Source organism: Anoplophora glabripennis, unplaced genomic scaffold (genome assembly GCF_000390285.2).
Source record: "Anoplophora glabripennis isolate ALB-LARVAE unplaced genomic scaffold, Agla_2.0 scaffold35, whole genome shotgun sequence".
In the NCBI taxonomy this organism is placed as follows: domain Eukaryota; kingdom Metazoa; phylum Arthropoda; class Insecta; order Coleoptera; family Cerambycidae; genus Anoplophora; species Anoplophora glabripennis.
In genome coordinates, this window is record NW_019417117.1 from 397594 (window position 1) to 539822 (window position 142229).

A 142229-nucleotide genomic window follows, 5' to 3' on the forward strand; every position below is an offset into this window, starting at 1 on the left:
GATATATATTGTATCTTTTCGACCCTTTATTTAACCCTTAAAAACTAACCCTATGCAAAAATAATGATAAAACATTACTTTTTAAAGATTTAGAATTGGAATTGTGCAATTATTTAAAATAAAAATTACCTTATAGGTAATAAAATAATTTTTCCCTTTCAACCCCTAAAAACCACCCCTGTATTGACAAAAATTATAAAAAAATTTACTTTTTAAAAGCTTGGAATGCTTTAACAGTGGAATTATTTAAAATAAAAATTCCATTATTGCTTATGAAAGAATTTGTATCTCATAACAGTTTTCAACTCTTATAAATCACCCCTGTACTAAAAAAATGATAAAAAATTACGTTTTAAATATTGGAATGCTATAATTGTGCAATAATTTAAAATAAAAATTCCCTTATATTGTTTATGAAAGAATATTTTACTTTTGCCATTTTCAACTCTTATAAACTACCCTTTTACCAATATTAATGTAAAATATTTTTATTATAATCGACTTTTAAATATAATCAATCATAAAAAAAATTGCTACGCTGCATATAAATAGTCACACTAAATTTTTTTACATATTTTATTCATATAATATATAAAGATGAGAAAGCCTATTTTGCTCCGAAAAAATGTCATTGGTTTTTTTACCATAACTCAGTTAATTTTGTAGCTATAGTATCCTACAAAAAAGCATTTTAAAGATAATTTCAAGAGCTGTAAGATCGTTTGCATATAAAACCTTTTAAGTCCTTCGTTTTTTAAAGGGAAAGCATCGAAGGGCTCGAGAAAGGTCGTTTTTTCACTAAAATGGATACTTCAAACGGCGATATCTCCTTTATTTTTATGCTATAGGAATAAAAAAATCATTTTTGTTGTCTATCATTTTTAAGTATCTATCATAGTTTCTGAGTTATTATATAAAAATACGTTTTCAACTTTTACCGTACATTATTCAAAAAATATGCATTCTAAACTTCTGAATCGTATGAAAAACACAAAAACAAAACTAATTGTAAAGGGTCTATGATTAATTTTGATTCTGATGGAAATGGTACAGCGTTTCCTTAAAAATATGAGCAACCTATCTGTTTTTGACGATAATTCCTTCAATTTTGCTCTAATTAACTTTTATAAGTGCTCATTTAGAAGGTCTTTTCGAGTACTACAAAAAACTCCCGTAAAATTAATCCTTTTTCCATTAATTGACGTTGAACACATCGATTCGAGTATTCCCCCCAAAACAAGTCCCATTCCACTAACCATATTTCGCTTTGTATAGGACGTACAACACTTTTTAAAAAATTATTTTCTTTGTTTATTTATAAGCTACATTTTTGTTCATTACACTTTTTTAATAAAATGCGTAGTTTTTGAGTTATTCGCGAAAAAATACTTTGAAACAGTGTTCTTTTTCACTAAAAATTCAATTCAAGTTTTCAATCGTGAATAACTAAGGAATTATTGATTTCTCGAAAAAATATTTTTTGCACAAAATTTGATTCTCTATCCATTTCCAGCGTTATTTAAAAAAAATTCCACCCCTAACAGGGTGGAAGCGTCAATCGGCGCTATGTCACTAATGTGCATTGACCTTTTCTCTAACTATCTGCCAAATTTCAAGTCGATCGGCTCGGTTTCAAAGAATTCGGAGGTGAAAAGCTTCAATGACTGTACTATAAATTAATATAATTGTTTTCAATGTTTTCGAGAAATGTATAACTTAATATTAGATATAGTGACGATTTCATTGCGATTCCGATTCTATGATACAAATCATTTTTTTGTATGTTTTATGATAAATACTTAAATTTTATCTGTTTTTATTTAGAATATTGATACACAATAAAAATGAAGGCTAGTATAATATTTAATTAATAATCTTTCATGTCTGTGAATTCCATTTCAAGGTTATAGCTTATAATTTTTACAGATTTAGTAAAATCTTAATTTAATTGTCTATAACATACCCATTAATCGAATTGCGTGTAATACATACTTAAATTTGAGTCAAATTCGTTACTTGTGTGAAATGTCCATCAATTTTTGCAGTTCTACTTAGAAAATAAACATCAAGGAATGTTTTCTGCCGAGTACTATCAGTTGCAATGAATTTTATCTTAAACACATTTGTAAACCATAATATCACCCAGTGTATATATCTGACGATTTATTACCTTCAGTTATTTAAACGTTGGTCTAATGACCGATATAAAAACTAATGTGTATTCAACAGCAATTGATAAACGTTATTGAATGCCATATACAAATAGTAAATAATAATAAACGCGAGTTGGCAAGCGAGTTTTGCAATTCACCAGTTCGGTACGATATAATTTGAAAGGACTTCCGTGAGCGATTAGGCACAGTATAACATTATAATAGTGTCACCAGCTATGTTTTTTACATGCCGATGTTAAGTAATAGATTACAGCTTCGTATATAGCTGGAATTATACATTAACTAGACATTGTGTTATTTAAAAAAATATACTAAAGGTAATATCTAAACTAAGCGAAATATTTGGATTCTGATGAAAGTATCTTTCGTTTGTCAAGTTTAACATTCCATCAGTGAAATTCAGATCAGAGCAAACTAACGTAATAATTTTTCACTACAATAATTATAGATAATTACACTAGTGCAATAATTCTGGTAATTGCAGCAGAAATGTAATTTGATATGCAAGTCTTGAACTTTTTTATTTGCAAATAATCTGTTTTAATTAACATGACATTATTACATGGAACAGAAAGACATGATTTTTAAACATTATGGTGTAATATTTATAATTGTGCCATTTTGATACCAACATTGACTTTTAGGCTATTGATTATATAAAAAAAAAAACAGGATTGAAAGGAACTATGACGTTCAAGCAATTTTATTACATGAATTACTTAAAAAATTTAAAAGAAAAATTTTATGGAAAAAATCGTTAAGGAACAATTTAAAAAAAAGGCAAAAAATAAGATTGTTTCTTTGATGAAGTACTCAAAGAAAATTGCTCTACAAAAAAACTAGAAGAGATTCCATTAAAAATGGTGCATCTTTCCAAGGGTTTTTAGACTAATAATATTGACTGAGTTATAACCGGCCAACCTTAAATATTTTTTTGATTTTCGTCGTTTTTAACATAAGAATGATTATAATTCTTATTGTTTTTACAACACATTGGTTCTTTACTTAATAAAAAATTATTTCAAAAATTTTATTTGTTAATAATAAATAAAGATTTTCACAACTGTATGAAACTATGAGAGATTTTTCAAATGAAATTACAGTTTATCATACATAAAAAAAATTGTCTTTTTTACTATCTCAAATAAGAAAATTTATAATAATATACATGGTGTTTCATGATATATGAGCAGGACTTCAGGATGTGATAGCTCGTCCAAAAATTTGAAAAAAAGTTTGTATTAACTTACCCTCTAAAATGCACAATTTTCGAGATACAGGGTGTTGAAATTGTAAAAAAAATTTCGTTTTTTGCGAATATCTCCGGAACCGTTTATCGTACAGAAAACAGCTTTTGTAAGCATTTACTACTCATAATAAGCTATGTTCTGTGCGAGAAAAATTTTTTTTCAAAGNGGGTAAACGCGACAAAAATCGAAAAATTGGCTAATTGTAAGTTTAAGCGGCCATATATTAGTCAATTTCCATCCAAAAATACTTTACACCCTCTTCTTTTGAAGGAAATTTTATCTACTTTTTTTTACGAAGCAATGCCTATCTCTACTCAAAAAAAAACTATAGGCAAAAAAAATTTAAAAATCGGATGTTTTGCTTTTTTTCAAATTGTTTATTAACGATTTTTTTGCATAAAATTTTCTTTTAAATTTTTTAAATAAGCCATTTCGATGGGAAATTCAATTCTCTACAAAATTTTTCCTATGAACTATACCGAAATTTTGCTCCGTTTTCGAGCTACAATTAAAAAATTGAAAGGAGTGCATTTTCACCCCTATCTTCAATTTCCACCCTCTAATTTAATAGCACTCCGTGGTTTTCTCATCTAAAATGACCATTTGAACGATTCATGTAATAAAATATCTTGAACGTCATAGTTCCTTTTAAAATCTTATAATCAATAACCTATTTATCACTTATCAGCTTGAGAACACGTTTTAGTTTACATTGACATATAGGTAACTTGATTTTGAATAGAATTTGACTTTTTATGTAACAATTTTCTTATAGAATATATTCATGTAATAAAAATTAGTAAAATTTTCAATAAATGTTCACTTTTTTAGTCCTGAGATACGTACAATTTTCTTTGTACATTTATAAGGATATCTAAGTTAAAAAAAATAATTGCCAAAGTTGCTTGTTATTTATATATCTTATAATTATATTAAGCGTGCTAATTAAAATTACTTCTAAATTTGTAAAATTGTGATCACATTTTGCCATTTTTCTCGAAAACATTGCATTTTACGAAAAAAATATCGAGAGACAAAGAAGTTTCAGAATTCAATGGCAATACCGATGATTTTTGGGTCGCTGATTACGAATCTGAAGTCCGAATCCTAAAATTCCTGAATAAAAAATGGCGGATCCAATATGGCGAATGTAAGAATTGGAAAAGCATTAAAAATTTGAAGGTTATGGCTGAAACTTGTTTTTACAAGGTTTTAATATAAAATTATGGCGGATTGAAAAGTACCGTAGAAACTGGTATTTACCACCCAAATGAATGCGTTTTGAATGTTTAAAAACTGGAGTCAATTGAGTAAAAATAGGTAAATGTCTAAAAATGAGAAACAAAGAATTCTATTTGAAGTGTCTCTTCTAAGTTGCACTTGCAGGGATGACAAACGCCCCTTTAGATGAGATACTTTGCTACTTGAATGATCAAATTTATATTTTTAGCTCTAAAATCTTTTGTGCATCTTATATTTCCCATTTAAGCAACAAACTGCAGCATAATCTTCAAATTTTGAATGCTTTTCCTATTTCTACATCTGTCATATTGGATCCGGCATCTTTCATTCAGGAATTTTCGGATTTGGGTTCGTAATCAGCGACCCCAAAAACCCGCGGTAATAAAATTTAGGCAAAAGTATTGAGTAGAAGTATGTGTGACTTTATGATTCGGATTCAACATAAAAAAATACACAAAATCTATGAACTTGTGTCTATGGTACAGATTTTTTTTGTAGGGCTGCGTAATTAAACGCATTGAAATTTATATTAAATTTAAATGCATCAATTATTCATAAGGTTATGTTATAACAGTAAACTGAACAACAGATTTACATATACTTAAATAAACAACTACATTTGGAACAGAGCAATTATTTAATATATACGTTAAAATGTTATTACTATTTGATTATCGTTAATTGCATTTTCAAATTCAATTATTGTTTCAAGTACCATACGAATGATGCTTATTAACACATTGGGAAAAACAATTTAGAAACATCTCGTAAGTAATTCTGATAAATAGTTACAGCAGAATGAATACAAATTTTGAAGAACTATTCTTAATTCCTTACCCTTTAAAAAAAGTTGCTAACTTTTCGATATTTTAGTGAATGCGCTGGTAATTTTGAAATAAAAAGCGTTCTGAAAATAAATAATTGTAGCCTTAATTAAAATAGAAAAGTCGAAATATAAATAAAATAAAGTAATATATATTATAGCTCAAAATGTAATACCAATTTGTATTTAAAAAAATGATTATAACATGATTATGATATACAGGGTGTTTCAGGATTAAATCGACAAACTTTAAGGAGATATTCCTCACAAAAAAAAAATAAGAAAAAAATCAAGGATAAATTTTTTTCCAGAGACGCTTCATTTTCGAAATATAGGGCATTAAAGATTTAAAAAAAAAATTCGAATTTTTTAATAAATTTTAATAAATGACAGCATCATTTTTTATTTTCAGTAGGGACGCATTAATTTTTTTTATAATTTAATGAGTCTGTGTCCCCATAACTCCGCCACTGATTGCTTGCGGGACTTCTACTTCTATGGAAAAATGGTATCTTATAAGAAGATGTGTCATGCCAAATTTGGCTTAAATAGCCTTCTTCATTTAGAAGTTATTTAAAAAATTCGATTTGTTTTTTTAAATATTTAACGCCCTATACTTGATTTTTTTCTTATTTTTTTTATGAGGAATATCTCCTTAAAGTTTGTCGACTTAATCCTGAAACACCCTGTATAATAATCATATTCTAAATTTTTCTTGTAACCTTTAGAACCCAAACCGATTACTTTGCATTATAATCACCGTATTACGTATTCCAGGTCCACCAAAAATAAAGCACGTTAGTTATTATTGCATAAATAGCGGTTGCCAAATATTGAAGGAAAATACATTTTAAAATTCCAACACAATCCACCGATAAATCATTGCGATACGTCGAGCGGTGTCTGTGGACACTTTCTTTAAAGGTGATGTGCGCTGGGACTCGTAAACACAATTTCTCTCTTCATATTCGGTCTTTCCAATCATAATTTAATAGCGAGTATGTCACAGATGGCTTCCGACATCGTCCACATATGTATTTTTTTCTAAAACAGTATAACTTTTATAGAAATTTAGTCTCAGCCAATGAGAACAGATAATGACAATACGCCGCCCCTTCGCCACAGAATCTTTTAGGTTAGAATGAGAAGCAGGTATGCATAATGTTATTATCATCAGTATTAGCTACTACTAAATACTATTTAGACTGTAGGAAAATGCCCGGTGCTCATAAATTCTTGAAAATCTCTTCTAGTTCTCACCTACAATTTGATAATATCTACTAATTGAAAAGAATCATAGAATCACACTTTAATTCAAAAGCTCTTTTACCAAGAACCATCATGTTAGTTAAGATTGTGATGCAAAATTGTAACAATGGCAACTTTTACTCCTCAAGATTATTGTAAATAAAACTGTATTTAAATTGCATATTTATTTCATAGTACAGTTTACATTTTTTAATGTACCTACTTCATGACATAATTATTAAAGAAAATAACTAATTAAATCAAATATAACTACTAAAAATAAATTTGCAATAGAAGTATATAAGTAATACACAATCAACGCATAATTTAAACATACCATCATTGATTTAATAATATACAGTTGTATGAATTTTACGCACAAAAGTTATTGAATAACATTTGTAGAAAATATTTTTTCAGTATGCTGAATTCACGCCTCCTGCTTTTGTTTTCGTCGGAACTTGAGATATACACGAAGGGAATACTATATCAAGAATCTGTTACCTGTCATGAGACTAAAAATAGCTGACGAATTTGTTGAAAAGTTTTATAAGACGAAACAAGAGCTCGACAGAGAAACTGAGCGTTATATAAATTCAGAAAAAGCATGAAATCGGAGATGTTGTTTATTGAAGAATGCCTAGAAAGCGTCGGATGGTTATTAAAAAAATCTTGGTTGAAACTCGCAGTATTACATGAAGTGAAAATCTGCCTTTATGTTTAATCACGAAAATAAAATATGTCGATTGTTCTACTACCTGTATAAATTTTCTCAACTGAAACAATAAACTGAATGGAGTGGCTTCCGCAAAACGATTTCCTTTCATTTTTAAAGTTAAAATGTTTTACTAAGCAATCATTGTCTTAAACTTTTAATCAAAAACCTTTGAACGTATAATATCAAAGAAAACAAAATAGAAGTTATATAGAGGGTATCTAGGAAATTGGGATATAAGTAGGCCTTGTTCATATAATTTTTGTTTATTCGGACTCATCTTTAGAATTATTAGAGCTTGAAGTTCTTAAAAATTGATTTTTCGATGTAACTTTTTTGTTTCTCATTAAATTTGGACGAAACATAATTTATTTGAAGCTACTTCAATCAACATATTCAATTTACTGATAGCTACTTTGGAGGATAGAAAGAAAAAACGCCTTTGCCAGACTTGCCGTCCAAAAAAGTTTGTGAAACTACTTTTTTAATTCCTGTACCCGTTTTGACTTTTGAATAAAAAGGTATACCTGTTTGTTATCGATATAACTAATCTTTTTCGAGATAAACACGTTTAGCGATAAAGATATCGTATATACTATTTCTGGCATATCTTAATAGTAGTAAAAACCGGAAAACAATAACACAGGTCAACATTTGATCTAAGAATAATCACCGGACCTGACCAGGGTACTTATAGGTTTTTTGGATCGCTGATTCCGAATCCGAGGTTGGCTAAGCTCCATCACGTCAGGTTCAAGGTCAACTGAAGGTCAAATGATCAAAAATGGTCTAAAAAATCTGAAAAAATTCATACGTATGTTTTTGGGGTAGCCGAGTTCAAAGTCGCTGCTATTTTTACCATTCAAAGACATTTAAAGGTCGTATCAAGGTCATTTGGAGGTCAAATCGAGAAATATGGTCTAAACAATCTGAGAAAATTTATACGTATGTTTTTGGAGTAGCTGAGTTAAAATCCGCTGTCAGTTTTACCCCTGAAGGACATATCAAAGTCATTTGAAGGTCTAATCGAGAAAATCGGTATAAAAAATCTGCAAAAATTTATACGTATGTTTTTGGGCTAGCTGAGTTCAAAGCCGCTGTTATTTCACCATTTAAGTACATCTAAAAGTCGTATCAAGGTCATGTCGAGGTCATTTGTAGGTCAAATTGAGAAAATCGGTCTAAAAAATCTGAAAAAATGTATACGTATGTATACGATTTCTGACCGAATGAGGCGAAAACATAAAGAAAACATAAACTTCTTACATCCTGTATAATTAAGAAGAAACTGACATTGAAAATAAATATCAGTGTTATAAATTATAATTAATAAAAAATGGTGCATTCTAGTAACATGCAATAAGAAAATTTTTTTGTAAAACATTATTAGGTGAATATATTTCATTGTCAGTAACAAGTTGAATATTTGATTTTATTTATTACATGATTATTTATCAATAGTCCTTTTATATCTTTTATATTCATTGTGTATGTATACATATTATTGCACCCTTTGAATTTTTCTATGTTCGTTTATTATTACGCTTCCTTCTGTTTAATGTTAAGAGCTTTTAAGTAAAGAAATAAATAATTACATAATAGTGGGTGAAATTTGACTACGTCAACCTATGGAACTAATCAATAATTAAAAATGGTAAGTAAAATTTGAAATACCTTGGAAAATTCGCAGCAAAAATTACTGTGTCGGCCTCTAGATTTACCTACACCCATCGAGTAGCCAAAAATAAAAACTACTTGTCAAATTTTATTGAAATTTCTGCAGCCGGTTTTTTTTTGTAATTTAAAGACATCGATGTTTTTCAAATTGTTACACTGAAATTGAAGCGTTTCCAGAGAAATGTTTATAAGAACTTTTTTGCTGGTTTATGACATAGAATCTACCGTTACAGTTTTGCCGAGCATTATAAACACCCCGTATAATATTTATTTCGTTGGTATTACTACAGGGTGATTTCACAGTAAATACAGAAACTGCAGGAATCGATTAATTGCCAAAAAACAAGTATAGTCCTGGGGGACGCGGTATTCGAGATATAGGGTGGTAAGAGTTTACAAAAAAAAAATTAATTTTCTTTCACATCGTTAAAACGCGCTTACGGAATTAGATGAAATTTACTACAGCATTTTCACTTAATTAGACATTTTATTGAATGTAATATTAACCTAGCAGCTTTAACCAGTGGCGTTACTGAAGATGCCGCCCTATTTTCCAAAGAAAAAAATACGCCAGTGGCGGTTTTTTGTAAAAATAATGTTACATACAGGTACTATTACGTTAAGTAAATGTTTCTTTGTGTTTTTTAATAATAGCAACCGTTTAGGAGATATTTGGGTTTGTTTTTACGTTTTATTGAATTTTTCTAATAAATGAAACATTTTATTTGATGAAATACTCGTATAACCTCCTGGTTTTAACTACTAAAGCGACTGCCAACTTTTTTCAAGAAAATAATACACCACTGGCGGTTTTTTGTAGAAATAATTTTGACAGAAAATTTAATTTTTTTTGTAAACTTTAATACACTGTATCGACTACCGTGTCTCCCATAAAAAAAGTTTATAGAGCAAACTCTACTTATTTTTTGGCAATTAATATATTCCTACAGTTTCTGTATTTAAAGTGAAATCACCCTGTATAACATCAACCAACCAGATCTGCTATTTTCAGTTTTAACAATTTTTCTTAATAAGGCTTTCCAATTTTCAAAAATTTGTACCACATACTAACTAGACTATTATTTACACGAAGTATAGTGCCAAGAAATCAACAAATATTTTGAAACGGTACTAGTACCACTTGCAGTTTCGTTATATAAAGTACCTAGATTTCAATATCCACAGACTTCTTAGAAAGTAAACACAACAAGAAAAGAAATCTGGTCTATACCATAGCCCAATTACCCCAAAGAAACAAGATTTTTACCGAATTTCCCCTAGAAGACTTCTAGTCTGGAGTACCAGGATCAACAACCAGATATCCAAAACAACGCTCACCCACACAGAGTACCGTTCAAGCACTGCACATGCGTTCGTAGCACCTCTCTAAAGTGGTACGCGCACTTCTCGACGCGGTCTGTCAAGAACTGACTTGGACTCCGTTAGCCGGTACTGCTGGTACTCGCAGTAGACTGTAGTAGAGAGTGGTATTTCTGATGGCCTACTAAGGGTTACGCCGGTTTCCAATCTCATCTAGCTTGACCTCAAAGCTACCGAATGGGCGGTGTTTACTTAAATACTGCATCTGGTGTATACAGGGCAACCGAGCATCAGCTGGTTTTAAACAATGCGTTTCAACACTTCACAGCTACTTCAAAGTCATAGTCCAAAACGGCACATGATAATAAAATTTCGAGTTTGTACATTTCCTTGTTATTTTCTCGGCACACTTGTCATAAAAGTTCGCACAATTGTCAGTAAAATGACGTAGACAGAAGTGCAATCTTTTCATTATACTAATCGTTTTAGTTAAGAATTGGGTAGGTTTTAAGTTTAGTAGTGTTAAAGAGTATAGGGCAAAAAAAAATTAATCAGCTAGAGCAAAGCTGACCGTTCGAAATAGTCGAAGTTACTCAGAACTCATTCAAGAACTGGACTGGATAACTTCGATAAATTTTATAAAACCAAATGCCCAATTCAATCTTGCCTCATCAGAGAAATTGAAGTTTTAAGAGAAGACTAGTACTTTTCCTATTTTTGATCATATTGGAACGGGTCTTGAGGAACTACATTGCAGTGGACCCAAAAAAAAGAGTTTCTTCTCAAAAAGAACAGAAAACTAATTTAAGCCACCTAATGTATTTTGCGACGGTTGATAATGGGCTCATTCAGCACTTTTTTTTATTTGCTTAACGGAAAGATATTGCAATTTTAAGGTTCTTTGCAAAAAATTGGAATTTTATATTGTAACAAATGCCTGGACGCGTGGTAATTTATTTATTAGTTCTCGGAACGAATGGGCCAAAAAGTAAAATATTTCAGTAAACACTAATTTATCGGAAAGTTAAGGATTTTCAAGTAGGTTTAGCGTCGTCACTAGGCCGTCCTTCGGAGAAGGCTTCATGAAATTTAACAGTATTTTTGAACAAGTTCACTTAGACTGTCGGGGCCATGTGTTGAGCATCTGGTATAAGGAGAAAAATCGATATTTCAAATAACGCGCGAAATGCATCCCAAAGAACGTAGGAATTCCAAGAATAAGTTGTTAGAAAAATAATAATAATCAAATAGCTGGTTTTTAGACGGATTTTCCAAGCTATAAGAATAGATTAAATGAGATCGACTAATCCGTCCCGTATTGCTACACGAAGTCACTAGAGGAAGGCTAGGGTTACTTGTAAGTCCAGTTAGTCACAGAATTATTTATATAAATGTAAATTCAGTCCATTAGATAACTATTAACATGGCATAGTTATGCCAAAGCGTCCCGATATTCAGGTTTCCCGCCAGTAAGATAAGAACAGAAACGTATGGATCCAAGAAATGGGCGTGTCGAAGCGAGGTGTCGAATTCAGGAGAGATCTCAAAAAAAAGGCAGTTTTTCCTTGGGTGCCACATTGAGCAGTCTACTTAGTTTTAGAGTCTCGGGTTAATTTAATAATGGATAAAGTCATTCCAAATTTTGCTATGGATCGCGCATTCCCTGAATCTCGGTACGCTGTCGCGTGTCAATAAATTAATTAATAATGTTGTTCGAACCCGTTGTGTCGCTATTTTGTTTGTTTGTTCTATTTTTATTGTTATTAAAACCCTTCCTAGAAGTTTTGGTGTTTCTTTCTTGTTCTTCCAACTTAAGTGTCCCCCTATACAACCAACCACTGGATTACCTTGTACATGAGCGACATACGGTAAGTGTCTGGTATTCATTCTCTGAACGTACAACATTTTTAAGTTCCCACGTATTAATTAAAATGTAATGATAATTATAAACTCCCTTTCGCGAAGTTAATAGTAAACTCTTTTGTGATACTGGTCATAGCGGTAGATAGATAAGTAAAAAAATAATCCCTCAGGTTACAATACCACCTACAAGTCATTCAAAAAATAAATCAATAGCTGACGCGCTGAGTATCCGCTGTACCGGCGGTGTGACGTCACCGCATGGGAAACCGATGCCGCATGCGAATACCGAATTTTGTTAGCAATATGGAAGACATAGAATAGAAAAAAATTACAAATATTGTATTTTTCCCCAATGTGAGAGCACTAGTTTGAAGACGCCTAAGAAAATAATAATGTCCCCGTAATTCTGTCGTGCGGATCTAAAATCAATAGTCTATTAGTCTCTATATATTTTTTTAATATCTTTTATTTGAAAAATGACATATTTTGAAAGCAACAAAACTATCCTGCGTAATTTAGGTATGTAATAATTACGTTTGTATCCTCTAGAAACATTATCCACTTGTGTTTTCCATTGCTGACTTTTTTGTGAATATTATACAAATTTACCTATAGGTACTACGTATTTATATAAAAACACATAATAAATATTGTATTATTAATATATTTATAAGGTATTAGGTAGATTTTATGTACTTTCCATGGGAATAAAAATAGTAATAAGAATTTTGTATTTAATTAGGTAAATCTTTGAAACCTGTGACAGAAACGGCTTAGTCCAATTAAACGTAAAATCCTTATTCTTATTTACTATTCGTATTGTACAAGAACATCAAAACTTTCGCTACAAACGTATTTTAAAGAAGCTTTGCACGTTATTGAAACGTAACCTTTGCGTTTTCACTCCTCTCATCTCGGCACTGATAAAGTCGTGGTTTTTGTTTTAAAAATCCATAATCTGTAGATGCAGAAACTCATCTGGAAGTAGCGCCAAGTCGGCTGACCGTCCCATGCGGTGACGTCATTGCATTGTAATGGTGGAGACAAATATTCGCATTTAACAATCATATACATAGTTTGAAAACCGCTCAACGGATTGAGTTGAAATTCTCAAGATCGCCTATTCATTTGTGTATACAAAATAAGAACGTTTTGGAACATTTATTTTTCTTTAATTTTATTTTTTTTAGAATTAATACCGATATTTCGAGATAATACAAAACGATAATCTCTCATAAAAATCCGCCAGAATCCTGTAAGTACCATAACAATCTGTCACCTCTGAAAAAAAACAGAAACGTCGCTGTCACTGTTAACTAAACGGAGGACTCCAAATTCAGAGGCTACTCCAAAAATCCTAGGTTTAAAACATTAAAATCATCATCATCATCATCATCATCATCACCATCATCATCATCATTATCATCATTCAGTCATGTTTCTAATAATTGATTCATATTTTTCAGGATGAAATCTGCATTATAAAAATGTTTCATGCAAATTTGTTACTTTTTTATGTATGTATAAGAACGTGTTCATATGTTTGCTTTTTGCCAAGAAGCTGATGTATGGCATTCCCAACATTTTGTTTAAATGAATAATATTTTAATTTCGTTTGTTGAACAATATTTAATTTAATTTACAACTGGAATTCGTTTGTTCTTAATATACAGTAGAACCTCGATAATCCGAACCCCTGTAATCCGAACGCTCGATAATCCGAACGCCGTTTTGGGAAAAATGTGCAATTCATGTGCAATACATTGCATAAAATATAGTTACCTTACTGTAGCACAGTAGTACCTATGTATTTCATAAAACAAACTATTTTGTACCTTTAACAATACAACGTGCTCCTTATTTTATGGGAAATAGTATGTCAGTGTTCATTTTTTGTATGCTACTATGCCTGGAAAGCACTTTGTTTGGTAATCCGAACGATTCGATAGTCCGAACCACACCCGGTCCCAATTAGTTCGGATTATCGAGGTTCTACTGTATTAAACTTTTTTCTTTGCCTTCTGTTTATTGAGCACTCTTGGTTATATCTCCGTTATTATTAAAGGTAGACCCATCAATATCTACATTACTTTATTCGTGAAACAACGTTCTATCCAAATCTGTAGAAATACACAGGCCTTTTTACAATCACTCTGTAAAAAAATCGGATGCACGCTAAAAACGGCTAAAAACAAAATAAACTCGACCTGTCTCTGTGTTTTTACATAAAAAGAGTTATTACTTTAATAATATCTTGAAATCGACGCGTCCAAATTAAAAATGAGTCCCGTTATTTTCACCCAAGTAGTCTACGATTAACAGAACAGTTTGTGATACCCCATATAATACTGTTTTAGGCTTTGTTTCTTCAAGTTATCTCTTAATTACTTACTAGATATCTGAATATTAGTAAATAATAAACTTTTGTGTTTTATATATCTATTAATTCCATTTTTAACACATGCTACTGAAAAGTTCAATTATTTAAAATGCAGGCTAAATTTCGTGTTGGTCTTTAACTTAAGCGACATGATAGAAACAATAACAGATGATGTCTTAGGAGATTTGCAACGTTATTTAATGTTTTTAATCCGAAAGACAGAGAAGCTCAAGACTAGGAAAAATGTGATTAAGAATTGAATATAGTATTATTTGTTCGAATAAGTCCAACTAACGTATCTCTTCCTGTAGTATCAGCGCTAAAATTTAATCCACATTCCGTAACATTTTGCCAGAGTCGTTTAAGGCTATTTATGCACAAAATTGCAATGGAATTTACATAACAATTTTATAAACAGACGTGACACACTTTTTCACCGACTCGCACTTTTGTGACTTTCACCCATTCCGATGTTTTTCGCTTTTTGGAACCAGGCTGTAAAAGGTGTGGCATCCGCAATGAATTTTTCAACTCTTTTGGGGAAGTCACAGCGAAAATATTGTTGCAGGGTTTCTATATTGCGGACAAAACTCTGCCAGACTTTGATAAATATTCTAAGTCATAAATTAACAGAAAAAATTCACATGGAATTGCGTTTGCAAAGACTACCATTTCAAGTGTAAAATTTATAAAAGAATTTGTCATATTCTGTACAATATAGATACAATTATTATTGAATTAACATTATTACACTCATAAGAATTTTCTGTAAAATTACTTACTAGATCATTGGTTATTTTGACACCATAGTAGGTAATGTAAAATTACATCATACAAGTCAAATTACATTAATTTTACACTTTCTGTGTAATTCAACAAAAATTAGGCATCATCATTTTGTAACATTTTTAGAAAGAATATAATTTTTTACATACCTACTTAAATATTTGACAGATTGGGACGTACTTAAGTGAACGGGAAATGACATTAAATAAATTTAAGAAGAAAATATTTGAGGTATAATCTTTGAACCATTTCGAGAGCAATGGCCACTTCTTCAGAACCTTAAACTGAAAACAAAATATAGTGTAAGTAAAAAAAAATAGTAAAATAGGTCTTAAAATAAGTAAGTTACAATCAGGAGTCTGCGTATAAATGTTAGGCAAGAATACCCTTTCTACAATCTTCTAATAAGATTGCACAGTTTTTGAAACTAGAACATCCTGAAACATATACAGGCCATTCATTCCGAAGAACATCGGCAATGTTCGAGCGGTCAAATCATTTTGAAAAAAATGTGACAATTAGTAAACGCGAGGGGAATAATTATCCAGATTTTATAAATGTTACTAAATGTAATAACTGTACAATTACTATAAATATTCATGCATAATACCACTTCTACGGTAAAATCCACTTACCTCCTTAAAAACAATGTATTAATAATCTATTTACTACAGTGGGAGCAGATAAAAACTATTACAGTAAAAATCATATGTGAATTTCCTCAATTTTTTTCAGTCTACATGGGAAAAACTCTTATTCGATCTAGGTCAGCTTCTGTTAAAATCTCCCTGCAGCAGATCTATATGGTAGATGTTTTTATATGATCATTACAGTATTATAGGGGAGAAATTGGCAATACCTACCCTCAAAACAAAATATCATGAATTCCATGAATATGGTAGAGATCCTAGAAAAGAAGAATATTTGATTTAATGAAATGATTACCTATTGTATTTTCCAATGGTAACAACGAGATTCGAGGAATATTGAATAGAGAATATTTGCTTAAAAGTTATAACAAAATAACGTTTCCGCCGTGTATTATTTTCTAAGTATGTACCTATTTTAAGAAATAAATGTCTAGAAATAGCCTGATATTTTGATAGTAACCTTAAACCAAATAGTTACCAAATGAGAGAAAAAAAATACTAATTTCATCTCTAGAGAGACCTATACTCATTTGTAAAAAATCTGTGGCGGACACATACATAGATATCTGATCATATGTTTGCATTTTGAAGAAGAATGCAATTTGTGAAGTTACGTTACGTTATTTTATCCTGCAAAAATACTTTTAATCTTCTCCAACCATCGAAAGAGGTTGAAAATTCCAACCATTTATAGTTTTTCATGCAATTCGAAAAACGCCCTTTAAAAACTTTAACCACTTAGAAACTTATCTGTGTCTTCTATGTATATTTAAGACGCTATTTTTAGAATATATAAATCTAACTCAATTTATTCCAGTTCTTTTTTTATGTGAATTAATAACAAAATAACTATAGAGAATTATCGAGGGAATTTCTCCCACAATTTCCATTAATATCTAACAGTTATTAAATACTTTGCTATTACCTACTAGTACTAATGAAATATCTACATAAATGATTAAATAGTTAAATTCATTAGACATCACAGTCACAGAGAATGAGCTGTCAATTATTCTTAATGGCAAAGATAACATTGAAAATTAGTAACGCACCGCTAAGTTTAAAGCAAACTGCAAAACAATAAGCTAATTAAAAAGTAAAAGTTCCCATTCACCAAATCTAAGATTCTGATACTGATAAGTTCTTCGATGTTAGACTGTTTTAACTTATTATCAATTTTACTAGAAATAAAACTTTAAAAATGAGAGCATCCTCGCTATCATTTGAAATAAATATAATATTTTACGTATATGATTATGAAATATTTTTTTAACTAACGATCTTCACTTAATTATTAAACAAGCTTAGAAGAGGGCCCACAACTTTTCGTCATATTTAAAGCATCATCGATTTTTTTATAAAATTGCTGTGACAACTTTCATATCTTGGTTGGGCAACAATTATTTCGCAATGGTATCTGACTTGTCTTTATACAATTCCGAAATAAACACTTTTTTTTCTTCAACAATTATTCTTCAAGTACTTGGAATTATTTTGGTCAATGCTAAACCATCTTTTTTTGAAGCTGTGGATAATTTACCGAGGTCACGCAATTTTACCAACATATGCACGGTTAATTGGAGGTTAATTGACACCATTAGGAGATATTTATATTGTTATTACGTATACAGGGTGTACGAATTAATCTGACCAGTTCAAAAATGTGGTACAGTTAAATAATCTTTTTGCAAAACTAGTTTTCTGTTTTTGTTATTTTTTTAAATAGAATAATTAAAAATAAAAGCACATGATGTTTTATTCCTGATCTAATTGACAATTTATTGTTTTCTGTTATAACTTTCAAAAAAAAGATATACTGTACAGTGTTCTGAATCGCACACGCCTCAACTTTACCTCAAATAAGAAAAAAGTTGATGTAAACGTAAATTGTAGTGTTTTCGAGATATAGTGTTGAAATTAAAAAAAAAACATCAGATTTATTTAAATATATCATAAAATTTGTTAAATCAATGGCGGAAATATTTGGAGATGATTTTTTTATGAATTAATTAATTGATTTTATTCTGGTTTGTATTTCTAAGTTAAAAGATACCTTCCATTTTATTTGAAAAATGTTCCATTTTTGTGTAAATCTAATTTTAAATACAATATAACCATCAAAGGTAATAAAAGTCATTTCAATCATTTTATAGGAAGTTGCTATTATATCTCACAAAATTGCCACTGATTTTTTTGAACTCTTTTCTCTTATTTTGAGGTTTTCTGCCATCTGGTAAAGTTTGGCTATGCAATTCGGGACACCCTAAATAGTACCAGTACTTGTTTGAAAGATGAAAAAGAAAACAGTAAAATTTCAATTTAGACATAAGATCAGAAAATTAAAGAAAACATCAGTTTCTACCTACCAGGAAATCTAGATGGAAGCGTATATCTGAATCTACTGAAAACGAATATCTACCGGATGATTGTGGAAAATAACAACGCTTTGCCAGAAGAGGATGTGTGGTTTCAGCAAGAGCTGTGCGTGGTTTTCTTAATAAGAACTTTCCAAATCCTTGGATAGGACGCAGAGGTTCAATTGAGTGGCCTCCGAGATCGCCAGAACTAATATCCTTAGACTTTTTTCAATGAGGACATTTAAGTTCGAAAATTGATGCAACGCAAACTCACTTGAGGAGCTTCGTCGGCGAATTGTTGAAGAATGTTCTCAGATAACGCTCGAAATGCTTCGAAATGTTCATTCGGAAATGGAGCAAAGACTTTATTGTAATATGGAAGCGGAGGGAAACCAACTGGAACGTTTAATAAAATAACATTATTTCTCCCTCTTGAAAAGAAAATCGAGGTGTCTCAGTTTTTTTGTTTTTTTTTTTAATTCCGATATTTTCCATGTGGGAAGTTTTAGTTGGAACACCCTGCAGATAGCGTAGTATATGAAATCAATGCTGTTATTAGATATACAGTTTATAAAATCAATGGTATCTATTTCTGTGTCTTGTGCTTATTTTAAAAAAAAAATGGATTCCAGCGATTCTGAAAAGGAGAGATAGTGAAAAATGCAACAGAAGATTTATCTGCCGGAAAAGTTTAGGGCAAGGTATGAAAACAAATACAATAGCTTCACGCAATGGTGTGCCTCAAAAAATAAAACAGTCAGAATTAATGAAAATACTGTAATCGCTTATTTCTTAAAAAGAAATGAGTTGGAGTTGTTAGCAACAAGAAAATAGTGCAGTATTTTCCCACTACAAAGGGCACACACTTGAAGCGGACATTCATCAGGTACAAGAGGAAGCAAATGGTTTACATAAAACTGTCTGGAAATGTTAAATTTTTACGAGGATTGGGACTAAATTATTTTTTTTATTTTAGAAAGCATAATGATAATTTCACAAAATTTTATAAGTTTCCAGACCAAAATTTCTATAAACTTTGTTCCTTATTTTTATCTGAAAAAGGTCTTCTTAAAGTTTGTGTACTTCCTTGTGGAATACACTGTTGTAAAGTACACCTTTTACTTCATTTAACTCTAGAATTAGCTAATAAGACACTTTAGCAAACGATTTCAATTGCTTCGACCTCTGCGCGCAATATCCTTTAAACTGCACCTTAATTTGCCTCAATCCGCAAGAAACAAGTTCTTTTACATCACACAGAAATTATATACACCATACCTACATATTTTTTTTATAGTACTTGCATTTAAATAGACGGAAATTAATAAAACATGAATATGAATATTTCTTATATAACAAAAAAGCTCATAAAAGATAACTGCAATTCAAAAAAAATAACTTCACGACTATAACGCACCCATTATGGAGAGAAGCCCTTGTATTTCGTCTAGCTTGAGATATGTAAATGTGTATCATGTTACCCACGAAATTGCTCTTGTTTCTTGCTCATTATGCTACCAAAGCTTCCACAAATATAATGTACGTTTAAATTTGTAACTTTACAACACATTATGTACGTGAAATATAGTTTTTCATCTTGCTCCTGACATTGTTGTGCTGTGTTTGACTTTGGAAAATATTATGTAGGTACTAGAACAACTTTAAATTATGCGCATATACGCGAATCTCATTATATAATACTACTGTGTCCAAAAAATAAGGTGAATTACTTATTTAAAATTTGCGGAAAGCATATAAAGGTTGGTGGTACTGTCCTTGTTATCTCTGCAAAGTTTCAAGTCAATAGATTCAATGGCTGCAGAGCTACTTGTGTTTCTGTAAACATACGAAAGTTACTTTATCGATTTTCACTATGTCTGATTTTGTTGAGCAAAGAATTTGCGTTAAATTTTGTTTGCGGAATTAATATTCTGCCGCGGAAACGTTGAGGATGTTACAAAAGGCCTTTAGTGATGAGATTATCTCGCAAAAAAATGTTTACAGTGGTACAAAGACTTTAAAGAAGGCAGAGAAAGCGTGAAGGATAAACAATGTCCCGGACGACCATCAACGTTAACTGATGAATAACACGTTAATCAAATCAAAGTTCTTGTGCTCGAAAACCGTCGATTAACAATAAGAAACCTTGTTGATACTGTTGGCATTTCAAAAGGTTCGGTGAACCAAGACCAAAAACACCACTCAAAAATCAAGGTCATCTTGACAGTTTTCTTCGATTATCATAGCGTAGTGCACTATGAATTTCTTCCAACCGGCAAAACTGTTAACAAGGAATGTTATTTGAGTGTTATGCGTCGTTTGCGTGATGCTATTCGCCGCAAAAGGCCGGAATTATGAACAGACAACTCTGTTGCATCATGATAATGCACCGGCTCAAACAGCATAATAATTCGAAACCATTTCGTCAAAAATTCAACTCATATCGTTCCGCGACCACCATATTCGCCTGATTTAGCACCGAGTGACTTCTGGCTATTCTCTAAACTCAAACGACCACTCTAGGCGAGTGTTCTTAATATTTTTGTAAAATAAAAATAAAATAATTATCCTATACAATAAATTATCCAATAACTTTTTAATTTTTCGAGACCGCTAGGTCAATTATTATTATTAGGTTAATTTTACGTTTTAAAAGGCTTATTTAGTTTAGTTTTGGTATAACTTTCAAGTCAATTTTAGCCATTTATAAAACCAAAAATTGAACATTTAAATTTTACTAATTATTTGCAATAACCTTACTCCGGCTACAAAACCAAACAAAATGATCTTTTGAACATTTGTACTGTTAACATATATGGATTAAAAAAAAAATCATAATAATGTTTATTGTAAATATAATCTAATCCAAGATATTGTAAAAAGAAAATTTAAATTTGAAGTGTTATCATAATTTTCTTTAAAAGATTTTTTTACTTGCTTTACACCTTCAATAAAATGATTGACCCATACCAAAAAAATATATCTTAAAGTAGATAATCTGCCGATAATTATGCTTTTTTAGAATTAAAACCTGTTCAGTAGTTTTTGAGAAAAAAATTCGGAAAGTTTGTCGATTTCGTCACTTTTTTCACATTAAATTGTAAATATCTCAGAAACGAAGCATTTTTCGAATTTTTGTCAAAGAACAAAAACTGTTTAGTTTGGTTCATTTTACAATAAATACCATTTTTTACAACTTTTTTGTTTATAATAATTGACTGACCACGCCGAAAAATATAAAAAAGTATGTAAATTATCAGAAAAATACACTTTATAAAATAAAAAAAGTTTCATGCTGTAAGTTTTTGTTTTAAAAATTTTGTCGGTTCATGCCTTTTTTTAGGGGTGAACAGGTCGCCTACTCCGTGAACACCGTTTCGACGCGATGAAGTAAATAAAACCCGAATCGACGAAAGCATTGCCATATCTGAAAAAGACTTTCCAGACTATTTCGAGAGTTGGAAAAACGTTGGTATAAGTGGATTGTATCGGGTGAGGATTACTTTGAAGGAGGCGAAATTGATTTGGGAGCATAAATAAAGATTTTTTATTTTTTAAACAAATTCACCTTATTTTGTGGAGAACGAAATTTATTAAAAATTCGGCACGATACATGTAAAGAATTTTTTGGACATTTTAGACAATTGCTTTTAAATCTCATAGAATCTAGTCCAGACTGAAGGTTTGTAAAGCGAATGAAATGTATTTGTAAGGATTCGAAGTAAGCTGCGGTTCTCTCTTTTGTTTTGAAGTTTCGGTTTCACCCAACATTCCCCTTGCAGCGAAACCGTAATAAAACGAACATTAAATGCGTTGCAAAGGTAAACAATCAGGTGAATGGCGCTGGCACTGTTAATATTCTAAATGATAATACAACCGACACAAATATCTAGGACACTGATAGAGTCAGGTGGGACAACTCTACAGAGCGCTAAGTGAAAGAAAAGAAAGAAGAAAAGTCGGAGTTTAAATAAAGGATATGTCAGTAAGAAATATGTTAAAAAAACATTACGTTTTATATTAATTTAGCTAATTCAAAATATTTTAAAAAAATCGTATTAAATGGAGTTAAGTAATCTTTTCTTTCAAAGATAATGATAATATTCAGATAAGAATATTAGGAACTTTTTGACTTAATTAGAATTAGCTTAATACCAATAACAAGTAAAAAAATTAGTTCGTATATTACTTCAGTACTTTTATTAGTTGTTCCAGAAACTGTAACATTCTCTATCTTGGAAACCAAAGGGTTAAACCCTTAACCCTTAGTCCATTAAAGATTTTAAGGTTAAACTAATTGTCACAACCTCTGGAAGATATGATACCGACTTAGAAAATATTCTATACAAGGTGATTCACAAATGATGACCAAAAATGAAACCTCGTATTCTTTGGTAAATTTTAAGGGTAGTATTTCCTATATAGTTTGTATCTAGGACACTTCGTTAAAGAATACAGTGTGTTAAACTTCAAAAAATGTTTTTTTAATTTTTTTAAATAATTTAGAAACTAGTAAGTGAAATAATTTGAAATTGGGCACACGTATTTATGTAAACATTGTCCAAAATCTGAGGCCTTTTTCTAAAATTTAGATGCTTCAGTGGCGGAGATACAGGGTATCGGTGGCATATTTTTCCAAATAAAATAGTACGCCACTGCTTTAGTAAAACTTAAAAAGCGAATTGAAAACACCAGACCTCAACCCACTGGATTTTTTTTTTGAGGAGTGCTATTAAACGGCTGGTATACGGTAAAGAAATTAATACACTCGAGCAGTTAGAAAAATAAATAAACAAATTACATTATCGTTACTAAAAAGATGTCGCGTCTGTGTTCGTGCAAATGGGGGTATGTTTGAGCATTTACTCAAATAAAATCATTAAAATGATGAATAATGTTATTAATTTCTTTATTCATTTATTTATTTATTTATAACTATTAGTGTTATTACACAAAATGTTTACACACATCAAAACCAGGAAATTATTCCACTAAGTAATCATATTAATATAAAATAATTATTGAAAAAATGTAAGAGTGTATAAGACAGAACATAATAGTATACAGGCAAAAGTAAAATATCAAAATAACAACATCATATACTTAGGGAATAATACAAGTAAATAATTTAAAATGAGATAAAAATTATATAAATTAAAGTACAAAAGTAATATAAAACTAATACAATTAAAAAAGAACAATAAAATTAAATATGGCTAAAATCACTTATTAAAAACTGTTCAATGTTATTTGAGTAAATAACCGAATGATTAGTGCTTGTCTTGTCATTTGAGTAAAAGTGTTTTCTGTTGGTTTGTAGAAAATTGAAGGACGAATCCGAAAATGTCATGGTTGTTACCGTAAAGCAGTGGCGTACTATTTTATTTAGAAAAATATGCCACCGATACCCTGTATCTCCGCCACTGGAGTACGTAAATTTTAGGAAAAGCCCTCAGATTTTGAACAATGTTTACATAAATACATGTGCCCAATTTCAAATTATTTCACTTACTAGTTTTTAAATTATTTAAAAAAATTTTAAATATTTTTTCAAGTTTAACACCCTATATCTTTTTAACGAAGCGTCCTAGATAAAAACTTGATAGGAAAGACTCCCCTTAAAATTCACCAAAGAATACGAGGTTTAATTTTTGGTCACCATTTGTAAATCATCCTGTATAAATAAGTATTTTAGATTCGTGTAGTTGATTTAATTTTATATGCTCAACACCTAAATCTACCTAAACTCTGTCGACTAATGTATCTCCGATAAGTGTAATAAATTCCTGGCAGTTAACTTTTACTTGCCTTGAATTTTTCAAGTCGCTCCCTAGACTCAATCCGCTTTTCAGATAACCTGTAATATATGTGTGTGCAGTGGATTTCGATTATTTCTGTTCCATTTCTAAAACATAAATGAGATATACATACCTACTTATTCGCTATTTCCAAGGAATTTTACCTTTCCCTCTAGAAAAGTATATTTATTTACACTTTTTAACTTTTTTGTAATTTCCTGCCAAACGCAAAGAAAAATTGACATCGTTTTGTCTGAACAAAACAATTACAGTTGGATTTCAGTATTGAATAACACCCTCAATATCTAACAAATACCTAAGATCATTCATCAACATAATCACCAGATATAGAAACGGTTCTTATCACTATATGCCGTAAGTGAGACAACCTAGGCAATACTAAACAGAGCTGTAGTACGCAGAGTAGTTATTTCTCCCAACGCCATTATTACAAACTTTATATTGCCTAGCTGCGACACAGGTGATGCCTTTTTTAGTAGGTACTTACATATTAGTATGTCGCTCTTGCATTTCTATTTGCATTTAAAAGCTAAATACACAAACTACTTTCTATCTTATGCAAGTAAAAACAAGATATCTAATTTAGACAAGTAGGTTAAGCACTAAAACCAAATTAATTAAATCAAATATGTCAGTTTATATCAAGTTATTATAGTTTTATTATTAGTTTTTGTTTTAATATGCGTCGCAACAACACTCATTTTCCAAATCATTCGATAAATAAGGGAAATGATCTGCGTTGCCCACCACGTTTCAATGACCCGAAACCTCTTGATTTTTGTTTCTGAGGACACATTAAATCAGTGGTTAATAATAATACTTGAGTTGATTTGTGGCAAAAACATCAAAATAAAATTTTGTTGTAAAATGACTATCCATTTTTTAGAATTAGTTATATTTTTTTAAAAGCATAACCTTATGTATTCGACAAAATGGTAATCATGTTGAAAGCTGATCAACTATGATTTAAGCTACTTAAACAGAAATCAAGACGATTCAGATCGGAGGATCGTGGCGACTAGCGCATGTCACCTCTCCTATAAAAAAAAAAATCTGAAAAATGCGTGTTTATCTATTTACAAACATTCTACAATAGATAAAAGGTTGTTACAAGTATAATAATCCCAAATTAATTGCAAAACTAGACGGAAATGGATATTTTATATCAGTAATTTTACCTGGGTCCTTAACCTACTTGTGCAAATTAGATATTATTTGCTTCCCTATCACAAAAAAGGTTACATAAAATAAAAAGTTGTTTCTGTATTGAATTTTTTAAATGCAAATATCTCAAAAACTGTTAAAGATATGGATTTCCACAAGGAATGACATTTTTTGGTATAGGTCTGGGTTTTACCATATGTTTAAAGAATTTATTTTTTCCCTAATGATTTACTATACAAGGTTTGATTTACTATACTGAGGTTAAAAATCCAGGGGCGTATTCTGTGGGCAAAATTAAAGGTTTTTTGTTTTTGTTATATAAATAAATGTGGGGTCTTAAGACAGCCACATTGGTCCAGCTACAGCGTGTCCAAAATTAAAAATAAATCAGTTTTTAATTTTTAATTTCTAAACCGCTCGAGATAATTGCCTCCTACAGACATTTTCTTGAAAACGTTTTACCTGAACTGCTTGACTATGTGCCCTATGCGCTAATAGAAAGAATATGGTTTATGCACGACGGGGCTTCCCCCACATGTTAGTTTGACTGCTTGTGAATTTTTAAATGAAAGATTTGGTAATAGCGTGATTGGAAGAAGCACTCAAGAACTAGTCAACTTTGGCCACCAAGATCACCCGATATAAACCCTATTGATTTTTTTTGTTTGAGGGCATCTCAAGACATTAGTTTACGAGGTTCACATTGAATCTGAGGAGCACTTACGTCAACAAATCGTAGCTGGTTGTGACGTTATAAGAGCTACTCCTGGAATTTTTGCACGTGTTGCAATTTCAAGAAGATCTGAAGCATGTATTTTGGTTGAAGGTGGCCATTTCCAACATTTGTTATAATAAATCGTAGTAAAGTAATTCCATTGTTAATTAATTATTTTAATAAATGAATTTTGTTGTTAATCGGTTTGGAATACAAAAAGTGTAAGGAAACAGAAAGTGAAAATAATACAATGACGTATTTGATGACCTATTTTATTTGTAACATTATACAGGGTGATATATATATTTTGGCACCCTTATTTTTGCCACAGAATGCGCCTTTACTTAAGAAACACCCTGTATGTGGTGCCTCCAAAATAATGTGATATTAATGTCCACAATCCGCTCATGCTCTGTGAAATAGCCTGCATAGATGATAAAAGGTTGATAAAAGTTTGTGCTTTTTTGGCCATAGAAATGTGAAAACATTCTCTTTGTCTAATTTTACTCTTTGAAATTTACTTTTGATACCTATTTATCTTTCACTAAGCTTGTATTAAATTACACTTAGGTATAGCATTGAAAACACAAAAAATATATTAAACATTACCCTGCTTTGTAAATTCATAATTCGTAGCATAAATAATAACAAAATGATTTCTTTAGAAGATTATTAATTTATTCTAAAATAAGAAATATTAAAAATTTTTACAAAAAAATCTGCAGAATGAAAAAAAATAAATACCTATCTAAATTAACGGCATTTTTATATTATTAAAAACATCGATACTTTTATCTCCTTTGAAATGTTCAGCGAAGCATGGAGCATGAAAATTGACAGATCTATGTGGAGAAAGGATAAGAGGTAAAAAGATATTGTTATTACTGTTTTATAAATAGAGAGTTAACAAACTATCACTAGTTCTGAGAATAGTTTTTAGAATTGCCAATTTATGTAGCATCCATTTGTCCAAGAATAGACAGGGTCGGTCGTAGGAGATAAGCGACCATTTTTGGTAGGTAAGAACAAGAATGAAAAAGTCGTGATCGTTGGAAATTTAAAGAAAGAAATACATTTGTTTCCTCACTATTATGACAAATATTAAATTTAAGCAAATACTGTTTCATCTTATAAACAAATTTTAATGGAAAAATTACAAGATATACAAAAAAAAAGTTGCTAATTTGAATAGTCCCAAAAAAAAATAGTTAATTATTGTAAGAGACGATAAACTAATATTTTATCGATTAATGTATTAATTTCAGTCAATAATATATTTTATCATCATTCTACATCAAATTTCAAAAGAAAAACATAAAATAAATTTCTAGAAACGTTAATTGTAGGATTAACGTTCATATTAATTCAAATGAAAATTAAAATTCAGTTGTAGGTATATGAATAAATAATAAAAAAATAAAGAACTTTATCTACCCTTACCGTTAAACTATTGCCTACTTTATCTACACTTACGGCTAAAATGCTACTAAATCTGTTGATTTAAATTATAGAAAGCACACTTTAACATTTGCTATGAAAAAAAGACTTTTATCTAGATATAATCCACCCATTAGTTACTCATGAATGAGGTGTGAATATTTTGATTTCAGAAAACCAGCCGATGTCGTGTCTGTTACGCAGACCTGTTCTATTTTGATCATTTAAATGAATACATCATTTCCACCAAGACTCAAACATAATCACGTACCTACGTGTTTTGCAGTAATGTGGCCTCTTCAGTTTCCTCTGATTGTAAATGTCGTACTGATACAACTGTTGTTTCGAACGTAAATCGCATTCTAAATGTGTCGAAAATAGGCAATGTACAGGATGTCGAGAAAACCAAACCGCAATAGTAAAAATAAATTTAAAATTACCACAGAACATGACATCATAACAAATTATTAGCACAATAGTTATGTTACTAACGAAGAAAATTTTTTATTTTCTAGTGAATTTATTGAGAATTAGATATATAACCTACCAAATGCCATCTTTTGCAATGCCTATGGACATTCTGATAAGAACTAACAAGTTCGAATTGATGAGGTGGTAAGCATCCCAGGAACCATCCAGCTACTTGTCTGTTAAGTAAAAATACGTTATAAGCATACACCATTATATACAATATTCCCTCTAATTTTTTCGCTGACTACGCGGTACAAAAGTATATGGGAGCAAAAATGTTCGAAAATTTTTTTTGACCTAAATTTTATTTTTATTATTTTAGTGAGAATATAAAATGAAATTTTAAGAAATGGTGAACAAACCCATTTTGCGCAGAATACGAAACCGGCTGCGCAACTTTCGAAAAATTAGTGTTAGAGGGAACTTTGATTATATGTATGTATTGTTATCATACCTTAAAATTTAGCCATCCTGAATATATATTTTTTAATTAACTTTTACTCAATAAATACAAGATCCTCTAAGAATGGCCCATCTTTCATTTAATTGAAAAACAGAGCACTGTTAATAAAAATAATTTGATTAGTTTGACGATATTTCGATCAAACAAATTTATTCAATGCTGGACGGGCCAAAGCAGCCTCCAGAATAATTTTCACCAGTATCATTCTTTGTCATGAAGTTGTATTTAATTAAGTAATGAGAAATATACAATTCCAATTTGTATCAGTATCTAGTATTTTTAGAGTCATTATTGTCACTTTAATTTTTAACAATTAAAATAAAATAATTATTTAATATAATAATATTTTGTGTCATTTTTACGAGACACCCAGTACAGTCAACATGCAGTTGTTAAATTATAACACTGTACGCAATACAATTAATTAACTCATTAAAATGTCATGCATAACATAACTTATTTGTACCCACCTGCCTTAGTATCACCACACCTACAAAGTTTAATAAAAGGAAATGAACTTTTTTAAGGTCATAACAACCATTACATTCAACATTGTACAATTAACTGTTCGTAAAATTCATACAGCTATATATAGGTAATATTTCTTTGAAAATTTTTTTCCAGTGTTTTCCTGTTATTAAAAATATTAATTTTAAGAAATAAAATCAGTGAATTAATTTATAACAGGCAGTAGCTGCATTTCCATCTCGTTCTAATCAAGTGCGCTCTCTTTTCAATTTGTGCATTTCAAGGTTCAAGGTTCAAGTGAAATTGGTCTAGTTACGTTAATTTTGAAAGACTGTTCTGTTTAAATTACGTACTTGCTAACTATGCAACCCACAATACATTTGCATATTCACCTACGATACAAATGAACTAAATGTTGCTTTTCGCGAAATTCTTGTAATAATAATTCTTGTAGTAATAAAAAATATAAATTGCTCATTTTTCTTATCAAAAAATATATTAGGAAAGAAATATTAATTAGTTTGTAATGTTTTAGGATTAATTCAGATTTTCATTTAAGTAGTATTGTAATAGAAATTACAATTAAAATATATCAAATTGAAGTAAATAGATAAACTTTTTAAAATATGTGCAACTAAAACTATGATAATTAGAAGGTAAATTAATTTTAAAATACTTGTGGTAAGGTTAAAATGAGATTATTTCAGTTTAAATTTGACATAAAATGGAAATAATGGAAACTGAATAATCTATAAATACGTTATTTATCTTAGAAACAATATGTACTTACGATACAAATGAACTAAATGTTACTTTTCGTGAAATTAGTACGACCCATTAATATAGTTATAAATTAGCAACTAGTCAAAAAGAAAAAAAAATGCCAAAGAAAAACAAAATTAAACGTTAATAATAAGTGTAGTAACCCGTTGCAAAAATTTAAGAAATCCCGCGCAATTTACTTATTCGAATAAGAAGAAGAAGAAGAGATCGAGAGTAAAGTGTTCAGTAGATCTTACTTCTTATCTTAGGCTTATGGTTAGTTAAGAAGAGGTTTAGAGATTATGTATTATGTTACGTGCGAAACAGAAGCGTTGTTTAAGATTTATGCCTTTATGGAAAAATAAAGTTTTAAAGAAAAATACAGTGTGCCTTCCTGGAATAGTCACCCAGATAAAGCTCCCTACATAATTATCTTTACTTTTGTATTTAACCTGGATTTGTAATCAATATCCGAATTTAAGATAAAAAATATTTCAAAACTGATAAAGCTATGCAACCCATGTGTACATTTATTATTATTTCGAAAAGAATATGTACCTACGATACAAATGAACTAAATGGTACTTTTTAGTTCAATATGTAAATATAGTAAAAGCTCCGGGGAATACGTTCCGAAAATGTACCGCGAATACAGTTTGGCATTTTGTATGGAAATATAGGGGATACATTCCAAAATAGCAAAATAATAATAAAATGCCTTATTAATTATTATCCAGTTTAGGCAATGGTTTTAATTACTTAGTGATTTTATTCTTGTTTTGCAGCTAATAAGACATTTTAATTCTTCGAATTGATATTCAGCTGTGGCAGTATCAATTTACCTTTAAAAAATAGACTTCTTTCCATGAATGGATCAATTTTTACAAAGAAATCACAAAGCTTATTTGCCATCCGTAAACCTATACTCCGGCTTTTAAAATTTAGTATCACACTTTCAGCGCTCGTTTAAGGTTCCTCTTCAACGAAATGGGGATTTAACATTTCCTTCAAGTCAGTTTATGCCAAATCTTTATCGTGCAATTCAAGTGACTCCTAAAAGTCACTTGATTCTATCAGTTCAAAACCATCTCGTCTTATTCCATTTGCAACTTGCACAATGTTTGCAATTAACATTTGAATTCGCACATGGGTTTTTTTCCTTGTAGGAACTAATTTTCTTTTTAAATTACAATTGACATTATAAATTCTGAACAAAGCTGAAGAGATATTATTCCATCAAAGTTATTGAGACAAATGCAAAATTGAAATAATTGTGAAAAAAAAGATTCAGTATAGTCTTTCCGAAGTCAGTTGAACATGTAAAAAAACGCCTGGCAATAAACTTTAATGAGTTTCATAGGCGTCCCTAAAAAAGTTTTCTGATAAAGGTAAAATGCCATGTTGTGACAATATTAGTAAACAAAATGTTCCTCTTATTTCTCCCTTTCGGAATTGTAATATGAATGATTAATAGAAGGTGTTTATAATAAATTAAAATTACCTGAATCATACCAAATTCCACATTGCTGCACTGCACTGCTGGGCAATTTGTCGACCACTTGTCAACTGCTGAGATTTATTGCCCGGTGGCCCAATACAACTGTATTTGCATTTTGTTTGGCCGTGCTCGCATTCTTCAACTGGGCGTAAACATTTCTACCACCACGTTTAATTCGACCAGACCTGTTTATGGCTATGGCTAAATAAATATGCGAACAAACTTTTCAAATATTTCAGAGCCGAGTTGCTGCGTTAGCGATCGAACCTGGTACATACCGTCATCCTCTCGGTTCTTCAATTGATATCGGAAAGATTATACCAATTATGGGAACCACCAATAAGGACCTTTGACTGTACTGATTACAGATTTTGATATACGAATTTATGTCACAATATTACTTTAAATGTGAAAAAAATCTATTTCTGCACCAATAAGAAAAATTTCATAGTTGCAAATACATAAATCTTGGAAAATGTATGGTACACAATGATTTAAAAATGTTCCATTATAAAGATTCTTATTATAATTTAATTTTGTGGAATTAGGTATTAAATGAAACACAAACCGATAGGAATTTCTATATTTCCACAATTTTATAAATCATATTTTAAAAACAGAATTCCAAATCAAGTAAAAAATGCCGAGGCACATTAATATTTAACAGTATAATAAATCAATAATATTAACAGTTAATAAATAAGTTAGTTAACACATAACATTTTTTTTATATCGTTAACCCTGGACTTTATCTCAGGCTGGTTATCGTTAGCGATATCGGGTAAAACTTCCTTGAACATATTACACAAGTTGTCCAGTTCTCGAGTACGGTTCCTTTCCCTTAATTTGGTTCCCAAACAGAATACCACATTCAGAGCTTCCTTCCTCAACCTGGTATGCTTAGATATTCCTAAAAAAATAGTTATTTATGTAACAAGTCCGTCAAAGCATTGTGTGTACGTTAAATAAAAAAATTTTCAGCACAATCCGCTAGAACGCTAAAAACCTCAAATTTCGACAAAAAATTCAGGCAGAGTGAAGAAATGCAATTGGAAATAATATGTGGCGAGGCATATGTTGCTAATTGCATGTAAAAGTAATTTATGTTTTAATGTAATTATTTGTGCTATTTTATTGAATAAATAATTAAAAATAAATAAAAATACTCACTAATCTAATAAATTTCAAATAATTTTTAAAATCGTTTTAACTTTTAATAAAAAGGTGACGGTGCTACAATTTTTTTAAGAGCACTGTGTTTAGTTTGTTAATCTCAGTGTCAATGACCTCTAGCATTGACCTAGTTTAGGTGAACTATATCGTGTTAATCCACCTTATGTGATATGACAACAACACTAGACATGCAAAAAATAAACGGCAAAGGTTAATTCTATGAAACGAGAATGACACTATTGCGTCTGCTTCATTTTTTATTTAGAAATGAGAAGATTTTGAAAAATCAATTCAATAATTTTTTTTTAAAAAGATTTATATTAATAACAACTGGTTTTATCAGAGTAAATACAGGAACCAGCTCAAGTCTTCAAGTATTCAGTGACTTTCGTACTCATCTCTCATTTGATTTGATACAAGTTGATTTAATGATAATGTCCGTCTAACTGATAGTCGAATTGACATTCGTTTAGCAGAGGACTTTGATTTACCATTTCTGTATAAAATATCTTACTTAAAGACACCTTGTTTAGTAAAATTTTAACAATATCTAATGATACATTTTAGAAACACACTTGAATACTTAATAATTAATCCATTGTTAAACCAGTGTTAAATGTTTGTCAGTGTTCTTGAAATCGACATTTTGCTGAAATCGAAATAGAATTTTTATAATGCAGTGTTGTATTATTAAGTTTAATTTTATAAAGTTATTTATATCAGTGTTTATCAAATTTCTATTGAAGAAACAAGTATAACGAATATATTTTTTTCGTGTCTCTTGTGACAATATGTTAGTTTATCATGTTTTAAGAGCCCTCTCAAAAAATCTGCTCAAAAAAAAATTTTTAGAGGTCACTCAAGATTTTTAAAAATTTCCAAAATTTTCAAAAATTGAATTTTTTTACCCGTTATTTTATCATTTTCTAGGTTGAAATAAATCTCGATTCTGAAAATTTCAAATCGATATTTTAATTTCTAAAGGTCACTCATAATTATTTTAACTTAGTAGTAGTGTACCTTAAATGTTTTTGAGCGACCTCTAAAAATAAATATCAACGAACTAATAATTTTTTTTATTGAATTTGATGAACAAATGAATAGAAATAAATCATGAGACACTTAAATTTAAAAAAATTGAAAAATTATAAATATTTGATACTCACAGTGAGGTAGTAAATTTTGCCTCGAGAAATTTTTTAAGTGTCTCGTGATTTATTTCTATTCTTTTGTTCATCATTCAATAAAAAAAATTATTAGTTCATTGAAATTATAAATATTTGATACTCAGTGCGGTAGTAAATTTTGCCTCGAGAAATTTTTTAAGTGTCTCGTGATTTATTTCTATTCTTTTGTTCATACCATTCAATAAAAAAAATTATTAGTTCGTTGATATTTATTTTTAGAGGTCGCTTGAAAACATTTTAGGTACACTACTTTTAAAGTTAAAATAATTATGAGTAACCTTTAGAAATCAAAATATCGATTTGAAATTTGCAGAATCGAGATTTTTTTCAACCTAGGAAATGATAAAATAACGAGAAAAAATTAAAAAAAAAATCAAGTTTTGACGATTTTAGAAATTCTTAAAAATCTTGCGCGACTTCTAAAAAAATTTTTTTTGAGCTGGGGCTCTTAAAACAGGATAAACTAACATATTTTCACAAGAGCCACGAAAAAAAAAATTAGTTTTTTTGGGCCACCCTAATGAATCAAAAACGATGAGTTTTGACAAATAATGCATACCGTAGCTCCCAATTGCGTATGCTGTTTGAGATTACACTACTCTGTCCAGAGGCGATGTATGACACTTGCAAAAAAAAGTTAGAAACAAAATTGAGTTTTCACAAATGAAATTGAAAAACCAAATTTATGATAAATGTTTCTAAAAAAATGTCTGCTACACTTGTCGATACTGGGTCCAAATTGATAACATTAAAACGACCTGGTAGATGGCATTTGTCATCTGCCGCTTGAGGTTATATGGGGGAACCATTTAAAAAAAGCAAGTATCAAATTAATTTTAGGAGAGAATACTGCAGATTTATCAACGTCCCCCAAAGCCTAAGGATTATCGACTGAAATGGTTTCAAATCAAAATTCTGTTGGAGAAATCTTTCCAGTAATAAGATTTTCCTTTACTGGCGAATGTGGAGTAAAATATTTTCAACATTGTTTTGCTGGCCTAGCCCAGAAAAGTGGCCTTTTGCAGACTACTTTTAGTTCTCAAAACATTCATTTCGAGGAGCTTATAAAGGAAATTAGTTTAATGAATTCTATTTAAATTATATACAAATTTTCTCACCTAAAGAGTACTGCACAGCCTTAATGACGTTTTGCATAATTTTCTCCAAACTCTGCTGCTCCGCTTCCACCAAACTCGTTTCTTTAAGCAACAACAATTTATCCACATAGTTATACAGAGCCAACATGACGCTAATTTGAACAGATCTAGTAACAGTCGGCAAGCACTCCACCGTGTGTTCTACAAACATCTCTCTGTATTTTTCCTGAGTAGTTTTACTGTTCTCGGGCCAAGCTTTTCCTAATGTCTCGTAGGCAGTCTCTTTGAGTTTTATATTGTGTTCCCTGTTTTTCGACACTTCCTCCGACGATATGTCTTCATCCTCGTCTTTGTTCGACTTCTCGTTACTCAAAACGCCCTGTATAATGTTGTAAACTTCCTCAAACTTGTCTACTTCTAAGGAGGACAGCACTTCGCCTAAACACTGAAGGGCGCTGTTCTTATAGACGATTTCGTCTTTGCGGCTTTCTTTTACAACCGCATCGACGATTGCGTTGATGTCTATGTCTTTGTCGGCTTGAATGACATCCCTAAAAATGCCCAATTTATTACGCTACCTCTTACAAAACAATACGAGCGTTATAACAACAAACTTTTACACTCCCTGCCTACACTTGTAATGCAAAACAGGGTCTTTTCACAATAAGCGACTTACTTGCAGTTGCTGCATATGCTGGAAAGTGCTTTTAGAAGTTTATCCTTCCCATTCCATGTCCTACCCGAAAGACCGCTCAATAAAATGGTTATTAAAGTATTTCTATGTGTTGAATCCATGGTGCTACCTAATTTTTGGGCAATAGTTGAGACTGCGTTAGCTGCCTGTGAAAATTAAATTTTAAGTAATACTACATCTGTTAGGGTTAGCACTAAAACATGAAAATCATGGTCAAGATTCATACAAAGGTCTGTTTTATAACAATTAATTATAATATAATTTTTACTATTTTTTAAACGGATAAAATAATTTTGTGTTTTCTCTGCACGGAAATTGTAATGTGCTTGTTATTTCGCGTAGTATTCCAATAATATTTCGGCTTGCACGTAAAACACCTATTTCTATTGCTTTTAACTTCTTTAAATCTCATCATGTTTCACTCTTCGCAGATGTGTGTCAGTGCTTGTCATAAGTGTACAATTAGGAAAGATTTATTACTATTTTCACATTTTAGTTCATCCAATAAATGTTAAAAATGGAATTGTGTGTGCAGGTATTAGGGAACGTATCCATGCTACGTGACCCGTTCAGGGGGGGGTCTTCAAAAAAATTGTAAAAAACGGGTCACGTAGTATGGGTACGTTCCCTTAGTTGTCAATCTGATAACATAGGCACACAAAAATAATTTTTTCATACTTTTTAACAGAGTGACACCCCTGTATTTTGACCCACTGAAGACGATGGAGCCATCAGAAATGCTCCATCAAGTCAGGATTTTTCCTAACAACGAAGCATTTTAGAGAAAAAAGTGCAAGAAAGATGCCTGTGCACTTTAATTTTAAAATATCGGCATTCCCGAATTTCCGTTTGCTATGTTTTTTTCCCTTTCACTAGGTTTAGGGCTCATGATATATTCCTTTTCATTAGTTTACGGTTTGCATTAATTGGATCAAAATAAAAACTTGCTGGGATTAGAACAGACCCTAATACATACAGGTTTGGAAAGTCCCCATGGTACATCGGCCATTACGTGAGAGCGATAAAGTAAGTCATAGAAATCCGTGCGATAGACAAGGATGATTACATTGAAGATGTTTCATAATCTGAATAGTCAGTCCCACTTCTAACCCGAAACGGGCGGTGACTATTCAAATTATGAAACGTCTTCACTATAGCCACCCTTGTCTATTGCACAGATTTCTTTACTTTACTTTGTCGCTCTCATGTAAAGGCAGATGGACCATGTAGATTTTCCAACCCTGTATAATAATAATAGAATAATTATATAAAAGTGATTTACTTGCGCTTTCATGGTCCAAGATGGCGATTCCAGAGCCATCTTCAGCATATTGCAAATGTTCTCCAGATTCTGACGGATACCGGTCTCAGTACCAGGGCTCTGTTCCGACCATATCTCCGTCCAAACCTCCAAAGTTTTCTCCGTTTCGGGGGTTTTCTCTGCATGCATTGCAAAGAAAACTAGAGGTAGTACTACATCGGCATGTGACTTCAAAATTTCCTGGTTGTGAATTCCTATCGACTGGATCGTATAGGCACAAGCCGATCTTATAGAATCATCTGTAAATCGGAAGATTTAAATGTCATAAATATATTATCTATTAAATTGTTTTATAGTTACAGGGCAAAAATTTAGAAAAAAATCTTTTCTCAAAATCTCTGTATTTAACAGTGATACACCCTGTATAACAGTTGTGTGTGATACGTGTCTACTGTAACAGTTTGCCTAATTTTGTTAATTTAAATAAGATTATAAATCTGAGGTTAGGTGAAGAAGCTAATCTAAAGTTAATGGTGTAGTGCTGGGCTGGTGCATTTCGATAATCATTGTTTGATAAAAGAAGCAGTGTGCTTTCGATCTGCTGTTTACTGTGTACTATGTCACGGAAGTAGTGAAAATTGATTTAAAGTGCATGTCTTTGGTGTCACCTAGAAACAAAGGTTTGTGCATTACGGTGCTTGGCAATTCCTCGTGCTGACATTATTCTACAAAAAAACTTCGTCATTTCCTTCAGTTAAATTTTCTTCTACGAGTAAAAGTAAAAGTATATTATTTTTGCAATAAATATTTAAAAATTACAATTACAAGTCGCATAGAATATTGAGGTGGAAAAATACTCTTTTCTCACTGTTGTATACGTCCGGGAATAACGAAAAATTATGTTTGACCGCAGTTTAATGTTTCCTAAACTATCTACCAAGTATGATAGAGAAATATTAAACAGTAACAAAATAATTGAAGATGAAGCACCCGATCATCTTTATGACTAGAAAGTAACTAGATTGAGAATCTTGCTTGTAGATAGTGAAGAATCGAGTTTAAAATACTTAAAATTATATATTTCCATTCCTCAATTATTATTTTTTACCCAATAAATGCCAAAAGTTGCAACAGAAACTTGGCAACAGCGCACGAGTATGCTGAGTTTATTATTTGTAAGTCGACAGTCCTTGTCATGTATACGAGGTCTGTTAGAAAAGTATCCGACCTTATTTTGTTTTGTGAAATCCTGATGGATTTGAATCAAGCCCGCTTGCATGAGCTTACCTTAAACCTTTGTGCGCATACGTGAATTTTTTCCCGTCTGTCTATAGCGACAGTCACTAGCAAGCAGTGTTTGAGTGAGGTACTGCGTAGTGTTCTCGTCGGTTTCTTTATCACAAGGAAAATGACGGAACAACTGGAGCGGCGCTACTACATAAAATTTTGCCAGAAACTGGGCGACAGTCAAGTGGAAATCATTCGGAAGATGCAGACGGCTTTCGGTGATGATGCTATGGGCATCACACAGATTAAGGAGTGGTACAACCGCTTTAAAGACGGCCGCACATCGGTGGATAGTGAGCCACACTCCGGTCGGCCATCAACATTCCCAAAATGAATGCTGTGGAGATGGGCATCAGCACTTTTTGGACAAATTCCAGTATAACCCAAGATTTGGCCATGAAGAGAGTTGCAGAAAAATTTGTGTGAAGCTGTTCACATCGGAGCAAAAGCAACTTCGTGTTGAAGTCTCACAGGACATGCTGGATTTCACAAACAGTGACCTCGACTTCATGAACACCATCATCACCGGTGACGAGTCTTGGGTGTACGGGTAAGACCCGGAAACCAAATTCCAGTCGTCATAGTGGAAGCATTCCACGTCACCAAGAGCAAAGAAGGCCCGCCAAGTGCGTAGCAACGTCAAAGTGATGCTGACTGCTTTCTTTGACTCCAACGGTGTGGTACACCACGAGTACGCACCTCAGTGTCAAACAATCACCAAAGAGTACTACAAGAATGTCTTCAGACGTCTACGTCATGCTGTGCGGCACAAGAGACCGGATTTGTGGTCAACAAGAAATTGGCGCATTCATCACGACAATGCTCCAGTATATACCTCGCACTTGATTGAGACTTTTTTGGCGAAAAACCAGACGCCTGCATTCGACAGTCTCCTGATATGGCCCTCTGCGACATCTGGCTGTCCCCCAAACTCAAGAGGCCATTAAAAGGAAAGCGATTTTAGACAAGAGAGGACATTATGGCTGCAACGACAGCCGAGCTAAACTCTATTTCGAAAGAGGCCTTCTCGGAATGCTTCCAACAATGGCAGCATCGCTGGGAGAACTGTGTGAAGTCCCAAGGAGACTACTTTGAGGGTGATTAGGTTTCCAACGCTCCAGGCATTCCAATTTTTTTTTCTTCGGCCAAAAGTCAGATACTTTTCTAACAGACCTCGTATAGGTATATATTATGCTATATGATCGCGCTCACAGCTGATGCTTTAACCTATAAAATGTCGGATGAAGAACAGTCGGAAGAAAGGAAAATTTATGACCAACAGAATGTATGAGTGCTTGAGAACTAGAACAGAAAATAGCAAAAGCAGGAAAAAAGCTGTTGAAGAGAAGATTGTGGAGCCAGAACCTCCGCACACCACTCGAGAGCATCAACTAATCGACAGACACAAAGCATACACTGCTTGTTTTGCAAAGAACTTTTACATATTTTAGATTATGTGCACACTGTGATCACGTGGAAAAGTTTAAATATGATTTAGTTACATGCATAAGTAGCATAATACTATGATTATAAGACAAGAGTTTAAAGCGATTGCATTTATGAAAGTACATATAATACAATTTGACATAATGTAGTATTATACTGTGATCCGTTGTTATTGCAACCAAAAGTATTCTAAAAAATATACTGAAATTATTGAAATGTTAATTTTAAAATGAAAAATTATATTAAAAATGCCATAATTTATCAAAATGCATTGTTTGAAAATTTGAAAATTTCTCATTTTATTTTATTATTCCAAAATGAATTACACAAATAAACACAAGTTGAATGTAATTCATTTCTAATGACTAATTTCTGTATCGTAACGTTTATTTAAATTTCCCGCCACCTATCCTCATTCATACTCTATTGCGTTGTTGCCCTTAGTCATTCCCGTTTATTACTTGGTGGACGACAAGTCAGAATTTTTATGTTTGATAATTTATTTCTCTGTGAAATGTGCGGTAACCCATTTTTTCTTTCTTGTGTGTCTTTATTGTTAAATTTATGGGCGATATTATGCAAAAACATATATAAAAATGAAGATGAGAAAAAGGTTAAAAAATATTCATGACGGAACTGAGAAAACAAATCTATGATATATTTCTAAAAGTCTAAAGTAATCTCTTGGTATAAATACGTCTCCCGTTCAACGTTACACCCTGTACGGTGTTTTCTTTATGGCGCATATCAAATAAACATCAATTTACCTTCTCTCTCAAAGTACCAATGTTGCAACTTAGCAAACAATTTCTCTAGACTAGACTCCTTGGCAGTGGAAACCAAATGCCCGATGGCGGTAGCGTAATGTTTCCTAATTGCGGCATTCCTATCAGTGAGGCCGTTCACTAACGCAGCCAAAAACTTTCCTATAACGACAAAGCCTCGTTTAGCAAAAAAACCTCAACTAACCCCCGGTGCTTCCTAACCTGTGTAAGGCTGAACGTCTTGCCCCAACTGAACCACCAGCAATGTGATAAAATGGGCGCATGCAATTCTAGTACCTAGTCCTACAGATCCCCTCATCAGATCTACTATCTTCGGCACTAACTCCTCTAATATGGAAGCGTCTGCGTATTGCAGGCTCTACAAAACTATTCGGTCAACAGAACTCCGACGACTACTATAAGCAGGACTTACCTTCGAAACGGTTTCCGTGGTGAAATGTGACTTGGCGAACGAAGCGCGGGCACTGTCGATCGCTTCTTGGGCTTGCGACTGAGCTCCTAACATGGTACTGAGGTACGATAACTTTGTCGACTCCAGTTCGCCTGTCGCTTGCAAAAGAGCCGGGATGAGCTTTGGCAAGAACGGTTTTAGTTGTTTACCGGCAGATGTCACCAGTTCCGATATGGTTTGCAAGCTGTATACAAAATGTGTTAGTTCAGTTCAGTTCGATTTTACTACAAGCAAAAAATTTAACCCTTTCACTGCTCCAGACGTATATATTTGCTTAAAATTTATAGGGCTCAAACTGCTCCAGACGTATTAATTCGCATGAATAGTTAAATTGGATCAGGCTGCTCAAACCGTATATATTCGCAAACATGCGCATTGGTGACTGGGTTATTGCAATTGGTAAGTCGAATTTTTGCGGGCGAGCTTATACCGATTGTGACAAATATTTTTATGGAAAGAGGTACTGGTAATAATACCAAGATTGTTCATGTTTCTTTCAGTTTCTATTTAGTACATATACTGTATTTTATTCAAAATAAAATCGTAAAATTTATCGTAAATCGTAATTTAACACAACATAATGTAAAACTATAAGTGGTCTAACTGCTCCAGACGTATAAATTCGCACGTGATAAACTTTCGCGCACGGCGCGGTAGCTACGTTCAGACGTATTGCGCAGCGAAAGGGTTAAGAAACGCTTTTACTCACAAAAATAATAGTACAGTACCAGCCAGCATTGAATTAATTAATTAACATTTTCTTTACAAATTTTTCCCCTGTATTATCTTTTAATGTAAATGTTTTTGTAGGAATTGCGTGAAAAAAAGTCTTTCATCGGCACTAAAAAGATATTTTGAAGCTTAGTCCTTCAATAATGACTGCAACTTAGCTTTCCAGTCGTCAATATTTTGAAAGTTTATGTAATACAACTGGTTTTACAGAAAATTTTATGCATCTAACAAAATTTTTCCAACCAACCATTGGAAGCTTTGAAGTCAGTTAGCTGCAAGCTTTGAGCAGCATCCAAAGCCTTTACTTTGAGTAGAGGTCCAGATAAGGGAATATTCTTGTCTCGCAATTTACAAATCCAACTAAAAACTGTTTTATCAACAAGCAGTTTTTGGAAATATTCTTTTTTGCCTCAGATTTCTATTGTTTGAAAAAATTTTTAAATTTCGTTTTTATTTTTCAATACTGAAATATCTCAAGCGGTTTCAAAAATATTAATTAATTTCCTTCTTTTTCCTAAAATTTTATCACCCCGTATTTTCGCAACGGAACATTTTTGGACCACAGTTTATAAAGCAAATTTCTTCTTGAAGTCCGGAAGTACCAACCCAACAGATTTCCAGCCTCAGATCAGTAATGAGGTTATGTTATTGGAATATGTAAATAATTGTGTGGCATCGTGCTAGTTTTGCATTGTTTTTACTGATTTGCAACTTACAAAAACTAATATTTATATAATATGTGTCAGAACGGTACCGCTGTTATATCACTACAATTATGAGTGGCAAGGTGACATTTTTGAAATTTATTTGCTTCTTTGAACCATTGGTAGAACTGATTTATGCGTCAAAAAACTTGATAAAGTCTGTAGCAGTGTAAAACCACACTGTTTACCAATAAATTCGTGAATTAATTCATGAAGAACTTCGTCAATTTATTCATCAATAAATTATCAATGTAAAACAGCTATTAGTTAACTATTTGCGATACAACCGACCCTAATAGCTGCTTTACATTGACAATTTATTGATCAATTAATTCATGAAGTCGCTTCTTCAAGAAATTGGACAAGTGTAATGCACCAAATCTGCTGTCAAATAACTTCATGAATTTATTCATCAAGTTCTTGATGAATTAGAGCATGTTCTAATTTTCGTCAATTTCTTCATGAAGTTCGGAAGTACCAACCCAACAGATTTCCACCCTCAGATCAGTAAAGAGGTTATGTTATTGGAATATGTAAATAATTGTGTGGCGTTGTACTTTTTTACTGATTTGTTATTTACAAACCCTAATATTTATATAATATGTGTCAGAACGGTACCGCTGTTATATCACTACAATTATGAGTGGCAAGGTAACACTTTTGAAATTTATTCGCTTCTTTGATTCATTGGTAGAACTGATTCATACGTCAAAAAACTTGACAAAGTCTGTAGCAGTGTAAAACCACACTGTTTACCAATAAATTTGTGAATTAATTCATGAAGAACATCGTCAATTTATTCATCAATAGATTGTCAATGTAAAACAGCTATAAGAGATAGTAATATTAAGAAAACCCCATTGTAAAATCCCGTGAAAGAAGAATTGTCAGTTATTTAGAAATATCCGCTATCCAAGTGTCCGTAAATAGATGTTTTTACTGTACTTTCATTAGTTATTTAAAAAGAAGTCTTTTAATTCAAAATAGATGTCAAAAAATTAATTAAAAAGAAAATAACATTCAAGATTACATAACTCCATTAATATTGAATTTCAAAAGTGCCATAGAAACTTGTAGACCGGCGGACAAAAAAAAGTCTCCATTCCCTTTAAATATTTTAGATCTTTTTATAAATTTTTGTCCACAGCTGTACCATTGTTTTTATCAGTACAATCATCTCGTAAATTCGTTTATTATAAAATCCGAACACCTTATATGAACATATGTAATAGGTAACTTACCATATTAAACGTATTTCCGACACGGAATTTGTAATCCCGACATTCAACAGCGGCGGCAAAATAGCTTCCACCATTTTAACACCCGCCTTGCCCTGACTTACGTCACAGCCTCTGATGCAAAGCTAAAAAAACAAGTCACAACCTGAGTTCGCAGACTTCCATGGTAGTTGTCAGTAGTTACATAATCACTGGGCCGGTTACCACATCATCGGTTTAGATTGTTGATATTCTGTGAGATGCAACGCTCTCTTCAGAAATTGGAAATAAACTGGAGATTGTCTTAGTCTTCAAATTAACATAATTTCAATCAAGATGGGAAAGAATTACCTCGAATTTGGGAATGACAACTATTAAGATGGAAGAGCGGAATGTCACAGACCACAGAATTCAAACTGTGCACGGAACGTCATGGATTAGCCCATACAGCAAATAAATACCAGCCAGCGTGTTTAATTTACAATTTCAAAGAGTCTTCTGAAGAAAAGCATAAAGAATAGAAGAATGTTTCTCGGAATGTTGAGAAATCTAAAACGACAACGTGGCAACCCACTCAAAAAAAATTCAACCAAAACAAATCATAAATCAAAGGTTTATCTCTTACCTTGCTCAAAATTTTTGCCGTTCTGGTAGCGGTGAGCCTGGTCTGCTCGTGGTGATCATCCATAACCCTAAAGAGTTTCGTCCACAGGTCGTTCATAGAATTAACAGCATCGTGAATAGTTCTATTACCAGAACCCTTCAAAAAGTCTTGCAAAGCCAAGCAGCACGATTGCCTAACTCTGTATTGAGAGGAGTTGATGTTCTCTAACAGATCGGCCAAGATTTCATTGTAGAATTCATCCATCTAAGAAAAAATTATACTCTAAGACCGAAAAAAAGAAAACGGTAATACACCTTACGATTTTTTGAGGCTCCGATACTAAAACCCTCCAAATATTCTGCATGGAGGCTTGTATGCTGGGTGTGGGATCGTATTGATACCTATAAAGCTTCGGTATTATTTGAGATAAGTGAGCCTTGAGCGCTTCCCCACACTTTTCCGCTATGCTCGAAAAACCGAACGCTGCCCCCTTCTTAGAGTTCCAGATCGCGTTGTGATTGGCAAGGTGCATGAACTGGTAAATCAGATCCGGTTTATTCAAGTCGGACGCCAGCGAACACAACTCTTTATATGTCGTTAAGTTACCACTAAAAATAGAATTATTTATCAAAATCTTTTTTAATTGATGATATTGCGGATAACTACTCTGGGAGCTAATGCCTCGACAAGCTTTGAATTATAATCGCAATATCTAGAAAGCAGTTAGGACCATTCGTCAGTCAAACCACCACTCATATACTGGTTTTGGACTTATCAAGATGCCAATGGTGATACAACTGCTTTTGATATCTTAGCTACAGATATGAAGTGAGTATACATGTGACACAGCAGAGCGTTGCATAAATAAAGGCTTAGGCCTTTAATATGGCCACACTGGCAGAGAGCATCCTGCAATTTCGTCGGTAGATATTATGAAAACATAACCTATCACTAACTACCATTGTGGGAAACAAAAACAAAAACTAGAGATAGGCTAGAATCGAAGAACTTCTAACTTACCCAGTAGGCGCCGAACCAAGCTGACCTTCTTCAAATAACTTCGTATCGCTGGTCACCTGAGCCACCTGCCTTGTCCCAGAAGTCAGCTGCTTCACCAACGTCTGAAGCAGTTCCTCGGATTTGTATATATCGTATAAAACACACACAGCTTTCGATGCAGCGTCTTGCACAATGTCTAAAACAAAGCATTTTAACCTAAAAAGTTATCGGGTTGATATCGCTTACCGTTGCTTTCACACAACAGATCCATGAAAACGTTCTGCAATGCCTGCACCCGTTCCGTGATAGGTTCCCTCTCACCGCATCCCTTAACGATACTCAACAACCAAATACAGGAAGCCTGCCTAGAATTCGGATGAGTTTGTTTGGTTAAGGAGAGAAGCTCGTCGAGCAGCCACTCCAGGTTGTCGTTCGGGAGGGGTTTGTCGGTCAGTGGGGTGTAGTCTGAGGGTGAGATAGTCCACGGATTTCTGGCTTCTGGAGACCAAATGATTTGGCAGCACATCACTAGCGACTCGCCGATTGTAAAGTGAACCTCGACATCTTTTGTCTTTAAAAAAGGAGACAAAGTTATTTAATGTACAATGGTTTTTCGGATTGTTATGCCATGGGCTGTGTACCTGGTCGCAGCCAGTTACATTGCACTTCCACCCTCACAGAGGCTAGCCCAAGAACAACAAGGATAGGTCAAAGACTACTAACTAAGGCTATCAAATGTAAGACTGTAGCATAACAGTCTGAAAAACTATGTGATAAAATGGAGCACACAGGAATAGATTTAGGATAGTTTTTATTTAAATAAACACTCTTCAATTAAGCTGGAAGAATTGGAATACCAAAAAATAACACTAAATTGCTGCCGGAGACTTTGTCTGTTTAAAAACATAATAGCCTTGTTTGTACAGGGTGTGGCATTTATAATAAGTAAAATTGTAAACCCTTATTGCTGATTATAATTGAAACAAAACCACATAATTTTTATGGCATTGTTGTAAGATGTATACTACAACATTTTAAAAGGCGACAAAGAATAAATGTCAGTCCTGTACCAATAAATCTAGAAACAATCCGCACACATAGGGAGCATCAGCTTCTCGCACCTATAGAATTATTGTTATCATCAGCGCTTGTGACATATGTGACTTTTTTTGTAAAAATATTACCTGTCCTTGTAGATTACGAGGATTATTATTACCTACTATTGAGCTCGTGTTTTTACAAAAAGTAATAAATAAATTTTGTTATTTTTAATACAGCTTTTTGTTTAGTTTAATTTTTTTACAATGGCATGTCATAATTAGAATTATTTTAAGTATTTTGTGGTATTCACATTACATTTTAAAATCGTAAAAATAATAATAGATAACATTGTGGTTGAATAGTATTTAAATAACAAAGATAAAAATAAAATTATAATTAAATACAATATAGACTCTTTAATCCGAAATAATTAAAACACGGGCTTAAAGAGATAGGTTCGAATTACCGATATTTTCGGATTACTGGATTGTAAATATGTACATATGTAAATATGTTTATGTACATACATATAATATGAATTAGATTTTATGTGTTACTGAGAAGGCAAAAAATAACAATAAAACCAAACATTATCGTAAAATATGTCGTATAAATATCGACAAGTTTGCACGGCAATTATATTTCAACTAAAAAGATCTAATCGAGAAAGGTTCCGACGCGCATAAAAGAATTTTGTTCGAATTAAAGAGTTTTGTTCGGACCATTGAAACGGGCATTCGTCGGCTCGTCGGGCCAGATTAGTGGATATTAAGGTGAGTTCGAATTAGTGTCTATACTGTACTCGATTTTTGTTAAAGGGTTACACTACTGTAAAGTTTTCATAAAATCCTTTGTTTTTTTTTTGCTTAAAAGGTAATTTGAACCTTCTAGAATATGAGGCAAAAGGTTTTATACATGAAAACTTTTTTTTTAATTTTGCGCTTTTCCTAAAACGTGTCGGGCATCTCTCATACGGCTACCTGCGCTATGGACATACTTGCTCGGAAGGTATCGCACACTTTCTTACCTATTGATTTATAACTTCTCTAATGCACTCATAGATATCGTTAGGGAGTATGCGTGTACAATTCAAGCAAAATTTAAAACAGTCAAATTTTTTATTTTTTCATGTCTAAAACTCATTTTTAAGACTTTAAACGCGTTTTTCTCGAAACACTCTTTTTTAAAAAGGCACGCACCCAACTCCAACAATTTTCAATATTTTCTTTTGAAATCTTAACCACATATTTAAAACAACATTTAGAAACACGTATGGATTTTTCGATAAGTTAATTTAAACAATTGTTATAAACATATAACTGCCCTTCTTTTCTTCAAAAATTTAACGTTTTACTTCAAACACTTGCTAATTTTACAAAAAACAATATTTCTACAATCCCGTACGTGTTTCTCTAGCTATACTTAAGTAGATTAAGAGCAATTTTTTTTTGTTCCACCTTGAAATTTGCACTAGTTCTAGTGCGTGCCGTGGAACGCCTCGACGGCAACATGCTTCAAGAAAATAGCTCCAGTGCCGCCATTTTGAAAAAAAAAAAATTCTGTACACTTAATACACGGCTAATAACAAACTTAAACAGTTTCTTTCTTATTACCTTTCGTTCTGTTAAAAGAAATTGTCAAAAACATGCTTTTTTTAGGCCGTTACAGTGGTGTAACCCCTTGAAAAAATTCATTACATCCGTTATTATACAGACCTGGCAAAGATTGGGTTTCAGATAGGCGGACAAATGAGTACAATAAAAACGAATAGCAAAATAGGCATGATAAACAAAGGTAGCCATAGTTTCGTTGGGAACGGTCTTCTCGGTAATGTTGCCACAAGCAGTCTCAACTCTCATAATTTCTTAAACGGCTTGACTCGTGATGTTTCGTTCAGTATTGTTTTGTCAGCGGTGGAGTGTACGTCAAATGTACTAATATTGGAAATAAATCATACTTATTTGGTGCTTTCTAACATTATTTTCATTCATATCAAATAATAATGAAATGTGTGGAAATAATTTAAGATGATAAGATGATAATAGTTTGGATTAGTAAATTTACTGGTAAATCTCAGCAACACCGCCGAGAAGATTGTTCCCAATGAAACTACGGCTATCTTTGTTTATCATGCGTATTTTCCTGTTCGTTTCCGTCCTACTCATTTGTTCGCCCTATCTGAAACCCAATCTTTACCAGGCATTCCAAGCATTCTGTTAGGGCCTAATGTTAAATTTGCAGAAATTATTACCTGGACAAAAAAAATATGACCGTATAGGAAATTAAATTTCAAATTGAGTTTCTTGTTTTTTAAACTCGATCCAAAATGGCGAACATGGCCAAAAAAATTCACAAAGTTGCAAAAAACGGTTTTTCTTAAATAACTAAAAAACTATAGCACCAATCGAAAAATTTTAAATGAGAAAGTTGCAGATTTTAAAAAAATATATCGACTGCCTTTTTATACATATCGATTGTTTTGTTACTTTTCGAGATATATTGAAGAAACCTTTAAAAATCTTCTTTTTTTTTTTCTATAACTCATTTACATTTACGTTCCCATATTTATTTACTGTAAATATAGCCCACGACAAGCCAAAAATGCACATTTTTGAAAAATTTAAAAATATTGATTATTTTTCGATATATGTATTGATTTTTTAAAAAAAAGGCCCTCGCAGAAATTGGCTAAATCTTATCCAGTGTGTGACACGACAGTACCGATTTTTAGTTTATTTTCTTCGTAAAGAGTTGTGTTACCATGCTATTAAAAAATTTTAACGAGATTTTATTAATTTTAAGGATCAAAAAAATAACTGAAAAAATTGCCTGCTTTTTGGGTATATTTTTTTCAAATAACTTTCAATTTTTACTTTATAGCGACTTTTATAGAAAGAAATTGCTGATATTTTTTCATGAAATTAAATAAAAAATGTTTTCTATGACCTTCTGGAGCCGAGCTAACTTTTTTATTTAAAAAAAAATCTAGAGAAAAATCCTTTTGTACTTAATCAGGGGTAGCTTGACGAGATAGACACGAATATTATAATCATTTTGGTCTTAGAAGCAAAATAGTCCCGGAAATATTGATTTTTGTTAAATTTATATATTTTTTTACTTTTATGGTCATTTTAATAATTATTTATTATTATAACAGCATTTTTCGTGTAATACCTTCATTTTTTGCAAATTACTAATTACTACAATTTAATACTAAAAATCAGTGAAACATATTCTATTATTTTTGTTTCTTGGAAATATAAGTATTCAACCTCTATCTAGCGCATTGCTGTAAAATGTTAATTGTATATTCTAGATTTTTTAGATAAAAAAGTTACCTCAGCTCCAGAAGGTCATAGAAATTTTTTTTTTTAATTCCGTGAAAAAATGTCAGCAATTTCTTTCTATAAACGTCGTCATAAAGTAAAACTTGAATTTGAAGAAAATGTACCCAAAAACGTACGATTTTTTCAAAATCATTTTTTGATCCTTAAAATTAATAAAATCGTCAAAAATTTTTAACAGCATAGTAATATAACTCTTTACAAAGGAAATAAACCGAAAATCGTTACTTTAGGATTATCCGCTGAGAAGACCTAGTCAATTTTCGAGAACCAAAAAATTGGTATATCTCGAAAAATAATTAATATTTTTAAATTTTTCAAAAATCTACTTTTTTGACTTGCTGTGGACTATGCTTACAGTAAATGGCAAGTATTGGAATGTAAATGTAAACGAGTTATAGAAGAAGAGAAAAGAGGAGATTTTTAAAGTTTTTTTCGATATATCTCCAAAAGTAACAAAGCAATTGATACTTACAAAAAATCAGTAGATAGATCTTTTTAAAACCTACAACTTTCTCATTTAAAATTTTTCGATGGGAGCTACAGTTTTTTAGTTATTTTAGAAAAAACGTTTTTTGCAACTTTGCGAATTTTTTTGCCCATGATCGCCATTTTGGATCGAGTTTCAAGAACAAGAAACTCAATTTAAAATTTAATTTTCTATACGGTCATATTTTTTTTTGTCCAGGTAATAATTGCTTTAAGTACTTCTCTATAATGCTTGTACCAGTATATTGATACTGATTTCTGTATTATGCGAAACATTATGCAGAAAGTGGTATAAATACATATATGATATTCTGAAAAAGTCGTTACAACTGAAAAAAAAAGATAAAATATACAAAATTTATAAATGTCAATGGCAATCAATCAAAATGCAAAATGCGAAATCATTGTGGCCTCTGCAATTTATATTATGGACAATGGTTACAGGGATTTTTTTGTACATGGCGCCATCTAGTAGACGGATGATCGGAATCTCTATATTATCCAGATTTCCCCATTTTTGAGAACATTGTTATGGAATAGGTAAATGATGATTGCTTGTTTATGGACGTAAGTAATAACAAAAATATTAATTTAAGTAAGTTGCAATACCGCACGTTTTCACGTCTCTTGTCAAATCTGATAATTTACACATACTCCTCGATTCTCCAAATTACAAATAAAATATAACTGAACAAGGATAAATCTCAAGCACATATTTCATTTATTAATTTTATTGATATTAAAACAAATTATTTTCTTACCTCTTTCGCAGTATTCAACAGACCTCGAATGACTTCCTGGGTGTGCGGAAATTCTTCCCCGACACATAACAAGCCCAAAGACTTTGCGGCCTTCTCCCTGATCTTAGCGGACAATTTGACGTTATTCATAATGTCCAGCAACTGATTCACGATATCTATTTTAGTTATATTATCGCTGGCCGGTCTTTTAGCGTCTGGACTTCCATTCTTCAAGGGTTTACCGTCCTCCAAAGGCAGACTAGACACTCTCCCAATTAAGCCAATGCTACTACACGCCGCTCCGGCAAGTAAAGGATTCTGATGCTTCAGAAAAGGGACTGAAAAAATATAAGTTACGTACATAGAAGCCACAAATGCATTATCACCTACCTAGCGCTTGGATGCTAGTTTTTATAATGCTCCAGTGTTTCATATCATTATTTTCACTCTTCTTGTTCATAATCTTCAACTCCAGGCAGGTCCCCAGGGCAAGTAATGCCCCATGTTGCGTCTCTAGACTCTTACTGTTACTAGTTTGAGATATCAGATAATTGATTGCGGTCTCGAATTCGCCGTCATTCGTCGAGTGAGTAAGTACAACAGCATAGAGAATGGTGCTCAACTCTCTAACTTCTTCTTTGGTAGAGTTTAATTGGTCACGGATCCACTGAAGGTCTTTTAGTAGGTGATTATGGAGAGCCGGGACACAACCGGTGAGTTCTATGGTGCAGCTGAAAGGTTCGGGAGCTAAAATTGAAGCAAGAATTTATTAACAAAGAAAACACAGAGTTGATAAACAAAGAAATATCTTAGTATCATGCAACAGTGTAACTATATTTTAAAGTTTTGTTCTGCTGTTCTTTTTACAAATACAAAAAATTCGAAATCATGACGTGTTGTTTATTAAAATGATAAAATGTAATAGAAGTACACTTATATCAATAAAACTTCAATTATTGGATTTTTTGTCTGTTACACAGTCATTTATAAAAGATTTGAATTTATAGATAAAAGAAATAAAAAATTGTGAACATTGTCGTAATTTTAAACGTTTTAATATAAAATATATAATATATAAAAAAAGAGGTATTAAATAATTTAAAATTGTTTTTTGAAAATCTATACGTACAGGATGTTCCTAAATAAGTGTCGCAATGGAAAACTGTAAATTCCTCTTGAAAAAAGAAACATTTTTTTCTTCTTCCATTTTTCTCTCCGGGCTTTCGTTTTCAACGTGTCAACATTTTTTTTTTTTAGTTTTTTGCCAATATCTTAGGAACCGTTTGAACTACAGGACTGAGCTCTTGTACACACATTACCACTATTAATAGCTACCATTGTTAAATTTCATTAAAATTGTTAATTATTGCTACTTATTTTTTGAATTACAAAAGATTTTCGAAACGTTAGAAAAATGTTTTTGTTCATAAAGTCATTTTTCTTGAAAACGGTTGACTTTAGAGCAATGAACCAAGAAAACTCTTTTTGTGTAAAATTCATTAGCACTTCAGAATTTGATGTCAAATGTCAATTTTTCCAGTGGCGTAAAAGTTAGGGGGGGAACCCTTACGATACTGTAAAATCTCCACCACTGGCAGTTCTAATGTATTCAAGAATGGTGCAAAAAAATAGCTATTAATAGTGGTAATGTGTGTACAGAAGCTCAGTTCAAACAGTTCCAAGATATTGGCAAAAAAATTAAAATTATATAGTTTTGACACCGTGTATCTCGATAACGAAAGCCCGGATAGAAAAATGGAAGAGGAAAAGAACGTTTCTTTTTTCAAGAGGAATTTTCAGTTTTCCGTTGCAACACTTATTTAGGAACACCCTGAATATAGATTGTCAACCGTCTAATGCTTTAACTAGCTATTATCTCTTGTTAAATGTAATATTGCAATAACCCGTTACAAAAATTTAAAAATCCCGCGCGATTTACTTATTCCCATAAGAAGAAGAGGAGGAGACCTGGAATAAGGTGTTAGGCCGGTGTCCCATACATCCGAATTCCGATGTACGATATCCAAAAATATTTTAATTCATACGTACGATAATATTATAATTCACATGCATCCGAAATTAATCTCATAGAAATCAAGTATAGAACCATGGAATTTATTACAAGATGAACGTGAAACATTTTCAAATGACAACCATAGGTATATATCGTAGAAAATATACATACGTAGTATTATATTTTCTGCATTCGAAATTATAATATAACATTTATTTGACTGTAAATATACCAAACAACAATCATAAGAAATAAAGAACAACAATCATAAGAAATAAAAAAGTGAGGTTAAAAAACGTACGATTTCGGATAAAAGTTAAAATTATTTCTACTTTTTCCGACGTTGTATGAATTTAAAAAATTTCGGATGAAAATGAGCGGTAAAAATTTGAATGTATATTAACCAATAGGAACACTTTCGAACCTTCGTATCGTCGGAATTCGGATGCATGGGACACCGGCCTTAGGCTTATGGTTAGACAGGGAAAGGAAAGAGGTTATGTATTATGTTATGTGTGCGATTTAAGAGTTTAACGTTTATGCTTTTATGGAAATATAAAGTTTTAAAGAAAAATATAGTGTGCCTTCCTGAAACAGCCACCGAGATAAAGCTCCCTACAATATGTATGTTAAATAGCTTATGCTAAATACGAAGGTTATCTTTTACATTTCAGGAATGGACGATCCTAGTGCTGCCATCTGACAACCGATGCTCCTATCGTATAGGTCAACTCTTTGTCAGTATATTTACTCAAAACGTTTTGACGTACAGGCGCTATTTGTGTTTTTTAAAATGATTTGAAAAATTAATCTCGGCCAAAAAACTTACTCGTCTATTGAAGCATTATCAAAAACCGCTGTATATCGGTGGTATACGGAATATAATCTTGGTCGTGGTTCGCTCACTGACGAATTTTGTTAAGGTCGTAATCGGTTGTTATTCCAGAAAACATTGATGCTGTGCGTGAATTGACATTGCAAGATCATTTGACTTATTGTGGGATTGGGGCATCCTTGGATATTAGTGGGACCAGCAAACATTTAATATTGCATGAACATTTGGCAGCCAAAAAAATTATTTTGCCACATAATTTGACAAACGCTCAAAAAAAGGTTGGTGTCGATTAATCGAAAGAAATACTTAAAAAATATAATACTCAAAATACGTCCACAACAGGTGAACAGGTGACAAATCATAGATCTATGTGTGTATGAATGTGAGTCTTTCAAGATGAGCCAAATCCAATAAAAGTTGTTCACACATGAAGCAAATAGTCACCAATTTTTTTCGGAAAAACCAGACGTAACTGTACCATTTATTTGCCAGAAGTTTTTGGAAAAATATGGGAAACCAAGTGCTAAAGACACATTATTCTCCATTAGGATAATGCGAGCTCTCACACATCAACACAAACAAGAGACATAAGAAACGAAAAAGTCGAATTGATGAGTCATCCGCCGTACAGGCCTGATTTGGCACCCAATGACTTTTTTTTATTCCCGCACATAAAAAATAAATTATGAGGAACGTTTTTCGACACCTGAAGAAGCAACGCATTCAAAAGGCATGTTTTGGACATACCTCAATCAGATGGAAAAAATACTTTGAAAATTGGTTCGAGCTCAAGCAAAAGTGTATTGATGTTCCGGAAAATATTTTGAAAAACAATAAAGCCATATACGATGATTAATTTCTTTTTTTGTTCTCTATTCCCGAGATCCAAAAGGTAACCATTACTACTACTGAAAATAATTAATTAATTACTCACAAAAGCAAAATATACACACCTGGATTGGCTATTAACAGTTCCCTGACCAAAGTTATGTACTGAATTAAGGAGTTTTTATGCTTTTTCTCATCTCCGCTCATACTTCCAAGCAACTCCCTTATCTTAGGAGTGAATTCGCATGGATGCTTCAAAATGTCCCTCGTCAAGGGTACTTCTAGATCTTTGATCAAACACAGCCTTAAATAAATTAATATCTGGAAAACTGTAAATTAATAACAATAATACAAATGTTGTAATCGTTACCTCAACGTAAGTATTTATTTTAAACGGCAAGACATGATTCCCAACCGTAAAACACTTAGAAGTGTCCTTCATGTTTAGTTCAGCTTCGCTGTATACATAGTTGGTAATTTCTTCAAACGGCGGCATTACGATTTTCTCTTTAGATTTTTCCTTAGATAAATCGACGTCGTTTTTCCTCGTGCCATACAATGCCTTGTAAGCTTCTGCGGACACATCATCCTTCCTAAAAAAAAACCTATATGTAGGATTTTAAAAATAAATTAAAGGAAACGTACACATCTCCTGTGGCGACAAGCAATAAAAACTTCGACGGGACATGATCGGAAGGAAAAATGGTGGCCAAAGTCCGTACACCGCTAAACCTTACCATAGGTTCCTCGGAACTCATCTTGCACCTAACCAAAACATAAATTAAATTCAATCTGCCATCCTTATCCGCTTCTTCGGGTAGAATGTCGTATTTATAGGCCAGGATCAAGTTAAGGAGGCCCTCTCTGATCTGTAAACGTAGATCGGGGTTGGCATTCTCCATGTTTGTAAAGTACATCTCTAATAGTCCGACATCGTGGTATACTATCTTCGGAAAACGTTGAGCTAACATGCCAATTAAGACATAAGTCTGACCCTGGTGTACTTCGTCACACTCTTTTATCAGTTTCTGTAAGCCAGAAAGCAGAACAGGGGCCACCCTACCCAGAGACTCCTCTTTCGCGCTAAAAAAAATTGTAACTAAGCGGGGCCAGTATTTTAGGGGGTTCTCCAGAATACTATCCAGAAATTAATTTTAAATTCTTTCAATTAACTATTTTAATAAATTTGAATAATTTAGTGAATTAGAAAAACTCGTTTATAAACGTCATTTAAATGCTAACTCTATAATATAATAAATGATACCTACTATCTTATTATATTCCCAGAAAAATTCAGTGCCAAAGTTTTTAGTCTGGTGTTGGAATGGCTGCCATATAAAGAATCAAAAACGATCTGTATGCACTGAGGAAAGATGAAACCTGTTCCAGTAACTCTGCACAAATGGGTCAAGAGCTTAAGCCTTATCCTCGTATTGGCTGGAGACTTTTTGTTTTCCGGCTTAACGTTTTTCGCTTGTGTACCCAAAAACAGGGAATACAAAGGAAGAGAAATGTGAGGTGAACTCCAATCTGCAGATCTAAAATGTATTATTTTTATAAGAGTCCGCTTTAGTGCGCTTCGAAACATACCCTACTACTTTTTTCAACTCCATATCAGCTAAATTTGCAACACCGAACCTAGTATCTGCAGCAGCTACCACTAAATGAATCAAAATATCGTCATTGTTAAAAACGCCGTGTCCCAAAAATTTTACTATTCCCAGTTTAATCTAAAATTATATATAAATAATGTGGGTACCTATAAACCTAAAAGAGAATAATAATATACCTCTTCTAATTCCTCAGGTTTCATGGGGTTATTAGTAGTCAATCTTTTATACGAACTATCACTCATGCAAGGTGGCACAGGTAAAGAAACACTACCGGACTGTTGATCACTATCAGACGTCTGTGGCGACAGTGCACTAAAAATTACAAAACTAAGTCTTACCCTCCCATAAGACATTTGATTGTCTTACCTATATGGTAACAATATCATGTCCAACAACATATCCAATAAATGCTTTGCAATTTGTGGTTTCTCATTTAGTCCAAACAGATTCGTCACTTTTTCAGGCTCAGTGGGTACTTTCACTTTACCCAATAATGGTATGATTAACAAAAGTAAACTGTCTAAATGAGACACAGGTTTATTTTCCAAAGCATTTAAAACAGACGGTACAAGTTCAGCTTGTTTCTCTATAGGTAATCTTGGGAAGCCAGATTTTAAGTAGATAATAGTGAAATTCTAAAAAGGATTAAAAAATTTAATTTAAGTACTATTGAATGATTACAGACTTCTTTACCGTTACAAATGATGTAGCTGCAGGATCCTGATACTGAGTTAGTAGAGCCTCTACAGGAAGTTGAACCATAGGTCGCATTTTTATTCTTCTGTTAACATGAATCAACAATTCCATCACCTTAAACATTATAATGTTTATAAATAAGCCTCATGACTTGACAACGTACTACCTTTTTTCGTACACCTTCCTGTTGAGATGACAGTTTAAGTAAAACTGGTGGAAGAAACTTGCATAAAACATTTTGCAATTGTTCATCAGTTTCTGCAGATCCCAGTCTGAGGAATACTCTCTCCAAGAGCACTAAAAGTATTGAATAATTTTAATATTTAATAAATTAATTAATATAAGTAAATAGATGACATTTCAAAATTTGAGCATTACCTATTCAACTAACAGAAATGAAGTTGAAGAACATATGAAATGTATGTTTAATTATCAAATACATAACATAATATATAGTACTGTTAATATTCTATTTAAAAAGCATTAATTGAAATAAATAAATAAATAAACTTACTTAATTCATCTGCTTGTGCAGCCATAATTTATTTTTCTGTCAAACCGCTGTCAAATGTTAATCTGACATCTGACTAACATTACAAGGCTTTTTTTCGCGTGAATACTGGTATCGGTGCATATCGGACATACGTGTATGCTCCAAGATTCCAATAAGCTCATAGACCTAGTAAACTACAGTGTTGGAAAGTACCGATGGTCTATCAGAAGTTACGTGAGAGCGATAAAGTAAGCCATAGAAATACATGTGATAGACAAGGATAACTATAATAAAGGCGTCTAATTAGTCAACGCCCATTTCGCCCTTCCACAAATAAGATCCACTTCTTATTTGTGGAAGGGCGAAATGAGCGTTGACTAATTAGACGCCTTCATTATAGCCATCCTTGTCTATCACATGGATTTCTATGGCTTACTTTATCGCTCTCACGTAACTCTATCGCATGGATTTCTATGGCTTACTTTATCGCTCTCACGTAATTTCTGATAGACCATCGGTACTTTCCTACACTGTAATCACTGTATAAGGTCTATGAATAAGCTGAATGTTCTTGCATATTTTCCCCTGTCCTCTCACGCATTTCCATTTCCGAACAGTTTTTTACTAACACATAACTAAGTAACTCTAAAACTATTCCCACAATGTGAGATTGGAATTTCTGAATATGTTTTATAAAGATTATTTTTTCTCTGTCGGAACCAAAACACATCAGCTACTGAACAGTAATCGCTAACCTGTTCTTCAGAATCTGTTCCGTTCTTTTCATTGACAGCAGACAGACTGACTGACAGATAAATCTTATTTTTGACAGAAAAATAAAATAATTTTAAGTTCAATATTTTTGTTTAAATTAATTTATAAATATGTCGATGAGACCAGACGACCATCGTAGAAAATGGGACAGAGATGAATACGAGAAATTAGCAGAAGAGCGTCTGAAAGAGGAAAAGTCTCAGAAAGAAGATAGTGAAAGCAAAAAGAAGGGCCCCCCTGTTAAAAGGGAACTATTAAAAACTCGTGAATACAAAGTTGATTTAGATTCTAAATTAGGAAAAAGTATTGTTATTAATAAAAATACACCAACATCTCAGTCCGGTGGTTATTATTGCAATGTTTGCGACTGCGTTGTTAAAGACTCAATTAATTTCTTGGATCATATCAATGGAAAGAAACATCAGCGTAACTTGGGTATGTCCATGAAAATTGAAAGAAGTTCATTAGATTCTGTAAAAAAACGATTTGAATTGAATAAGAAGAAAATGGAAGAGAAAAAGAAAGATTATGATATGGCTGCACGAATGCAGGAGATTGCCGAGGAGGAAGAGAAATTAAGAGAATACAGACGAGAAAAAAGAAAGGAAAAACGCAAGGCCGAGGAAATGTCAGAAGAACAAGAGCCTCAGAATGAGATAGCAAGTATAATGGGTTTTTCGGGTTTCGGATCTTCTAAAAAGAAATAATATAATGTAGCTTGTGCTTGATTAATTAAATTTAAGACATTTCTAATGATTATTCTTTATTATTGTTTGAGTGACAAGTTAATTTTATGTTTTATTTTAAAGTCATCTAGTCCTCTTTATCAAATCAGGTAGAGTCTTAAAAAAGTGAAGAATGTTATAGTCTCCATGGAACTTTGTACAATTTCAGCCTAAATAAAGATATGTACAGTGTAAAGAAAAACAAAAATGTATCAACTACCTTTCCATTTATATACTTTGCTGGCATTGGATCTTTTACATCAGGATCTTCGCAGACATTACTACATTTTACATCAACAATGCTATCCATGACATCTACTGCTAATTCTTTGAGAGTTTTTGCAGCGTCGATACCACAAACTTTGGCTATTTTGATGTAATAACAATCGATAATGTGTTTATAATTTCTAAAATCAAAATTTTAGTTCTTGTGTCTTTCCTTTTATGTAACCTACTACTTGCAAACCTCTGTCTCATCCTTATCCTGATACCAATCTGCCGAACCATCGCAACCATCTAGATCTTTTCGAAGTTCTTGTATGCAAGGATAGTACAAACCAAATCCTAAAAAAGAAAAAATAAGAATCCAAATTTACTAGTCGTTAGTAGTCTTTACGTCTTGAAAATTCAGGACTGTTGCATAATTTAGTATGTAACATTCTGGCTCCTCTCAATAATAATGAGTATAAATCTTGTTGATCTGTTACTTTACATGTTTGGAAATATATGTGAAATTTCTCTAATTGTTCTTTAACTCTCCTTCAAAAGAATATTTAGTACATAATTTAAATCATGGCAATATTAGTAACTAATTAAATTAAATGATGAACATCAAACCTGCAGTAATTATCTAAATTTGTCACAGTCTGTTCTATAAGGTTCTCTGGAGATGTCACCTCAATTTCTGCTAAATAATTCATCATTACCTTTTCGTCACACTCTGTTGATATGTCTCCTTTCACAGTAGTAGTTGATTGACAATCTAAAAGTTTATTCTATACTATGAAAAACGTTGTAACTTAACTTACTTATTGCTTTATAAAGAGCACAAATAAGTAATAAAATTATTTGCCGCATTTATTTGAAACTAGTTGACTGACATTTAAATATATCAGGCTAAAGAGGGAGCCACTAATTGTTTACAAATTTTGACAGCAAGATTTAGGTGTTTTCTAAAATTTATAAAAAGGAAAATATGCGGTTTTTACTAACAATTTTCATATTTAAAACAGTTACTTCGTCTTCTTTGTTTGTGAGCGACCAATGCAAATATATATGTAAGAATGCAAATTTACCATCATTGGAACTGGTAATTAATTTATTCTTGAGAAAAAAATTATAATCAATACACATTTTAATTTAATAATTATTTTAGGAAAACTATGAACAAGTCGTTTGCCAAAGGGGCTGCGGATTTTTCAATGCCATTAGATTTCAAGGTGACATTAATTTAAATGTTACAAAAAAGGAATGCCACATTTGTAAGTATTACCCTTTTTCTCGGTTTGCACAAGAAGTACGTATTAATAATTTGTAGCATGTGAGGAATCATACATTGTTAAAGAGGAAAGTGAAATATGTAAGACAGGCTGTGATCTTATAGCAAATCAAGAGGTAACTATTCAAATGATAACCAATCCACAAAATTAATCTTTATTTAATTTAGGTTTTTGTAACTGATTTTGTAATTGAGTCCGAAGAAAACATAGTATTAGCAAGCCCAGATCGTGAAATTGAGTTTGATCTTCTATCGGATCCAAGTATAAAAAGTCAACTTGAAACAGGAGTAGATTACAAAATACCCGAAACGCATATTAGGACAATGCCTATAGAAATAACTGAGGAAGAAATAACTGTTAAGGAATCTAGAGACTGGTTAGATTGCGCCTCTTACAACTCAGGTATACCCCGGTGGATTCTGTTATCAGCTATTCTATCAGCAGTTTTAATTGCGCTGTGGCTTAGTTTTTCAACAGAAAAACGCAACAACCAAGAACCAACAGTTATGTTGGACATTAACGACGATAAAATGATCCTGATTAGCGATGCCGGTGAGAAAGATCCAAAACTCTTGGAAACAAACCCAGGTATCTATAATAGTCAAGAGGTAAATTTTTCTGTACCCCCAAAATATTCAGTTGAGTGTGAGAAGGTTTAAGTGTGTTTATAAATCGATTTGTACTGTTTTAGGGTCATACTTTTTGCGTCACATTGATGTTTGGTATTTTCTAATAGTAATTTTCATATATCCAACTTTTTCTGGTTTGTGTGTGAGTGTATGTTGTTATCTAAGTAATAAGGTTTTTATATAAGGTAAATTGTAGAGTATTTGCAATTGCAAGTGGTGAGCGGTGAATGTGCAGGGTTTTTTATTATTAAAATGGTACTTTCTCGTTTGATTTCAAAAGATATTCGATAGGAATTGTAGCAGCGATTCATCAAAATATGATGGAAAATGTAACAAATAGGAGTAGAAAGGTCAAATATCTTTTATGGGTCAAATGTCCCTCACTCTCTATGAGTCATATCTAGCATCGAGATAGTAGTTAATTGAATGGAATGCTAATTGCACTATGTCTGATAAAAGTTATAGTTTTAAATTTTTATTTTTTGCCAAATCTGAAAAAGCTTGTGTAATGGAACTATTTATTATTTTTGACGTCACCTAAAATAGAACTGTTTCAATTACAACATACATCCTGCATATTCACCTATAAATTAAAAAAATATTCCATATTTTAGTGATTTTAAAATATGAAATGATGTCCCAGCTAAAATTTTTTATCCCAATATGTAGAAGGCAGTAAAACTAATGCTATATATCTATTAATATAGGAGATTGTTGTTAGAGGTCATTAAAACCTTAATGACCCTTAGGGTTTAAAGCTTTTCAAGTTATATAGTATCGGAAGTTAAAAAAAATTAAATTGCACAAGTTTTAAAATTGAGTACAACTGTTCTGTTCACATATGGCTATTTATTGCAATTTTATTGTTGCGCCATCAAAATGTTGCACATTAAAAATTTTTTGGCCTAAAATGATTCAAGGAAGTTACGACATGGACTTAGAAGACACACTGAATATGCACAACTTATAATAAGAGTAGGATTAAAGAATCCATATTAGTTAAGTGTGGAAAAATTCATCTAGAAATCGTTTAGTCCACTGTTTTCATATTTTAATATCACTTGAACGGTCAGCTACTGTTGCTTACCCTGTATAGTCTATGCTTGTGGCATTATTCTTAACATCTACATCACAATTATTAATAAACAGAACGTCCAAATTTTGCTTCTAAAATAAATGTTGGATTGAGAGTAACAGATTTTGTAATTTTTTAACATACTTATATCAGATTGCTTAAACAAGAAGTTGTGTAATGGATTGTGCAACATCAGTAAAAATACATAAAAATGACTATTATGTAACGCACATATGTATAATTTTAGGACTACTCGTTTTACCAAAAGATATATCTACTGCATATAAATCTACATACTTGTAATACTGTTTCATGGTACTTAAACGCACAATTATTTTGTTTTAATTTTTTTCTTAACGTGTAGCAGTTTAGATATTTCCTAGTCATATAATTAATAAAATCTAACTTCATTGCTGGACTGTGCTATGAGACTTTATTAGTTTTATTATTTTTGTATTCATTGAATTATTTTCGTATCAGATTTACTTTGGTCGCTTGGTAAAGTAAATAAAGTCGCATTAATTGACGAGTACATTTATCGTTCGGAGTTAAATTTTCATAACACCTTGACTGCCATTTCGAGAGTTCATAAGCAGAAAAGCTATTATGGCCTTTAGGAGACAACGAAAATCTTTGTAGAAGTATCTATAAACAATATTACATTGAATTGACCAAATGTAGAAAGGTTTTCACATATGTTTAAACGGCAAATATGAAATGATGAGAATACGGTGGTAGTCAATGTGTTGAAATGTACATATAGGGGGAAATATAATATTTTCTTAAAAATAGTGTGGTATACTCAATATTCGTTATTGTAAAATTTAAGAATAAATGTACTTCTGCTGTAATTACATGTAAAATTTTAATAAACATAATTGAAAGCATTTTATGTTGCAGTTTTTATTGTTGCCATAAATTCATTCTGTTTTATTAAGGAGACCCAACGTTGTTCTCCTTTGAGCAGGATTATTATTGCTGTTTTATGAAAGTTTCTGAATATAAAATTGTAAAACCAATCATCGTTTTGAAGTAAAGTGACACTGTTAGCAACATCTCCAACCCCAAATTGCACTAATTCAAATAAATAAATTCACAATGGTTGCTAAAGAAATGGCGGAAGGAAATGATCTTCAAAATGTCTTAAAAATTGATTTAGTGGAGTAAAGGTAGCTTAAAATATACATTATTTCGAAATAATTAACAGAGCCTTGGATTTTCATAAAACCTTTTACAATCACCTTGAAATGGCTTATAGAAAAAAGTTATAAACTTGTACTCTAATTATTTAATTGTTTAAACAATAAAAAAAATGGTTTTTCAAAGATTATTTTAAATAAATCAAAAAATTTCAAGCCAATTTTAATCAAATTGATACTATAGGGGTTTTCGAGGTCACTTAATGTTAAAAAATAAAAATTCAAAATGGCCGACTTTTTTTAAATAATTTATTAAAAAATGACAATTTTCAATGGAATTTTAATCAAATTGATATAGGGGTTTTCGAAGTCGCTGAACAAGAATATTACATCAGAAAATGAAAATTCAAAATGGCTGATCCAATATGGCCGACTTTTTAAAAAAATTTATTTAAAAATTACAAATTTCAAAGTAAATTTAGTTAAATTGACATTATAGGGGTTTTTGAGGTCTCTGAACAAGAATATTACTTATATCAGAAAATGAAAATTCAAAATGGCTAATCCAATATGGCCGACTTTTTTTAAACAATTTATTTAAAAATTATATTTTCAAAGCAAGTTTACTCATATTGATATTTTTAGGATTTTTCAGATCATTGAACAAATATAAAATGAAATAAACTCGTTAAATTTTAAAGAAATTTGAGTATGATGTTTAGGGTTCTGCAAAAAGTCAGTATATGAAATTCTTAATTCACAAATTTATTTAATATGAAAACGTATTTGCATATTAAAAATAGAAATATTAAAAAATAACAATATTCAATTTTCATTCTCTTGAATCATTCTCGTTCTTCTTTGACAAATGCTTGGCAATCACGACAATGAATTACGTTACCAAATAAATTCTACTACATAATTTCATCATAATAAAATATAGGTAAAACTGATTCTCGCGACAATTTATTGAAAAACCGTATTTTTTCGTATATTATATATTACAGAAACAAAAAAAAAAATTTTTTCATTGATTATAATTTGAAAATATATTGGTTAAACAACCGAAAAACATTTTTTTTTAATTTTATGTTTATTTAACAAAAATTTCATCGCTTTAGAACAAAAATTTTTTTTTGTGTTTAAATTTATTCATTCAACGTTTTAAATAAAACAAAATGGATCATCTTAAAGTACAGTTTTCAAGCTTCAATGCTCCTGTAAAGTTGTAATATCATATTTTGAACTAGTTATTGGACTTTGAAACGTGACCTAAAAAATCAAATGTGCCTTTTTTTTAAATTATTGAATATTTCGAGCGTTGTATTTTTCGAATTTAAAATTAAAATTTTTTTTTATCACACCTTTAAATGCTATTTCAAGAGTAATCTCTGAAAGTTTTAGATTTTTATGTTAAAAATTAAAAAATAGCAGATCTTTAATTAATTTTGTAGAAAATTCTACTGTTACGTAACTTTATTTACATACTGTTCCTGTAAATATTTTTTCGATTTTAAAATCATGATAACTTGTTAGCAACAAGATTCCTCTTTCATTTAAATTTGTGTGGAATTAATTTGATCAAACAGATCAAGTTATAATAAATTTAGTGGATAACGCGCGAGGACGCCCGCTACTCGTGTCCTACGCGCAAGTGCCTACACTACATTTTCTTACGATTTAAAAAAAAATTCTACAACCTAGTTTTCATTTTAGAAAATAACTTTATATACATTTTTCATGTAAAATTTCCCCTTTCTTTCGATTGGCACAATTAGTTTAAAAAAAAATTAATTTGTAAAGATATACAATAAACAATGGAATTTTGCAACTAATTTGTTAAATAAATAATCAAGCGTACACTCTACGGTTGGTAACTTTTTATATGTTGTTCCTAACACCCTCACAAGTGTATTCTCAAAAATTACCTGATCTGCTAATTTTTCCGAAGTCAAAATCTTATTTTACTCCACTAATTAGAATTTAATAATGTTGTGTCATAACCAATTTATTTTATTAAATTGCCACCTTTGTAGAGTCCTGAAACTTAGTTTAAACAAGTAGAAGCGCAATTCAGAGACTTGAATTGAACAGTGAATATTTTTTTAACTACATGTTTAGGATTCGTTCTGAAATTGTTTTATATTCATAATTGAAAATAAAAAACAAACCACTTGTTTTAAGAAAATAACGAGCGTTCAAATAAAAACGTGGTCAAGTTGGTTCTGAAAATTTGGACGTAGAGCGTAGCGTATAGCAAATGAACTTAAACGTCATCTGTCAAAGCGCTATATCGCCACTATCAATTTGAATATTTTCGTTTTAAAAAGCGTTTAAAATGGTGTTTTCTCAAGAACAAAAAGTGTTTATCATAGAGTCCTACTTTAGAAATGGACGCAAGATTGATGGAATATGGAAGTATTCTATTGAGGAATGTTTCATAGAATTTCAAAATCAATTTCCCGGCGTTGTTGAGTACAAAATTTTTCAAAGTGCAGTTCAGCGTTGTGTTAATGTTTTTCGTGAAACGGGCAGTGTAACAAGAAAAGAAGGAAGCGGGCGACCTAAAAAGCGGACTGAAGAATTAAAAGAAAATGTCCAACAAATAATGGAAAATGCGCCAAGAACTTCTGTACGTGTTTTATCACAAATGGTGGGAGTATCAGTCGGTACCTGCCACACAGTGTTAAAAAAAGCTCCTTTAATTGTTTGTTATTGTTATCACGATTATTCTTTAAAATAAAGTTATATAGTCATTAACGTTATTGAAACTGACAGCTGCTATACAGCTCGTTGAGAAATGAGGTTAAGTTGGTCGCTATAAGCTACTCCCTACGTTCGACCACGTTTTTATTTGAACGCTCGTTATAAAGAAACTACTACTATATAAAATTACTAAATTTATGTAATCAAATAATAAAGTATTTATATAAATAATACATATTTACAACAAATCGATATTAGTAATCAGCCGCTGTATTCGCCAAGTAATCTCTTCTCCCGATATTAGAGGCCTGTTTGTTTTGAAGAGCCTCCAGTTTGGGACAGTCCGTAATCCTATGACCAAGACCACCGCAATAACTGCACCCATGTTCACCTAAAAAATAAAAACATGGCTGAATAACAGGAGTAGTGAATAATAATATATCGCCCCTTCCCCCCACATTTCTCACTTCTGGGCTAATTTTTTTAATTAAAATAAAGCAGAAAATATTATTATTCGTATTACCCTGAAAATTTTTTAGAACCTTACCTCCCAGTTCCAGATATTTCTCATTTTCTGAGCAGAGCTCGGCAAGAAACGGTGGCACCTTCTGCTTAGCTTCTATCAGCAAGTGTTTCAAGTCCAACAGAACCGATTCATCATTGGATTTATTTATAAACGTAGTTGCTAAGCCCTTGTTCCCCGAACGACCTGTCCTACCAATTCTATGAACTGCAAAAGCAGAAAACAAATATTGTATCGTAATGCATATACAGTAAAGTCTCAATTTATAGACACTTCCGAATAGCGGACACTTCTAAATAACGAATTATTTTGCTTTTATGTGATTTACAATGTGGTTTTCTTTTATTACAATCCCTTAATAATGAATGCAAATATTATTTTTCACCAAGATACAAAAATACATGGTGTAACTTTAAGTGGGGTCAGTTTCTTAGGGGTAATAGTACGTAATCCCCTGAATACACATCTGAAACTCTTTTTTTTTTAATCAAATAAGGAGTCGAGTTATAATTAGTTTTTTAAAATGAACTTTCATACTTGTGTACGCTCCACTTTAATATTCACATATTACAAATACATGGATTGTAGGCAACCTACAGTGCATGTGAAGGGAGATAGTGCAGGTCAACGGTGACGAAGCGACTAAAGCGTGCTGTTATTTGAGGTTACACTAGTTTCTCCAGCGGCGGGGTACAAGCCTCCTCCTCCTGAACCTCCGAAATTTTTCGATTAAGTCGTATCAAGATGGGGTTTTTTGTATTCAGTTTCTAAAATTATGTGAAAAAAATATAGCAACTTTGTATTATGTTTTTCGGCCAAATTGCATTTCTGCAGTGCAAAATGCATCCGGAAAAATGCATTTTTTAAAGTCACCTAGAAAAAATTCATAAATCAATTAATAATGCCTGAAATGGACTCAAATCAGGGTCCTGGTGGTTTTCGAGGTCGCTGATCTCGAATATGACCTTTAAATTGGTCCATCGCCGACCTGGAGCTTAGGATTGATGATGAACGTCATCTCCGAGGCTTCTCCTGAATTTCACTCTTAAATGCAACGAGACTTGACACCCGGGGTTTTTCGGGTCGCTGATTCCTAATCGGCCGTCGGCGAGTACTCCCCGGACACCTGGTGCATCGGAACCTGGACATAGACGTCATCTCCGGGAGTTTTCCTGTAAAATTCGCGTAAACGAGCCGAAAATCGCATCAAGGTGTTTTTCGGGGCGCTCTTCTCAAATCTGGACCTAGATATTGACGTCATCGCCAGAAAAATCAATAAACAGTGAATTTTCAATATATTTGAAACTGCGTTAATACTGCAATAACTTGTTTGGAATTGTTGATCTCATTTAAAGAATGCAAGATGAAAATAGAGGGAATAAATTGAATGAATGTCACAATGTATGCAAGATGTTTCAAAAACAAATCAAAATCATTTATTTCCAAATCAATTGCCATTTCTACCTATTCTTAACTTCAATTTAATTTAACTCAAATATAATCTAACTCCATTTTATCCTATTCTAATCAACTATTAACTTTAATTTGAAAATATTCTACTACATATCATTTTCATCATTAACTGACATATAGGGCCCGGATAATTTTTCGAGGGCCCCGGTCTGGGGGCCCACAGACGTGCATGCGTCATATTATAAGATGATTTCGAGAAGAACACCCTGAAAAACCCCCTGATGCGATTTTCGGCTTGTTTACGCGAATTTTACAGGAAAACTCTTGGAGATGACCTCCATGCCGAGATTCCGGTGCACCAGGTGTCCGGGGTGTGCTCGCCGACGCCAGATTAGGAATCAGCGACCCGAAAAACCCCCGGGTGTTAAGTCTTGTTGCATTTAAGAGTGAAATTCAGCACCAATTTGAAGGTCATATTCGGGATCAACAACCCTCGAAAACCCCCAAGACCCTGATTTTAGTCCTTTCCAGGCATTATTAACCTAGTTATGAATTTTTTCTAAGTAACTTTAAAAAATGCATTTTTCCGAATGTATTTTGCACTGTACAAATGCAATTTGGCCGAAAAACATAATAATAAGTTGCTACATTTTTCCACATTTTAGAAAGCTAATGCAAAAAATCCCATCCTGATACGACTTGATCGAAAAATTTCGGAGTTTTCAGCTCTTTTTGTATTTTCTCAATTAAATCACTTTCTAAAGTTTTGTTGTTGAATTTTAATATTAATTATACATAAAAAAAAATTACCATTGATAATTAAGATTAAGAAGATAGATATATAGAACGTTGTACGCTAATGAATACGAACAAATATGTATTTTCATATATTACAAGCCACATGACCGACAAGCTTAGGCAACCAACATTGCACGAGTGGTACTGTCAACTAAAAATCCCTAAATCTTAGTGTCACCACAGATTAATAATTTGTTTACAATGAACGATGACAAACCATTAGGTCTACATCATATAATGCTGATTGATTAAAATGTATTTCTAATGTCTTTGTTTTAATAATGTTTAATTTTACTGAAATTTAATTGCCAAGGTTAAGGCTATATATTTGTAAGGATATTATTGTCAAAGCTTAGTACTACCAATTTTTTTTTTTTTTCATGTTTCATATACACTGCTGGCAACGGTACATGCTGCCTTTACATGAGAGCGACAAAGTAAAGTAAAGAAATCCGAGCAATAGACAAGGATGGCTATAGTGAAGACGTTTCATAAGTCATAGTCACTCCCACTTTTAACCGAGCACATCCAAAAACGGGCGGTGACTAGATTATGAAACGTCTTTAAAATAGCCATCCTTGTCTATCGTACAAATTTCTATGACTTACTTTGTCACTCTCACGTAAAGGCTGATGGACTATGTGGATTTTCCAGCCGTGTATTTAGTTTCATACATAAATATGGTATTTTTTTTGTATGCATTTTCATAATTATATAATATGTTTTTTTTTTCAATATTAATATACTAAATACACGAGGAAACCTATTTTTTTTTTCACCAGTCAACCACACCTGTAAATAACGTATAACTGACATTTTACGATTTCCCATGGGTGTCCGCTATTAGGGGGTACTGCTGTACTAACCGTAATTTTCTACATCATCTGGCATGTCGTAATTTATAACATGTTGAATATCGGCAAAATCTAAACCTTTAGAAGCCACGTCTGTAGCTACGAGTACGTCCTTTTCTAGTTTCCTAAAAGCTTCTACTGATCTAGACCTTTCCTCTTGATCTACAACAAACAACTGTTGAGAAAATGTCAATTTTAATGGAATCGTGAAGATGCCTTACCTTTCCCTCCATGTATGGCAACTGCTTCGACGCCTTTTAGCAACAGATACTCGTGAATAGCATCAACGTCCTGTTTCTTTTCGGCAAAAATAAGAACCGGAGGGGGCGTTTTTTGTAAACATTCCAACAAATATACTATCTTCGCTTCCTGTTTGACGTACTCGACTTCCTGAAAAGTACGTTTGGCTCAATTCTGTATGATAAAATTCAGAATGGCATCAATTATACCTGTACAACGTTCATGGAAGCTGCTCCTGCCCTGCCGACGTTAATAGTGACAGGTTTCACCAATGCCGACCTAGCAAAGTTCTGAATCTTCTTCGGCATCGTAGCAGAGAAAAGTAATGTCTGTCTTTGCCCCTGAAAAGTGCTGTTTGTAACAAGAAATGTAGATATAAACGTTAAATCTTACATTGAAGTATGAAAATATCGTTCTAACATCTTCCTCAAAGCCTAAATCTATCATTCGATCAGCTTCATCCATACATAGATACCTACAGACTGATAGTTTCACTATTTTCTTCTCCAACATATCCATTAGTCTACCCGGTGTGGCTACCATGATATGTACACCCCTAAAAATGTTTCAATTAAAATAAAACGACAATTAATCCTTAGCAGTTTACTTTTGAATTACTTCTATAGCTTCAGTGACTGGCACACCTCCAATCGCCAAAGAACACCGAATCTCAGGCATGCCAAACTTTCGTAAGCTGTTGCAAAAGTGCAAGATAATATCATAAGTTTGTTTCGCCAGTTCTCTCGAAGGACAAATAACGAGTCCGTACGGCCCTTCATTTTTTATGAAAGGTAGTTTTACTTCTTGCTCCAAACAGAACATTATTAAAGGGAGTACGAACACTAATGTTTTTCCAGAACCCGTAAAAGCAATTCCGATCATGTCTCTCCCTGACAATCTGAAATAAATATCAGCATAAAATGTATGTTCAAAGTAATGTGCTTATTAGTGTGTGTCAGTGGCAATGACATTTACGATATAGCATACATTTTAGAGACTATATCTCACCCGAACTTGAAATATGTCGATAGATAGCTATCCAAATAGTTAATTGTTCGCTAGGCGTCTCACCTATATCATACTGATGAAAACTAAGAAGTTTTAGACTGGTTTATGTGTGTTTTTCTTCTGTCAAATTGTTTTAGCTATTTACTAGATATTGAGAGTGTAATTTAACGTTAGGCAAAGCATGTAGCTCACAATGTATCCGTTTTCCACAATATCATCAGTTAAGAATTTACTTACACTGTTGGAATTCCCTGGATTTGAATAGGTGTAGGTTTTTTTATATGTTTTTCTTTCAATCCCGCAATAATGCCTTCATGGAGCTTCATTTCTCTGAACGTTTTTAAAGGAGGCGGTATTTCTTCACCCTCAACTAATATACGTAATTCACTTCTCAATTTGTTGTGTCTGCTTTCTGGCATTTGTAAAATGTATCTTGGTGGCTTCCAGCTAAAAAAAAAATACAATTTTTTAACTTGTTACATATAATATGCATAAATTTACTATAATTACCTTGTTTTTATTGGATCGCTATATTGTATTCCTTTTGCTAATTCTGATACACCCATAAGAGCCTTCTTTTCTGCTACTATTTCTAAGATTTCCTCTTCTTTTTTCAACTGTCTCTCCACGGCACTCACTTTTTTCGCTATAGAATCATACATACAATATAAACTTCATCAAAAAAGAAACTATATATTAAATTACCTTCAGCTAGCTTCCTAAGTTCGGTATGTTGGTCCAAAAGTGGAATATTGTTTTTTCTACCCCATATTTCATCCTCCTCTTCATCTTCATTCGTTTCATTCTCGCTTGATGATTTAGGTTTACTTTGTTCCGCTTCCTTTAACTAAAAACCTCAATATTAATACAGATAATAATACAGTATATTTATAACAACCTGTCCAATTCTGCCCAATTTAAGCAACTGTTGCTTCTTTCTTTCTTTCACTGGAACATAAGGGACATAGTTATCATCGTCACTTTCAGAACTGCTTCTATCTTTCTCCTCACGACGGTACCTCTGAAATTTAAACAAATAAGGAACATGTATAACTAAAACAGAATTAAAATAAACTCACTTTAACGGGTGGTTCTTGTTCCTCTGTGTTGCTCATTTTTACGTTTTTGTTTACAAAACAAACGTTTTCAATTTAACCTCATTTTTAGTTGTCATTGGTTGTCATTTAAGTTATTCTTTGACAGTTATGGGTGTGTTCAGTTATTCAACCGAAAAGTAGTGTTCGAAAATTTATAAAAAAAAATTCCGCCGGTAACTTTACAACAGTAAATAATTCGTTTTTCAAGATGTCTCACCAGTATAGCCAATGCCAATATACTTTAAGAAAATATTCCCTAATGCAAACATCAAAAATTACGTCAACAAACATTGACAAATGACAGCTGTAGTTGACATTTGTTTAATGTGAGCGTATCGCTTAACAAACCTTTTTTTAATTCCAGTAAAGAAAAATTATTATTTAAGGTAAATCCAATCACAATGATATCGTTTTGCATTGACCTAACAATTTAACACATATTTTAGCTATGGACGCCATTGATTTACTGGAAAAACGAATTGAAGCTTTGGAATTGCAGGTCCTCGCAAAAGATACTAGTTCTGTTGCAAATCAAACCCAAGCAATAACCGATTTACTAATGCAAACTCACACTATGATAACTTCTGCTTTAAGTTGCCGTGAAGCCATAACATCAATACTTCAACATATGACGACTATTAACGAATATCTAGACCCAAGTTATGGAGAGAACGTGTTAGAAGTTGAAGCCAAACGTCATTACCTTCTCGAATTGTACCCCGAGTTAAAAGATACCGTTAAGTTGATTGGTACCTTTGAAAATTTAATACCTTATGCAGATTCTGCAAATATAATAAAAGTTACGGAACTATCGGAAAAATTGGATCGTTTGGCCGTGAACAACTTAAGTATTTATGAAGAAAGTGTTGAAGTTACACAGAACGTATTGGCGTCTTTACAGAAGTACAATGATATTACAGGATCTATTAAAGTGTTATTCGCCCAACTCGATCGAGCTGTAACCGATTTAGAAAATGCATTGCAACCCAGATTTACTACCGAAGAATAAAATTTTACTGCATTTGTCTTATTTATTATATTCCTTTAACATTTGTTACTTAGCTTTTAATAAAACAATCTATTAGTAAGAAATGGGAGCATTCTTATCTTGATACTGAGTAAATTATAAATTTTTAAAAGTGGAAATATTAAGAAAAATTTTATTAATCCACTTTTCTTAATATTATTTTAATAAGGTTGCAAAGTAAATACATTAAATGCATATTATTGCACAAACGTGAAATACGAATTTATTGATTGACTAACGGCAACGACAAAGAATAAAATGAGATATACGTCAGAGGGATATGTTATATGTGGTAGGCTCGATGCTCGGTAGGCTAAATGATCATTCTGTTTCATGACTTGTAGGTGTGATTAATGTAACCATTCGAATACGATCCAAATTATTTGATCCTGATCATATGTATTTCACTTGTTTCATGCTTTGGCTCACTTATTTTTTATCTACCACTTCAGAATAAACTAAGGTTAAGGTTTTGGAATTTTTTAAATTAAAGAAATATTCTTTTATTTTATTAAGCAAAAATAAATTAAAAAACACATTTTTACAAAATATGCCTCTGTGTTCAGCAAGATGTGGAAATAATGCAATTTTAAAGGTATGTACTCATTACGATGCAATGTTTCTATTTCTGAACACATTTGTTTTAGAGGCCTAAAACGGGAGATACTTTATGTAAGGAATGTTTTTTCGAAGCCTTTGAAAATGAAATTCACTTTACCGTTACAAAGGCAAAATTATTTAAACCAAACAGGACGGTGGCCATTGCAGCATCTGGTGGTAAAGATTCGACTGTGTTAGCCTACATTATTAAACTGCTCAATGAGAAATATAATTACGGGCTTAAACTGGTTCTCTTATCAATAGACGAAGGTATTACTGGCTACCGAGATGATAGTTTGGACACAGTAAAACAAAATAGAGACGATTACGAAATGCCCCTAAAAGTTTTGAGTTATAAAGACTTGTATGGCTGGACAATGGATGAGATTGTGGCAGAAGTAAGGTTAAAAATCCTAATAAAGTAGGAAAGTAATGTTCATTTTTAGATAGGAAGGAAAAACAATTGTACATTTTGTGGAGTATTCCGCAGACAAGCATTAGATAGAGGGGCAAATTTATTAAAAGTGGATTACTTAGCTACTGGTCACAATGCTGATGACATTGCAGAGACTGTGTTAATGAATATATTACGAGGTGACTTGGCACGATTAAATAGGTGTACTTCCATTATTACTGTAAGTAATAGAATAAAATAAAACGGGAAAAATTACGTAATCCATTTAGTGCGATACAAAATCACTGTTACTGAAGATGCAGTAAGCACTAATATTTAATTTTTTTAGGATAGTGGAGATGGCATTCCTAGAGTGAAACCTTTGAAATATGCTTACGAAAAAGAGATTGTAATGTATGCATATTTTAGGAAATTGGTATATTTTTCTACAGAATGTGTTTTTGCTCCCAATGCCTATAGAGGACATGCACGAGTTTTGTTAAAAGACTTGGAAAAAATAGATCCGTCGATTATAATGAACATTATACAGTCGGGTAAGCCCTTGTATTGTTTATTTAAGCCTTGTTTTATCATGTAATTTTTAGGTGAATCGATAAAAGTGAACGAAACCGCCACAATGCCTACATTGACAAACTGTACGCGCTGCGGTTATGTGTCTTCTCAAGAAATTTGTAAAGCTTGCGTTCTTTTAGAAGGTCTTAACAAGGGATTACCAAGATTAGGTATTGGGAAGTCGAGTAAAGTGAAAAGGATATTGCAGGAAAATGAGAAAAAGAACGGCCGATGTTGTAGTACAGATAAAAGAAAGACATGCGGAACAGTAAGTAATGAAATTAGTATAGAAGATATAGGAGACAAGAAATGCTCGTGCAATGGATCCGAGAGAATTCGACCTAAAGGTGACGAGCTTGTGATAGACAAATTAACTATATAAATATAATTTTATTTGTAATTTATATACATTGTTTAAAAAAGAAGTGAAATATATATTATAAAACATATGCAACTGCCTTTTTTTCTATTGCTTGTCGACATACTGGGCAATTCTCTGTTATGTCCACCGAACAATCTTCACATAAGCAGACATGGCCACAGGGCAATAAAATTATCTGTAAAAAATTCAACAAAGTTGTGAAAAATAAAAGCATGATAAAATCTTAAGTTTTCAGTTGGATTTTAAATAGATAAACTTACTGGACAACTAAGTGAACCAATTGATTAAAATATTTACTTTTTAAATAAACCAACAAATCGTCTTTGATCGTGAAAAACCTCCTATATATAAATTACAGGAGGGAGAAAAAACATTTTCTTATTGTTTTCTTTTAAAACTAAAGAACTGGCAAAGAACTAAAATAATACAAAAAGCTCTTGGTGAAACAAAATTATGTTACTGCAACTAATCCTTAACCTTTATTCACAACCAGCCAATTACAATTAGTACTTAGAATTAATATTATACCTAGGGCGAAAACTAATTTACAATGAAGGTCAAGTATTTCCCAATACCCAAGTAAACCCAATGTTTTTTGCCGGAACTGCGCTTATCCCCTGGCAACATTGTTTATTGTACGATAATAATTTAAACAAACATTCACATTTGAGGTTAGGTGATTTGTCATTTACTCATTTCTAGTGATGGGACTACTCGAATGAAAATTATCGATTATGAAAATCTCTCGAGGTATCACATAGATTCATTTGATTATTCGGAGACGAATGGCAGTGGCCATAGCGTTACTAACGCCAATCGTCACTCGTCACCGAATAATGCAAATGCGCTGCTCGAGCGAGAGCGCAGGTGTTTTGATTGTTCCAACGCCCTAACGAGCTACAAAACCTCGAGATAAGACGGCCAAGAGGATGGATGAGACAATCGAATATCACCGCATAAAAAAAGATATGCAGTAATTTTATGAGTGGCATCGCGCGGTTTTGAGGGGCGGTTTAGAAGGAGGCTTTATTTAGCAAGGATAGAAATTCATATGAATGAAAATAATACAAAAATTATGTTTTCTATATAATAATTTTTTTTCAAAAACCCAAACAATGGATCTCTTTAGGCGGCAACTACTCATTATAAACACATGCTGCTGAACCACTCAACTGACAACGAAGAAATGCCGCAGTCCGCGAAAGTCATTCATTTACCTAGCGTCAACATGTTTCGCATATAATTTGGGATAGGTCGGAAATTTTCAAAATAGACTTTCGATTATATATCATTCGAATGATCATTCGATTATAAAATTAATTCAAACGGTAACCTCTCGATTATTTAGTTCATTCGATTATTCCCATCACTAATAATATTTAAAAAGAGGCTAGGCTACCTTTGATCTTTAAAAACACACACACAGATAGATAGTTCAGGGTAATCTCAAACAAATGCTCTCGCTAGCTGGGAGTGTAAGCTCTCAAGAAAAAACTAATTTTTCTTGATTCGTATACAAACTCTCATAATATCACAGAAATTTTGCAATACGAATACTTCATGCTGAAAGTCTTGAACACACACTACACGCAGCACTACAACCAACTCATAGACCGAAAAATTGAAATCTAAAATAAATGTAATGGAAAGAAGCGATGGCATATCGGCTGTTCTCATTTAATAATTGAATTAACATTGACAATTTGTTTCTTGCCCATTTGGCACCCTGTTATTATATAGACGCGTATAGACTTGCGAGCTGAGCGGCTCATGAGCCCGTCATAAGACGCTGGTAGAAAAAATGAATGCCCGAGCCTCCCATGAGCATTAAATGAGCCGGCATTGTTCGCGAGCAAATCCACCTCACCGTTCAGTTTGTGTATTCATTTGAAAGATGTCTGAACAAGAAACTCTGTTTGCCATAATGGTTGCAAGTGGAGCAAATATAAAAGTACGTCTCCATCCGGCTAGGTCGCCATGGTTTAATTTAAAAAGCTTGTTCACTCTTACGAGCCTGTAGTTTTGCCGTCCAAACTGACACTGAGCATACCTTTGTGCTGGCCAGAAAAACCGACTCCAGTCGGCTCGAACTACACTCAAAACCTGGCAATACTAGTTATGTGAGTGGCTCATAAGCCGCTCAACTCGCAAGTCTATATGCGGCTTATCATCCACATACTAATATTAGTTATTTTAATAAGTCATACAAAAAGTATTAATTTTTAAAATTCCTTTGAATATTTTTATAACTGGTGTTTCGTTCGCGACAAAAAAAATATGGTAACTTAAAAATGAATGTCGCCAGATATACAAAAGCAATATTTTTTACAAAAAGATAATAACAGGCTACACTTGCAAGAGCACACATACAAGCAACTTTGGGAACTGCCCAGTGGCGGAACAGGACAAGAGTTTAGTGCAGTTTAAAAAATTCATTTCAGAGCCTTCATATATGATTACAAGCCACGCGATCAGTCATTTTGTTTGGAACAATAATTTTATTTACTTCACGTTGGCAATTAATTTTCAGAAAAATTAAAAATTATTAAAACAATAAGATCAAGATTACATTCTTATTCAACCAATCAACGATTGCATTATCCCGAGCGTAGGCATAACCGTTTGTCATTGTTCATTGTAAACGAATTATTAATATTGGTGACACCAAGATTTACGGCTTTTTCGTTACCAGTACCAGTTGTGCAAGGTTGGGTTGCCTATGATCGGCCGTCACGTGGCTTGTAAACATTTATGAATAATAAATAACTGAACCATTTATTTTATTAAAAAATAGTATTTTACCCCTAAAAAACTGACCTCACTTAAAGTTGTACCACGTATACTCCCCAAAACAGAAGCTTCTTACCTCTATTGGATTTGTTTTACATACAACGCATTGCTGATTCTCAGGTAAATCTTCATCTCTTATTCTCCTGCGCCTTTCTCTTCTGGACTCCTCGATTTGCAATTTTCTTTTGGCCTCTTCTTCCAATTCTATCCTGTACCTCCAATACTTCCTCACAATCAAACCACCCAGAATAATTCCAATCGATCCGAATATTATGCAGAGCAACCTATAGTTCTTCTTTGAATCATTCAGTTTCTTTACGAGAGACGTAATCTGCATGTTTGTCAGATAAAAAGGTGCACTGTTAGAAGGAGGTTGTAGCTTCAGCGTACCATCTTTGGCGTACACTAGTTCTCCTATTCCAGTTATCATTGTTCCTTTCCGAAGCATTTTTTCAGTTGACTGGACACCTCTTTGACGAATTCCAGCAAAAAAGCCCCATATGTGGTCCATTACACTTGGCACGGTAGGGTGGAAAGTATCAGATATCACATCCATATCTATGATATAACAATGATTATAAAGCCACAACTAAAAATTTAAACTTATACACTCACCTAAAACATCTGCGGCTAGTGGATCACAGATTTCTATTTGCATGCCTTTAGTTTCAAGAGCAAACGGCATTACATTATGAACTTCTTGTATTGTGCGTTCGGAATCAGCCCAAAATCCCGTAGTACTCCTCTGAACCACATGTTCTTTGATACGTAGTAGTTGGACAACTCCAGAGACGTTTGGATTATTGATACTTATAATAGGATTTCCTAAAGGTTTAACAGTTCCTCGAACTGACACATAGGATAATTTTTTTTCTGGGTGAGTTTCAACTATTTCTTTCAAATTTTTATCAATTTCCAAATAGGGAGCTCCCTAAAAGTACGAAGCATAATAATAAATTTAAGCTTAAAAGTTATTTATTATAAAAACCTGTATCATCATCATTGCATTTTTATTCTTGTAATATTGTTTAATGCATGCTGCTAGGATTAAGGAATCCACACCTAGAGCGATAGTTTCGGCTAAATATTCCATTTTTTTTATATTCACAACCAATTTTGCTCAAATCATTTCCTACTTCTTGGCACCAGAGCAGCTTGTTTGCTGGTAGTAATCTATTTGTGTAAAATAAATTAATTAATTAATCTCTGGCAATTTTTTTTGCTACCTAATTTGTAAACTTTTAATTTTCATTTTTATGTCAAATTACATCATAAAAACTGAATAAATATTTATATTATTGGCCACACTGATTTCGATGTTCGGAATATTTGAACTACTTATTCAATTAACAATATTTCTTGTTATCAACATTTACTACCTAACGAAATTTAGTAATAAATATCATCGTTTCCTTTAATATATTGGAAAATTATTACTTAAATAACAAAGTAAGTCAAATAAATTGAATTTTGTTTTTTTTAAAATTACATAGAATTATTTTTTTAATGTTTCCGTACCTGAAAAACAAATTAAAAAACGTCAAAAATGACAGGTGCATATTAAAAAATGGCGTAAGTTTTATCTGTTGCATTGTTTATTTTACATATTTTTAATGAATTTGAACAACTTATTGACTGAATTGATTAGTGAACAATCGTAAAAATGTCTCGCGCGAAGTCTCGTCAGAATCTTGAAGTTTGTGGTGATTGTGGGGCACTGGGTGAGTCATATTTTAATTTAAACAAGTTATGGACTAATTAGCGTTTTTAATTATAGATGCTACATGGGCGTCAGTTAATAAAGGTATATTATTGTGCACACAATGCTGTAGCATTCATCGTAGTTTGGGAAGACATATATCACAAGTTAAATCGTTATTGAAGAGTACATGGCATCCGAATCAATTGAATGTAAGTAACAATTAAGATTATAAAACAGAAAACAAGTTAATATGTTTCAGATGGTTTGTTCATTAAATAATAATGGAGCAAACAATATATGGGAACATGCTTTACTTGAAAATGGATCGAAATTAATGAAAAAGAAACCGAATGCAAAAGATCCCTTAAGGTAACCGTTATCACTCCTGGTGTAAACATTATGTAAATATTCATTTTCAGTGTTAAACAAGAGTATATAAAGGCAAAACATCTGCATTGTGCATTTGCTTTTCGAGAAAACTATGGCGATGGGTTGTTAAGCGTTGAAAATGAGTTGGGAAAACAACTGCACGCTAGTGTACGAACTCCTAACCTCGAAACCTCATTCCGACTTCTAGCTTTAGGAGCAGATCCTAACTATTTTCATGATGTAACTAATTCCATATATATATTTTTTAATGTTTTATTAATATTATTTTAGGAAAAAGGTTCTACACCTCTACATGTAGCGATTAAATCTGAGCAGAAATTACAGATGGAACTCCTTTTAGTATACGGCGCAGATCCAACTTGCCCCGATAACAAAGGCAAGACTGCTATAGATTACGCAAGGTGAGTTTAAATATTTATTTTTTACATGTTCGAGTATGTATGTTCCATTTCAGATCACAACCGAACAAGGATTTGGCTAATCGTTTAATAGAAAGTCAGTACGAGGTTACAGACACTTTCAGTTATTATTTATCTCTCAGGAAACCAGACCACACCAGTGTAGTCCATTTCCATATACCTCAGTCAGGTTTTAAGTCTAACGCAACATCTTTGTCAAAATTGCAAAAGGTATATTTACATCTATCGTCCGTATACAACATTTATCAAATCTTTTTTAGTTGAACAATCACATATTTGAGGAGCTGGCAATGGATGTATTTGATGAAGTAGATAGAAGAGAAACGGAAGCAAGTAAGTGTTTAATTTTGGAATGATAAAAAACTTATCACAAAGATAGTGCTCATCAATTCATGTTTATCTTTATTTATGATTTTTGTGCAGGATGACGTTAAACATGTAAACGTACATCACAAAAATTTATGGTTATTTTTGTATATTTTTTTGCATTGACCTTACTTAGAAAATATATAAGGAATTTTAAACAGTAGTAAAATTGTCTATATGTTTTGCTGCAAGGAATTGAGTAAGTACTTCAGCTTTGTTAAAAACTAGTTAATTAGGTTTTTAATGTTTTTCTTATACCTGCTAACAAAAAATTATTACGTTATGTTTGATATAACTTCTAGTTATTATTTGTTGCATAGTTTTAGTTTTTCCTCTGTTTATTGAGTATTTTCCCACCTGTGAAAGAATTAAAAAGTTGAATAGATTTATGCATCAAAAATGATCAATCGAGGGTTATTTTTATTAAACTATTTTGGTCATCTGACTGAAAAAAAGCAAAGAAATAAAAAATACATACTCCGATTATAGTTAACGTTTAAAAAAATTTCCCTTTTTTCATTATCAAATCTTATGACACTTTTTTTTCAATGGGTTGACAATTTAAATTTATTTTTGTCTGCTTTCATAGCTAACGACGATATTTATTCTATTATTACCTCTTCTTTCAATATTTGTGGCCTAGAAGGCCTAGAAGAAAACTTTTGGCGTAATTTGACACACATCTTTCACCATTTAATAAAATAATCATGATCTATTTTAATTTTCTTTTAATAATTAATTTTCCTTGAACCCCTTTGAATTCTGTGACTATTCTCCTAAGCCTGTTGGCAAATCTTTTAATTCACAAATTTTGACTTATATAATTTTTGTATTTGTCTAATATTAAACTGTTTTAATGTCATTTTTTTTCCTTAACAGTAAGAGAATGAAAAAAACATTAGGTAATTGAACTATAGACGCAAAAAAAGGAACAAATACTGGCCTTACTTACCAGAGAGTGCAAACATTTTGACAACTGCTGAGGGAATGACACATATTCCCTGATGATAAGTTTAATAATGAAAAAATGATCAATTTTTCGAAACGTTAACTATGTATAATTGAGGTGTGAATTATATTTGCATTTTTGTCTGTTTTTTTTTTCAGTGAGATTTTGTGTTGGGCAAAAACAATTTAATAGAATCAACCCTTGTCTGACCCTTTTTGGCACAGAGGTTTATTTAATTAACTTTAATTTTGTCAAAAGGCAACATATAATGTTTGGTATAAATTAAAGATTAACAGAAACATATTTTTCAAGTTTGGCTTAGTTGTGCCGATACTACTGACCTAAACGATGTACCGTTCCTACCAGTCGACAATACACTGTCAACCACGAGAAACCAAGGCAGACAGAAGTTAGCTAGGTTTTCCACCCCTGAACTGAAAAGCTTGGTTTATGATGTACTCATCGACACACAACGAAGGCAGATGATTGCCGAGAAAGGTATGTCTAATTCTATGTCACCGGCCTAGAAATGTTAACCTTTTCTTTTTGTAGGAAGTATGTTACAGCTGAGAGAAACGTCGGTTGTGGACGACGATCCCTTGTACGATTCGGTAGCCTCTGATGAGGATTACGCCATGGTTCCTGAAGAAGAGGTAGTAAAGCAATACATCGTTTGTAACAGTTGAATAATATTAGTTTTTTTTTTTTACAGAAATCCGATCTAGCCGTCTCTGAAAAACATCTGACTAGCAGTAGTAGTATATCACTGGATAACGTCAGCAAGACAAATCAGATACTTGAACAACTCACAAAACAGCTGAAGAACTCGGACAGCACCATAACAGACTTGAGGGCAGAGGTGATGAAACTCAGACAGTGCGTTAAGACTTTGCAGAACGAAAATTTCGAACTGAAGAGTAAATTGTCCCAGACGAAACTGTATTCGAAATTGAACGGGGACAGCGGATTCGATTCTTTGGAGCATATATCCGAGGTGAAATAATTTTTTGCTTACTAATCAGATTTGATATTTTTAAATTCATTTAAAATCCTTAGTAAAGTGTTTGTTGCTATTTTTTTAAAGCCCTGTGTTTAGTTTCTGAATGTCAGTGTCATTGACATCTGTCATTATACTGATAAGGTGAACTACATAATAGTACATCTGATGTAATATTATCTATGATCCGGAAGTGGTTGATTCTGATGTGTATGGCCCCACATTGGGCGCCATATTTACATTTCCGGTTTTTATTTTCGTTTCGACTGGGTCCGCTATGGCGAGCCGGGTCTGTTATTTGGGCTTTTTGATTTCTAGTCACATACGGATCTACAGTTGTCGCATTCCGATATAGATAAATTTTTTATTTTTGATGGGAGGATCCTCTATTCCTTGAATATGAATTTATAATTTGAGTCTAAACAATGAAAATTTGTAAAAATCTAAATGAGAATTTGGAAATTAATTTGACGATTTCCCTGTACCATTGGAACGCTTGAGTTCGCACTTTTAACAATTTTTTGGCTGCTTGGAGTCTTTACTAAGGAACTTTTCCGCAATATTTGAGTTACCAAGGACCTAACTGAGGAACTTTAGGGGAAAATGGCCCTTAAAGATCAGATTGCTTGGTTTTTACAGTGACCGAAACATTTTTTTTATTAAATTTTATTAAATATCGAAATCATCTTTGCAAATGTTAAGCCGTATTGTTCGTCTTTTGAGGTCTGGATGAAAATTTAACAAAACTACGACGTTTCAAAAATCTCTATGAGAAATATCATTGGAAATTTTAATTTAAGAATTGCATATGGAAAATAGTATGTGATAGGACTATGGCTTTTTAGAAAAAATCCCATTTTTTGTGTGTCCTGTCTGTGACTAATTCAGCCAAATTGGAACATATATTTGAAGGTAATATAGCTAGTGCAAATAAAACTATGCTTCAATTAATATTTTAGAATCAAAACAGCGAGTACGAATCACTACCAAACGGCAAAGTAGCCGACGAAGTGGATCTGCATCTGAATCGCAGAAATCAGAGGCCTTCGAGCATGTACGAAACTAGAGAAGGTATTGGCAAAGTGCCATACTGGCACGCCATGAAAAATCAGGTAATATGTTGCAGAGGTGGTAGGTATTTTTTCTGAAACGCNTCTGTGACTAATTCAGCCAAATTGGAACATTCTGTACAGAAAATATATTCGAAGGTAATATAGCTAGTGCAAATAAAACTATGCTTCAATTAATATTTTAGAATCAAAACAGCGAGTACGAATCACTACCAAACGGCAAAGTAGCCGACGAAGTGGATCTGCGTCTGAATCGCAGAAATCAGAGGCCTTCGAGCATGTACGAAACTAGAGAAGGTATCGGCAAAGTGCCATACTGGCACGCCATGAAAAATCAGGTAATATGTTGCAGAGGTGGTAGGTATTTTTTCTGAAACGCTTTATTTCAGCTTAAGCAAAACGAACAAACACGGAACACCACACAGAGCCTCTATTCCTCACCCCAAGACCGGCAGACTGTCTTACAGTGTACAGAACAGATCACTAGAACCATTCAGCAGCTGTGCAAGAGCATTCAAGAACCGGAAAAGGAGGATTGTGTGCCTAGTGCGGAGAAAGTTAAATATTCCATTGCGAAATTGGCGTCCCATTTACCCAAGGTGAGGCTTTGCTGATATTTATTTATTTATGAATGTTTACCATCTGTCAGCAGTAGGAAGGTAATTTGAAGTAAAATTATATGATGCAAATGAAAACATTTTGACATTTGTCAACTGCTGAGGTCGAGAGTAAATGACACATGTTCTCACTTGATATGTGACAATAAATATTCAATATTGTGACCTTTGTTGATATGTAAGCGATCTCATTGAATGAAAGAATCACACACATTTACAATCCTGCCTTATCTAATCAATCTGAAGTATGAGATGTTTGGGATATATAATTTGTTTGTTTTTAACTATCGAAGTTTGTTGTTTTCTTCTAGTGATGACACTTACTCAAAATGACCAGTCAGTAGCCATAAGAGACTGGTCGCATTTGAAAGTAGTTCAGAATTTATTTTACTTTTAATATTCTTAAAATCTAAACATTAATGGAGACGTAATGTTGATAATTAGTAGAGATGGGCATTTTTTGCACACTCAAAAGTATGTTAAAGACATGTCGATGATATGTCCGGACATGTCGATGAAATGTCCGGACATGTCGATGAAATGTCCGGACATGTCGGTGAAATATCTGGACATGTCGGGAAAAGTACTTTTGACCTTGAATCTAATAATGCACCTATGAGTGACGTCATGTTCTCACAGGTCACTGCTTAAGGGTACACAAAGCAAAATATTACTTTTATTTTAATGAATATGTGTTTTATTAAATGTTATTTATTGTTTATTATATATTTGATTAATTTTTCATTAGAATGCCTCATTTTTGTCCAATATAAAACATAAAATCAGATGAGGAAGTGGGTCCCTTATTAAGAATTATGTTATTTTGATTCAAATCGGGTACTTCAGAACTTGCTGTAAATAAGGAAAAGTAGAATATCAAAAACAAAGAACAAAATACATAATTATATGAAAAATGAAAATAGTTTTTCACAAGTCAAATGTTTCAACAACTTACTCGATATATTTTACTTATTACTTACCTTTACACTTTTTTATAAACTGGTTTCTAATTTTCTCCGGACAGGCAATACATTTATTTAAATGTTTTTCCATCCTATTGGAATTCTTGCATGCATGATCGCATGCGCATACAACTTTTCAATATTGAAAAGTGTTCTCAGGACATGTCCACTTTTCACGACATGTCCGATCTCTAATAATTAGTAGGATTTACAATAGACCACTGGAAATTAATAATGCCTTTGCAGGGTCATCTTGGAATAAAATTGTCGCAGGGATGTCTTTTAGACATGCAAGGATGACAGTTAAGAAACAACAAATTTTAACACGTGAAGTTCATGAAACAAATAACAGCTAACCAAACATTCAAACTAATAATTAATCGGTGTTTTTCTTTCACCTCCATTGTTTATACTTTCTACATCAAAACATTTTTCAATATACAGGGTGTCGCGCTTAAATGTTATACAAGCCTGTAACTTCTTTATTTTTTGACCGATTTCAAATTTTTTTTTTTAACAGGTAGGCTAAAAAAAATTATCTAACTGCGATACTGCTGCTTATATTAATGCAATACACGGCCAACTAGGACGCGTTTTTTGACATCAATTAGCAAAATATTTGTTTCTACCATTTCTAGGTAATTTTACCAAGGTAAATTTTTAGCAGTCAGCTTAATTTGAAAATCCATTATTAATCTCCAGTTTCCTAAACATCCTGTATTTTACTGTTTTTCTAGGACACAGAAGCGGCACGAGTAAAGTTGATGCAAGAGGTAGCCTCGCAGCTCCAACCGGAGTGTTCCGCTTTACAGCTGTCAGAAAAGAAAGGGGACGCGAAGGCCGTCGAGTGTCATTTCAGCAACATAAGGGACTTAGCTTTCCATCTTGCCAAGTTTACCAAGGACATCGTTACGATGTATTCCTCGAATCAGTGACACCTCGGCTTGCGTCGTTCCGCCTTTCGATACATTCTGAATCTATCTCACTAATGTTCCCACAGTAATTTATTTCGTAGGTAAGGAATCACTTTCGGAAAATGTAATTCGTAAGAATTTTTTGATGTCCTATTAATAAATGAAACTGCGTCATTATTTTTAAACAAATAAACGAAACTTGATCAAATTACACTTCTGTTGCGGTTTATGTTCATATTGTGATTAGATTTGCTCATTTAGCGATGAGTGTGAGGCTTGAATGGAAATGAAAGTATTTTATATCTTTACGTTCTGAGATATTCCTATTTATCTAGATATATTTTTTTTAATCCTGGCAGCTGCAAAAGAAACTATAATTATTTTATCACCACTTTTATTTGATTTTAATTCAAATTTTACAAAGAATTTTATCGTCCATTTCCTTTTTTTTTATTATTTCTTTTAACTAATTTTTATCTTCTTTCTTCTGGTGTGTGCAATTGTCGAGTAGTCTTGTTAAAAAAATTTTGCTCCCTAGTAGACACTTGTTGAGTATTAATAGTAATTGTTAATGATTGTTAAATTACATTGTAAGTTTAAATCACATAAGAAATAGTATTTCTAAGATACGTTTCCTCATCCTGTTTGTTAAACGTCCATCATGTTAAAAGAAAAACATCGTTATGCCTATTTTATTATTATTATTTAAAAAAATTCAATAAAAAAATATCACATATATATATTTTACTTACGTAACATTAGATTCGTTATTAAATATTAATATAAATAAATATGTATTGTAAACTGACTGATTACTGTACAATAAGAACATTTTACATTAACTAATAATTTAAAGAGCTTTATATATAATATTTAAAATGTTTCTCTATTATCATAAAAATAAAATACATTGTTATTCATTGAGCTGAGTTTTATTATTTAGAAAAAAATAAACGCAATTAAATTTTTTAAAGCAAATACAACTTGAATAACAAAAAATATCTCAAATGTCTTAGCAATTCGCAAATAACGAATACAATAAAGCTAACACTTCCACACGCATATAGCTAAATTACCTCCAAAAAACATGTACAACAAAGTTGTGCATTCGTAAGAAATTTCGAAACCAAACCCCTCACCTACGACCACATGAAAAGGTGGCCCGAATTTTTTGTCCATCTCTTCTTTTATCATTTTTGATGCTGCCTGAAATTAAATGTTAGTAACTTCAAAAAATGCTTTTCTTTAGTACCTCGTTACTATTCGAGAACTTTTCACAAGCTGTAGCAACTAATTCCATGGCTTCAGTTCTCATTTCCTCGGGCATATCTGAATGCTAAAATATATTTTTAAATTTTCTGCTTAATCAATTTTTTAGGCTATACATCAAAATTTTAGATTCTTCTGTACTTTTAAAGTAATCAATAAATAGTGACTCACCCTTACAAGAGGGTAGGTGTGGACAATCTTTTTGGTTTCCTCGGCTTTACCCTCTTTTCCTTCTTCTGCCATTCAATCACCAATTTTTAAATTTCTTCAGCTAAAAGTAAAGGGTTATAAATTATTGATAAAACTTGACAAACCGTAAAACGCGCCTTTGAAGTTTAATTTGATTGGTAACAAAACAAAGGATTGCAACGTATAAATATGTAATTGTGTACTGTACACACGATTCTATTGGCAACACTGTCTCAAAAAGTATTTTTTTTTTAATTATTACATTTATTTTTGTTTAATTATTACATTTGCTCAAGAATCCACTTATTTCAGATAAATAGAACAAATATTTTAATGCGTTTAAATTTGGTAAAATAGAAATTTATGATTTTCAGATAAAATAGAAATAACGTTTTCATAGCTACCAATATAAAAATTTGATCGATTAAATTTCCCTAAGTGGATTATGATATGAATACCAATACAAATACCAAAAGTCACCCTAAATATTTAATAATGTGAGGTTAATTTTAGACTTTAATTTTTGAAATTTTAATTATTGTTCAGATATGTCTAGATTTAGTGGAGTATTGCAGTTAACCGACTTGGACGATTTTATAACACCTTCTCAGGTAAGGTATGATTTTCGTGATTAAGTAATTTTTTCAACTTTTTTTTAATAGGAATGTATTAAACCTGTTAAAATAGAGAAAATAAGTTCCACAGGGGCAAAGATAAAAATACAAGAAGATGGATCGTACTTTCAAATTGAAGAAGTGAGTTGGTTTTGATTTTATTATTTAAAATACTTTAATTCTACGTCTTTAGGATGGCAGCACACAAAAATTACAAAAAGTTGAGATAACTCTTTCCGACTGTTTGGCTTGTTCTGGGTGTATCACATCAGCAGAAAGTGTTTTAGTTACTCAACAAAGTCAGGAAGAATTGCTAAGAGTCTTTCAAGAAAACAAAAATTTAAAACTAGTAAGTCTTCACATGAAGAATAAAAATTTTATTTTTACAATTATTTTCATTTTTAGCAGGGTAGGTCTCAAGATGCAAAGCTAATAATTGTGTCAGTTTCTATTCAGCCAATACTATCACTGGCGATAAGTTACAATTTACCACCAAATAACTGTGCAGCGAAACTCGCGCAATATTTCAAACAGCTAGGAGCTGATATGGTTGTAGACATGACTATTGCTGAAGATCTAGCATTACTGGAATCACAAAAGGAGTTCATAAGGAGGTATCGAGCCACAGAAAGTGACGGGGTAAAAAATATTTTGCCTATGCTGGCCTCTAGTTGTCCAGGTAAACATCGATCCTTCTAATGGTTAATGTATTTTATTGATTTTTTTTTTATTTCACGTGTAGGTTGGGTGTGTTACGCAGAGAAGACTCATGGCAGTTACATCTTACCATATATAGCCACAACGAAATCGCCGCAACAAATTATGGGTTCTTTGATAAAACAGTGGGTTGGACATAACTTAGGGGATCGCCAAATCTACCATGTCACTGTGATGCCATGCTATGACAAGAAGTTAGAAGCTGCCCGTGAAGACTTTTTTTCTCAAGAAACTCAATGTCGAGATGTGGACTGCGTGATAACAGCAAGTAAGTCTCAAAAATTCCAATTCGAGGTCTAATATGCTTTTATTTTTAGTTGAATTAGAACAGATGTTATTAAAAGACGGAATTTCGCTAGACAGCTTGGATAGTTCAAAGTTCTCGCAACCCTGGCTTTTGAAAAATGGCCAGGAAGTTAATCCTGTACTGACAAGGCATATCGGATCGGGTTCAGGTGGATATGCCGACCATATTTTTAAATATGCTGCAAAAGAATTATTTGGGGATGAAATTGAGAAATTAGAGTACAAAAACTTAAGGTGGTTAAAGAATAGAAAATTTGGATATATCTAATGTTTGTATTTTGCAGGAATCCAGATTTTAGAGAAGTTATATTGGAGAAAAATGGAAAAGTATTGCTGAGATTTGCAATTGCTAATGGCTTTAGAAATATACAAAATTTTGTTCAAAAGCTGAAGCGAGGGAAGAGTCAATATCAGTACGTTGAAGTGATGGCGTGTCCTTCAGGTATAGTATAAACAGCAAATACTGTTTTTGAAATTTTAATTGAAATACTGTGTGATTTTTAAAACGAGACACTTTATGAGGTGATTTTTTGGGCTGTAATGAAGTCAAAGTGTCGAGATGATGATGCTTGTAATAAATTTATTCAATATTGAATTCAATTATTGATAACATGTACCAAAATCTGTATATCTAATTTAGTTAAAAGCAGTTTTAAATTGAAACAAAATCATGCCTAAAATGAACAGATGCACCATCTTGCAATAACTACATGCTGGCTTTTACATTTAAAGATACGTCCTTTAACAAAGCAAGATTATGTTGAAAAAGTTGAGTTACTTGTCGAAATTTAGAATTTTTAATATGCTATTTACAACGCCTGTCCAGATGCATACAGAAAAGTGGTATTAAAAATTGGTATTTCTTACATGTGTTAAATGTATTGTGGGAATTCCATTACAGGTAAACCGAGCTTGATCCGTCACCAAAATTGACCTCAGTTGTCCTATTTGTGCTAAACGATGCTGTCACACATTAGGAAAACGTTCAGTGTACAGTTGCGATGCCTCTGTGGCATTTTGATCACACTGCTCATAAATAAATATGTCTACTAGTTCATTATTATTATGGCTGTGAATCATTGTAACAAACAACCCATAAAAATAACTATAAAAACGCCTTTAATTCACAACAGTTGGTACAATTTCACATCAGGTGCAAAACTGTTAACGTGCTGGCAAAAAAAAACTGATTTATTTTTTTTGTATTCAGTAAAGGGCAGGATCTGACTTAAGCTTTCCCTTATTTTTAAATTTCTTCAAAAAAGTTGCCTTTACTTACTGTTATAATATTTTAATTTAAAAATTATTCTATAAATGTGTCGATTTATAAGCATAGGAATCAAAGGGTACCTTTTTTTAGGGTGTTTAAATGGAGGTGCTCAGGTTCGACCGAAAGATGGGACGACGGTCAAGGAACTATCAACTCGGTTAGAGGAATTGTATAATTCTCTACCCGTCACTTATCCGGAAGAAAACAAATTAGTTAATGAATTGTACGATTCTTGGTTGGGCGGACAAGACAGTGATAAAAGCAATGTTATATTGCACACCCAGTATCATGCGGTCGAAAAAGCAACAAACGCATTAAATATAAAGTGGTAATTATGTTATTAAGAATAAAAGTTATGTTGGTTTACTTAATTTTTTATTTTGAAAGTTAATACGAATTATATAAATAATTTCCCTAATCTTTACACAAGTTTCTCTTTGATTTTGAATTTTGTAATTTTGACCACAAATTCATAATCAGCGACCTCGAAAACCTCCCGAGTAAGCATTTATAGCCAAATCTGTCAACGTATCTAAATTTTCGCTGCCATATTGAATCTGCTATTTTGAATTTTGTAATTTTAACCACAAATTCGTAATCAGCGACCTTGAAAACCTCCCGAGTAAGCATTTATAGCCAAATCTGTCAACGTATCAAAATTTTCGCTGCCATATTGAATCTGCCATTTTGAATTTTGTAATTTTGACCACAAATTCGTAATCAGCGACCTCGAAAACCTCCCGTGTAAGCATTTATAGCCAAATCCGTCAACGTATCTAAATTTTCGCTGCCATATTGAATCTACCATTTTGAATTTTGTAATGTTGACCACAAATTCGTAATTAGCGACCTCGAAAACCTTCTGAGTAAGCATTTATAGCCAAATCTGTCAACGTATCTAAATTTTCGCCGCCATATTGAATCCGCCATTTTGAATTATGTAATGTTGACAACAAATTCGTAATCAGCAACCTCGAAAACCTCCCAAGTAACCATTTATAGCCAAATCTATCAACGTATCTAAATTTTCGCCACCATTTTGAATTATGTAATGTTGACCACAAATTCGTAATCAGCGACCTCGAAAACCACCAAGTAAGACTTTATAGACCAATCATTGGATATTTCGAATTTTGGCCAAGATTTCGAGTTGCTTGGCGTATAGTACAAAGGAGGGGTATAAAAATTGTGGAAATAAGGGTAAAAAAAATCAATTTTCACAACAGAATTTAAAAATTGTGTGTGAACGGTTAGAGCAGTCAGTCATTAAATTCCTGGTTTGACTGTACACGTGATCGACTAATTGTTTACGGATTGGTCCGATTCTGAATTAGATTTTGGTGGTTATGTAGATCGTGCACATAACATTAGGGTGTTAGTTTGAAAAAAATTTGTATGTTCTAAAATTCCTTTGATAACGTTTGACACAGATTGATGAAATTAGGGCCAGATTTAATTAAAATTCAAAATCCGGTCTAATTAATTTATTTTAGAATCTTGATTGTTCGTAGTGTTTCTCAAAACTTTTTTCTACTTTTTTCGAAATTTTCAAGTTGTTGCTTTTTTTAAGCGAATTACCATTAGCCAAGTATATCAAGACACCTAAAATAATTAGAGCTTTCCATTTTCAAGAATTTTTTTCTGATTGTACATTGAATCATAGAAGGTCCGAAAAAGTTGTCTGTACAGAAATTTGACATTCTTTTGTTTTGGGTGGTCCTCTAATAACAAAATGGATGTTAATGATTGATTACACAGCCCCACAAAAAAAAAAGTATCAGATCTGGTATTCAGACCCATGTATTTCTATGTATTTTTTTCCGCTGAATCCAAATCTGCCTTCAGATTTGGCCCAACGGGTCTGAGTTTTCGGGAAAATTCAAAAAACAGGTCAAAATTCACAAAAAACGTCATTTACGATTGACGAAAGTTATAAAAAGTCAAATTATTCTACCAGCTCACTAGACGTATGATTTTTCACTCGTTTAATTCCAATTTATCATCATAGAGTCAGACAAACTGGTCCAATTTCATTCAAAAACAGAAAATAGATCAAAATGCCTTAAAAACGCCATTTTCATGGCATAATTCATGTTGCAGAGTTCTGGTTCCTTTTTTTTTCCGCCCACCTATTTATGAATTCATATATCTTTCTATCATCCACCTGTACCACCTATAAAACCCACCCATCTACTTTTTGTGGTGAGAGATGAGATAACAGCCTAGAAGATTGAGAATGCAATAAAACTTGTAGAATACTCTACTTCCTAAACAAAAGAAAACGATATCTACAAATCATTCTTATTTTTGTTGCTATAACGTGTTCTCTATGGGATCTATGCAAAGGGTTACGCTTTCGTTTAGTCCCTGTATTTTTCGTTTCTCTTTTTAAGAATCCTACATAAATCGGCCATCATGGTGTGATCCCATCTTCCTTAATATCGCTATTCTATAACCTTCATATCCTGATGAGATCGTTCGCCTTGTTCTTCGCTATAATCTCTACGATTTTCAGGAAACCAATCCAGATGTGAATGAAGGAAGTGCAACTTGTAGTCCATCAAACATCCCAGGTCTTGGAAGTCTTTTATCAGTTTTAATACAATTTCTTCGTATTTAGGACTCTTGTTGTTTCCTAAAAAATTTGTCACTACAACTTTGAAACTAGTCCAAGCACTCTTCTCAACGCTACTCATTGTAGTGAAAAATGTTGCATCCTTGAACAATGTCCGAATCTGAAGTCCATCGAATACACCTTCTTTCAATTTCGCCTCAGAAATATTCGGAAATTTTCGCCCTTTGTATATGTAGGGCGAAAACTTGTTGGTTGTTAAAAAGTGAAAAGAAAAATAAAACGAATAAACGAAAATGTAACCCTTTGCATAGAACTTTTGAAGAAAAGAGAATAGGTTATAGCAACAAAAATAAGAATGATTTATAGATATCATTTTCTTTTGTTTAGAAAGTAGAGTATTTTACAAGTCTTATTGCATTCTCAATCTTCTAGGCTGTTATCTCATCTCTCAGCACAAAAAGTATATGGATGGGTGGGTTTTATAGGTGGTACAGGTGGATGAATAAATATGTGTATTCATGCATGAAAGACTGGATAGAAAGATGTAACACGAATTATGCCATGAAAATGGCGTTTTTAAGCATTTTGATCTATTTTCTGTTTTTGAATGAAATTGGACCAGCTTGTCTGACTCTATAATGATAAATTGCAACTAAAGGAGTGAAAAATCATATGTCTAGTGAGATGGTACAATAATTTGATTTTTTATAACTTTCGTCGATCGTAAATGACGTTCTTTGTGAATTTTAACCTATTTTTTGAATTTTCCCTAAAACTCAGACCCGTTGGGCCATATCTGAAGGCAGATTCGGATTCAGCGGAAAAAATACATGGAAATACATTGGTCTGAATACCAGATCCGATACTTTTTTTTTTGTGGGTCTGCGTTATTTTTTGGATTTTTCACGGTCATATTCTTGTGAGGCAGACAATTTATGAAATAAGATCTTATCAAGAATAAATGTATATATTTGACTTAACTATCAGTATAAAACGAAACGAGCTTACACAAAAAAACACTAAACAAGATAAATTGTAAAAATTTGGTAACAAATACATAACTCAACAAAAGCTACATTTACAACAAACTAATTACAAATATGCCTGCCAGCCATGGAACAACCTGCATAAATTAGCTGGATCAACGGCCTGCTGAATTAAAGTGGCGACTTGGTGTTCGATACTCGTCGAATGACCCAGTTCGTTGCCCTGCAGCTTTTCTTTGAGTCGCAGAAGAGCTCGCTCGGCTGTAATGTTCACAGTAGTGTTTTCTGAAAACATAAACAGAGACTCATAGAAATGGATTATGTAGATATAATTCCACTAAAGCCAATACTGAAGGAGTTACCATAGAAATAAAACATTTCTCTGAAGATGAGAAGAGAACCTTTTAATAAGTAAGTTAAAAGTACTTGAAACAACATTTGTTTCAAGAAACGTGATGGAAAGTTTAAACATCCAGAGAAAACAATTCAAGTGCTCATTACCCCATATACAGGGCTATCCAAAAGTCCCCGTACGGTAAAAAAACTTTCGAAGAATGCATTATGAGGAAAAATGTTTCAGACAAATGTGTAAGGATTTTATCCTGGCTATCTGATGGTGATCTTGGATTTGACCTTGACTTTGACCTTCAAGGCCATTTGAAGGTCAAGTTAAATTTTTTAATTGTTAAACTCTAATTTTTATTGTGGATTTGGAAAGAGCAGGAAATTTTACGTTTAACTATGACCTTCAATAATTCCTTGACCATGACCTTCAAGGTCAAATGAGGGTCAAGTTCCAAAGTCCCGGTACTGCAGAAAAACTTTTAAGGAATGCATTTTGGGAAAAAATGTTCCAGACAAAAGTGTGAGGATTTTTCCCTGGCTATCTGATGGTAATCTTGGCTTTGACCTTGACCTTAAAGGTCATTTGAGGTGAAGTTTTTTGAATGGAAACCCCTACTGTATATTGCGGATTTGGAAAGAGCAGGAAATTTTATGTTTAACTATGACCTTGACCAATTCCTTGACCATGACCTCAAATGTGGGTCGAGTTCCAAATGTCCCGGTATGGCAGTACTCCCTACTAATTAACGCAAGGTGGTGTGTATGCCCGACCAATTAAGGCAAGGTAGCTGTAGTCCCGACCAATTCTTATGTCCGTCTAGGAATCTGCCAAAATGTTGATAGAGAACATTTTGACCACAGGTTGTAAGCCTTGTCTTAACTGGCCGAGATTGTTAGTCATTCCTTAACCCTTTCACTGCTCCACACGTATATATTCGCTAAAAATTTATAGGGCTCAAACTGCTCCAGACGGATTAATTCGCATGAATAGTTAAATTGGATCAGGCTGCTCAAACCGTATATATTCGCAACCATGCGCATTGTGACCCGGTTATTGCAATTGGTAAGGTGAATTTTTGCGGGCGAGCTTATACCGATTTTGACAAATATTTTTATGGAAAGGTACTGGTAATAATACCAAGATTGTTCATGTTTCTTTCAGTTTCTATTTAGTAGATATACTGTATTTCATTCAAAATAAAATCGTAAAATTTATCGTAAATCGTAATTTAAAACAACATAATGTAAAACTATAAGTGGTCTAACTGCTCCAGACGTATATATTCGCACGCAATAAACTTTCGCGCACGACGCGGTAGCTAGGTTCAGACGTATTGCGCAGCGAAAGGGTTAACTGTAGGGGATCGTTAGCCTTGCCTCAACTGACCAGGTTATCTCTTTCACTTAACTGACTGGAATCGCTAGCTACAGTGACTGAAATTTTCTAATATTCTGGAAAAAAATATTTTTAAAATGACCGTCAAATACTAGTTCAAGGTCAAGAGCTTGATTATGGTCATATTCGTACATTTGTTTTTCCGTTCTTCCTAACTTATCAAAAAAATAATAGTTATTGTAAATAAATTAACCTGACCTTGATATGATCTTGAGGGTCATTGTCAAAGTCGTAGTCGAGGTCGTACTTGAAGGTTAAATTTCAGCTCTTTCCAAATTCTTAATAAAAAATAGGGGGTTACCAATGAAAAACAACTTTGAATGAATGAACTTGAAGGTCATTGTCAGTCATGGTCAAGACCATATTTGGACGTAAAATTTCTTGTTCTTTCCAAATCCGCAATAAAAAATAGGGGTTCTTATTTAAAAACTTAAATTGCCCTTGAAGGTCAGTCAAGGTCAAATCCAAGGTCATCATCAGATAGCCCCGGAAAGGGATAGGGAAAAATCTTTTATCTGGAACATTTTTTCCCAAAATGCTTTCTTCAAAAGTTTTTCAGCCATACCGGGACTTTTGGATAGCCCTGTCTAATTAATTGAATATGTACAATGTGTTTTTCTTAGATGAAATTATTTGTAATATTAAAGGAAATATATAATATAAACAATATAAAACACTGNTTTTTTTTTGTGGGTCTGCGTTATTTTTTGGATTTTTCACGGTCATATTCTTGTGAGGCAGACAATTTATGAAATAAGATCTTATCAAGAATAAATGTATATATTTGACTTAACTATCAGTATAAAACGAAACGAGCTTACACAAAAAAACACTAAACAAGATAAATTGTAAAAATTTGGTAACAAATACATAACTCAACAAAAGCTACATTTACAACAAACTAATTACAAATATGCCTGCCAGCCATGGAACAACCTGCATAAATTAGCTGGATCAACGGCCTGCTGAATTAAAGTGGCGACTTGGTGTTCGATACTCGTCGAATGACCCAGTTCGTTGCCCTGCAGCTTTTCTTTGAGTCGCAGAAGAGCTCGCTCGGCTGTAATGTTCACAGTAGTGTTTTCTGAAAACATAAACAGAGACTCATAGAAATGGATTATGTAGATATAATTCCACTAAAGCCAATACTGAAGGAGTTACCATAGAAATAAAACATTTCTCTGAAGATGAGAAGAGAACCTTTTAATAAGTAAGTTAAAAGTACTTGAAACAACATTTGTTTCAAGAATCGTGATGGAAAGTTTAAACATCCAGAGAAAACAATTCAAGTGCTCATTACCCCATATACAAGGCTATCCAAAAGTCCCCGTACGGCAAAAAAACTTTCGAAGAATGCATTATGAGGAAAAATGTTTCAGACAAATGTGTAAGGATTTTTTCCTGGCTATCTGATGGTGATCTTGGATTTGACCTTGACTTTGACCTTCAAGGCCATTTGAAGGTCAAGTTAAATTTTTTAATTGGGAAACTCTAATTTTTATTGTGGATTTGGAAAGAGCAGGAAATTTTACGTTTAACTATGACCTTCAATAATTCCTTGACCATGACCTTCAAGGTCAAATGTGGGTCGAGTTCCAAAGTCCCGGTACTGCAGAAAAACTTTTAAGGAATGCATTTTGGGAAAAAATGTTCCAGACAAAAGTGTGAGGATTTTTCCCTGGCTATCTGATGGTAATCTTGGCTTTGACCTTGACCTTGAAGGTCATTTGAGGTGAAGTTTTTTGAATGGAAACCCCTACTGTATATTGCGGATTTGGAAAGAGCAGGAAATTTTATGTTTAACTATGACCTTGACCAATTCCTTGACCATGACCTCAAATGTGGGTCGAGTTCCAAATGTCCCGGTATGGCGGTACTCCCGACCAATTAACGCAAGGTGGTGTGTATGCCCGACCAATTAAGGCAAGGTAGCTGTAGTCCCGACCAATTCTTATATCCGTCTAGGAATCTGCCAAAATGTTGATAGAAAACATTTTGACCACAGGTTGTAAGCCTTGTCTTAACTGGCCGAGATGGTGAGCCATTCCTTAACTGTAGGGGATCGTTAGCCTTGCCTTAACTGACCGGGCTATCTCCTTCACTTAACTGACTGGAATCGCTAGCTACAGTGACTGAAATTTTTAAAAATTCTTGAAAAAATCTTAAAATGACCTTCAAATACTAGTTCAAGGTCAAGAGCTTGATTATGGTCATATTCGTACAATTGTTTTTCCGTTCTTCCTAACTTATCAAAAAAATTATAGTTAATGCAAATAAATTAACCTGACCTTGACATGATCTTGAGGGTCATTGTCAAAGTCGTACTTGAAGGTTAAATTTCAGCTCATTTCAAATCCTTAATAAAAAATAGGGGGTTACCAATGAAAAACAACTTTGAATGAATGAACTTGAAGGTCATTGTCAAAGTCATGGTCAAGACCATATTTGGACGTAAAATTTCCTGCTCTTTCCAAATCCGCAATAAAAAATAGGGGTTCCCATTTAAAAACTTAACTTGACCTTCAAATGACCTTGAAGGTCAAAGTCAAGGTCAAATCCAAGGTCATCGTCAGATAGCCAGGGAAAAATCTTTTGTTGGGAACATTTTTTCCCAAAATGCTTTCTTTGAAAGGTTTTCAGCCATACCGGGACTTTTGGATAGCCCTGTCTAATTAATTGAATACGTAAAATGTGTTTTTCTTAGATGAAATTATTTGTAATATTAAAGGAAATATATAATATAAACAATATAAAACACTGACGTGACGTTTATAACTTACCTTCCTCAATTTCAGACGACAAATTCCTTATATCGTTTTCATCGTCAGTTTGACGTTTGTTGGCCTCTGCCGAGGTGACAGTCCATACATACAGAGGATCGTAAAGCAGAACCTCCAGTATTGTGATGATAGTTTGAGAGTTTTGTCGGAGCACCTCCATCGTTTTTTCACATGACCTGCAAATTAAATAAATAAACTAAATAAACATCAGTACAAACACAAATTCTAAATTTCCTCACCTTCTAAAAATACCCTCTACTCCGGACACCCCCATTCCATCAATGATATCTCTCGTTAGCCTGAACGGCACGGTTTCTGGCGTGGGCAACACTCTTCCCTGTTCAAAAGCGATACCTAAAGAAAATTAAACAAGTAGAGCGAGGTACAAATATATTAATTCTGTTGTTACCGAAATCTATGTGTATCACTTCAGCAGTGGTTTTGTCTATAAGAATGTTGCTAACGTGACGGTCTCCGATGCCCAAAATATACCCGCACATACTGGTAGTGGCGACGCTGTGAATGTATGCCCTACGTCGCTCATACCAGATAGTCGGATGGGGAAAGGAGGTCTCGAAGAATTTGTGGAATACGGGCTTAAAGATTTTACAAATGGTTTTGAATGTAGCAAGTCTCTCTTCGGGACTTTTGTCGGCACATCTCTAAAAATTAATTATTTTTTAAATCTCATTCAATGTATATGAACGAGTAATTGTCAGTGAACCACTGTTGATCGATTCAAACAATCGAACATATTTTCATCAACATTAAAACTAATAATAATAAAATTGTTATTTCCATATTTTTCGAAGTTTTATTATTTTATTTTTCTGGAATTATTAATTTTGTTGTAAGGTCTGTAAATATAAAACCGCTGTCAATGAAGTTACCATCAAGTTGCGACATTGGTGTCATTTGCTTTGTTGACGTCTAACAAATACTTTTAACTCATCACAACAATACAAGTTTCATATCCAACATAGTGTTGAACGTGTCGAATTTTGGGCCTGAAAATTACAATTTGCAGGCAGCATTGATTTTCTGTTACAACTGCTGCAGAATCGCATCAAATGTTTGTCAAAAGTTACGGTGAGCATGCTCTTGGTAAATCACAATGCTTTGTTTTGTTTAAAAAATTTAAAAATGTCGATTTTGACGTAAGAAATGAAAAATGTGGGAGGCCACCGAAAAAATTTGAGGACATCAAATTGCAAGCATTGTTGGACGGGGATGACGCTCAAATGCAACAACAACTCGTGGATCAATTAAATGTGACACAAAGCCATCTCCAAATGTTTGAAAGTCATGGGAAAGATCATGAAGATGGGAAAATGGGTTCCGCATGAACTGAGTGAGAGACAATAGGAATAGTGAAAAATCACTTGCGAAATGCTGCAGTCATCGAATTGTGACTAGCGATGAAAAGTGGATTTAGTTTGAAAATCCTAAGCGTAAAAGATCATGGGTAACTCCAGGCGAACCATTGTCATCAACTGTAAGGCCACACCATATGGACAGAAGACAATGCTTAGTGTTTGGTGGGATCAGAAGGATGCGATCTATTATAAGCTGCTAAAACCTGGAGAAGCTGTTAATACTGAACGTTATCGACAACAAATGATCGATTTGTATTAAGCTTTGTGTGAAAAACAAAAAGAATATCAAAAAAGGCAATACAAACTGATTTTGCTTCATGATAATGCACCATCACACACACACACACACACACACAGCAAAACTGGTCAAGGAAACAATTAAAGCGTTTAGTTGGGAAATACTTTCACCTGTCTTATTCGAGAGAAGTGACTCCATCTGATTACCATTATTTGCAACGATGGACATGCATTTGCTGAGTAACGCTCCACTTCTTACGAAAATGTATGAAAATGGCTGGATGACTGGTTTTCCTCAAAAGAGCAACAGTTTTTTTGGCGTGGCGTCCACAAATTCCCAGACAGGTGGGAAAAATTTATAGCTCGCAATGAACAATAAAATATTTTTCATCATTTTCATACAATAAAAGTGTACATATTTGGTATTACAGGTATTAAATTGTCATCAGTTGTGCGTGAGATATGACCTACAAAGCATATGTCACCTTAACTGTCATTATTACTCAAAGCCTACTGGCACAAAGCAGAGTAGTTCTTTCACACGATGTCATTAGTAAAAAAGTTAGTTTTGCCTAGTGCCCCACTAGAATGTCCCATTAGTAGGTCGCTCTCTGCCAGTAGGTACAAAGCAGCGCTTTGTATTAGTAAGCATTAAGACACAATGACATTTAAGAAGATGTGACATATGCTTTGTAGATTATTCCACGTTAGTAAAGTTCTTTGTAGTGGTAAATTTTTGAGTCTGTGTTTTGTAAATTTCAATAAACATATCAATTTACAAGAAACGATAGTGGTATTGGGTCAAAAAGCTGACGACAACTGGATCATTTGTAAATACATACAATAGCAAAAACGAAATCAGCTTCTGTTACCTCTTAAAAATGCACTTCATTAATCTGAAATAACTGAAAAGTTAAAAAAAGTAGAATCACAGAAATAGCCAGGATGCCTGAAATTGCGATGTCAAAAGAGAGTAGAATTATTTTTGAAAAATTGAGCAAGGCAAAGAAAAAACAATTACCAAAGAAAGTGAAACAACATAATAATGATGTAGTAGAAAACATTTTTAAGTATAACGTCAATAGCGCCATCCGGGACGCAACAGGGTTCCAAAAAAAGGTCGACGGCAAATTGGCGCTAAGGACCAGGTACTTCTGCAAACGACTCCACACCAAGAGGGACTCTCCAGCGAACGCTCGCCTCGACAACACGTCTTTTAACACAAACTTAGTTTTCAATCAAAATACTTAATTTTTACCGTTGGGAGAGCTTTTTTTATTTTTGCTGTACAGCGAAAGCAACCCTCAATACTATGAAACAGTATCATATTTTCTTCATGTGGTGTAATACGTGAAAGATTGTATAAGCTTCTCAAAGTACTAAAATATTGTTTTAATAATTCATTACTGTTTCATTCAATGTGAAGAACATTCGTATAGCAATGCAACGATCATTCATACAAAATATTTGTGTTGAACTTACCCTTATCATTGACTTACAAGTCAATGGTGGTTTGTCGTTAGGTCGGTATATCTGATGGGCACCAATTTCCTTATCTTTACCGATTAGATAATCCCCGATAAGCATACTATTGTCTACCCATTGCAATATTCCACTTCTCATCGACAGCGGCACGATCTTGTAAGTCCTTATAAGAAGATTCCTGGTCTGTTTGTTAGTAGCCAGCAAATTATTCATTATAGTGAACACCTGCTGCATAACCGCGTCCTGACGGAGGTCGTCGTGCCCCTTCAAAAGCTGCGATCTTATTTCTCCATCCGTACCGCGACAAGTTATCCTTTTAGGGCAGTTTACTCCTCCGACGGGGTGGTATTCACTACCGAAAGATGTTATACCAACTACACTCGAATAGTTGCAAGTCTTACTGACGGGCAAATTATGTGTCGGCAACAAAATGTCATCGAAGTTCTGAATCCTCATGATCTTCTGGTTCCTCGGAATCTTGAACACTTTCTGTTTGTCGTCCGCGTTGCTGTCGTGATAATAAGCCAATTCTATCAGAGCTTGGGACAACTGTTCCAACTTATTAATGTGCCTACGAAGCACATCTGTGATCTTTAATTTTTTAATCATCTTGTTTGCTGTGGATACCCTGGCGTCATTCGAAGAAGTTTTCGTTTTGGAATCGCTGAACTCCCGATCCTTGTGCGCATTAGCCAAAGACAGAAGGAGAGGCAGCGTGTGATGTGGATGTTCTACGGCACATTTCTCTACGATTTCGTTGACTTTCCTACCGTACAAATCAGTATCGTTTTCCGTGATGTGTGGTATTAACTGCGGCAGCATCGTGATGTATTTGTAACTAGGCAATATATCTATCTGGGTATCGGATACAAGTTGGTTGTTTTTATTTTCAAACAGCAGAGACATTATCCGAAATATTTTAATGTTGTTCTTGTCGGTATGTTTCAAATTCAGGAAGTAATATCTAGAATAAATTTGCCATGTTAGTCGTTGGACGTCAAATACTGCAAGTTCTTAAGAAGAAGACCTCCAGACTTTTACATTTCTACATAATCCAGTGGTTCTCAAACAAAAGAACTACACAGCTCTAATTTTGGCAATAACAGCCAATAATGTCACACATCTTAGAATGAACATATTCTACATTAGCATCTTTTAGATAACATTTCGATTACTATTTTATTAATAATTAAATTAGTTCTGATCTGCAAATCCGTCATAGCAATATTTTGTTAAATTTGCTGACAACTAAAAATTCAAAAGTTTTTGCCTCAAAAAAACTGATAGTGTAAATGTTCGTGGAAAGAGTTCTGGTTGACCACCAAAGGGCTACTGTGAGAGAAATTACTGCGGTGTGGAATGATGTTGTCAAAGTTAATAATTTATTTCCAATTTTCTTCACTATTTATTGATAGAAAAGTGATGTTATAAAACTTGGTACCCAGGGGTTTTTTGCGTTATGTATGGTGTAGAGGGCGCCACATACAGCATATAAAGCATTTTTAAACCGTCCTAACATTTTTGCCGTATGATTTTGGAATGGCGATGAATGAAAGGACGATTTAACTCAACTTACCTTAGTTCAAAATTGTTTTGTTATGGCGTAATCAAACAAACTGCAATACGACTGCAAAACAAGCAATGAAATGAAATTGAAAATATGTGAATTTTATTAATTATGCAAAAACACTTCAAATAAAAATGTAAATGTAAATTCAAATGTAAATGTTCAAAATAACCACGGTTTTAAGGTTACGCCCTGTATCTCCGTAATTATCATCTTTTTTACTAAGGTAAGATAAGGCAAATTGATCTATTTTCATTTTGTGAATTTGTGGTAGAATTTTGTACAGACCTTTCAGGGACACACTGTATAACAGGCAAGGGTGAAACATTGAATTAAAATGTCTGTTATTATTTATTTGAGTTATTTTTTAAGCTGAAACGAAAAACGAATTTAAAAAAATTCCTTGTGCTAAAGGGATGATCTTATAAATACAGAGTGTAAGAAGTTTGAGTGCCATTACTTCAGCATGAGATAATCATAAATGAACAAAAAAGTTGTATATTACAGGGGCGTAAGATTAACAGTTTTCAAAATACAGCGAGTATTAATATTGAGGAGTTTCATCACGTGTCAACAATGCTTAACTTGCTAATGCACACACGCAGATTTGTCCTACGGACAAAATGTAAACGACTGTTATTTTGAAACATTTAGTAAATTTCAGTTGTTTTCCAGTTTTTAAATAAATAAAATAAAAAGTATTGATTTTGAAGTACAAAGATACTATTGTGCTTAAATTTTCGATTGAATTTTAGTAATTATGAATCTCTCAAAACAGAAACTTAACTTTTAATCAAATTACGTAATTGAAAAATATGTAATTAAAGTACCCAAAGATTCAGGTTGTCCAAATAATAATATGTATTAAAAATAATTTAGGTACTTACCAAAAAGCAAAATTCAATAATTTTTAAACGCACAAGTACAAAACAAACTACAACATATGCTCAAAATGTTCACCACAATTTTCGATGAACGTACGACACCTTCAAATCCAATTTTCACGCACTCGCTGTAAAACACCTTAAGAAAAGGAAATAGTGGTACGCAAAAAACACTCCGACATGGTCAAATCCAGATACCAACTGAATTGCGTACTGGTGATTGCTGCCATTGTTATATTGCTCGATATGAATTTTATCAAATTTTAAATTTATTATGCTAATTATTTTTTAGAATTAAGCATAAAGAAGTTCAAAAAAGTGATAAACATTGTATTTTATGGTATTCTATGCACGCATTGTCAATATTCCTTAATTAATTGAATTTTTGTACATCAAGCTGGAGATTTTGATATTTTTTTTCTCGGAAATGGTTGAGTTTAGGACCCATGTCATATAAGGTTCTTTTGTTTATTTTAATGTATTCTATCGTCTGTTAAAATTAAAACAGTCAAACTTCTAACACCATGTATAGTTTTGCCTAACCGAAATATTTCACACTAAGAAAAGTAATTTAACACAAAGTAAGTTAGTGTAAACAAACAAACGACTTAGACACTTATTATCTCATAATTTTTTGTACAATACCTACCTCAAGGCTATTTTTAAGAACTGATTTCGTTCTTGTTTTGCATTTTCAATCTCGATCGCGTCGATGTTGCTCTGCTTAACGTGGATGTTTGCAGCTATAAACTCATCTTTGGTTTTCCTACTTTGTTTTTGAATTTTCGAAGCGGTTTCTTTTGATTTTTCCATGTTGATCACTTTCCTTTGGAAGAGATCAGACTTCATGTATGTCATAACCTAAAAAATAATAATTTTCTCAAAATACAACCCACGTTATATCGGGATTTTAGCACTTCTTTTTTATATTTTACCTGTTGGTATCCCTTATCGGCAAACTCGGCTAATTTATCATACGTGTCCAAGATATTTATGCAATCTTCTTGATTTTTCTCGACGTTATTCATTAATTTCGTGGATTTGAGAAAATAATCGGTGATTATAGTTATTCTGCTTTCCGAGAACGTTTCGCTCATGTACTCGCCATACAACTTTAAAGCCGCAGATTGCAGTCTGAAAATAACACATTTACACATTTTTTAAAAACATCCTGTATGTAGGCTTACCTGTTACTTATACTTTCATTCTTGCAAAGTTTATTTAGAATGTGATGCGCTATTAGTTTATTGTTGAGCGACCAGGATATCTGAGCGTCCATCAATTGAATCTGCATCTGTAAGTCGTCGCTCAAGTCGGACATGAACTGTAAGTGGCTCAAACTCGTTGAAGCAATATTAAACTGTTTCTCTCGTTTCGCTAAATCTGAACAAAGAACATCATGTACTTAGGGTTGATATCGAGATAACGATCTTACCAGCAAAATTTAGCAGCATTTTAACCAGATAAGTTTTCAAAGTATCGTCCTGGTGGTTTTTCAAGTAGTCCATCAACATAACAGTTCTCTGCGCTATTATGGGTTCGACATAATGAAAATCGTTGGTCTTAACGAGATCGTCTTGCAAGTCCCACTTATTCAAAAGTGAAATAAACTCGTTAGATTTAACGGCACACTCAAAATCTTCCAATTCGTTAAGCGCTTGAAGCTGGGTGAGAATCGGGTAGATGTTTTGACTGCTCTCCAGACTTATGTGACGGAGATGTTCTATAACACACAAAGCCTGGGATTTTTTAGCTTCCGCGTAAGCGTACTCGTTTTTCTCATGCAGAGCTTTCAACGAGTAAAACCTATATTTTTCAAAGTCCTCTGGCACAAACGAGTTTTCTGTGAAATCGAAACTCTTATCGATCGTGCTCCATTGACCTAACCTCCACAAGCATTCGTATTGGGATTCGTCCGTTTGTTTGGAACAGAGAAGCGGTAATTGGTACAAACTGCATTTCTTTAAGCTTTCTATGAGGTCTTTCCTAGCGGATTTCACACCATGTGAAATCTGGGTCTCGTAAAACTGGTTCACTTGGTCCCAATTGCCCAGTTCCTTGTAATGTTCTACTCGGAACTGGGGTTTCAAAAGGAATTGTACGCCACAACCAGGCAGAGCGTCCAAGTCACCTATAGCTTTATACGCCTGAAATATGGATAAAAAAATTGTCACAATATAAAACAGCCTAATTTAAATGTGCCATGCATTTTACAATAAAAATGTACAGCATTTAAAAAAAATCTGGGGGAAAAATCTGTCAATTAGCAACAAGATGTAGTTGTGCTCGGGCATATGTAACAGATTTCTGGTCCTGCTTATACAGGGTGTTTTTAAATTAAGTAGCAAAAATACCAGTAGTAGTACCAGTAAATGTAGAGCCAAAAAGAGGATTGAAGTAAAAATACCTTATATGAAAGTTGCACCCCTGAGGTAATATACCCTCTTAAAGGAGGGGATTAAAATTCACTTTTTAATTTTTTTCTTTAACATGAGGAATGATAGAGACACAAAACTTGGTATGAGCATCCTACTAATAAAGAGACAACTTTTCAATATTTATTCGATCATTGGCGTATTTTATAAAGGAGGGAAACAGTAACCCCATTGCAATATTTTATTAGAAATTTTATATATGAAGCAAATTATTTATTTAAAAATATTTATTGGGAAGACTGCTTTATTGCGCAACTTTTTTACCTCTTGTAATTTTTCCATAAAACCGATAGTTTTCTAGTAAAAGAATTAGATGCGTCAGCGCTCACTATAGGGGTAATTGCGAAAATTTGTAAAAATAAAGTAGGCGGATGTCATAACAAATAAATTGTTATTTATCATATTAATAAATTGACACTTTTTGTCAATAAGCTGGTAATTTAATAATAATATTAAGAATAATTTGCTATTAATTAATGAAAAATGTTTGATGACTATGGGACATGTATTAGGTAAAGTTATTTATCTGAAATAAAATTTAATACAAACGAAAAACAAGAAATGCAAAATTAAATTTAAAGAATATTCTCGAAATAATTTCCATTTTGCTGCAAGCATAACCTAATACATCTGATGAAGTTATAACGCACTCGCACAAAGTTCTTGGTTATTGCGAGTCATCTGCTGCTTGAAATATTCTTAAGCGTAGTTCTTCTAAGGAGGCAACATGAGTGGCATAAACAATACTTTCTATGTGTCCCCACAAAAAGAAATTCATAGGCGTTAGGTCAGGCCAACAAACAGGGGCATCATGACTACGACCAATCCAACGATTCGGATAATTTAAATTTAACCATTCTCTAACAGCAAATGTACTATGTGTAGGCGTCCCACCGTGTATATACCACATCACCTGACGTGTAGCGAGTGGTACATCCTCAAGTAATGTTGGAAGATTTTTGTTCAAAAATCTAAGATACTCGGTCACTCCAAGCCAGTGTGGAATAATAAACGGACCTACTAGAGTATTTCCTACAATTCCCATCCAACCGTTTAAACTGAAATTATGTTGACATCTCGAAATAAATATTTCATGAGTATTTTCTTCCGATCATGAATGAACATTATGAAGGTTTACTGCACCTACTCTAGGAAAATTTGCTTCATCGGTGAAAATTATATTCATTAGGAAATTTAAGTTATGCCTGGAAATATTAATGTACCATTGACATAAATCCAGGCGGTTAGGTAAATCAGGGTCAATCAATTCTTGGATGGGTTGATGGTGAAAAGGGTATAAAATATTTTCATGAGCTACATTCCACACAAGACTATGAGAAACTTGCAGTTGCCTGGGCACCTGTTTTATGCTTGTACCAGATGTTCCAGTATAGCTTCCTCAGTTTCAACAGTTCGGACATTACGCCTTCTTCCGGCATCCTCACGATTGGGCTGAATTTTACTAGTTTCGCGAAGCCTTCTTTCCACCGAGGCCAATGTTTGTCTATGAGGAATCGGTCGGATTGGATTCTTTGGTGGTATAATCTTACTGCAGCGTTACTATTTTTTCTAGATTCGATAAACACTTGGAGCATGTCGACATATTCGTCATTGGTATAAATATTATTTGCCATAATTATTCTGATAATAAATTAATCAATTGGTACTAATTATTGGTTGACAGAAAGTGTCAATTTATTAATATGATAAATAACAATTTATTTGTTATGACATCCGCCTATTTTATTTTTACAAATTTTCGCAATTACCCCTTTAGTGAACGATGACGCATCTAATTTGTTTACTAGAAAACTATCGGTTTTATCGAAAAATTACAAGAGGTAAAAAAGTTGCGCAATAAATCAGTCATCCCAATAAATATTTTTAAATAAAATGCGTCATATAAAAAATTTCTAATAAAATATTGCAATGGGGTTGACTGTTTCACTCCTTTATAAAATACGCCAATGATCGAACAAATATTGAAATGTTGTCTCTTTATTAGTAGGATGCTCATACCAAGTTTTGTATCTCTAGCATTCCCCATGTTAAAGAAAAAAATTAAAATGTAAATTTCAATCCCCTCCTTTAAGAGGGTATATCGCCTTAGGGGTGTAACTTTCATACAAGGTATTTTTACTTCAATTCTTTTATTTTTTTGCTCTACATTCACTGGTACCATTTTTGCTACTTCATTTAAAAACACCCTGTATACTCATGAGCACCGCCAAGGTGGAACAGTTGGTTTATTTATGACTATCAAAATTAAAAAAAAAAAACATATTGAATCAAGTTTTTGCAGTTTGTTTATTAATCAATATACAGGGTGTTAAAAAAAGAGTGTAAAATATTTAAGGAGGTAATAGTATGAACCAAAATAAGCAGAAAAGTCTCAATAAACATGGGTCCGCAAAGTAATGGTTGCGAAGATATGGAATGTTTTATGTTTTTTAGCCCCTTATTTTTATTTTGCAAAAACGTGTATTTTCTTATAATAGTTGGTTGATGTTTAGTGAAATAAACAGTACGTATTTGACAGTTGTTCTCAGTGCACAAGTTTTCTTTCGCTATGGCTGGTTACTCTAACGCAGAATTAACAGACATGCATTTCATGTATGGTCGTGCTAATGGGAACGCCACCGAAGCGCGACGTCTTTATGTTGACGCTTATCCAAATCGCCAGATTCCTTCACAACGCATGTTTGGAAGAATTCACCAAAGATTGCGTGATACCGGTTCCTTGAGCAAACAGTGCCATTTATCCGGAAGACCAAGGTCGGTATCCACTCCTAGAGCAGAAGAAGAAATTCTAGCACTGGTAGAGCAGAATCCAGGTACGAGTGTGCGGAGAATATCAGCCGAGGTAGGAATTAGTGGTCCTCTTGTTTGGAGAATCCTTCACGAGCAACTGCTTTATCCATACCATGTGCAACGAGTACAGGCCTTAAATCCAATAAATGATCATCAAGCACGTTTGGTTTTTTGCCGCTGGTTTCTACGTCATGATGCTGAAGACCCTCGTTTTCTTGCAAACATTCTTTTTACTGATGAGGCCGGGTTCACAAGAAATGGAGTGTTTAATTTTCACAATACGCATATTTGGGCCGACGAAAATCCTCATGCTCTAATAGAATCTGGACATCAGGCACGTTTTTCATTAAACATTTGGATGGGTATTGTAGGTGACAGGTTTCTAGGTCCTGTTGTTTTACCAAACCGATTAACAGGCGCTGCTTACCTCAACTTTCTGCAGAACACACTGTATGAGTTTTTGGAAGACATTCCTTTGAATCAGAGGCAACAAATGTGGTTCCAGCATGATGGTGCTCCAGCTCATTTTTCCATGGCCGTTAGAGAGCATTTACACCAAACTTTTCCACATAGATGGGTAGGAAGGGCCGGACCTGTTTTATGGCCTCCAAGATCGCCTGATCTGAAGATTTCTTTGTTTGGGGATATTTGAAGATATTAGTGTATGGTACTCCTGTAAATAGCCTGGAAGAGCTGCAGCCACAGATTAATCAAAAGTGTCAAGAAATACAAACCAAGGAGGGTGTTTTCGAAAGAGTTCGAATATCATCGAGACGAAGATGTCGTGCCTGCTTGAAAATGGACGGAGGGCACTTGAACATGTTCTGTAACTTTGTTTTTTGTTTGTTAAAAGCTTCCTTTGTCGGTTTATTCCTAATAAAATAAAATGTTTGAAAAACGAATAGTGGTCCATATCTCCGCAACCGTTACTTTGCAGACCCATGTTTATTAAGACTTTTCTGCTTATTTTGGTTCAAACTATTACCTCCTGAAATATTTTACACTCTTTTTTTTAACACCCTGTATTATTTTAAGGATGAGAAGAAGTTTGAGTTTCTAGTAAACCTAAACGTTACAAGTAAAATGTTTAATTTTAGTAAATGTCACATTTCAGTAGTTGTAATTGATAGTACTTACGTTTCTCAGGATGTTCTGTAACGCCTCCCCCACACATTCCTCTTCATTTTCGTAAATGAAGTCCAGCATTGTCGAACCGATCAAATAATCGGCTGTTTTTTGGCAATTTTCAAGTTCCTGTATCTTAGCTTGACACCACAATTCCGAATAGAGAAGTGCAGAGAAATGAGCGGCACAAAATTCTGCAGCTTTCGCAACTTTTAAGTAGTTCAATTCCAAACTCCCAGATTGCCTAAAAAGTTATCACAGTTAAAATACTGTTAAAATAACTGTTTTTATTATACCCACCTCATTTTAGATTTGGCAGCGTAACTTCTTTGAAGTCTTACAAACCCGACTACGTCCAACATGCATTTTACCGATTTTTTGTTGATGGTAATGGAATTCTGCGCGGTATATTTTGGCACTGTAAGGCTCCAATGTCTTGAAAAGAAGCAGTTTATTTTCAGGGACAAAATTTCATGTATGTTCTTATCGGTTGAATACAAAAGTAAGTTCACTAGAAGAGGCAAGAGTTTTTCACACAATGCAGGCTGCAAAAAAAATAAATTTACTTCCCGGATATTTGCGATTGTTACAAAATTTACCACAACTTTGCACAACGGGATCAATTCTGGTAAATACGATTTGTTCGTGAAGGTTTCTAACAGTGACGTCACCAAAGAGATAATCCATTTTCTATGGCAAATAACGCCATCTCCGCACCATAATTTGTCTTCATTAATTTTGTTCACAAATAAATTTGTATGCACTGCCGTGTTTGAAGTGGGGGAAGATTTACTCTTTGGGAGGTACGGAGCAAAGTTCTTTCTATCAATATTGCCATATCCAAAGTTTACTTCTGAACCTACAAACAAAAACTTGAATAGGGTTGTGCCGCTACCACCTAAATTATCAAAGTCTCCACGCTTTGTACATAACGTCAGTTCAAAAGTGGTAGATATGTTACAGAACAAACCAATAAAATGATAGTGATATCAAGATTCAGTAAAATGAAATAGATGTATGACGTGTGTCGTCCCGTTGCAAAACCAAACATTTTCTCTTACTCCGTTATAGTTGTGTTTTATTAAGTAAGTGTACAACCTCATAGTTATTTATTTCAGTGTTCAATTGTGTTTGTGTGTCTTTATTATTAAATTTATATCTGACAAATGAAAAAGTAGGTATACAAAAAAGGTTATGTCCAATTGGTTATGTTCTTGCGGCTAGCGTTTCCTTTGAAGATTAGTGGCAATATTTGTATTTTCGTAATGCAATTGCAAAAGTTATCGAGCAAACCAATAGACTGCATACAGTCTATAATTTTCAAAGTGGTTAATTTTGTTAAATGAGGCCAAATTGTTTGCAAAAAAGTGTGACCAACTACTCCCAATTTCATAAATATTATGTTAAATTTTGACCAATTTGAAAGCATTTAAATTGAGATTTGGCATATTGGATTTATTTCCTTGATACAAATGTGATGTTCACTTCTTTACGATTTTTTATTACCATATTTTTAAAGTTACAAAGTTTGTTGTTAGATGCAATCGACTTTTGCCATTTGATCAATAATCAATTCAACTTAATTGGTACAACTTAGTTCATTTGTTCGAAAGTCATGAGCAAAAAGATTGTTATATGTTTTAGCTACTTCTCAATTTAACTAATATGTTTGAACAGGTCAAAGTCCAACAAATTTAGCAGTATCAGTCTGAAACATATGCGGGGACAATTTTCTTTTCTGAAGGGGTCAAAAACGGTAGTATTATCCTTTAATATGATGGATATTTTAAAAATCTACTAAACGACATTATGAGAGAACGTTATAAATAAAAGCAAGCTTCCACACGACTCATGAAGTATTGCTTTTGGCACGCTACCACTTTTTTATAGTAGGTAGTTCACCAATAGCCCTATTTTCCACATTAAAATAACAATTCCCCAGTAAAGAACATTCTAACATTAACAAAATAAAAAGTTTTTCAGGTAATAACACAAATAATCATGAAAAACCTGAACAATTCCACAATAAAAAAAATGCAGATATAATAATATAACAATAAAATAACAAAATAAGATTTTTTTCTAGTAATAACACAAATAATATTGAAAAGAACCATAATAACAATTCCAAAAATACTGCATCTAAAGACAATCACCCAGTCAGTTTCCGGTACTCCATTATCACTCATCATTATTACTATCACTATCACTATTACCGACATTGATCAATCCTTTTATATTGATGACTTCATCAACTATATTATCTACATCCCACATTTTCTTTTCCTCTTTTTTAACGAGATTAATACACTTTCTCCAGTCTTCTGTTGTAACGTTTTCTAGTGCTTTCTTAAGATGGCGTTGAACATCAGCCAATTTAAATGATCTATTTTCTTGAGCCACTCCCCTTTAACTTGTGCCCAAATTAACTCGATTGGGTTTAGTTCACAATGATAGTGGGGCAATCTTAGTACGGTAATTCCACGGCTTAGTGCTAATTCATCCATGAGTTTTTTATATTTATGGGCATGTAGTTTCACAAGCTGAAGCAATTCTGCTTTTAAGCTGCCTTCCTCCATGACTGTTGTGGCGTTAATTCTCATTTTTAATGACAGATCTTGGTTTCAAATTTCCAATAATTTGTCCAAACCACTTCTCGTACACCTCTGTATTCATCTCTTCGTGATAGTCTCCCGTTTTCCTTGTTGAAATATTAATTCACCATTTAACGCAAATCCGTCTTCACTTCCTTAGGGGTAATTATCAAACGGCGACCTTTTCCAGATGGCTTTTTTAAGCCCGTTGACCAGACTTCAATAGCTGCTTGCAGTGCATTTTTCACGTTTTCATCCTGCCAAACTCTTTTCGTTGGCCCATGTTTCATCTGCATAATAAATTTCCTTTCCTTGCTTCTGAAACTCTTTAATTTTCTTGAGATATTATCTTCTCCAACATATTATTTCATGTTTCTCAACAAGAATACTCTTCCTATCTATTTTCCCATATGTAAAATTCATACTACTGTAACACTGTAAGAATTTTATATACATTAGCCTTTGAATCTCATGGGTGATCTCGTTGCAGGCAATGAAATACACGTAAAATCATTTTCTTTTCACTTACCGTTCGAGCGGCTGCCTTTTTTGCACTTGTCGATGATGATGGTCCTGGCACACCTTCCATCGTTGAATAATTTATTTCACTTTACCACCGCAGAGATAGGCCGTTAATAAAACTAACAATAAAAATACGCTCGAATTTACCTATACCGACAACCATGCCGTTAAAAGTATTTCACTGAACTGCCGATAGTGAGCCACCAACAAAGACAAATTTATGCCCATAAAAACATAAAACACACCACAGAAATGAGACAACCCCCAAATCCAAAAGCCAAAGGCTTGTGCGGAAGGGGGCTACACTTGAAAAAACACGGACAAACACCCATTATCCATCGACATTGCCAGTGCCAACACCGGGGATCGAACCCGGACCAGAGTAGGAAGCCTAGCCGAGAAATGCTTGCCACCGCACTCTCGATCGACTGCGCTACCGTGGCGATAAATAAAATAAAAAAATAAAATGAGTTAATAAAAGACAGCTAGAACACATGGGTCGCCAGTTTGGCGATATTGCCACTTATTTAGGAAAATCATAAAGTACAGTAATAAATGAACAAGTCGATATTTTATTAAAAGAATTTTTGTATATTTTGCATATAAATAACAAACACTCGGGCATAAGCAACATGTTCTTATAGTAAAACGCATTTAACATAGACTTTGCCCTATTCAAACATATTGGTTAGAAATTAGTAATTACTTATATTAAATTTTTTCTCACCTGCGATTTTTCTGCCTTCCTTCGAGTCCAAAACGAGATAAAAAGCTTCGCTAGCAGTCTTTGCTACATTAATATCAGCATCGACTATGTATTCGGTCAATAAGGATATAATATGGCCAGTGAGGAGTTCGAACGGGGAACATTTTATGTCCAAGACCTCTTTCTCAGGTTGTAATACGAGAGTAGTTAAATTAGAAGGCCCCAACTCTCCCAGACATTTTATTGCCTCGAATCTCATCTATAATAAATTAATTATTAACACTTCAGTGTAACCAGTGGTAATATTGCAAAAAAATATATACTTACAGCTTCGTTTGTAGAACAACTCATTTTAGCCAACATGCAGACAAGTTTGTGCAAAGAGCTCTTCTCGCAGTCCTCAGAGAAGCCTCTGATATTGTCGAGCTTCTCGTACAAGGCTTTCAACTGTTCCTTTTCCTTGGACAAGAGACTCCTTAAGTGAACCAAACTGTCTTGTCTAGTGGAATCATCTTCATGCTGCAGAAAGAAGTTAATCTCGTCCTCTAGGGACGCTTCCGCATTCTCGTACTTGATTTTTGTGTGAACGTTTCGAACACTGTCGAATTTAGGGTCTTGTGGAAATTTGTCCAATTTTTCGATTGCTTTCATCAAGTGACAGGCATTCTGGACAATTAGAAAATGGAGAATTTCTACGCATTTGTCAGACACCACGTTTAACGTGACGGCATAATTTTTCAAGGAATTTACAGTGAAAATTAAAAATTGCTCGAAAGTTTCGCTGAATTTGGGTAAAATGTTCTTTAGGAATGAAGCCGTGAAGTTGCTAACGGCTGTGATAAAGCTCACAGTTTCCTTGTGATTTTCGATTAAATTTATCAGAGTGTAGATTGTGTCTCTGATAAAAAAATATTGACAGTTTGTTTCAACTTCTAAACTGTTTACTACGATGTTTATCCAAGCCGTATATCGATGGAATGATTTCAGCTTGTTTTCTGTTGTGCAGGCACTATACAGATCCGTTTTTAGAACCAGTAGAACTTTTTCGAATTTACTGAGATCGTTTTCCAGTAAAAACGTCACGATGCTTGTACCATCACATAAAAACGACTACAAATAATAACATTAACACAATCAAATATTACTATAAACTACTTTTACCTCAATAAATTTTAAGCAAATTTCTAACTGACGCAATGACATATTTTTTTGAGAGAATATAACGGTTTCCCCAAAATTTTCCAAGATGTATTGTTCGTCGGTCAGGAATCGTAAAATGCAAAGCAACGATTGGTCTAAGTTATCGATCAGGATTTTTTTAAAGCCATCTAATCCAACTACTTGGCTGTAATACATGAGAATTTTATTTGTCGACATTATCGTGTCCATATTTTCTATATCGTCGCACAAGGCACGTCCAAAAATTTTTGCACAAGATTTCTGTAAATGAATCAGTAAGAAAATTTGTACATAAAACACATGTTAGCGAAATTTTATACATGCAATTACCTGCACGATTTCTTTTTCACTAAATCCCATCTCTTTGGCAGTGGTAATTAAATCTTTCCTATCGGTTACAATGAGTAACGGTATGCATGTGTTAAAATACTTAGAATAGAATTCTAATTTTGTTTCACAGTTCAAAAGTTTAAAAGGAAAATTATCGATAACGCGTCGTTCGGTCAACCACTTTTCGAGCAAGTAGTCCAAATACTTTTCCATACAATTTGTTTCCGCTTCGCCATATAAATATTTGTTTATTACATCCAAGATTTTGTTAACCGAACCTGAAACATAACGATTGTGATCCTGCACTAAATATTAGAAAGAGTTTGAAGAATACCTAAATTCTTTATATACGTAAGCTTTACTAAAACGTAAAGGGACTCTTCGATCCAACAGTTGGTGCACAGAACTAAACTAGAAAATGAATGTAACACGCTAGCCGTTCGTGAGATAATTTCGTCCGTTCTTCTTTCTTGTGTTATTTCTCCACTAACCTCAAATACCTCGAGACTCTAAGAAAATATTACTTCATGGCAAGAAAACAATAAACAAGTTATAAATACTAACCTTTTCATACATTTTGGAAAAGATTTCTTCTTGCCGGTGGAAGTCTCTTAACTGATTACTCTTCGACATTACTCGGAAGAATATAACCAACGTTTCTATAGCTTTAAACCTAATTTCCTGGTAATCGCTACAGAGAAAATCAGGTACATGGTACACGACATTTACGCCAGACCAACGCGAAAATTTATTTTCCGAGTCCACCTGTCAATGTTATAAAAATAAATTGTGTCATAAAAACGAGAAGAAAACGAAGATCACCTCAATTAGTTGCCCTATACAATTCAGCAAAGCTAAACTCACGTCCGGTCCATATTCTTCACGTTTTTCATAGAAAGGTTTCAACAAAGCCACCAAGGCAACTTTATCGCTATCGTCGCTTCCTGCGGCGAAATGTGGATAAAGCACTGAAAACATTATAATGTTACCGTTGAAACAGTAAAAAACACTGTACTTGCTACGCACCATTAAGTGTATTAAGAATTTCAACAGCGCTATCACTAGAGTGATACCTGGCAATACACATTTCTTCAACGGATTTTAAGATATTGCCAAGTACCTTGTCTGGTATGATTCCAGTTTTCGAGTACTTAAGTCCTTCCAAGAATGTAAGCAGCTAAAATTCATATTAATTTGTAGGAATGTATAGAGCTATCGCTATTTAAAATACCTACCAATTTGTAATCTCCCTCTATATTGCAATTGTAATTCGGCATGGCCAAAACTTCCAATATATTATTCTGATTTTGGTTTAAATTTGTACTCGATACACAACTAAAACTAGATAAGGCCTTAGTGAGCGCTTTTTTCAGCTCAAATTTTAGTTCGGATGTTCCTTCTTGTTCTGAAATTGGTCAGTTTCAACAAAAAAAGGAATCAAATAATTTATATGGGATGTTGTCATATTTTTTTATACATGTAAAACTCAATACAATAAACATCTTTTTCAAGTACTATTTTTTAAAAAAACTTTCAAGAACTCATAATTTAGAAATCAACATTTATTTTGGTTCTACCCCGATTTTAAAGAAATAGGTCGCTAGCCTGGTCCACACAAAAAGATGAGCTCGAAGTATCAACGGATTAATTTTTTCTCCTAATTATAACAGGGGCATGCAGTAAGTTCTTGTGTGTTAACTGGCATATTAAATACTAAGTTTATCATCCAACACCATAAAAAGAAATTACAAGGGTTGAAATCTGGCGACTTGGCTGGCCATGTAACTGGCCTTTTGCGAACTACTCACTTACTGGGATTACCAAACTCTGTTGGGGTGGTCTTTTGGCTGTAAGGCTTGAACTCATTGAACATGAAATGGATAGAAGCATAGACAGCATAGACTGAACTGTAGAGGCAAGCTGGCGAAGTCAACCATCAGCCTAACTTCAGTCCAGCCAACCTCGCGCTCTCAGTCACTGTTAAACATTCCCTGTGTTACATCGCCCTCACAATCCTCTGTAATATGTTCTTTACATTTTCAAGAGAAGTATATGCGTATTAATAAAAACGGCGTTAGAAATTTATCCAAAAATGAAGTGAGAACTTTAAAGAAAAATGACAATTTAAGAAATAGAAATATAATTTTTTTTTAATAACTCCTATAAAAACAGTACCAGTATACCCAAGCTACAGAAACATAAAATTGTGTATCATAAGAACTTAGGGGACAGCCTAGCCGGGTGTCTTGGCCTATGGATTTCGATCAGCCGAGGTAAGTATCACGGACGCAGGCTGGAACTTGGATGGGTGACCTACGGCAGGCTCGGGGAAGTGGCTGTGGCAGCCTACCAGAGACCTGGGTCGCTCAGCACCTTCCGCCTGCTGTCAGGCTTGAACTCATTGCACATGAAATGGGTAAAAGTAATTTTCCCATAATGATGTCCAACTTTTTTTTAGTTCAGTTTAATTTGGCGGAAAATTTCTTGAGTATCTGTTGGTGGATCTTTGTCAACAAGATTCAAAATTTATTCTTTTCAATGCAGGTTAGCCAGTACTTTCCTGCATGCTCTCCACGATATTCCCGTAAATCACCACTGTCGCCCCCTCCCAAATCATTGTATAAATTGTAGTCGTTATCAATCTCCCGTGATGGGGATGGAAAAACAAAAATATACCTAGCTGATCCCACCAAATGTAAAGCAGAAGCCCAGAAATAGAGATCTAATATTATTATCTTTGTCATATCAGTAAGTCAGCGCATGGCCTTTTTTTTAGAATTAAATCAAAACGTGTTGAAATTTGATATCGGTAAGTCGCTGATTGTGAGGAAGAGCCTTTTTTTGCAAAAATTGTAAGCTACGCCCATGGTAAAACGTAAAAAAACTTGTAAGAGGCAAATATTACAGCTCACTGAACTGATCTATTAAAATTTTTGTAATTTCAATTGATTTTTCCTCAATAATTCTCAATTTAAAAGATGTAAGGTAAATAAAACAACCGTATCATACTATCTTAAATTGAGATTGTTTAGGCTTAATAGAACGTTAGATCATGTATTTGTCTTTAAGGTTGCTACAAAAAAGTTTTAATCTGCAAAATTTCATAAACTACGTCGTTCAACACGGTCATTCGAAACAAAATATTTTATACCCTTTTTTTTGAAAAAAGAACAATCGTTAATCAAAAGAAGATGCGTGTTAACTATTTCATGCAAAATTTAAAACAAACAAATATTTAAAAGCAATAGGAAACTACCGTACTAACTACGATAAAGTTATTACCACTAACCATCTTGTAGATCATTCAGAACTCCAACCAACGTCTTCAAAAGATCAAAAGGAACGATTTCCTTAGTTCTTGACGATAAAACACAATTATTATTATAGGAAAATATTTTATCTAATATTGTGACACACTCGAGCAGTCTTTTCTTCTCTCTATCACTTTTGCTTTGGTAAAACTGGAATTTCTTCAAAGCGCCGTAATTTAAAATTCTCTCTACCAACTTCATCATTAAAGAACTGTTTATAACTGATTCTTCCAAAATTCTGTATTTCAGCATGAAATTCGTTACGTTTATTAACAAAACTATTACGTTTAACAACAATTCTATGGATTGTGAGTTGATTGCGTCTACAAAATTTCGCACGATGTTCGTGAAAATCTCAAAAGTCTTTAAATCCATGTGGAATGTCATGTCCTTCACGTGTTTTTTGTCATTTTTATTTGGCATACAAATATTCCTTTCAAGAATGCTTTTGAAATAAATGTCTTTAATATCGCCATATTTCTCTGAATATTTTTCTTCTATATGTTTGTCAGAGTCAACATTAGGCCACTGCCTTAAGGTTAAGTTGACAAGGAACCTAGCAGTTGTCAAGTGGGAAAGGTAGTCATAATCTTTTAAGCTTTGTGAATTTAATATGGAGTTCATTAACTTTTCTTTTTCGGAATTGTCTAATTTTGCAAAATGTAATTGCTTTAATACAGTTTCCAAAGTTTTTATGCTCTCCACAGAAGTGTTCAAGATGCCTGATGTGTAAGTTTGAAGGATAGTATCCAGGTCTACTATCTTTCTGGGGATGAGCTGTCTGAGAAGGGTTTCGGTTAATTCTTTGTGCTGATTGAGGCCAAATGCCCTGAAAAGGAATAAGGTCATTCATCATTACCACGTATAAACTCAGCAGAATAATTAAGGGAGCAAATGTTTGTAGTGGTTTAGTGATTTAGGCTGTAACTTCGAGAAAAAAGGAAAGCATCTTGAAGCTTGAAGATTCTAGTTTTCAAATCTTGAGATGAAAACTTTTCTTGAGCATTACTCTCGGTACAATCAAAAGAAATAATGAAAGGCAAATTTACAAATTTTTTTTTCAAAACTACCCATGGGTTCAGAAAAATTTTTTCTGGCTTAGTCAATGCCAGGGTCATTTAACCTGATTCTTCAGCTTTAATTTGTTTTTTTTTTTAATTTTCTCTATGATTTTTTCATATTGAGATATCGGCTATTAAGTGGTCACCTTTTTTTTTATCATCGATATCCATGAACTAATGAGCGTACAGCGAACAGAAAGTGGGTTTTGGAAACTTGAATCAATCTTCTTCAAGGGCTTTTTTGTATGTTTGAGACAAAACCAATCGTTCTATGCTCAATATTAATTTGAAAAAGACTAAAAAAAATTACTTTTTCTGCTGTTTTGGAAAAACAACGATTACTTTGCAAATTTTGCAAAAAGTACCCATGTTTGTAGGGTTTTTTTAGCTCAATATATGCCCATGAGGCCTGTCAATTTTGAAATTGATTGGTCGAACCGTTTTCCATTCCTGAGTTGTCAAAGTTTTATAAAAAATTAAAGGAACTGGTTTATTGCTACTTAAACATCAATTAATGATGATGATGGAAAAAAAATATTTGCGGCATTTTTCTCACAATTTCGCGTTAAAAACTCATCTACCTGCGAAAAAAAAATGTCAAAAAAATTCATTTGTTAATAAAATTTAAGAAATTTTTTTTTATGAAAAAAGTTGCGTTTTGGAAAAAAAATTTTTTTTAAAGGGTTGAAACTTTCGAGAAATGAATTGTATAGCGTTGTATGTAAAAAAAATGCATGAAGATTCATTAAAATTAATGCAATTAATTTTAACTCGAAATACGTCATGCGAATAATAAAATCGCATCAAAACTGAACAGAAAATGATTTGGTGTAACTTTCTGAATATTTTGAAATTTAGAAAAAAAAATTTTTTTTCAAAATTTTAATTAATTTTTTATTTTAACTTTTGAAATATTCAAAAAAATTCTGAAAAACTATATTTTTTAAATCGATTTTTTTTAAATTTTGAATTTTTTTATTCGATATTCGACAAAATATTTATCGGAGGAAGTCATAACAGTATAAAAGTCAATACAGCACAAAATATCCAACAATTTTTTTAAATCAATAATTTAAAAAAGTTGTACCTAATAAAAAAATAGTAAATAGTATTGCTAATAGTAAAAAAATTGTTGTATATTTTGTGCTGTATTGACCTTTATACTGTTATGTCTTCTTCCAATAGACATTTTGAAAGTATTCAGGGCCGTACTCAGGAAAAATTTTAATTGATAGCTAAAACAAGCTAAAAACCTTTTTAAGCGATTACAATACAACATACAATACAATCATCTAATTCAAAATTAAAAATGACTAGATCTTGTCATAAAAATAGCAGCGACATATTTAAAAAAATGAACCTGATGATAGCCCCTCGAAGACGAAACGTCAAATTGCAAAAATGTTGACGCCGTTGGATAGAGCGAAAAAAGTGGCACTGTAAATATGGAATTTATTTTAAAATTCGTTTTCAAATAAAGCCAGAAAACAATAAAATGATTTTGCAAAATTTCGGGTTTTCCGGATATCTCCGGAACTACGCGAAATTTTAAAACTTTCTAAAAGGCATATTGTTAGGTATAAAAAAACACAACTTTTTTCTCATTTGAGCCACCCCATATCTCTTACCGTTTCCTAGATCCTAATGCTATCCCATCCTTATCTTGGACACACTGTATACAATATTTTTTTTATTCGCAATTAATTCTGCGCCACACATTATATTCCTTTTATATCACTGAACTTTTAAAAAGTATGTATAACAAACAAATTGCTGTTATTTTAAGGTGGTAATGGTTAAATCTATTTTAAAAATAAACGAGCAAGCAAAAAGTCTGCAGTAAATAAGTTAAATAAAAAATTAATTAAAAAAATTGCCTTTCCTTACCTTAACGTACTTTCTCCAATAACCTTCCATAACTTCTCCACCTCAGATTTACAATCCTCAATGGCTACTTTATCCGCAATATCCAACATCACAGACAGGCAAGAATATGTGTTAACAATAACGTTGTGATCATTCGACTCTATTTGTATGCTTGAAAGGGTCTGCAATAAATTTAAATAGTCCTCCCAATAAAGTAACTCTGGATATGCCCTTATTATGCACTGAACTATATATATCCTTAAAAATAGAATCAGAATAAGATAAATACATAAGAAAGGTGATGTTCCGATCTTACCAGAACCAACTTTTTGTGCTTTGTATGTCGTTTACATACTTCTGTAGAGTCACTTCAACTCTTTGTCGTTTTTGAGAGCCCTCTGATATAATGCTATCTACAGACATAGATACATCCAAATCTGGATTTGCGAACATCTAAAATATAAATTTGAATAAACAGATAGACGAAACGCAAAAAAGTATGGTACCTGACGACTAACTTCAACAAATAACAAGGCGAAATCTTCCAGTAATATGGTAGAATTGCCTTTTGTGATGAAAAATGAGCAGTTTTTCTGATGGTACTTGAAATAAAAGGTGATTTCTTTATTAAGTAAGCAATATATTAGTTTCAAACACTTTCTCCAAATCGACCAACTGAAAGCATAGGCACAAGGGTGTCCCTCAACTACCCCATTGGGTTGATGAATTGATACTTGTAGAAGAAAAAACTTCACAAGTTGCTCCTGTAATGCAGACCTTGGAGATCATAGAGATATTTGTGTTTCTTCTTACCTTAATCCTTGCTTCTCGTCCGTTGAGTTCATAAAGGTCCACAAAGTTTGAAATTATGTCTTCTCCAAACTTGCAACAAGACACTCGATTGTCTTTAGCAGTCTAAAAGTGCCAAAAATATAACTCAAAGAATTCTGATAAAAATTAAGAGCTTAACTCACGTTTCTACAGAAGTCGAAAGAAATATCCAAGACATCTTCCTGTTGATTAGAAGGTGAATTTTTAGATATCCCTAGGCAGAGTTTAGTAAAAAATTCAAACTGTTCCCTTAATAAACACGGTGGCAGGCCTGAAGCAGGTCCCCATTTCACCACTAACATCAAACATTTAAGTACTAACGTCTCAAGAGTTCTTTCTTCACATAATTTTTTTAAAAATCTAAACAGTTCTGTAAATGCAACACATAATTAAAAGAAAAGTTATTTTATAAGTTTTTTTTTACCAGCCCAATCTGCACTTGCTATCCTACCCCTACAATTTGCATTAAGTAAAATATAATCCTTTAGCACCAATAAAAGCATCGCATCATAACATTTTTTCATCCGAGAGTCCTTCATGCACCCTATTATATATCCTACTAGTTTAGAAATGTTTATATCATCAGGTGCTAAAATAAAATATATAAATTGTTTTATTTAATACTACAAGGTCATAGCTTCTTTTCTCATCATAAAATACATTTAAAAAATAAATCTTGTACCTCCCCTAACAGCAGTCTTAATAACTTGAATAAATAACTCAGCACTGGGATATTTAGCATTCGAACTACCTTTCTTTTTCAGGTCTTCCACAATTTTGTCGGCATCCTAAAAGCATAAGTGTAGTAACATTGTAATAATATATAAAAACTCTTACTCTTCTTAAACAGTCTTGTACAGAAGATATCACTTGCTTCCAAGAGACAGTAGAACCTTCATTGAGAAAGGCTATAACTTCCTCATTTTCTAACAAACTACTTAACCTGTCGCAATATTTCTTCCTATCTGATATTTTGTGGCTCTCTATGTGGACACAACACTCTTCCACTTCATTCGTTAAATTCATTTTTAAAATATTTTACATTTACTTGCTATAAAACTAAATTGTAAGTGTTGCAAGTACACAATCTAAATTGTCTATACAAAAATCTTGTCTGGCGGTTCATTTGACATTATAAAAACAAGAAAAAATGGTGATTTAAATTTCTAAATCAGTGACATCTACCGGATCCTAGCTCAATTTATTTAAGGATTGAGTTTGTTCATTTAACTTTAATGGAACCTTTTGAACTTTATTAACCAACTCTTCATAAAAGATTTTTAGTATTAAGTTTTATTAATATTAAAACGTAAATTAATGTTTATTATTAGGCTGATATTAATTTGTTCAGAAATAATGCAGAGCAATTGGTGGAATAGAACAAAACCATAGAAAATAGAGTACTAACGACAAAACAAATATGTTTAATTTTGTTTTTTGATATTGGTATCAGACTTTATATATTATAATTTTTTAAGATTTGTTGTGGTGAAACATTTTTGACATTGACATTTTGTTTTGACTTGACAAGTCTGCCAAAAAATGGTAACATTTTGTTTATCATTAAAGTAGTCCTTTTTTGGTATAAATGAAATGATATTTTTAATTAAAAAATATGACTTCGGCAGTTAGCTCTCCAAAAAGAGTAGGAAAAATTAATAGTAAACTAAATTTCCTAGATGTTATAGAAAAAAGAACATTAGGTTTAAAGGTATATCAAACTGGATATGATGATACCATTGCTTTAAAATTGTATAGCAGTTTTCATCAATATGAAGTTAATAATACTGTGCATGACCCCCATGTTGGAGGAATTTTCAATCTGGAGTTTAGTTTGGACGGGTAAGTAAAAAAAAACAACATTTACTCTTCTGTTAAAACAAATTTTGATAACAGAAGGCAGTAGTAATGTAAACAAAATTAGAAATTTTATGCATTTTGTGTTTTAGTAAACTGCTTGTAGCAGCATGTCAGGGGCAGCAAGTTCTGTTATTTGATGCAGCTAATCAAAAACTTATTAATACTGTTGAAAGTGCTCATCAGAAATGTGTTAATTGTGTCAGGTAAAATTCTACAGATATTGCTTTCCGTTTCATAATTAATAAACATAATTTACCAGATTCCTAAATGACAGGCATTTTGCAACATGCTCTGATGACACGTCGATTAAAATTTGGGATGTAAGAAGTACTAAGACTTGTATAAAGACATTACATGGGCATTCAAATTGGGTAAATTTACATTACGATAACAATAATTTTTTTCCTTTAAGAAATATGTTTGATTTAGGTGAAGAATATAGAATGGTCCGAAAAGGATGACGTTATGGTGACTTCAGCATTTGACGGTAGCATTTATGCGTGGAATTTGAAAACTCAGACAGAAAACAATATGATGTATGATAAAGTGTTCTTGATGAATGGCTTAATGAGGATGAAATTGACTGACGATGGTACAAAAATGGTGATTGCAACTACAAATGGGTATATGATAATTATACATGATTTGAACTTGATGTCTTTAGCAACAGACTTAAGGTCTTTTAGAGTAAGTGAAATTTACCATTCTAGAAACTATTTGGAAATAGAACTTTTTTTGGATTGATATTTTCCATTTCAGCCCAACTTATATAGACTGATGCAGATAAGCGACCAATGTTTCCCTGTGGGAACAATATATAATTATTTATTCTCTCCAAATAGATCAAGAAATCGCATTGAATTTATTGATGATTTTCCAAATGAAGCAGAAGTTATTAGTTCTCTTCAAATACACCCTCACGGGTGGTGTGCAGTGTCCCGTAACATAAACGGAGATGAAAGCGAAGAGGTACCTATTAAATTTTCTAAATGAGGTTCATATTTATACGGAGACTATCTTTGACCTTTAGAAATACATATGGTTAGGCAAAACTATTTTCATAAAAAATTTACCCTTAACCCTTTCGCTGCGCAATACGTCTGAACGTAGCTACCGCGCCGTGCACAATTGTTTATCGCGTGCGAATATATACGTCTGGAGCAGTTAGACCACTTATAGTTTTACATTATGTTGTGTTAAATTATGATTTACGATAAATTTTACGATTTTATTTTGAATAAAATACAGTATATGTACTAAATAGAAACTGGAAGAAACATGAACAATCTTGGTACTATTACCAGTACCTCTTTCCATAAAAATATTTGTCACAATCGGTATAAGCTCGCCCGCAAAAATTCGCCTTACCAATTGCAATAACCGAGTCACTATGCGCACGGTTGCGAATATATACGGTTTGAGCAGCCTGATCCAATTTAACTATTCATACGAATTTATCCGTCTGGAGCAGTTTGAGCCCTATACATTTTTAGCGAATATATACGTCTGGAGCAGTGAAAGGGTTAACTGATCCTTTTGGTGCTTTAATTTTTTTAAATTTTGTTCACAAGTGGCAAAATACTCAATAAATAAAGAAAATGAAAACTGCTAGCTTTAGACAATAACATACCATAAGATTAGACTGTTTTAACGTTAAATTGCTAACGCATACCCATTGGGAGCTACAGCGCATTCTTCACATTCTTAATTTTCGTAAATTATCAGAATAACATTTCTATTTTCTCTGTTATTAGTGGACCACTATACATGATATCCAAGACCGAGACCCCAAGGACTACGAGGACGCTTTTACCTACATAGAAGAAGAAGAACCTGACGAATCTGAAGAAGCGGAAGAACCGCTCAATCAGAGACCTACCGACCTATGGATGGGTTATATATCTCTAGACGAATACAGGAACCATAGCAGAGACGGTAGTCGCATGTCTCAGAATAACTGGGAGAACTTCCAATTGCCTGCCATGGGGATACTGAACAGCGGCCTTATAGGCCTAAACTCGTCCTACAGCGCTTACTTTCGGCAACATCCCGAGCAACGGAATAAAGTGATCAAGAACCTGCCGAGGATGACTCACTTTAAAGAGGAAAAGACTGTGGGGAAAGGGTTTATTAAGGAACTGTGTTTTTCTTCTGATGGGAGGATGGTAGCTTCGCCTTACGACAGGGGCGTGAGGTTGTTGGCGTTCAACGAAAAGTGCCAGGAGTTGTCCGTATGCGTACCCGACCATCCTCAGGAACTGAGGACTATAGTCGAGTTGAATGATTATCATAAGGATATAGTGGTTTCGTGTAAGTTTAGTCCAACGCATTATCAGCTTGTGAGTGGGTGTTTGGGGAGTGAAATTAAGTGGTATCAGCCAGTGGTGTGATATTGTTAATTGCATATATTATATTAGTGTTTTCAGTATTTTTACTGTAACATGTCTTTTTGACTAATTTATTCTGATGAGGCTGTCGAAAAATTTTTATTTGGCAAGTTATTAAATTATGAATCTCTCAATTAATTGTATTATTTTATCGAGAAAGGGAAAATAAGCTGATCTGAATATTAAAAAAATAAAAAATAAAAATTTTTAAAAGACTGTATTTTCGTCATAGAGGTGAGTTTTATATAAGGTACACGTACCAGTAATCGCCTTTTGATGTGTTTAAGAGGCAATTCCGTGTTTTACGGTAAAATTTTAAAGGCTCGTTAAAATTGAAGGCGAGTTAATGCCAAAATAATATTTTAATAAAACATTTCTCAATTAACTCGATTGATAAAAACTTAAACAATTAGGTATAATACAATAACGGCTAAAAACACTCATAACTGGGAGAATCAATAAGATGAACCTGACAATACTGGTACATTTACTTTATAGAAAATTAAGTAACAAATTTTAATTTACTAAATTTACAGTTCTCATAAATATTTTTAATTTGCTAAGCATCTCTATCTTGCATTCTACAGGGTGATTACACTTTAAATACAGAAATTACAGGAATAGATTAGTTGGCAAAAAATAAATTGAGTGCTCTATAGTCTAGGCAGTATCTTTCAAAAAGTCCATATTTGGGTGAATCGTATATCCACGGAGATTTTTAGCTTTTTGGCTTTCAAATATCACTAGAAATAAAAATTTTTCTATGCACATAAAAAAAACATGGGAAAAACTTTTGGCGGCACAATATGTTAAAAACATTTGAAAAATGTCATATTTTTCATCCTATTTAATTGTGTATCTTTTCAAAAGTTGATTTTAGGTGAAAAAGGAAGACGAAAAAAATGTTTGTAATTAATTTTTTTACAAATCAAATGTATCATGATTTTTATTGTAAAAATCGAAAAAATCGCCAAAATTGGGGTTAAAAAACATTACTTTTTATTGAATTTTTTTGGTGTCTTTAAATTGGGTATAGGACCTTCATACTTGGCTCAAGAGAACTTCATGTTATGTAGAATCATCACACCAAATTTCATCAAAATCGATTAGATAGATTTTGCATAATTATTTTGCAATCCAGATTTTGAAAAAAATTTGCAAATTTCAAAATTTTGTACAGCAAAAACCAAGGCCCTTAGATACTTGAAAATTTAATCACATATAGAAGGGCTCTCAAGCTTTTAAACGCTTTTTGAAAAATTCAAATCCGTCAATTAGGAGCTCTGGCGCTTGTTTAAACATTGGTTGAATTTTTGTCTTATAAACAATTAGGATAACTTTGTGAATATTCAACCAACAGCACCTGCCGTCTTTTGCACATAAAGTTGATATAATTATCTACTTCTGTGCCAAATTTCAGCTGTTAATCTTCATAAATAACAATTATGAATTTTTGAAAAAATTCCGAATTTTCCGGTTTTCCCGCATTTTCTCCGGTTCTAATCAACCAATCGAATCGCTCGACCTCTCATTTTCTTCGAAATTTAATTTCCTACAATTTTCCATTTACGGAATTGAGATTGCTCTAGTAGTTTTGGTTTTATATGCAATAAACTAAAAAAAACGTTTTTTTTGCACTAAAATGTTAATAACAAATTAATTAATGAGTGTTGCGAGTCGAAACACATCAGAGTATATCTGTGGACTGTCTTTTAAACGATGGCATAGGTGGTATGCTGTTAGTATTTTTGTCACATAAAAAACCTATATTGACTGGACTAAAGAAAAAAATATGCTACTGGCAGTTTTTTGTTGAAATAACGTTAAATTCAGGTACTGTTACGTTAACTGAATGAAAAGTGTTTCTTAGTGTTTTTTAATAGTAGCAGTCGTTTATGAGACAATTTACTTATTTACTAACCGTAATGTGCAAATTTAGTCTCTCACATAGTTACATACTCGCATTTGTTTAAAATCCATCTGCAAAAATTGATTCTTTTGTCTGCATTATCAGTTCGTAAGCTTTACGATGATCTCGTTTTAGTATTTTAACTACCTTTGCTTATTTATTCCTGAAGATGCAGTCCTTCTTGGGCTTATGATCACAAGACGAATTATTGTGATAATAAATAGAGGAAAATTGTCCAGGGAAAATTACGTAATCTCTATAAATAGCCTGATTAGAAGATGTCAAAGTAATGTAGTAAATTTTATTCAATTCCGTCAGCGCATTATGAAGATATGGCAGAAAATATATATTTTTTTTTGTAAATTTTATCACCCTGTGTCTCGAATACCACAAGAAAAAAAGTTTGTAGAATAAACTCTACTCATTTTTTGGTAATGAATCTAGTCTTGCAGTTTCTGTATTTAAAGCGAAATCACCCTGTATATTTTCCTACAAGTTTGATTTCACCATGATATTCCATCACTTTTTCACCTTTGCATATAATGATGATATAAACCGGTGCTTTTTATAATCAAAACCATTTGTATCTATACTATTCAAATCCGCCCCGTTCTCCAACAAGAAATTAATCACATCTTCCGATATATTAAGAATTGCTAAAATATAACTGTTTTTATTTTACAAATAAGTGATTATCAAATAGTAACACCTGCTCTTAGTAAAGGAGTCCACTTCTTATTATCCTTACAGTTGACATCCAGTCCTAAATTCAAAGCAAACTTAACATTTTCCAAAGTACCCGAATCCACAGCATAGTGCAATACATTCAAACCGTTTATATCTGTAGCAGTAACATCAGCACCTTTGTCCACGAGAATAGAAGCCATTTGTAGTTTGCCATTGTAAACTGCTACCATAAGAGGAGTTCTCTTGTTGAAAAAAAGGGGTGTATTTGTGCTAGCCCCTAGGTTTATCAACAGTTGCAGTATTTGAATATCTCCCGATTCTATGGCTTGAACTAAGGGTGTCTTGTTCTCTTTATTTTCCGTTTCCAGGAGGTGAGGTCTAAAAACTACTTAGTCGGGGAATGTTAAAATGATAAATTGGTAAAAGGGAACGGAAAAAGACAACAGGTAAAAATCAAATGTTTGTAGCCCGTTGGTTACACTAACATTACAAATTAGGATTTCTATCCTCTAGTGTTGAAATTATTACACCAGTCTAGGAGTTCCGACTTTGTAGCATAGTTTTAGAATTTATTGTAAAAAATAAAAAATGATTTAAATAAAAATAACTATCAACGTTTACCGATTTTGACGTAACGAGAATGACATTGGAACTACTCGAGAGTTTTTGGGAACTACCGAAATCAATTTACCATATGAACTACCTACATCAGTTATAAATTTCTCAAAAAAATCATAGAGGACTCCACTTAACAAAATGCTAAATATTTTTATAAAATTTTCCACTTTTTAAAACTTACTTGTTATTAGCGATTTTCCTAATGAGCGGCATTTTCCCTAATTTTACTGCTCTGGACATGTGCAAAACTAAAGAATAAGGGCTTTCGTCATCTGTTGCAGTCTTAAAATACGTCCATTTTCCATCAGTTTCGACCTGAATGCGGAAAATGTAACATGTACAAGGCGCTAGACCATCAACTTTGAATTGCGTTCTTTGTCCCCTAATGTAAAAGTTAAGAAACAGGTTTTAAATTTGAATAGAAATATGTAAGATGTGTGAAAAGGTGGAAAGTAAGCAAGCACTATGTTAATGTCACACACCCTGTAGATACACAAATATATTGAGTAAAAGTTTTCAGATAAAATATTTACCAGTATACCATTTTCCATTCTTTAAACTCATTACAAATTTGTAATTTATAGTTTTTTGCACCCTCATTTGCATTNTCCTGATTTTGAAAAAAATTTGCAAATTTCAAAATTTTGCACAGCAAAAACCAAGGCCCTTAGATACTTGAAAATTTAATCACATATAGAAGGGCTCTCAAGCTTTCAAACGCTTTTTGAAAAATTCAAATCCGTCAATTAGGAGAGCTCTGGCGCTTGTTTAAACATTGGTTGAATTTTTGTCTTATAAACAATTATAATAATTTTATGAATATTCAACCAACAGTGCCAGCACTTAAAGTTGATATAATTATCTACTTCTGTGTCAAATTTCAGCTGTTAATCATAAATAACAAAGTTATGAATTTTTGAAAAAATTTTGAATTTTCCGGTTTTCCTGTATTTTCTCCGGTTCTAATCAACCAATTGAATCATTCGACCTCTCATTTTCTTCGAAATTTAATTTCCTACAATTTTTCCATTTACAAAATTGAAATTGCACTAGTAGTTTTGGTTTTATAAGCAAAAAAATGTAAAAAAAACGCCTTTTTGCACTAAAATGTTAATAACAAATTAATTAATGAGAGTTGTGAGTCAAAAACACATCAGAATATATCTATGGACTGTCTTTTAAATGATGGCATAGGTGGTATATTGTTAGTATTTTTGTCACATAAAAAAATGGGTGTTTTTTTGTTGAAATAAAGTTAAATTCAGGTACTGTTACGTTAAATGAATGAAAAGTGTTTTTTTAGTGTTTTTTAATAGTAGCAGTGATTTAGGAGATAATCTACTTATTTGCTAAGCGTAATGTGCAAATTTAGTCTCACACATACTCATATTTGTTTAAAATCCATCAGCAAAAATTGATTCTTTTGTCTGCATTATCAGTTCGTAAGCTTTACGATGATCTCATTTTAGTATTTTAACTAACTTTGCTTATTTATTCCTGAAGATGCAGTCCTTGTTGGACTTATGATCACAAAACGAATTGTGATAGTGAATAGAGGAAAATTGTAATCTCCTCAGGGAAAATCACGTCATAAGTTCCTCTATAATTAGCCTGATTATATGTCAGAAGTGTATCGATGCGGAGGGTCTTCATTTTGAACAAGTGTTGTAGGACTTGTTAACTTAATTACTTATACTCGTCCCCTATTTGCTAATGTTATTTTTTAGTTTGATAATAAAATTATTCCTACAAAAAACCGCCAATGGCGTATTCTTTTCTTAGGAAAAGTTGGCAGATGTTTTAATAGCACATCATTAGTTACAACCAGGAGGTTTTCATCAAATAAGCAGTTCCATTTATTAAAAATATTCAATAAAATGTAAAAACAAGCCCAAATATCTCCTAAACAGCTGCTACTATTATAAAACACCAAGAAACATTCATTTAACGAAACAGTACTTGAATGTAACATTATTTTTACAAAAAACTGCCAGTGGCATTTTTTTTTCTTGGGAAAATGGGGCGGCATTATGAAGGTATGTCAAAAAAAATATATATTTTTTTTGTAAATTTCAAGACCCTGTATCTCGAATACCACAAGAAAAAAGTTTATAGAATAAACTCCACTCATTTTTTGGTAATGAATCTAGTCTTGCAGTTTCTGTATTTAAAGCGAAATCACCCTGTATATTTTCCTACAAGTTTGATTTCACCATGATATTCCTTCACTTTTTCACCTTTGCATATAATGATGATATAAACCGGTGCTTTTTATAATCAAAACCATTTGTATCTATACTATTCAAATCCGCCCCGTTCTCCAACAAGAAATTAATCACATCTTCCGATATATTAAGAATCGCTAAAATATAACGGTTTTTATTTTACAAATAAGTGATTACCAAATAGTAACACCTGCTCTTAGTAAAGGAGTCCACTTCTTATTATCCTTACAGTTGACATCCAGTCCTAAATTCAAAGCAAACTTAACATTTTCCAAAGTACCTGAATCCACAGCATAGTGCAATACATTCAAACCGTTTATATCTGTAGCAGTAACATCAGCACCTTTGTCCACGAGAATAGAAGCCATTTGTAGTTTGCCATTGTAAACTGCTACCATAAGAGGAGTTCTCTTGTTGAAAAAAAGGGGTGTATTTGTGCTAGCCCCTAGGTTTATCAACAGTTGCAGTATTTGAATATCTCCCGATTCTATGGCTTGAACTAAGGGTGTCTTGTTCTCTTTATTTTCCGTTTCCAGGAGGTGAGGTCTAAAAACTACTTAGTCGGGGAATGTTAAAATGATAAATTGGTAAAAGGGAACAGAAAAAGACAACAGGTAAAAATCAAATGTTTGTAGCCCGTTGGTTACACTAACATTACAAATTAGGATTTCTATCCTCTAGTGTTGAAATTATTACACCAGTCTAGGAGTTCCGACTTTGTAGCATAGTTTTAGAATTTATTGTAAAAAATAAAAAATGATTTAAATAAAAATAACTATCAACGTTTACCGATTTTGACGTAACGAGAATGACATTGGAACTACTCGAGAGTTTTTGGGAACTACCGAAATCAATTTACCATATGAACTACCTACATCAGTTATAAATTTCTCAAAAAAATCATAGAGGACTCCACTTAACAAAATGCTAAATATTTTTATAAAATTTTCCACTTTTTAAAACTTACTTGTTATTAGCGATTTTCCTAATGAGCGGCATTTTCCCTAATTTTACTGCTCTGGACATGTGCAAAACTAAAGAATAAGGGCTTTCGTCATCTGTTGCAGTCTTAAAATACGTCCATTTTCCATCAGTTTCGACCTGAATGCGGAAAATGTAACATGTACAAGGCGCTAGACCATCAACTTTGAATTGCGTTCTTTGTCCCCTAATGTAAAAGTTAAGAAACAGGTTTTAAATTTGAATAGAAATATGTAAGATGTGTGAAAAGGTGGAAAGTAAGCAAGCACTATGTTAATGTCACACACCCTGTAGATACACAAATATATTGAGTAAAAGTTTTCAGATAAAATATTTACCAGTATACCATTTTCCATTCTTTAAACTCATTACAAATTTGTAATTTATAGTTTTTTGCACCCTCATTTGCATTTTTATTAGTGAGATGTTTCCAGTTTAATGTAACATCGTTCAAGTTTTGAATTAACACTTTTGGGCCATATTTATGATTAATAACAAAACGTTGCATTCTTTCAACAGTTTAACTAAGTATTGATCAAACATTGCGAACAAGACGTTATACAGGCTCTGATTCAAAATTCCGTATAAAGTATTTAGGGGCGCAAAATAAGCTTTTTGTTCCTATAAACATATGGGTTCACACGTCCACAAATGCTTAGTTTTCGATATACCTACATGATGATAGGTTTTTTATTTTTTTCGATTTTTTGGGAATAATTTCCAAATAGATTCGAATGTTGGCATACAAGGTACGGGAGTTTTTTAGGATGCTTAATATATGTATATATGTCATTGGTTTTGACGCTGCTTGTAGAGGGCGCCACCTATAAGACTACGCTTGAATTAAATTGGCCCTAACTTCTTTGCTACCCTATACATTGACTTTTTGTATCAGTGCGTTTATTCCCCTATCAATTTTAAGCAAAAATTGTATACTTGGTCGAAATCTCTCAGATCAACCGTTTCCGAGATATTGGCTGATGAAGAGTTAAATGCACATCATATTTTCAAATTTTAATAAGTATTTTACGGTGAAAAATTTTAAAATTTATTTTCACGATCTAATCAGTAATGCAATGATCTTGAAATTTAGCTCTTTACAGTTTTTTGATACAATTAACCGTTTTCGAGAAAATCAGTGCTGACTAAGCGGTAGTACTGTCATTATCAAAATACATAAAGAAAAAACATAGTAGGCTATATGATGATTGATGTTGTTGAAATCTAAGACTCTTAGGAACGATACAGGCGAAAAACAGAAGATTATTGCAAAAAAAACACAAAAAAATAGGTACCCAAATTTATTGAACCTTAAAAATAATTTGATAGAAAATATGGTGTACATTTAACTATTCATCAGTCAATATCTCGGATTAATTCAAGAGTACCCTTTATAGGTGGCGCCCTCTACAAGCAGCGTCGAAAGCTATGCCATATTTAAATTTATTATTCTAAAATACCCTCGTACCCCAAATTTTATGCCAACATTTAAATCTGTTTGGATTATTCTTAAAAAATCGAAAAAATAAAAAACTGTAACACTCTGTATATCGAAAACTAAGCATTGGTGGACCTACGTTTATACGAAAAAAGTCTTATCTTGATTTCAAAAAAATGCCCCTAAATTCTTTGTACTGAATTTTGAATCAACTTGTATGTAGACAATCTCGTCGCCTTATCTACCATTAATATCACACCTAGGATATTTTAAATGTCTACTGCATACTTTACATACTTGTATTATAGCACATATGTACTCGTAGATTAGTTTATGAGATATGTATATCTACACAGCCAAGCACAAAACATATAAGCCAAGGGTGTCTGTATTTGAAATTGTTGAAAAGAAATGAAGATAGGTACTTTCATAAGTTTCATTCATGCCGTTTACTTTTCTTGGAACTATGACAGAAACGTACATGCCCGTAAAATAAATACATATTTATTTTAAGGTTGTGGTTTAGATGATTCAATAGGAGAAAGGTCATTGTATCTCTATGATTAAGACCATTTAGCAATTTCTTCTGCACTCGTTTCATCTTTATACCTTGAATTTGAATATTACATGAGTCTTTTTTCTTTAAGTAAAGCCAAAAATAAAATTACGTGTTTTATGCATCCAAACATATTTAAAAATGACTGGCTGGATGTAGAAACGTCTATTTTATTTATGTAAACTCATAGAACGGTTTCCTTTCTGTTACCATTTACCGTTGCAATTTTGTAACTACGTACAGCTTTTAAAGGTAAAGAGTTTCCATATTTGTATCTCAGACTTAACTGCAACTTCCATGTATTAAAGCCTGTGCTGTCCTTCAATTGTGATGATATAGTACGGATGATTGTCCCATAAAAAAATATGCTAATGTTGAGTAGGTACTGAGAAAAAAAATATCAAAAAATCCAACTGAAAATTTAAAAGAAAGTTCTCTCAATAAGGTTTGTATATACTAAGACATATAAATGATAATTCTTCAAAATGTGTTTCATTATTTGGGACTGTTTCTAAATTTTGCTGTTGATTTCAATAGCTTATTTTGATCTCAGTGCAAGGAAATTGGTCCCTTTTGTAAGCATTATAACGGAATGCGCATGAGTCTGACTGTTTTGAATTGCTCTAGGAACAAAGCTAATAACGCAGGTTCATCAGCTTCCTTAAAAATTCTGATTGTGATCGGTTACGAATAGACATCGGAAACTTTGTGGAGACAATCTCTACAACTCTAGAAATAGGCTACATCTGTGGTCAAGTCGTGTGCCGCTCTGTGCTCAATATACACAATGCTACTGGCTGCCATAAAAACACGTGCCATACGTTCGACCACGCAAAACTTCAAACTCACTTACACACGTACAAACGACAATGAAATACTTGGCCTACGTCCCTCCTCAACAAACCGGCGCGACAGGCCGATAGGGCAGGCATTAGTAGAATGCCGCTAGATAGGTACGTACCTATGGAATAGATTGATCGATGCGAAGTTTCAGATCAGAGGCAGACATTTACATATTGTAGTACAATAAAGCGGATAGTGGTAAAATGTAAAGTAGTTGATGATTTGCCACCATTATAGTGAATATATTAAAAACCTCGACTATTTTAGATATGCGCCTGTGACCTTGATAAATGTTGAGCGGTCCTTTTCGTTTTTGAAATGGGTATTTACTGATGGCAGATATTATTATTTTGTTAACTTTAGTTGGTACTTATTATTAAGTACATAAAATATACCTTTATACCTATATATTTTATGGTAAGTTCAATGTGAAGCGTTTAGTGTAGAAAAATAGACACTTCATAAAAATAATTTAATTTTTTTGAGCACTGTTACCATTTTTTATAAATGTGCGTATGACTTGGGTCCGATGACAAAGACTTCTTTTGCGGTATTTTGCGCCCACCCACCGAACTACACGAGAGTTATTCAACCTTGGCTGTAAGTAGAAATCAGTCATGTCTTAGAAAGTTGAGGTTGATATCGAATTGTCCGCTGAACTGCATAACTGTTTGGGTGCGCGAGTAGTCATGTTCAATAGATTGAATATCCAAACAAAGACTTAAAACAAAACGCAGAAATAATGTAAAAGTGTAAGATGAATATTCCCTTATTCGTGTTTCTTCTCTCTTCACTCAGCTCAGGTGAGTTTTATTCTCTTATTCGTGAAACTGACTTTACCGTATGGTATATATGGTGCGGATTTGGTGGGACAGTGCAGCATTGACAAATTCTGGTTGCTAAAATCAGGTTGGCAAAGAGTTGGGTTGCCAATTCTTCCGCATTGGTAACTTTAAAAAAATAATTTTGAATAATATATATGTAGCAGTGAAGTATCACAAATCAATATAATAACGTTTTAACATCCAATCACTGAGGTGAACGAACCTAAATAATAGTAAATATATATAGTTTATTTCTTTCTTGTTTTTTTTCTTTCTTTCATAAATATATACAGGGTGTCCCAGAAATAAATGCCAAAATGTTTTTATATTCCTGATAGTACAAATTCCAGAAATCAAAGCAATTTATAACTTACTATTTAGATAACTCAATTTTAAAATTGTCATAGAGGCTGTGATAAACAAGTATTGCAAACCATAAAATAATTATTATGTAGTTTTTTGTATATAAAAAGTTGCGCGCTGCAGTGACATAACCAAGAAAATATCATACAGAGTATAACAAAATTGCTTGACCAAATTTTGATAGATTCGTATCTCTCAAATGTTTAATTTTAGAAATTAATTCAATGAATTTGTTTAAAATAACTAACCTATCGATATTTGTATCCTCAGTAATCAAATTTTGAAGCTAAAAATGTTTGAGTTTGTTCCTTTTATGTTAATTAATCTTATTTACTTATTTTCCATGCACTCCGCCCATTATTTTGTTCTCAAATGTCAATTCCGGATATATTGCCGAGCGTAACCATGAACTGAGATATCTTACTTTCTATATTAATGATAAAATGATATGGTGAGATTTATCATTGCAAAAATGATAAATATTTATCTCGTTTTAAGAAAGTTTGAATTGTGCCATTTACCCCGTTTTCTCTTGCGCCCGTAGCGTGACATGAAAGCTATAATTTTATTTTCAGAGATGTGGCTAGTGGATATCCTTGTAAGAATGTAAATATGCTGAGCTGAGTAAAAGTTTATTCTCTTGTTTATTATTTAGTATATTTAAAAAAATATATACCTACAGTGTTTTGAGGGAAGTTGCCATAAATTCAGGAGCTGATATATAGAACATAAAAAATTAAGATTGTTTCGTTTAGATTAGATCATAGGTCCATTGTCTTTTGATTCGTTTGTTTTTGAGATTCGGGACATCAAACATCAAAGATGATTTTTTAAAATCAAGTTGGTCAATTTTTAGGCAGCGCGCCGTCTTTGATATTTGACAGATGTACGTTCTGTATCTTATAGGTAATTTGTTTCCATGCGCTTTGGAGTAAATAATTCTTTAATTTTATTTATAGGCGGCACACTTTGATTACTCTGAATAAACTATCGAATTTAATAGTATCAGCTATCGATAATTATCGATAGTGCCATCAATAGTTTTCGCTCTAATAGTGAGTTAACTTAAATTTAATAAATAACACAGAAACACAACGAAAATAGTCAAAATACATGTCCGAATCTCTGTAAAATCAGGAAATGTACATAAAACTAATGGACAACAATGTCGATCATGTTAGATCACGTTTCTGCGTTGAAAAATAGCTGATCAGGGAAAAACGCACAAATTATAATTTGAATCGCAAATCGCTTTTTTCAAATGTGGCGCTAATTTGAAATTTTCGCTTAATAACGTCACAACGTATATTTTAATTTTATCTAATTGTAAGAGGAAGTGACGTCAAAATAAAAAAAATAAAATGTGTCTCAAATTTTTTAACTTATTTTCATTTAAATGGTGTGGTTAAAAAGTTGGAAAACATTGCGAATAACACATCTTTTTCGAGAAAAACGCAAAATTAGATAGTTAGTAGTTAGTTACAACGTTTCAAAAGCTACAAAATAATAAAAAGCTGTAACATCGACATATAATTTTATCGCAAATTTCAATATATCATTTAAAAAAAAAGATATGGCCATTAATTATAGTAGGGGAGCCCAAGAGGGGATTTTGGGAGTTACTCAAGCGCAGCAGATTAACATATGGGGGATACCTTGCACCCTGTTGAGTACCTCCACCATATCTAAGTCCTCTATATAAGGCCGCGCCTGTAGGGCAGCCAATCAGAATAGTAAAAAAAAATCGATAGTTGGAAATACTCGAGCGCGTCAGATTAAGATATGATGGGTTAATTACATGCTGAAAAGTGTGCATTTCAATAATCTGACGATTTGAGCGTGACGTAAGGCAGTCGGAAGGTCACAAAGTTGCAAAAAAAAACGTCACCTCGACATTCTCGAGCGATTTTTTTTTATTTTGAAGGAAATAATTCAAGGATAACGCGAAAAATATAATCTGCCGATTTCCACAAGCCGAAGTAACAAAAATCGTTAATAAAGTTTAGCGCGTGCAGCTGCAGGGAAATACATGTTGTTTTGAAACTCCNAAAAGACAAAAGAAACATTATCTTATTTATTGATGTTCATCAGTCCCTGAATTTAAGTCACCTTTATTCAAAACACATTGTATAAGCATTTGTTTAACTCCAAAAATACTTCTCTAATCTAGGAAATGATCTGGGTGAATCTAGGACAGCAATTAATGTAGCTAAAGTAGATACTTTAACTGCATTAATTGTTATCCATTAAAACATGCAACATTTTCAGTATTCACTCAGGACGATGATGGTCCGTACCGTGGAAAATATTTAGGAAAACTCAACTCATACCATCACCAGGTCTCAGGAGATGTGTACGCTGTAAACGACTCAACCCTTCTTTTGACTTCTTTTAGCTACGATGGAAATGGGGCTGATACGTTCTTTTGGGCCGGTGCAGCCAACAGACCTGGCCCCCAGGGATTTATCGTTCCTGATTTAAACGGAAAGTTAGTACAAATTAAAAGTGTTACTGCTGTTTGTTAACTTTTCTATTCTTTTAGAACAAATGTATTAGAACGATACTTCAACAAAGACTTCACCCTAATCCTCCCCGAAAGTAAGAAAATCACCGACATAAAGTGGTTTGCCATATACGATATATGGAGTCAGAACACCTTCGGAGATATCTACGTTCCGGAGGAATTTGAACCGCCAACCGTTCAAAAGATTTCTACTTTGACGGGCAAACATAACGGAATAACGACAGGGTCTGTGGACATATTAGACGCAAAAAGGATCAGGTTGAATCATTTTACTTATGACGGGAAAGCGAAAAAGGCTTATTTCTGGGTCGGAGTAGGAGCACAACCGGTCGTGAAGGGATACAAGGTTCCTGATGAATATGGATAGTGAGTAAAACTGCCAACCAGTTAAATCTTTCAAAATGTAACTTTAAATTTTTTGTCTTTAGTCTAGATCCATTGAGAGCATACAGAAACTTAACGATAGTATTAGAGCTACCAGGAGATCTTACGATATTTGACATCGATTGGTTTAGTGTCTTCGACCATGACGCTAAACTAAATTTAGCATCAATTATCATTCCAGAGGCTTTAAACGTACCACCATCATTAGTAAAAATCATTGTAAGTTCCAGTTATAAATGCAGAATTATAATTTTCTATAAAATATCATTTTAGCCTCATAAGAACGACTTACCGAACTGCCTTCAACTCCACAAAGACTTCCAAGTCTCATGGGAGATCTTCGGCCCGCAAATCACCATACAACTTGCCGGGCAGGTGGACGAAGATGAATACTTATCCTTCGGTATTTCCGGCTCTCAAGAACGCAGTCAAATGGTAGGGGCGGATGTAGCCGTAGCCTATATTGATGGTTATAGAGGTTTCGCCACTGACTATAATATTACAGCTCTCACGCCGGTAACTACTTAAAATAATTGTTGTAATATGTAATTTATATTTTTAATTTGCAGTGTGTCAAAGTGTTAGGTCAATATAAGGGTGTGTGCAAAGATGAAGTAGTAGGCGGCCAAGACAGCAATCAAATGAATACAGCCGTAAGAGAAAACGGAGTCAATATAATAACATACAGGCGACAGTTAATTTCACGTAAGTAAATAAAACTTTTGCTTATACAACTTACAATGTGTGCACTGTACAGTGGATTCATATATAAATATCATAGTGTGGACAAGAAATTAAAAAGGACACTTTGAAAATTATTTAAAAATATTTACATACCGTAATACCTCACCTGGTGCAATGCACGCACAGTCAAATGGCATGGACAAAAAGTTTATGACAAAAACTAGAAAGAATTTATTGAGATAATAAGTAAATAAAGTTTTATCACAGCTTTTTTATTTTAGTGAATTCAATTATTACTTTAATGTTTTGATGAACTAAAACAAATGTTCCTACTTCTTGTTTCTCTTACACTCGTAAATTGTTGGCAGCAGCAAGTAAATCATAAATAGTTCCCACTTCAGTACGATACACATAATTTTTTATATATCCCTATAAAAATATCCAGAGGGTTTAAGTCGGGAAACTGTGATGGCCATGCCACCAGTCGTCCTCATCCAATCCACACTATATTAAAATGATCTTGAAATATTTTCTTCACAATGACCATTGTGTAAGTACCACATTAATTGTCGAACATTTAAAAGCACAACTTCTAATAGTCCAGACATTTCATTTCGAAGATATGTTGAAAACCATCGATTCGTTTTTGTAATACAAATGGTCCAATTAGACAATCGTTGACGATCACTACCCAAACGTTCAGATGCGGTGGAATTAAAATATTAAACATAGCTTCATCTGTAGTTAACAGTTCGTGTATAAATTGCAGATGTTGAGTGTTTTATTCTAATAACTATTCCCAAAATCTTACTCATAACAGATAACTTCCTCGTACTGATGCTTGGATGCACAGTACATGATGGGGATAAGTTTGAGCCTCTTGTAGTACGCGCCACACAGTTGACTACTCTGAGCCTTGTCGAACCATTTGCCTGTGAATTTTCTTATACAGGGTATAGCAAAAGTATTGGAATGGCAGAATAATACGGCAGGAGAGCATTTTAAAGAAAAATGTTAAATATAAAAGTTTCAAGATTTCTCCCTGGCTATCCGATGGTGACCTTGACATTGACCTTGAAGATCATTTCAAGGTCAAATGTGATTTTTCAAATGGGACCCTATACTTTTGACTCCAGAAATGAAAAGAGTGGACAATTTTACGTTCAGATATGACCTTGAGTGACCCCTCCCTTTTGACCTTGGAGCCCCCCCCCCCCCAAGGTCAAACTAGCAAAAGTACAGGAACGGCAGAATAACTCGGCTGGAGAGCATTTTCGAGAAAAATGTTAAATACAAAAATTTTCTGATATCTCCCTGGCTATCGGATGGTGACCTTGACATTGACCTTGATGATCATTTCAAGGTCAAATGTGACTTTTCAGATGGGAAATGTGGGGGCCCCAATATCAAAATTACACAAAAAATGTGCCATCTTAAGATTAAAATAAGTGCTACATTTCAAATAAATATCTCTACAATCACCGGAGTTATCATTAAAAATCATTTTTTAAATTTTAATTTTGACGCACTATATT

At 32.9% G+C, this 142229-nt stretch overlaps 16 protein-coding genes across 17 annotated transcripts in view; 8 read left to right on the top strand and 8 right to left on the bottom strand.

Moving 5' to 3' along the window:
- LOC108912569 overlaps window positions 1-10619 on the bottom strand; it is a 95667-nt gene extending 85048 nt beyond the window's left edge. The window contains exon 1 of the mRNA XM_018717829.1: window positions 10397-10619. The gene's annotated coding sequence lies outside the window, so the exon portion shown is untranslated. The remainder of the gene's footprint in view (window positions 1-10396) is intronic.
- Window positions 10620-31874: 21255 nt separating this feature from the next.
- On the bottom strand, window positions 31875-57090 carry LOC108912584 (proteasome-associated protein ECM29 homolog). The gene is made up of 24 exons (XM_018717850.2): window positions 57034-57090; window positions 56686-56816; window positions 56517-56633; window positions 56190-56458; window positions 56000-56135; window positions 55801-55940; window positions 55479-55748; window positions 54856-55293; window positions 54581-54803; window positions 54336-54531; window positions 50924-51280; window positions 50555-50871; window positions 45166-45490; window positions 44941-45115; window positions 44240-44528; window positions 43942-44184; window positions 43341-43462; window positions 40625-40847; window positions 40414-40570; window positions 40195-40353; window positions 36716-36993; window positions 35416-35579; window positions 34761-35290; window positions 31875-32192 (listed from the first exon to the last, which is right to left on the bottom strand). The coding sequence occupies exons 1-24, from the start codon at window positions 57056-57058 to the stop codon at window positions 31987-31989; spliced, it is 5490 nt and encodes a 1829-aa protein (XP_018573366.1). The 5' UTR covers window positions 57059-57090; the 3' UTR covers window positions 31875-31986.
- A 722-nt stretch (window positions 57091-57812) lies between these two features.
- Window positions 57813-58560, top strand: LOC108912545 (zinc finger matrin-type protein 2). Its single transcript, XM_018717800.1, has one exon. It carries the CDS (start codon window positions 57897-57899, stop codon window positions 58491-58493), a length of 597 nt encoding a protein of 198 aa, XP_018573316.1. The 5' UTR covers window positions 57813-57896; the 3' UTR covers window positions 58494-58560.
- On the bottom strand, window positions 58519-59551 carry LOC108912554. Of its 2 annotated transcripts, none has more exons than XM_018717817.1 (4): window positions 59128-59407; window positions 58970-59075; window positions 58732-58918; window positions 58519-58681 (listed from the first exon to the last, which is right to left on the bottom strand). In XM_018717817.1, exons 1-4 carry the CDS (start codon window positions 59168-59170, stop codon window positions 58613-58615), a joined length of 405 nt encoding a protein of 134 aa, XP_018573333.1. In that variant the 5' UTR covers window positions 59171-59407; the 3' UTR covers window positions 58519-58612. The 2 variants fall into 2 exon arrangements, with proteins under 2 accessions (XP_018573333.1, XP_018573326.1); XM_018717810.1 differs by adding an exon at window positions 59438-59551 and having other exon boundaries at window positions 58546-58918; window positions 59128-59270.
- A 112-nt stretch (window positions 59552-59663) lies between these two features.
- On the top strand, window positions 59664-62595 carry LOC108912538 (transmembrane protein 59-like). The gene is made up of 4 exons (XM_018717790.1): window positions 59664-59820; window positions 59887-59992; window positions 60049-60125; window positions 60178-62595. Exons 1-4 carry the CDS (start codon window positions 59707-59709, stop codon window positions 60667-60669), a joined length of 789 nt encoding a protein of 262 aa, XP_018573306.1. The 5' UTR covers window positions 59664-59706; the 3' UTR covers window positions 60670-62595.
- A 3145-nt stretch (window positions 62596-65740) lies between these two features.
- LOC108912397 (ATP-dependent RNA helicase abstrakt) lies at window positions 65741-71572 on the bottom strand. Its single transcript, XM_018717602.1, has 12 exons — window positions 71475-71572; window positions 71294-71416; window positions 71101-71242; window positions 70906-71041; window positions 70633-70842; window positions 69995-70285; window positions 69781-69943; window positions 69597-69728; window positions 69369-69537; window positions 69160-69309; window positions 66107-66289; window positions 65741-65950 (listed from the first exon to the last, which is right to left on the bottom strand). The coding sequence occupies exons 1-12, from the start codon at window positions 71508-71510 to the stop codon at window positions 65814-65816; spliced, it is 1872 nt and encodes a 623-aa protein (XP_018573118.1). The 5' UTR covers window positions 71511-71572; the 3' UTR covers window positions 65741-65813.
- A 217-nt stretch (window positions 71573-71789) lies between these two features.
- Window positions 71790-72515, top strand: LOC108912428 (dynactin subunit 3). The gene is made up of 2 exons (XM_018717652.1): window positions 71790-71878; window positions 71939-72515. Exon 2 carries the CDS (start codon window positions 71941-71943, stop codon window positions 72499-72501), a length of 561 nt encoding a protein of 186 aa, XP_018573168.1. The 5' UTR covers window positions 71790-71878; window positions 71939-71940; the 3' UTR covers window positions 72502-72515.
- A 424-nt stretch (window positions 72516-72939) lies between these two features.
- On the top strand, window positions 72940-74526 carry LOC108912507 (cytoplasmic tRNA 2-thiolation protein 1). The gene is made up of 5 exons (XM_018717749.1): window positions 72940-73114; window positions 73167-73517; window positions 73566-73754; window positions 73863-74067; window positions 74119-74526. Exons 1-5 carry the CDS (start codon window positions 73070-73072, stop codon window positions 74466-74468), a joined length of 1140 nt encoding a protein of 379 aa, XP_018573265.1. The 5' UTR covers window positions 72940-73069; the 3' UTR covers window positions 74469-74526.
- Window positions 74470-78506, bottom strand: LOC108912516 (mitochondrial E3 ubiquitin protein ligase 1). Its single transcript, XM_018717760.1, has 4 exons — window positions 78247-78506; window positions 77874-78189; window positions 77335-77816; window positions 74470-74643 (listed from the first exon to the last, which is right to left on the bottom strand). The coding sequence occupies exons 1-4, from the start codon at window positions 78349-78351 to the stop codon at window positions 74524-74526; spliced, it is 1023 nt and encodes a 340-aa protein (XP_018573276.1). The 5' UTR covers window positions 78352-78506; the 3' UTR covers window positions 74470-74523.
- Window positions 78507-78818: 312 nt separating this feature from the next.
- On the top strand, window positions 78819-85987 carry LOC108912499 (ARF GTPase-activating protein GIT2). The gene is made up of 13 exons (XM_023455932.1): window positions 78819-78979; window positions 79036-79169; window positions 79220-79329; window positions 79380-79569; window positions 79621-79751; window positions 79805-79979; window positions 80030-80102; window positions 81397-81582; window positions 81637-81737; window positions 81797-82078; window positions 83041-83193; window positions 83541-83750; window positions 85468-85987. Exons 1-13 carry the CDS (start codon window positions 78922-78924, stop codon window positions 85663-85665), a joined length of 2001 nt encoding a protein of 666 aa, XP_023311700.1. The 5' UTR covers window positions 78819-78921; the 3' UTR covers window positions 85666-85987.
- Window positions 85988-86648: 661 nt separating this feature from the next.
- LOC108912447 (dynein light chain 4, axonemal) lies at window positions 86649-87156 on the bottom strand. The gene is made up of 3 exons (XM_018717673.1): window positions 87085-87156; window positions 86897-86980; window positions 86649-86850 (listed from the first exon to the last, which is right to left on the bottom strand). The coding sequence occupies exons 1-3, from the start codon at window positions 87154-87156 to the stop codon at window positions 86689-86691; spliced, it is 318 nt and encodes a 105-aa protein (XP_018573189.1). The 3' UTR covers window positions 86649-86688.
- Window positions 87157-87579: 423 nt separating this feature from the next.
- On the top strand, window positions 87580-90375 carry LOC108912362 (probable cytosolic Fe-S cluster assembly factor AGAP009023). Its single transcript, XM_018717569.2, has 8 exons — window positions 87580-87713; window positions 87765-87857; window positions 87910-88065; window positions 88122-88395; window positions 88459-88701; window positions 88751-88973; window positions 89024-89181; window positions 90100-90375. The coding sequence occupies exons 1-8, from the start codon at window positions 87651-87653 to the stop codon at window positions 90339-90341; spliced, it is 1452 nt and encodes a 483-aa protein (XP_018573085.1). The 5' UTR covers window positions 87580-87650; the 3' UTR covers window positions 90342-90375.
- A 5720-nt stretch (window positions 90376-96095) lies between these two features.
- Window positions 96096-123513, bottom strand: LOC108912590 (serine-protein kinase ATM). Its single transcript, XM_018717863.2, has 30 exons — window positions 123249-123513; window positions 123094-123199; window positions 122836-123000; window positions 122555-122781; window positions 122394-122495; window positions 122087-122344; window positions 121897-122033; window positions 121602-121838; window positions 118632-119482; window positions 116578-116747; window positions 116369-116519; window positions 116165-116310; window positions 115907-116107; window positions 115677-115851; window positions 115343-115620; window positions 114995-115273; window positions 114161-114943; window positions 113855-114092; window positions 110611-110870; window positions 110312-110556; window positions 110024-110255; window positions 105076-105787; window positions 104828-105023; window positions 104576-104774; window positions 104290-104501; window positions 101187-102153; window positions 98501-98753; window positions 98331-98445; window positions 98092-98267; window positions 96096-96395 (listed from the first exon to the last, which is right to left on the bottom strand). Exons 1-30 carry the CDS (start codon window positions 123435-123437, stop codon window positions 96217-96219), a joined length of 8439 nt encoding a protein of 2812 aa, XP_018573379.1. The 5' UTR covers window positions 123438-123513; the 3' UTR covers window positions 96096-96216.
- Window positions 123514-123949: 436 nt separating this feature from the next.
- Window positions 123950-126792, top strand: LOC108912406 (DDB1- and CUL4-associated factor 10 homolog). Its single transcript, XM_018717615.1, has 6 exons — window positions 123950-124253; window positions 124361-124474; window positions 124531-124642; window positions 124701-124958; window positions 125031-125240; window positions 126026-126792. Exons 1-6 carry the CDS (start codon window positions 124027-124029, stop codon window positions 126659-126661), a joined length of 1557 nt encoding a protein of 518 aa, XP_018573131.1. The 5' UTR covers window positions 123950-124026; the 3' UTR covers window positions 126662-126792.
- A 2470-nt stretch (window positions 126793-129262) lies between these two features.
- LOC108912277 (putative ankyrin repeat protein RF_0381) lies at window positions 129263-132465 on the bottom strand. The gene is made up of 4 exons (XM_018717471.1): window positions 132288-132465; window positions 132110-132234; window positions 130054-130187; window positions 129263-129632 (listed from the first exon to the last, which is right to left on the bottom strand). The coding sequence occupies exons 1-4, from the start codon at window positions 132463-132465 to the stop codon at window positions 129263-129265; spliced, it is 807 nt and encodes a 268-aa protein (XP_018572987.1).
- Window positions 132466-136541: 4076 nt separating this feature from the next.
- Window positions 136542-142229, top strand: part of LOC108912343 (protein Skeletor, isoforms B/C) — a 7075-nt gene continuing 1387 nt past the window's right edge. Inside the window, exons 1-6 of the mRNA XM_018717553.1 lie at window positions 136542-136718; window positions 139371-139590; window positions 139645-139992; window positions 140055-140229; window positions 140284-140526; window positions 140580-140715. Of these exons, the coding sequence (XP_018573069.1) occupies window positions 136673-136718; window positions 139371-139590; window positions 139645-139992; window positions 140055-140229; window positions 140284-140526; window positions 140580-140715 (1168 nt within the window). The 5' untranslated portion in view covers window positions 136542-136672. The remainder of the gene's footprint in view (window positions 136719-139370; window positions 139591-139644; window positions 139993-140054; window positions 140230-140283; window positions 140527-140579; window positions 140716-142229) is intronic.

Coding starts and splice junctions, on each gene's coding strand:
- LOC108912584 (XM_018717850.2), bottom strand. CDS start 57,058: ATGGCTGCACAAGCAGATGAATTAA. Junction 56,136..56,189: donor ATGATATTGTTACCATATAG/GTAAGACAATCA, acceptor TGTAATTTTTAG/TGCACTGTCGCCACAGACGT. Junction 36,994..40,194: donor TTGGTACTTTGAGAGAGAAG/GTAAATTGATGT, acceptor TCCGATTTACAG/ATGATTCTATAAGATCGGCT.
- LOC108912545 (XM_018717800.1), top strand. CDS start 57,897: ATGTCGATGAGACCAGACGACCATCGTAGAAAATGGGACAGAGATGAA.
- LOC108912554 (XM_018717810.1), bottom strand. CDS start 59,170: ATGTTACATACTAAATTATGCAACAGTCCTGAATTTTCAAGAC. Junction 59,076..59,127: donor CAGTCCTGAATTTTCAAGAC/GTAAAGACTACT, acceptor TTTCTTTTTTAG/GATTTGGTTTGTACTATCCT. Junction 58,919..58,969: donor GATGAGACAGAGGTTTGCAA/GTAGTAGGTTAC, acceptor TTTTGATTTTAG/AAATTATAAACACATTATCG.
- LOC108912538 (XM_018717790.1), top strand. CDS start 59,707: ATGCGGTTTTTACTAACAATTTTCATATTTAAAACAGTTACTTCGTCT. Junction 59,821..59,886: donor ATTTACCATCATTGGAACTG/GTAATTAATTTA, acceptor TAATTATTTTAG/GAAAACTATGAACAAGTCGT. Junction 59,993..60,048: donor AAAAAAGGAATGCCACATTT/GTAAGTATTACC, acceptor AATAATTTGTAG/CATGTGAGGAATCATACATT.
- LOC108912397 (XM_018717602.1), bottom strand. CDS start 71,510: ATGAGCAACACAGAGGAACAAGAACCACCCGTTAAA. Junction 70,286..70,632: donor ATCCAGGGAATTCCAACAGT/GTAAGTAAATTC, acceptor TATTTATTTCAG/ATTGTCAGGGAGAGACATGA. Junction 69,729..69,780: donor CGATATTTTCATACTTCAAT/GTAAGATTTAAC, acceptor AGCACTTTTCAG/GGGCAAAGACAGACATTACT.
- LOC108912428 (XM_018717652.1), top strand. CDS start 71,941: ATGGACGCCATTGATTTACTGGAAAAACGAATTGAAGCTTTGGAATTG.
- LOC108912507 (XM_018717749.1), top strand. CDS start 73,070: ATGCCTCTGTGTTCAGCAAGATGTGGAAATAATGCAATTTTAAAG. Junction 73,115..73,166: donor GAAATAATGCAATTTTAAAG/GTATGTACTCAT, acceptor CATTTGTTTTAG/AGGCCTAAAACGGGAGATAC. Junction 74,068..74,118: donor AATGAACATTATACAGTCGG/GTAAGCCCTTGT, acceptor TGTAATTTTTAG/GTGAATCGATAAAAGTGAAC.
- LOC108912516 (XM_018717760.1), bottom strand. CDS start 78,351: ATGGAATATTTAGCCGAAACTATCGCTCTAGGTGTGGATTCCTTAATC. Junction 78,190..78,246: donor ATGCAATGATGATGATACAG/GTTTTTATAATA, acceptor TCGTACTTTTAG/GGAGCTCCCTATTTGGAAAT. Junction 77,817..77,873: donor ACTAGCCGCAGATGTTTTAG/GTGAGTGTATAA, acceptor GTTATATCATAG/ATATGGATGTGATATCTGAT.
- LOC108912499 (XM_023455932.1), top strand. CDS start 78,922: ATGTCTCGCGCGAAGTCTCGTCAGAATCTTGAAGTTTGTGGTGATTGT. Junction 78,980..79,035: donor TGGTGATTGTGGGGCACTGG/GTGAGTCATATT, acceptor TTTTAATTATAG/ATGCTACATGGGCGTCAGTT. Junction 79,752..79,804: donor ACTGCTATAGATTACGCAAG/GTGAGTTTAAAT, acceptor GTTCCATTTCAG/ATCACAACCGAACAAGGATT.
- LOC108912447 (XM_018717673.1), bottom strand. CDS start 87,156: ATGGCAGAAGAAGGAAAAGAGGGTAAAGCCGAGGAAACCAAAAAGATT. Junction 86,981..87,084: donor ACACCTACCCTCTTGTAAGG/GTGAGTCACTAT, acceptor AATATATTTTAG/CATTCAGATATGCCCGAGGA. Junction 86,851..86,896: donor AGTTCTCGAATAGTAACGAG/GTACTAAAGAAA, acceptor ATTTAATTTCAG/GCAGCATCAAAAATGATAAA.
- LOC108912362 (XM_018717569.2), top strand. CDS start 87,651: ATGTCTAGATTTAGTGGAGTATTGCAGTTAACCGACTTGGACGATTTT. Junction 87,714..87,764: donor ATTTTATAACACCTTCTCAG/GTAAGGTATGAT, acceptor TTTTTTTAATAG/GAATGTATTAAACCTGTTAA. Junction 88,396..88,458: donor GCTGGCCTCTAGTTGTCCAG/GTAAACATCGAT, acceptor TTTCACGTGTAG/GTTGGGTGTGTTACGCAGAG.
- LOC108912590 (XM_018717863.2), bottom strand. CDS start 123,437: ATGAATTTAACGAATGAAGTGGAAGAGTGTTGTGTCCACATAGAGAGC. Junction 110,557..110,610: donor TCCCGTTGTGCAAAGTTGTG/GTAAATTTTGTA, acceptor TTTTTTTTGCAG/CCTGCATTGTGTGAAAAACT. Junction 105,024..105,075: donor AATGCTGCTAAATTTTGCTG/GTAAGATCGTTA, acceptor TTCTTTGTTCAG/ATTTAGCGAAACGAGAGAAA.
- LOC108912406 (XM_018717615.1), top strand. CDS start 124,027: ATGACTTCGGCAGTTAGCTCTCCAAAAAGAGTAGGAAAAATTAATAGT. Junction 124,475..124,530: donor AAATGTGTTAATTGTGTCAG/GTAAAATTCTAC, acceptor ATAATTTACCAG/ATTCCTAAATGACAGGCATT. Junction 124,643..124,700: donor TACATGGGCATTCAAATTGG/GTAAATTTACAT, acceptor TGTTTGATTTAG/GTGAAGAATATAGAATGGTC.
- LOC108912277 (XM_018717471.1), bottom strand. CDS start 132,465: ATGGCTTCTATTCTCGTGGACAAAGGTGCTGATGTTACTGCTACAGAT. Junction 130,188..132,109: donor TATCATCATTATATGCAAAG/GTGAAAAAGTGA, acceptor TTCCGCATTCAG/GTCGAAACTGATGGAAAATG. Junction 129,633..130,053: donor AGGAAAATCGCTAATAACAA/GTAAGTTTTAAA, acceptor AGTAGTTTTTAG/ACCTCACCTCCTGGAAACGG.